We start from the raw sequence: 139,677 nt of genomic DNA, 5'->3' as shown, positions 1-139,677 counted from the left end.
CTCTAGCCTCCCCCCTAGGCCCGCGTGGCCCAGCACAGCCCTCCCAAGGCAGAGGCCGAGCAGACAGACACGGTGCACAGCCTGGCTTGGGGCAGCTTGCTGTTGGGACAGTCCCGTCACACTGGCTTGGCTCTCGGCCGGGTGCTGTGCTGAAACCTTTATGCCAGAAGAGGGGGTTCCTCTTTTATCCCCATTTGGCAGACAAGGAAACCCAGACCAGGCAGCCCAGGGACATACCTGAGGTCAGGGGGCCGGAGTTGGAACACACATCCCACCAGGCTGCAATACTCCCCCAAGACACAAAACAGACCCCACAGGCCCCCCAGGGTCCATTTAGGCCTGGGCAGAAGGCAAGCGGGGAGGCCTGGGGCCCAGCTCAACTCAGACACTGACGGAACCATCCTGCATATCAGACGCTGGGTCCCAGTGAGAAGAGCCAGGCGTGTGAGAAAATGGACCACAGGGTGGTGCCACGAGGGCCATCTTGGAGAAAGGCCACTGCTGGGACCCGGCTGAACCGAGCGGGCCACCTGAGGGCCAGGTGACCAGGAGGAGAGCGTGTGAGTGACAGTGCAGGACTTCAAGGCGGTGGCTTCCCCTGAGTCCTGACCACATGTGCTGGGAAGCCGGCCACCATGTTGGGAGGATGCTCAAGCAGCTCCCTGCCCCCACTGGGGTCCTGCAGGGGGACAAGCCAGCCCACCACGCGGTGGCAACCCCGGGAGCAGCTCCTCTGGCCCTGGTCAAGCCTGCAGAGGATGCAGCGCCAGCCAGTGTCTAGCTGCAGCCAGGACCACCCCTGAGCTGCTTCTCAGTTCCTGACCCACAGAAACGGTGAAGGAGGATCAATGGCTACTGTTGCCTTAAGCCAACGAGTTCAGGGTGGTTTGTTACACCAACCCTCCACGGCCCTCCCTGATCTCAAGAAGAAGGTGGGAGATCTCCTCCCAGGACCCAAGTCCTACGCGCGCCGCCAGGCCCCTGTCACTCGGTGTTTTCTCCCGTTTAGTCCCCGGGACACACGGCAGCGCGGGGCTCAGGGGAACCTTTGACAGGTGGCGTGAACAGACTGCCATCACCTGTCCTCGGCCTCCGAGGAGCATCGGAGCAGCCCTGTCAGGAGCTAGTTCCGGCTGAGGGAGGAGAGGAGGAGGCCCCGAGCGCTGGGCCCAGGCTTCCCCACATCCCCAGCACCGCGGAGGGTGGGCAGCTGTCACATAAAGGGCCCCTCACCGGCTGACGGCCGCCAAGCAGCAGGAGGCTCAAGGACCCTCTAACTAGCAGGGACAGGACTTCTCGGAGGGAAGGGAGCCGTTCCGTCCACCGGAGGCGTTCCCACCACGCCAGAAACCTCCCCCAGGCCATGGCTCAGCCAGGCGGTGCGCTGTCACAGCTTCTCTGGGGACAGCCTGGGTTTGGCAGCCATGACAGCCTCTTCCGCATCTTCCCCAGCACAACTCTGGACGCCTGCACTTCACCCTCAGGTGACCGAGATGCCGTCGGGGTCCTGTCGACGTGGGGATGCGAGGGACATGCTCTCGACCCGGCCACTGTGCTTCTGAAAGCCATCCAGGAGGCCTGGGGATGCTCGTGGTGTCGGCCGGCCAGGTACCCCGCCCCCCGTCCCACTGGGAACAACCCAAATCCCCACCAGGGAGGGCACGGGAGGGCCCAGAGGTGCCATCTGGAAGAAGGCAGCTCGGCACCCGATGCCCAAGAAAGGGGCCCCACGCCAGCGGTGAGAATAGCTGTGCAGGGCATATCTGCCTGTCAGGTGCCGGAAACTTCTGGAGGGTGAGCACAGGGCACGGGAACATCATCCTTCACCGAGCTCTGGAAGATTCTTTCTCCCACGCCCATGCACCTATCCGTGCACCAAACCCACCTGATTCGGCCACTGACCAGCAGATAGAACTTCAGCCGACAGCCGCCCTTCTCTGGGCCTCAGTGTCCCTTTTGTCATCCAGAAGGCCTCACAGGGACGGGCCCCCAGGAGCCAGTATCACAGATCCTGCAGCAGGAGCACCTGGTCCCGGCGCCGCAGGCCAGGACCGCAAGGGCGGGGCTTCCAGCTGTGAGGGCCCCGGGGCTCAGGAGGGAGGGGAAGGTTATAGCAGCGCCCCGGATGGATGCAGAGCAGTTCACACCAAGATGAGCAGAAATGCTCAACTGGGGAGAGCTCTGCGGAGAACCAGGGCTGGCTTCCTGGTGGAGGCCACACCCGAGCTGGTCCGAATCCCGCCTGACTCAGGAGGGGGCTTATTTCTCTAGGCCTGGGGTTCTCGACCAGGGGCATTTTTGCGCCCCCGGGGGACATTTAGCAATGGCTGGAGACACTCGTGGCCACCGGCCACCACTCCCTGGGTATCTCACGGCCCGAGCCCTGAGCAGAACATTTGCACTCAGCGGCTCATGGACTCTTACAATGACCCTACCGGCTGGGCATCAGTCCCATTGTGCAAATGGGGAAGCTGAGGCTCAGGGAGCGTTCGTCATTGCCTGAGGTCTGAGAGCTTCATTTCCAAAATGTACAAACAGCTCCTACAATTCAATAACAACAACAACAAAAACCCAATTGAAAAATGGGCAGAAGACCTAAATAGACATTTCTCCAAAGAAGATATACAGATGGCCAACAGGCACATGAAAAGTTGCTCAACATCTGATGCATGTGCATCACATGAGCTGATGAGGACGTGGCTGGGTTCCCCCCACACCGTCAAGGCCCAGGTCCCTCGTCCTCCGGTCCTGTCGCCTGGGACAAGCAAGGCCACTCGCCCTGGGAGCTGCCCAGGGCCTCTGTAAGGAGACAGACCTGGCCCCAAGCCCACAGTCGGCAACGAGTATGCAGTGGTGACTGCAGCCGGTGGGAGCCACAATGGGCAAGGGTTTAAGAAGAAATGGGATTTTTATATAGTCTCAAAGCACAGCAGCAACCCCCCACCCCCGAAAAAAGAAACCCACCAGTGTGAGCGGCCTGGAGTTCCCAGAGCACAAATGAAGAACTGGGACTGGGCAGGCACGGAGGGGGGCCTCCTGGAGGATGCTCAGGCCTGAGCGCTCGGCAGGGCCTGAAGAAGGAGGCACATGGCCTGGGCATTCTGAAGGCAGCCCCCAGCCCTGGGGGCTCCCGGCCTCTCCAGGCACCAGGTACTGGGCTGGGGGTTTGCATCCATCATCCCCCTTAAATCCTTCCAGGTCAGTGCTGCGAATATCCCATGTCACAGAAGAGGAAACTGAGGTTCAGACCCATGGGCGGCCCGTTCAAGGCCTTGAAGTCTGTGGGTGGTGTAGCCGGGAATCACAGCCAGGCCAGTCTGTCTGCAAAGCCAGGGGCCCTCTCAGGGTCCACACACCTGGCCCCGCTTTCCCATTGGTCAACACAGCCAGTGCTTATGGGGGGGCCTTCCAACCACCACGCCTTAAGCCTAGCCCTGCCCCTGGCTCTTCAGAGAGACAAGACTTCCATTCACAAAAATGTAGAAGACGTGAAGATCAGACGGTGTAGTCCATGTGCCGAATGCGGCAGAATCCAAAGAAGGAGGAAGCTCAGGTGGACAAGGGTGGTTCAGGAGGGCTTCCTGGAGGAGGGGGTAGGATTGTGGATGGTCTCAGAGTGTTCTCTGTGGAAGCCCCAGGGCCATGTTGCCAAGACCACTTGGGGATAAGCCACTTGGGGTCTTTCCTAGGCTGCATCCGCTTCCAGCCAGCAGGCCCCCCACGCAGGCTGGAGGCCTGCTGTCCAAGGTGGACCTGCCCCTCCCAGCCGAGCTACAGAGAGGAGATAGGAGCTGAGGTCCTGAGCGCAGCCGCAGACCAGGTGGCACTGAGCCTCAAACATCACTGCAGACCCATTGCCCCATGTGCAAGCCCCTCAGTCAGCAAGTGTTCTTGGGTTCCTGGGGTGCCTGCATTTCCCGTGGGGCGATGAGGCCTTCAAGGGGCTCCAAGGAGGGTTTCTGACTAACCATTCATGGCCCGGGTCCCCCAGCGGAGAACCAGCCCCGGGTAAACACACAGGCAGGGAGGTGCCCCGCCACCAGCACCCAGTGGGGAGGTTTCAGGGTAGCCGCTCCTAAAATCAGCGGCATCAGCAAACACTCAAAGCATCCGCCACTTCCGCTGCCCCCCACCAAGAGGACGATCCACCTCCTGTACCTCCCTACCCCACCCCCATCTTCCCCCAAAGAGTTAACAAAGGAATCAGGTCTGTCCACCTACAGCCAGACCTTGACATTCATTGCCTCATCCCACCCCAGGCAGACAGCAAACTGAGGTCTCAGGGGACAGTGCTTGCTGGAGGCTGACCGGCATCCAGAACCGCCTGAAGGACCCCTGCCTGGTGCTCCCGCCCCACCCCAGGCCCATGGAAAGTCCAGCAAAGAGAATCAGCCCAAGGAGAGTGCAGCCCACTGCCAAGGCCCCAGCCGGCGGTGGGAGGGAGACAGAGAGCTCCCTGCTTAGCAGAGAGCCAGCGGCTACTTTCCATGGAAAAAATGTCTTCAGACCCCCAGAGGCCGGGAGGCCCCAGCCCATGAGTCAAGGCTCTGCTGCAACCACTGCTGAATCGCTTCCCAGACAGACAGCCTCGACCCTGGCCCCCCACCCCATCCTGAGCCAGGCTCTGTCCCCCTCCCATCCATCAGGGCTGGGTCACAGCGAGGGCCCCCTCCAGGCTAAGCCCCACCGGCAGGCGCCGTTGCCCCTAGCCGGCCCCTGGCCGTCTGCCTCGCCCCAGCACGGGCCCCGATGCGAGTCCCCTGTCCTCCAGGACGTCTACCTCCCACCTGAAAAGTGGGCTTGTTTCGAGTGGGCTCCTGAGAGCCCACAGCGGCGTTGCCCGAGGGTGACCCCGGAGCCTGGCCTCAGGCCCTGGGCCCTTGCTTTCAGGCCTGGCACCAGTCAGCTGCCAGCAAACGCTGGTCGACTGGGATCTGAGTCCCTCAGGCAGAGACGCTCGCCCATCCTCCCTCTGTCACTGTGCTTCTCTGCTAGGTTTTATTTCAAGAAACATTTCTGAGACCGAACGTGGAGATGACAGCTAAGCCAGGCCACCTGTGCGGACCCCCCTGGAGTGAGTCCTCGGAGATGCCCGGGCTTGTGCCCGACAGGGCTTTATAAGTGGCAGGTGAGGCCCTTTCTGCCCGGGGGGGCCCCCTGCCGCTAGGGCTGGGAGGAGTCTGAGGCCGTGGCCCAGAGGCCTGGGCTCTGGCCAGGTGGGGAGAGTCCCCGGAGAAGGGGACTTCGTACCGCTGTGCAGTGAGGACCACATCATCTCCTGCCGTGTTCCAGGACCCCTGGCTCAGGGACCCGCCCTCTGGAGACCCCGTCCGGAGGTGCTGGGACAAGCAGGGTCCTGGGGACAGGGGTGAACAGAGGTGGGCTGCCATCCTGTCTCCCACTCCAGGGTCCATGGTAGCCAGGGGCTGGGGACACCGTGGGGGTCCCAGACCACCGGCCCCAGGCTACAGGGCCGACTTCGGACAGTGTGGGAGCCGGGGGACACTCAAAGGGGGAGCCCTGAGGGCCGAGTCACCCCCGCAGCCCCGAGGGGACCCTCCTGACGAGGAGGCTGGAGCGGAAGCAGAGCAGGCCCGGCAAGACCGTGACATTTCCGTCCGGGGCCAGCGGGCTCTTGGCAGGGTCGAGAGACACTGAACTTTCCGGGAGCAGCCCAGTGGGCGCCCCTTCTCCCTCCCAGGCCGGGGGGCGGAGACCAGACAGCCCAGGACACCCAAAGCAGGGGACCCCGTCTCCCCAACTTCTGCCTATCTCCTTGTGCAAAAGACCCCATGGGTCATCAGCTGGCCTGGCTCGAGGGCCAGGAGCCGGCCTGGGACCTATTTCATGTTGTGTGTGTCCCAGAACCAGCGGCGAGCTTCATATTTTCCCACTGACGTCACCCGGCATGGTTTGAATCTGAAGTGACTTCGAAACCCTCAGAGACATAATTGCAGTTGTCTTTGCAAAGTGAAATCAGATGGTTTTTCCAAACCTCCCCGGCCCCTGCCTCTTCCCCCACTCCCTCTCGCCCTCTCTCCTTTTTATTATGTTCCTTGGACCACGTCCAGGTGTTTCCTGCAATAGCAACCCTCCAAAAATTACAAAAAAAGAGCAAGAGCGCGGCTTCCTGCCGGCTTGGGTGGAAGTGGCGACGTGGCAGGGCGGGGGCGGCAGCCACAGCTTCAGGCCGGCAGGAGGCAACAGGCTCCAGCCAGGCCACCGGTCCGGACACCCGCAGGACATGGCCGCAGGGCCACAGGGCTCTGGGGGCAGCCCCCATCCCCAGATGCGGGGCCCTGGCCCAGCCGTGGGCCGAACGCAGGCCGTGACCTGGGAAAGAGCAGGGCAGAGCGTCAAGACGAGGCTCTGGGCTCAGGCTGACCGGGGTGTGATCCCAGCTCAGTGGCTCATACACGTGGCCGTGGGAGAGCCACGTCTTCACAGCGGCTGGGCGCCTTAATGACAAGCAGCCTCTGTCTAGGGCTGGCATCGGGGACCACCTCACCTAGACCAGCTCACCTGGAGGCTGGTCCACAGGGCCCATGGGAGGAGGGGCTTCGGAGCCTGGAAGGAGACCCAGCATCCCTCCTGGAAGGAGGCAAAGACGGGGAAGGTGTGTCAGGCGGGGATGCCCTTGGAGCAGCGGCCTGGCTAGACCCGCCGCTGGGGCCCGAGGCACCTCTGGGAGAGCTGGCCCATGAGGACCCCTGGATGCCCCCCGAGTCTTAGTGAGGGCAGCACAGAGGCAGCCCCTGAGCCGGGGGGAGAAAGAGCCAGATGCTGCCTTTGGAAGTCCCGCAGCCCCACCCAGCCCCCAGCGCTCCCCCTTCCGAGACGACTCAGAGTCTGCACACAGACGCAGAGTCCAAGGTCTTACCAGGCAGCGTCCCCTCTGACCGATGTGCCTCCAGGTTCAGAATGGGGTGGGGTGGACGGGGGGAGGCCATGCTGCCACCTCGGTCAGCAGGACCCCCCCCTCAGGGAGGGTCCCCCAGCCTGAAAGGCTTTGGCTCCCCCCAGGACTGTAGGATGCCAGGTGGATGCCTGGTGGGCAGAGCTGGGAACCTGGACAGGGGAGCCCTCAGCAAAATGTCCCAGGGTCTGAGGGTGTCCTACAGGGCCTGTTGGACACAAGCCTGCCTGCTGGGGGTCGAGACACAAATGGGATGGATGCCCCCCCACTGGCCTCAGGGCCAGTCAGCAGGGAGACTGACAGTGCTGTCCAGGGGCTCTGACCACCCTCGGCTTCCCTGATGCCCTGGAAGGACTCACCGAACCCAGCCAAGCCGCTAAGCTCCTGGCTAACGTTTATTAGAGCAAAAGGACAGATAAAGACCAGCCAAGGGAAGGTCCGCGTGCGGCAGGTCCAGGAGATACCAGGTACCAGCCCCTCCTGGTGGACGTGTGATGTCATGGGTGAGGGTTGCCAGCCAGGGAAGCCTCCCTGAGCTTTAATGCCCAGGTTCTCGTTTGGGGTGGGTCATATAGGCATGGCTGACTGCCCACGTGGGTGACCTTAGCCTCCAGCCCCTGCAGAGGTCGAGCTGATACCGTGAGCCCCTAGGCCCCCCATAAACCCTATCATTTCACAGACTCTCTGGCCTGGCCTGGGGTGCCCCAGGTAGACAGAGATGCTCTTACCAGCAGGACGTCCCAAGGGCTCAGAGGTCCCTGCCGGGAGCCGGGCCAGGGACGGAACTTTCTTGAATGTGCAGGGTGTGGGCAGCCCAGGTCTGCTGAGTTAACCTTTTACTGCACAGTGACCGTGACCCACCGTGCACCATATTGGGAGGCAGTCTGCCCAAATGAGCCCAAGCTGGGGAGGCGAGGAGGAAAAGCATCCGGCAAAATTACAGCCGCTGCCAGACACATGGCAGGTGCGGGGGCAAGGATGGCGCCGCCGTCACCTCCATCTTACAGGTGATGGAACAGAGGCTGGATGGGGGCACGGAGCCAGACTGTTCCGGAGCCCAAGTCCAAACCCAGTCTCACACGCAGCCGGCCCCTCAGCAGAGCGAGCTGGGCCCACGTCTCGGCGACCCTGCAATGGGCTGGGACTGACTGCTGGACCAGCTTCCTCTCCATCACCCAAGGGTTCTTCCCTCAGCTCCAGTGACACGAGCACCCTTCACAGCGGTCCCTGATAAACCCTCCCAGGACCCCCGAAAAGAACGACCGGGACCACTTCAGTCTCAGAATGTGCAGCAAGCGTCTGTAAGGGCAGAGGGTGATGCTTAACCTCCCAGAATGAAGCCCCGAAGCTCGGATTCCAGACAACAGAGGAGGGAGGTTTGGGGAAAGGGAGGTCTTCCTGCTGCCCACCCGCATCACCCAGAATCACAGCAGAGTGTCGATTCCAGATAAACCCCCTCTTTCTACAGAAAGGAAAGCTGACACCCCAGAAAGCAGAAGGGATGTGCCTCTGGCCACACAGAGCTGTCACAGCCCTCGGCCGCCCCACACTGGTCACCTCTCCAGAGATGTCCCTGATGCAGGTTTAATCTTTTGATTCTTTGTAGAAACATTTTGGAAGATTCACATGTAAAGGTTTTTATGAACACGGCAGCTTTCCAGGCTGGTCCCTGGGAATAGCCATGGGTACGGGCGGCGTCTGAGCAGCCCTGCAAAGCAGCCTCGCCTGGGACCCCAACAGCAGCAAGAGACATTTCCGTTAGACCTAAGGAAGACGACCCAAGCGGTAGCCAGGAGATCATACCTGGTTACATACAAGTTTGGGGAATCCCCACCTGCACCTCCTTCCTGTAACACCTAAGTGAAGGTTCTGGAAGGCACAGGCACACACAATGGCCTCATAAAACAGCAGTAGGACCAGGTAATACTGTCCAATGGCCTGTCCAATGGCCTGGCCAATACAGCTAAGGTCTATGGCCCACCTATTAGTAGCTAAACCTCTAGACCTTGGTGCTTGGAACTAAAAGATGGCAAAATATCAGCACTGGCCCAGGGGCAGAAAGAAGAGGATTTAAACCAGCGGTTCCTTTAGGAGAACCTGGTGGGAGGTCATTGAAAGTCCTTGATTTCTTCAGACCCTACCTAGGCAACAAGGAATGAAATTAGAAGATTTTCTTTTCCCTACTTTGTACCCAAAGAACTCCTATTTTCCTTTCAGTGCCCAGCTTAAACGCCACCTCCTCTGGGAAGCCTTCCAGCCCCCTCCCCCCTTGGCTGCTCCCTCCTCTGAACTCCCACAGCACCTTGGGCGTGGCTTCCTCCTGGCCCAGATCAGCCCACATTGGCTCCCCTCCCTACATGCAGCCCCGAGAGAATGCTCTAGATTTTCAATCTCCAATATGCCAGCCACTGGCCACATGTGGCTTTTGAGAGCTTGAAGTGTGGCTGGTACAAGTGGGGATGATGTGCTGTAAGTGTAAAATAGGTACCAAATCTCAGACTTGGTACCCAAAAATGAGTGTCAAATAGCTCATTAATAAGTTTTAGATTGCCCACATGTTGAAATAATAACAGGTTGACACATTGGGTTAAATTAAATATATTGTTAAAATTCATGTGGTTCTTAATGTGGCTACTAGAAAATTTTCAGCCACACACGTTACGTTCTATGGGACAGACTCTGCTCTCCCCTGAGCCAACCCAGGGATTGGCCTATGCAGGTTTCCAGGCAGTGTTTGCTGAATGAATGGACAAATGACTGGGTGCTCGGGGCCACACGCCATTGCCTTTGCCCTGGAGCCTCGGACTCACCCCAGTGAGTGACCCATGACCATCCTGTTAAAACACAGACGATGTGTGAAGTTTAAACCATAGCTCCCTCCTCTGGAGTCTACACCCAACCTGTGCCCCAGGCAGTGTGCGCCTGGCCCTGTGCTGGGGTCTCGGGGCACGCTGGGGAGAAGATGAGGGGTGCACCCCGAGGGGGAGACGGGGAGCTCCAGTGAGTGTGCGGAGGTCTGCAAGCACGCCCTTGGCTGCACCTGCAGGCTCACAGCGGGCTGTGCAAGCAGCGGGAAGGCTGGGTGCTGGCCTTCTGCTCAGGCTGAGAGTCTGCCAGGCCGAGGTGGAGAAGGAAGTGGGAGGCTGCAATGTCCTTCCCTGGGTCTCTGCAGGCTGGCTCCTCACTGAGGCCCGGCCCAACCACGCCGTCTAGGTTGTCTCCCCAGACACCTCCTGGGCTCCCCACCTGCCCCACCACTTGATTCCTCAGAGCGCTTAGCTGGGACCAACGGCCCTGGTACCCAGATGCGGGCGCTCAACTCCCTGCATGGGCTCCTGGCTCATCCCTAGCCTCCCTTCTCCTCTGTTCTCACTCTGAACTGGGAAGGTGCCCGCCTGAGGCTTTCTACAGGCTCCGGGGAAAAGCTGGGGGTGTAGCACTGGGGTCCAAGGTGGTCAAAATTCATAATCGCTTCTCACTCGACAAGGTCTGGCCACAGAGGGAGTTCCCACTGGACCTCCGCTGGGACCAGCTGGGGGCGGATGTCCCAGGCCCCTCCACTCTTGCACCGGTGATCTCCTGCATTCTGCATCCCCCTCCCCTCGGCAGGCAGCCACTGCACCCTCCCCGGCCCACTCTCCACCATGGGATGTGAGATGATCGCTGCCTTTGCACCTGGTTGTGAAAGTTCGCTCTCTTTTTTTTTTTTTTTTTTCTGCTCTGTGTTTCCAGAACAGGACGTGGGAAAGAAAAGCATTTGGGGAAAAGGAGGGCCCCTCAGCCAAGATGAAATCAGAGATGCTGGTATGGGGCCCCTGGCTACTTCCACCGTCTGGCACAGTCCATTTGGGCAGCTCCGCGGCCCCTGGCATGGGGGACAGAGTGCGGAGGGACAGCACCTGTCCATCACATAGCAGCACGGCTGCTGGATGGGCACTGAGAGAGGGAGGGCTGGAGGCGGTTGCCAGGGAGATGTCAGGGCTTAGCCAATCAGCACCGGTCACCAGGCTTTGTGGTGGGGTGCGCTCCGTGGGGCAATGCTGTCCTCTGGTGGTGGAAGGGGGAGCTGACAGGCCAGCCCCATCTCTGCCATCATGCCATGTGGAGGCACCTGGTGATGTTTTCCCCTCATTCTAGGTACATTAAAGATACCCAGGTAGGCATGGGTTTCTCGGGGGGGGGGGGGGGGGGGCGGGAGGCCGAATACCTCCCTTTGTGATGAGTTTCACAACCATCCTGTACTCCAAGGAGGTTATTTTTATTGGAGTCACCCTCACCTGCTGCCCCACAAGTCAAGGAAAGCTGTTGGCAGGTAATAGAGAGATCACGAAATGGCTCTTTCCTTGAATCTGACTTAATTCGAAGTTATAATCCACAGAGTTCTGTGCACAAAGATAGGCTTTATTGAACTTGCTCAATCAGTAAGTTATTTTGGTTTGGTAGACCCTAAAGTTGCAGAATAGAGGAACTTTCCGCTTCGAATAATTGGAGAGCGCCACCCACTGTCGACCCAGAGAATTGCAACCCAGCTTTACAAGCTGTTGTAACTCTTGGAACAGAAGGGCCACACCCTCTGTGAATGGGGTGGCTGGAGGGGTAGGAGAGGGTGTCCAGGAACTGGTGGGATTTCCAGAGCCCTAAGAGGTCCTGGCGGGACCAACAGAAAGAAACCACCAAAGTCAGAGGGATGAGTAAATGAAGTCAGCTAGCTCTGGACCTTTAAGCCAGCTGCCCTCTCACACATTCTAGCTCACCCATGGACACAGCTCCACAGAGGCAGTTTTATCAGGCTGGTAAGTGTACAGCCTCCACTCTCCTAAGGCTGTGGCAGAACCAACCCATCAGGCATCTGAATCCTTCTCAACACAGTGCCCCAGGCAGCCCCTGCTTTTGACTGGAAAGGGCAGACAGCTGTCCCTGGAGATGAACAGCTCAGAACAGCCCCTCCATCCACATTCTATTTGCTCCTAACTCATTTGTTTGCTTTGTGGGTTGGGGGGGTGGTATATTTCTTGTTTTTTTAAATTAAAATCTCACTTATCTGTTGCACCCAAAGTTCACTGGATTTGTACTCACTGGCAAATTCCTGGACCTTTTCCTTCAACTTGTCCCACCAGGGCCCTCTGAGACCTCAGGGCCCTCCAGCAGCCCCGATATCTTGGTCCTCTACACCTTGGGCAGCCTTCTGAGGCCCAGAGGAGCCCCACCTTCCACATCCACATCCTGCCCTGTGACATTCTGCTCCAGAACGGGGAAGCTGATGTGTGTGACTCCAGAACCCAGGGGCAGGGTGGCTGAGGCCCAGGAATGGGTTCTGGGGCTGCCACCACCAGCAGGGCCCTGAGACACTGTCAAGGAGGCTCTGAAGAGCCCACTTCCTGTTCCGTAAGGATGCTCTAATCTCTCCTCCCACACCTACCTCATCCAACCCCAGACAAACCAGAAAACCTTGCCTCCCTATTGGGAAAGCACTCCCACCCCCTAGACCTGGGACCTCTCCATCCCAGGTCCTGCTGACCTAGAACATGAGCGGAAGGTGATCTACCAGAGAGCTGGAGTTTGAGCCCCAAGGGGTAACATATGGTGTGGCCTGGGTGTCAAGCTGAGCCTCCTGCCCCCCTGTCATCCCTGGTGCGTTCCCTGGACCTGGAACCCAGACCATGGGCCTGCCGGGTGGGCACCGGTTGTGAGATGGGACTGGTTTCCGCCCAGCAGCCCAACCCTCCCTCACCCAGGCTCTCCCCTATCAGCTGAGTTTGGGGCCTTTCAGGTTGAAACACAAAAGCTGAGCTACTGGATGAAAACTTGTCCATGTGGTTCTGTAACTGGGGTCATGCCCATTCCCAGAGAGCTTTCATTGCTGGGGAAGGGGCTCAGGCACATACAACAGAGACCCTAGTTAGTGACCTTAGAGGGGTAGGAGGGAGTGGGGAGGGAGGGAGGTGAGGGAGAGCCAGCCAGCCTAGCAGGTCAGCTCTTCAGCCCCTCCCGTCACTAGACCCCAGCAGACCCCCATCATGTTCTCTCCCTCCATCTCTCTCTCCCCACCCCCTCCTGAATATGGGATATTACACACAGGCTGGATATGGAATCTCTCTGGAAAAGCAACGTCCTTATTCACAACAGCTGGGCTGTCTCGCAAGAGGTCTTCAGTAAACACACTGGTTTCCGTAAGTCAGTATTCAGGCCATGGATTGTGACATTTTTTATGTATATATGCTGCTTTAATCTTCTAAATAAACTTTTTCTAATTTTAGAATCGCATTAGATTTATTGGATTGTTGCAAAAATAGTACAGGGAGTTCCCATAGACCCCTCGCCCAGCTTTCCCTAATGCTGGCTAACATCTTACATTCATAGAGCACATTTGTCGTAACTAATGAACCAGTATCGATACGTTACTAAAGGCAACAGCTCAGAGATATTGCGGGTTCGGTTCCAGACCACTGCAATAAGTGAATATCGCAAGAAAGCAAGTCACAGGAATGTTTTGGTTTCCCAGGGCATATAAAAGTTATGTTTACACTGTACTGTAGTCTATTAAGTGTACAATAGCATTAGGTCTAAAAAAATAATGTACAAACCTTAATTTAAAATATTTTATTGCTAAAATATGCTAACCACCATCTGAGCCACTGGTAAGCTGTAATCTTTTTGCTGACGGAGGGTCTGGCCTGGATGCTGATGGCTGCTGACTGATCAGGGTGGTGGTAGCTGAAGGATGGGGTGACTTCGACAATGTCTTAAAATAAGACCACCATGAAGTCCGCTGCATTAATTGACTCTTCCTTTTGTTAACGATTTCTCTGTAGCGTGCGATATTGTTTGCTAGCATTTTACCCACAGTAGAACTTCTTCCAAAATTGGAGTCAATGTTTTGAAACCCTGCTGCTGCTTCATCAACTAAGTATGTAATATCCTGAATCCTTTGTTGTCATTTCCACAATTTTCACCGAATCTTCACCAGGAGTAGGTTCCATCTCAAGAAATCACTTTTGATGGCCAAAAAGCCCATGAAAAGATGCTCAACATCACTAATTATCAGAGAAATGCAAATCAAAACTACAGTGAGGTATCACCTCACACTGGTCAGAATGGCCATCATCAAAAAAATCCACAAACAGTAAATGCTGGAGAGGGTGTGGAGAGAAGGGAACCCTCTTGCACTGTTGGGGAAAGTAAATTGGTGCAGCCACTATGGAGGACAGTATGGAGGTTCCCCAAAAACCTAAAAATAGAACTACCATATGGTCCAGCAATCCCACTCCTTGGCATATATCTAGAGAAAACCATAATCCGAAAAGAAACATACACCTCAGTGTTCATTGAAGCACTATTTACAATAGCCAGGACATGAAAGCAACCTAAATGTCCATCGACAGAGGCATAGATAAAGAAGATGTGGTACATATATACAGTGAAATATTACTCAGCCATAAAAAGGAATGAGATAATGCCATTTGCAGCAACATGGACGGACATAGAGATTATCATACTAAGTGAAGTAAGTCAGACAATTATACCACTCATATATGGAACATAATTTTTTTTAAATGATAGAAATTAACTTCATTACAAAGCAGAAACAGACTTATAGATATCGAAAACAAATTTATGGTTACCAAAGGGGAAACATGGGGGTGGGGGGCGTGTATAAATCAGGAGCGTGGGATGAACATACACACACCACTATATATAAGACAGATAACCAACAAGGACCTACTGTACAGCACAGGGAATTCTACTCAATATTCTGTGATAACCTGTAAGAGAAAAGAATCTAAAAAAGAATGAATATATATGTACAACTGAATCATTTGCTGTACACCTGAAACTAACACAACATTGTAAATCAACTTTACTCAAATAAAATTAAAATTTACAAAAAGCAAAAAATATGAGATTGAAGTTGGTAGATGCTAATATGTAAAGCCTGAGTTTAGGGCAAAGGTCAGCAAACGAAAGCCCACTGTCTCCTTTTGTAAATAAAATCTTATTACAACACACACACTCACAAAAGACATCACTTCCCGTGCTCATCCGTAAGAAGCAACTCCTTGTCTGTTACAGTTTTATCACGAGGCTGCAGCAATTCAGTCCCATCTTCGGGCTCCACTTCTCGTTCTAGTTCTCCTGCTATTTCCACCACATCTGCAGTGACTTTTTCCACTAAAGTCTTGAACCCCTCAGTCATCCAGGAAGGCTGGAATCGACTTCTTCCAAACTCTTGTCAATGTTGATATTATGACCTCTCCCCATGAAACACGAATGTTCTTAACCGTATCTAGAAGGGTGAATCCTTTCCAGAAGATTTTCAGTTAACTTTGCCCAGATCCATCAGAGGAATAAGTATTTATGGCAGCTGTAGCCTTACAAAATGTATTTCTTAAATAATAAGGCTTGAGAGTTGAAATTCCTCCTTGATCCATGGGCTGCAGAATAGATGTTGTGTTAGCAGGCCTGGAAACATCATTGATCTCATTGTCCACCTCCATCAGAGCTCTTGGGTGACCAGGTGCATCGTCAATGAGCAGTACTATTTTTTTTTTTTTTTTTTGCGGTATGCGGGCCTCTCACTGTTGTGGCCTCCCCCGTTGCGGAGCACAGGCTCCGGACGCGCAGGCTCCGGACGCGCAGGCTCAGCGGCCATGGCTCACGGGCCCAGCCGCTCCGCGGCATATGGGATCCTCCCAGACCGGGGCACGAACACGTATCCCCTGCATCGGCAGGCGGACTCTCAACCACTTGCGCCACCAGGGAGGCCCTAAGCAGTACTATTTTGAAAGGAAATCTTTTGTTCTGAGCAGTAGGTCTCAACAGTGGGCTTAAGATATTCAGTAAACCATGTTGTAAACAGATGTGCTGTCATCCAGGCTTTGTTGTTCCATTTACAGAGCACAGGCAGAGTAGATATAGCGTAATTCTTATGGGCTCTTGGATTCTGGGAATGGTAAATGAGCACTGACTTCAACTTAGTCACCAGCTGCATTAGCCCCTAACAAGAGAGTCAGCCTGTCCTTTGAAGCCAGGCATTGACTTCTCCTCTCTGGCTATGAAAGTCCTGGATGGTGCCTTTTGCCTATAGAGGCTGTTTTGTCTACATTGAAAATCGGTTGCGTAGTGTAGCACCTTCATGAATGATCTCAGCTAGATCTTCTGGACAACTTGCTGCAGCTTCACCATCAGCGCTTGCTGCTTCACCTGGCACTTCGACGTTACGAGACGGCTTCTCTCCTTAAACCTCTTCAGCCAACGTCTGTCAGCTTCAGAATTTTCTTCTGCAGCTTCCTCGCCTCTCTCAACCTTCACAGAATTGAAGAGAGTTAGGACCTTGCTCTGGATGAGGCTTTGGCTTAAGGGAACGTTGGGCTGCTCTGATCTTCTATCCAGGCCACTCGAACTTCCTCCATACCAGCAATAAGGCTGTTTTGCTCTCCTATCATTCGTGTCTTCACTGGAGGAGCACTTTTAATTTCCTTCAAGGACTTTCCTTTGCCTTCACACCTTGGCAAACTGTTTGGTACAAGAGGCCCAGCTTTAGGCCTATCTCAGCTCTTGACCTGCCCTCCTCACCAAGCTTCGTCATTTCTAGCTTTTGATTTAAAGTGAGAGCCGTGCAACTCTTCCTTTCACTTGAACGCTTGGAGGTCATGGTAGGGTTATTAACTGGCCTAATTTCAATACTGTTGTGTCTCAGGGCAAAGGAAGGCCCTAGGAGGGGGAGAGATAGACGGGGAACAGCCGGTCGGTGGGCCAGCCAGAACACACACATTGATCAGTTCAGTTCACCGTCTTATATGGGTGCCGTTCACGGCTCCCCAAGCAATTACGACAGTAACCTCGAAGGTCACAGATCACCATAATGGATATAACATTCATGAAAAAGTTTGAAATATGGTGAAAATTCCCCAAATGTGACACAGAGACACAAAATGAGCAAATGTTGTTGGAAAAAAGGCACCAACAGACTTGCTTGACTCAGGGTCGCCACAGACCTTCAGTTTGTAAACAACACAATATCTGCCAAGCGCAATAAAGTGAAGCACCATAAAACGAGGTTTGCCTGTGTTTGTGTCCATAGTTTAATTTTCTTTGTTTTTTCCCCTAATGTCCTCCTCTGTCCCAGGACCCCACCCAACATTTAGTTGTCACGTCTCCTAGGGCTCCTCTGGGCTGGCATGGTTTCTCAGACTTTCCGTATTTTTGATGACCTCGACAATTTTGAGGAGATTGCTCAGGGATTTTGTAGAATGTTTTCAGCTGGGGTTTGTCTGGTGTGTTTCTTGTGGTTGGACTTGGTGGTGGGTTTGGGAGGAAGGCCCCAGAGGGGAGGTGCCCACCTCATGCCATCTTACCAGGGGTGCAGGCCATCACCAGGGCTCATCACTGCTGGTGTTGACCTTGATCACTGGCTGAGGTCGTGTTTGCCAGGTTCCGCCCCACCTCCACCTCCATGAAGTTCCTCTTTTTCTCCCTCCCTGTAGAGCCCTCTTTACAAGGAGGTCACTGGGCACAGCCCACGCTCAAGGATGGGGGGTCAGGCTCCACCCCCTAGAGGGCAAGCATCCACATAAATCCTTTGGAATTCTTCTGCAGGGAGATCTGTCTCTTGTCCACCAGTTGTCTGTTTACTCAATCATGTATTTATATGAGTACAGGCCCACAGCTATTCGGGTTATCCTTTGAGTTATCATCCAGTCCAACTTTATTTACTCTGTCCCAGCTCCGGTTGCTACAGCTTCAGCCATTGGGAACTGTGCCAGTCACATCCTGTGTCCCCTTGATGACCCCACTGTCGTGCTTCTGTGGTTCCTGTGGGGTTTTTTTTTTTTTTTTTACTTTTGCTTTCTAGCACGACAAGATGCTCCAGGCTCATCCTGGCCATTTCCTGCCCCAGCCCTAGAATCAGCCATCTCTGCAGAAGCCTTGGTCCTTGCACTGGAGCATGGTGTTAGAAACCAAGATCTGGGCACTGGGGTGCTCAGGGCTGCTGGGAGCTATTCGTCACTTCCAGCCTCTCTCAGCTGATGGAGCCAGGAAACTGTGTGTATCCTACGCTGGGCTGTGTTTACACATAATTATAGGTATGCTCCATGCAGCCGTCTGTAGGAAGCCAAACCTGAGTGAGTACTGCATCTCCAGCTCTGAGCCACTGCCACGCGGATCCTTCGAGCACCTCCCCTGCTGGTCTATCCCTCCCACTCTAGCAGCCACATGCCAGACCCCCACCCACACACACACACCCCACGGCACGGTTCAGTTCCAGTGTAGACATACAGCAGCATCAGATATCAGAGCTGTCAGCCCACAGCCCCGGAAACAGCTTTATCAACTTAAGTGCGGCCCCACACAGTGCGTTTCATCTCTAATTTTACAAACCCCACTCATCTCCAAAGCTGATAGCTCAGCGGCCGTTCCCTCCGCCCTTTCAGTGAGGTTGATTCAGGAAGGTTGTTCTGCCACAGTCTGCACGTCATCCTGGGATTCTCCCAACCTCCTAAGTAATTCTCTTTATTTGCACGCAATAAGGCTCCCTGTTTGTTCAGTAAAATCCTGTGGGTTTGGACAGGTTTGCAGTGTCATGTACCCACCAGTAGTCTCGTACAGAATGGTTTCACTGCCCTAAAAATCCTGCATCTCACCTACTAGCTCCCCCACTGGAACCCCTGGCAACCACTGATCTGTTTACCATCTCTATAGTGACGCCTTTTACAGAATGTTGCATAAATGGAATCACGTAGTATGTAGCCTTTTCTCTTTCTTAGGCTTTTTCACTTAGCAATACGGATTTATAATTCCTCCCTGTCTTTTCGTGGCTTGACAGCTCATTTCTTTTTTATTGTTAAGAGTGTTCCCTCTGTCTGGATGGACCTCAATCTGCTTGTCCATTCACCTACTGAAGGATACCTTGGTTGCTTCCAGTTTTCGGCAATTATGAATAAAGCTGCTGTAAACGTTTGTGTGCCAGTTTGGGGGTAGACATATGTTTTCAAATCAGTTGTGTAAACACAGGGCTGCAGTCACTGGATGATGTCAAGCTTTGTAAGAAACTGCCAAACTGCTTTCCAAAGCAGCCCTCCCCAAGCCCTCTGGAGAGGAGGTGAAGTGCTGGGGGGAGCCTCCCCTGACACCCCTGCGGTGGCAGCCTCTCCCCTTTCTGAGCTCAAATGGCCTTGGGCATCTAAAGAGTTTGGGCCCACCACCCAGCCCCTACCCCACCTCCCTGAGGTCTCGGCAGCAGACGGAAAGGGAGGTCCACAGGCATCTCTGCCGGGCTGCTCCACCCCAGCACCCGGGGCCCCACCTGCCCCACTGGGCAGCCTGGGCTCTGAGGAGGCGGCAGGGCGGGCTCACAATTGCTCCTCTCCTGGCAGGAGCGCCGCCTAGAAGCCGGGAGCCGGGGTTCCACTGCTCAAGCTGAACCCAGGAGGTCACCTCCTCTCCTGGCCTCAGTTTCTTACCTGAGCAATGGGGCTACTCATCTTTGGTGAGATCATTACTCTCTGCTCTGAGCCTTCACAGCACGTGCTCACTACAGTTCTCACCCAGCCACAGAAGGGAGACTGAGGCCCAGCAGGGAAATGTTTCGTCCACCAGTCTCCAGCCAGGGTTGGACTCCGGGCCTGGCCTCCTGAGTCTCATGCCTCCCCAGATGGCCCCCACTGGGCACTGTCAGCTGCTGGTGTGAGAAGGGCAGGAGGACGGAGGCCCAACTTCGGTGGCCACCCAGAGACCTGTCCCTCCCCAGCCAGAGCAGGCTTCTCAAAGCTACATCGGGACCAGACCCCGGGGGGCACGGCGGCCAGAAAAGCCTCTGTGAAGCGCGTTGATTCTGGGCCCCCAACCCATATGCCCCTCTGGGCTGCGGGCCTGGACTCACCTCTGCCTTGTGAAGACGGGAACCAACCACAGTCCCATAGGCAGAAGCAGCTTTTTCCAGCCCCGCTGGGTGCTGAGCACCGTGCTTCACAGGCTTTGGGTCATAGTGTCCGCGGCAGTCCTGCCAGGTTAGGGCCGGGCCCCAGGTGTCCAGGCAGCGAGGGCCTGGGGGTCAGGCTCGGGGACAGCTGGGCCAGGTCATCCAGCAGGGGGTGGGATAGGGATGTCCAGGCATTCCTGGATTCAGACCCAGGGGCCCTAGTGGGGTAGAAAGCCCCTCAGGGTAAGGCTTGGGCCTGTTAAGTGTCATCCATGAATGACTGCACCAAGTCCCCTCCCCGGGATCCCCAAATGCCCAGGGCTTGGCCACCCACCCGGGCAGCTCTGACCTGCCCTTGGTTCTTCACCTTCAAGGACACGATGGTGTTGACCTTCCTGGTCCCCCAGCCCGGAACTGGGCCCATAGCCCTGGCCTCCTCCAGACGTGGCCCCAAGCCAAAGCTCCGAGGGCTCCAGGCCCCGCCCCTGCCAGGTCTGCGCCTCTGTGCAACAGTCCCTTCGCACAGAAGTGAAACAGGAAGTGGCGACTTCGGAGCATTTTCTGGATGACCAAGGTCTTGTGCACCTCATCACAACGGCTCTGGGAGGTGGAGACGTCTGTCCTCGTGGTGGGGACGCGGAAACTGAGGCCCAGAGAGGGCGGGACCTCCCAGCCACCTCCTGGCCCAGGCTGAGCGCACAGTAGGCCCTGCTGCCCAGCCCACCCTGGGCATCCATACTAAGCACCCGCGCTGCCCTCCCTTCTCCCACCCCAACCTTCTGATTTAATCAGCTTGGGGGAGGTGGCCTGGGCATCAGGATTCCGTGAGGCTCCTGGTGATTCTAGTGTAGGGAATCGGGACCCACTGCAGCAAGGGCTGCAGGGATGGGAGGGACAAGGGACCAGAAGGACCAGGGTGGGCTTCGCCCCAGCACTTCCAGCAGGGGGCAGTGCCGCCTCGCACCTGGGGCAGCTTGTCCCCGAAGCTTCAGTTCTGAGGCACCCAGCGCACCCTTCTACAGGGGTAACAGGGGTGGCGGACTGGGCTGGTCCTGCCTCTGGGCCCCATCGCCCGACTCAGAACCTCTCCCAGGGGCTCTGTCTGCATCAGGGAGGCTGCCCCGGGGCTGCAGCCCCCTCCCAGCCTCCTGTGGGTGCTCCGGGCATCCACGTAGAAGGCTTCTGCGGCTGGGCGGGGTCGGGGGCGTTGAAATGGCCAGTCCACTCTGACACTGAGTCCTCGAGGTCACCGGCAGTCGGGACGCCTCCCCTAGGGACAAGACGGATGGGAAGTCCACAGGCAGCAGGCTGGCCGTTCCCCTCGTGGACCCAGCCCCACTGGCACGTACTAGGGCATCAGCCTCTCCTCGTCCTGGCTGGGGAGGACTCACCACTGCAGGGGAGCCCCCGCGTTTGGGGGCAGATGGGACTGTGTGGGTAGCAGGGGCTGAGGACTGAAATCGTGATAAGGCCCCTCTCCCTAACCCTCCACATTCCAGTCACTTCCTGCCTGAGGTCTCAACTCCCCTGACCACCGCTGCAGGGCTCTCGTCACTCTGGGTACGGCAGCCCTCGGGCCCCGTGATGACACCTACTCTTCTTCTGTCCTCTGCATCCTCTGCTGGGCATCGGGGCCTCACTGGGGGGCTCACCCCATCTTTCCAGGATGTCCCCCCCCCATTTCCCACACATGCCCTTTCTTCAATCACACTGCCTGCTTGCTGATGGCAGGGCCGGCCCTTCCCTGTCACTGGGCTCCGGCACCCAGCCCAGAACCTGTTATCCAGGGGAGCTCAGCACAGTTGCATCCCAAAACCCCCCACCCAAATCTTACCTCTCAGGTCACAACCCCCAAGCCCTGCTGACTCATCCTGTCACCACCTGATCCTGCTGGTGATAAACTCATCAAGCCCAGCATCTCTGGCCCAGGGGGACCGCCCTGGGCAGGAGTCACCATGGCAACTGGAGGCAGCAGAGAGGCCAAAAGCCAGGTTGCCAAGCAATGCCCGTAGGCAGCCTGGGTCTCCGCTTGACTGGAGGCTTGCCAGGGGCACAGCCCTCCTCAAGAAGGCGGGTGCCAGGCCCTGCCCACCCGGACCCGCCCACCGCCCGGCCTCCTCCGCCCACCGGCCCCTTTGCAGCTGCCCCTCCGGGGTGACATCCGCCCAGGTGTGCTCCCTGGAGCCTCTGCCCCGGACCACGTTTGGGGGATGCTGGGCCTGGACAGCTCATCTCGGTCACTGCCCTGCTGGCCTGGGAACCCGCGAGGAACCCTCCTCTCCGGGCTCTTCCCCCGAGACCTCGGTGGCCCCTCCTCGCCCTGCAGCCGTTGGAGCCATCCCTCCTCAGGGCCCACTTACACCTGTGCCCCCGCACCCTGCCCAAGACACCCCTGCAGGATCCATCCGTGGAGGCCGGGCCCAGAGCTGGGCCAGGGTAGCCAGTGGGCCTGGGCATGTGGAAGGCAGGGCAAGGGGCCCTCAGTGGGGGGCAACCCTCCAACTCTCCAGGCCCCCCAGGGCTGACCCACTTTTCAGACCAAGACGAGGCCCCCACGGCTGGTATTATTTGAGCTTTTATGACAGGAAACCAGAGCCGGCCGGTCCCAGCAAGGCCGGGAGGCTGTGGGAGGCTGTCTCCCTGTGCCCGCCCCTTCCAGGAGGTCCAGGCTGAGCTCTGGTGGGCAAGGCCACGCCCTCACTCTGGGGAGGCCCTCCCAAGCAGCAGCAGACCTGGCAGCGGGTCTCGGCAGCAAGGCCTCAGTACCCTGCGTTTCCAGAGTCCTGCTGGTACAGCCTGCAGCCCTGGTAGGGACAGGAGCCGCTGAGTTTCTGTGAGGTGGTGTGTGTGCACACGTGTACGAGCGTTTGTACGGGTGTGAATGCACGTGTCCTCATGTATATACTGTATGTGCACGAGCACATCTAGGGGGGTTACCAGGGGAGCCCCTGCCTCTCGGGCCACAGGCCTCGTGGTGAGATTCACGCCCTCCTGCCGGGAGCCACCTTTGCCCTCGGTACCATGTGTCGGGCGCCACCGGGCGGGCCTCCGGCCCTCAGAGTTCCCAGCTCCAGGACACCCTGGGGCTCCCTGGAGGGTGCCTGCTGGCTGGAGGTGCACGAGAGGGTTCGGGGACCATCACCAAACTGCGGCCGGGCCCAGCCCAGCCCCCAGACAGCATGGGGACGAGAGGAAGAAGGGGTGTCGTTACCTGCTCACTAATGGGACAGTTTGATGACGTCACTAATTCTGTGGCTGTGTGTGAACCTCCCGCCCGTTCAAGCCAGTGTGGACACCGGGGCTGGGCTCGGCCCACACCCAGCCCCTCGGACGCTGAGGGCAGCCCTCTCGGGAGGCCTCTGGACGGGACCCAGACCCAGAGGCAGGCTCCCGGGAGCTCTGTGATCTGAGAAGACCCAGGAGGAGAAAAGGCCCGGGTGGGGCCCAGGGCGCAGTCTCACCATCCTCGACAGGCCAACACCGCCGTCCGGGGTGCAGCTGGGGCACCTGGTGTGGACCCAGCCCAGGTCAGGGCGAGGCCGGCAGGCCCTCCCCATCCAGGGCGGCCGGAAGCCCCCGGCGTGGCTGACTTCCAGACCAACAGGAAAATCCCACCAGCACAAAGGCAAACTGAATGGGGATGTATTTTTAAACACTCATGTTTTGTTTGTTTCTCCTCTCACGTTGGCTTTGAGTTTCTCTTTTCCACAATTCTAACACCATTGTTCGTGAATCCCCGGCACCTGCGGCCGCGAAGTTTTCGAGAACAATCACGTGGGGAAGTAAATTTCACAGTCACAGAGTCTCGGGAAGGCCAGCCGGCAACAGGGACAGAACAGAGCAAGGCTTAAAAATTACTCGAAAGGGGAAGAAAACCCTTGAAAGTTTCAGGCCCACCTTCCTGCCCCAGAAAGAAAACATCTACGTGCAGCGGTTTCGTCTGAAGCCCGTGCCCCGTCCCGAGAGCTCCCTCCTCCGCTCCACCTTGCGTGCCAACGTTGACTCAGAAAGCTTTCACCTCAGTCTCTAGAAGCAGAAACAAAACAAGTCCCCCCTCCCCGCCACATCCTCCAAGTATACATGAGGGATAAAATTACATTTGTACAAAAATAGATTTTTTTTTCTACCTTTCCCGATGCTTTAAACATCTCTTTTCTCTGTATTTGTCATCCCCTCTAAGTGTGAGCTACGCATCCCGGCTAAGGCATCCTAAGGACTGGGAACAGCTAAACCTGTTTGCTCCAAAGCATCTTAAAATAGATGCATCTCCTTGCCACGAGATATTCATTCGAACCCGGATTTCACCAAAAGAGGGGTCCTTACGTACTTGCTTACATGAAGCAAATCTGTAGGAAAACGGTGGTGGTGGGGGGAAGTCTTGATTAAAAATAAACAGAAAACGCTGGTAACTGGTACGTGTGTGTGGATGGCGAGCAGGTCTGTGCACACAGGGTCTCTGTACAGCATGTACATTGTACACCACACACCTGCGTGAGTGGGCAGGGACCGAATTCCATGATGGGGACAACATCAGCTGATTACCCACTGGCTGCACGTTCCGGCCGGGCCCCCCCAGGGGCCCCCACAGAGGAGGAAGCTCGGCACGGTCTCCAGCACTGGCCACCGGCCTGCCAGCCCGAATCCTTCCGGAACACCGAGAGTGTGGCGCCGTTTTCCCCCCCAGGGGACGAGAGGGCCAGGGGCTGACCCAGGAGCCATCTGGGCAGACGTCCCCGGGCAGGCCAGCTTCCAAGGAGACGCCTGACGGGGGACGAGCGGAGTCTGGTTTTGCCAACACCTTCCAAACCCGGGGCGTGGTCGTCTTCACTCCTCGGCCTAGGGAGGCCCATCTGATGTCCAAGCAGGGAGGGGACATGCCGGAAGCGTCCAGCAGGCGGGGACGGGCACAGGATGGCTAATGAGCTGATGTTAGTGCTATCTTTAGAAAATTAAAGATTGTCCCACCAAAATAATAATAATAATAATAATAATAATTACAAAAAATCACCTTAGTTGAACCAGATTGGTAATACTACTGAAGGTCTGGTTAAATAAAAATCCTACCTCTCTACTGAGTAATGTGCCGTTTCCCCACCATCATCTTTCAGACAAACAGCACTGCATGAAAACATCGATGACAGCGGACCGAGGAGAGGACGAAAGGGCAGCCCCAAGAGCCCAAGATGCTGCCGTGCCGGCGGGGCCACGGAAGGCTGAGCGGCGAGGGGCCAGGGAGTTTCTGGCTTTGGGAGGGGGTGGCCTGGGGACCTCAGTGCTTTACGGGCAGCCAGCCCACGAGGCCGACCCCCCAGCAAAGCGCCCCATCCTGGGTTTTCCCCACTGGAGCCACCACGTTCCCGAGGGGTCCAGGGGAGCGGGAGGGGGCTGGGCGTGGACAGGGTGCATCTGGCTGCAGAAGGCACCAGGGTGGTGGGCCGGGGGGTGGTCTACGTTCCCAGGGGGAGGGGGTCCCAGAGGGAGGCCCCTGAGGGTGCCGGCGTCCTCCTGCCGGACACAGGCATGCCCCCAAAGGCTGCCAAGACTTGCAGGGAGAGTCTGGGAAGAGGGACAACTGGGCAGGCGTGGGCTCGCCCCGTCTCTGCCTCAGACGGTGGACGGGGCTGGGGGTGTCTGTGTGGCGGGGGATGCCTCGCCTGGGCCACCACATTAAGGGTGGGGTGGGGTGCCCAAGAAAGGACGTGTTTGTGGAAGCTTCCACACCCTCTGCCCAGGTGCCTCACGCTTAGCTCGGGCCAGACTCTGGAGGGCCAAGAATGGACCCCCTCCTCCCTAGAGGCCTGGAGGCCGGCACCTCCCCTTCCAGCCCCAGGGGCACCCTTGCAGCACCCGGGGGAACAGACTTGGGGGGAGGGCATCCACAGCCCCCATGCCCACCCCCGCTCTGGGGCCTCTCTGGTGGGGAGCGGCGGGAAGAAGACAGGCATCACAGAGCGCCCCCCTCGTGGGCTGAGAAGACAGGACTCTCCTCCCCAACCCCTACCCCCGGCCCCCCAGCCCCCCAGCCCCCCAGCCCGGCTCAGGCCCCTGCTGACTGACAAATGCTGGGTTTGTGGAGTACGAGGCATGAAAATGGAAAGTCCTCAGATCAAAGGGAGGGCATTACAGTGCAAAAGAGGCCAGTTCAACCTGAGAGACCCCGCCCCCCGCCCCTGCCCCAGGGGCAGAGGGCCTGCCTGCCTGGGTTGGGTGAAAGGTTCAGGGGTGGGTGCAGGGCTGGGTGGGGTGCCCTCCACCAGAGCAGGTGTTGATGGAGCTCCCACAAAGGGCTCCATCAGCCGGCCAAGACGACAGCCGGGCTGGCTGCCCCCGAGGGGCATCCAGCCCCGGCCCCAAGGGTGCTGGCACTCAACGGTTCCTGACCCCAAGAGTCCTCTGGACAAAACAGCCAGCGAAGGGGCCTCTCTACCCAGAGCGCTCCAGAATGGCCCCCTCCCCCGAGCCATGTGCCCTCAAGTCCCTCCTTCAACGTGCACAGCTGCCCGAGGACCCTCTGGGGAAAGTGACCCTCCTCTCCTCCCGTCCCTGTGGGCCTCCTTGGTGGTGACCTCTGCCCTTGAGAGGTCAGCAGAGTCCAGGTCGGCATGGCCCCCCCAGTGCTTCCAGGAGGGAGAGACCAGGCTAGCCCTCCAGGACTGGGGACTGGGGTCAGCCTTGGCCCTGGGCACAGACTGGAAGATTTGGGGGGGGGGGTGTTGGTTACCCAGGGCTGGACAAGACCACGTGGGACAAGAAGCTGAAACCAGGACGATGCCAAGAGAGAAATGAGGTGGGGTGGGGTGGGCAGGTGACTCCAGTCCCTGCAGCCTTGAGGTGGCCCCCAAACCCTGCACAGAGGTCAGCTTCTGTTCTGACTGGCTCGGGGACGAAGTTGAAAGTCATCTTTGGAAACAGGGGTTGCTCACCCTTCATTCTGAGGGGAGACAAAGGCTGCTTGCCCCAGAGCCCCTCCCGTCCTCCCAGGGGGCAGGTGGGGTCTTTTGCAATGAAATGCCAAACCCCCCGTCCCCTCCTCCCGACTGTGGGTGAGGCCGGGCTGGCAGGCTGCCAGCACACACAGGAGGCAGAGGGATCCCTGCAAACAGAGGACCTCGCGACAACAAAACAGTGACGGAACAAAGCCACCCTCTGACCGCTGTAGCTCCGGGGGCGGGGGCCTGAGACCCCGTGAGCCGCCCGGGCTCCCCCGGGGCTCACACCAGTTCCTGCCACTCCGGCTGCCGCCCCAGCATGGCCACTTCCCGGTCCAGTCGAGTAGTACTGAAAATAACGAGGGTGGCAGCACATCTCAGGCTTAGCAGTGACAGGCCACGCCCCCAAGTCCAAACAGCCAGGCAGAGGAGGGGCGGGACGGGCTCGGCTGAGAAGAGCAGCTGGCAGCCGGGCGGGGCGGCCGGACCAGCGGGTGTGAAGGACGGGCTGCGGGCCTACGTCATTTGGTGCGGGGCTTCCAGCATCTCCATGAGGAAGGTATCGATGGGCGTGTCCCCGATGAGTTTGAAGAAGAAGAGGTGTTCCAGGCACTTGAGGCCGATGGAGCGCAGGGCCGGCAGGCGAAGCAGCAGCTTGGCAAACCTGCGGGACAGGAGCCGCGTGAGGGGCGGGCGGGCCCTCCCACCCTGCGTCCTGGAGCCCGGCGGCCCCCTGGGGAAGGGACCAGGCTCACAGCCCCATCCCCCTGAGGCTGCCACGGCAGGAGACCCCCAGGATGGAGATCCAGGATGAAGGTCCAGTGGCGAGACAGTGGCCGGGCTGGGGCAGGCTGAACAGGGCTTCGTGGGGAAGCTACAACACGTGAGCGTTCTCCAGTGCAAGAGGGAGCCACAGTAGGATTTTAAGCAGAAAGAAGGGCTGGGAGAAGAGACCTGAGTACCAGCAATGCCTCTGGCTGCAGAGGCGCCAAAGGTGAAGCTGCTCCTGAGCTGGGAGCAGGGCTGAGCGCCAACAAGCCCTTCTCAGCAAGGACCACCCTCCAGGGGGCCCCACGCCAGCGCCCACCTTCCCCAGAAAGAGCTCGGCCAGAGGCACCTGATGCCCAGACAGGGCGGGTGGGAGGGAAGGAGGCTCCTCAGGCCGTGCCCACCCCCTGGAGAGTTTCTGGGGAGGACGCTGGGTGGAGGAGGAACAGGGGAAGACTTTGGGAGCCTCTTGGAAAAGGGACGCCAGGCTTCGTGGCCCCGCTGCCAAGGACAGTTGCCGTGGAGGGGGGGGACGGGGCCACATGCCCCTCCAGGGACATCCACATCTGCCCCCCATGCCGTCCCCATCCCACGTGCTGCCTGGTCTCTCCACATGCCCCTCCAGGGGGCCCAGGGCCTCATTAATTATTAACAGTGTCCGTATTTCAGGGGGAAAAGCCCCGTGCTTGGCTGCAACACTACCCGTGTTTTAAAGGCAGAAATGCAGCTTAGAGGCTGGAACAGGGCCAGAGAACGAGCTGTTTTCTGCTGAGCTGGCGAGATGGGCTAGAGCGGGAAGCCAGGAAAAACAGGCGGGGCTGCCACCCCTCCTCTCCTCCTCCTCCTCCTCCGGGAAGTTTCACTCTAAACCAAACCAGATGAGGCTGAGCAAGACAGTTAACCCTGTGTGGCCCGTGTGTGCCAGTCGGCGGGGTGGCCAGCGGGAGAGAGAGGGGGTGGAATCAGGACAACGGATCTGGAATGCCGTGAAGCCACTGACGCTTCCCCTTCTCCTAGACACCCACGGCGTGCCCGGCACTGTGGACCCAGAAAGGAGACAATTCCAGCCCTTCCGGGGCCCACAGTCGGCCAGGAGAGACGGGCAGGTCTGCAGACCATGGCCGTCTACTCTGCATATGCTTATAAACCACCTACTATGTGCCGGCGTCCTTCCCTGCTAGGGGTGAGCACGCCAGGCCCCTGCCTCTAGTGGTTCCCTTTGGCAGGCGGAGGAAAGCACTGACTTTGTTTATGTGCTTTACAGCGACAAGCACCTACTGTGTGCCCGCACTGGGCCCATCTTTTTGGTGGGGCTACAAGAAAGCGTGAGAGCGTGCCCGCTGAGGCCGGGAGAGCACCTCAATCCCCCGCTGCCCTGGATGAAGGCAGGGTGTCGCCTTCTAATTCACAAGAGTGTCTGGAGGGGTGGTGGCGGGGTCCTGCCCCGGTCAGGGCATCTGCAAAGAGACCCCGAGGTCCGTCCAGGCAGAGGCTGGGTCGAGGCTCACCTTCCTGGCTGCTCGGGGTACTTGTGTTTGCAGTATGCCTCCAGGGATGCGTAGACCTTCTCGCGAAGCGCCTCCACCTCGGCTGGGTTTGAGAGCCCCTTGGAGTCTGTGAGGGAGCAGGGGCCGCAGGTAAGAGCCCTGCCCAGGGAACCTGCCCCAGGGACTCAGAGCCCCCACTCAGACGAGGCTGCCCTGCGCTCGAGCCCTGGCCCTGCTGCTTGCTTGCTGGCCACTTGACCTTGGGCCAGTCCCCTGACCTCCTGCCATTCAGCTGCCCCATCTGTAAAGTGGGATGGGCCTGCCCCCGGGCGGCTCCTGGTTACCATGGCAACCGGGTTGACTCCAGAGGCGTCTGCTGCATTGGGTCTCAGCCCCTTCGAGCCAGATGAAGGCTCCAAACCCTCTTCTACCTGAAACAGCCAGACCCATGCTATGGGGGGCCCTGAAGCCATCCTGAGCCCTGGGACCCTGGCGGCAGGAGACCAGTCTGGAAGGCTCTGCCTGTGGACGGAGATACCCGGGACCAGGGTCGCCAAAACCCCCAGGGCCCAGGGGTGAGGCTGAGAAGCACGGGCCGCCCTGGCTCATCTTGGTGAGCTGTCACAGGCCTCTCTGAGGCACCAAGAGCTCCCCGGCCGGGCAAAGCTTTGCTAAGAACCCCCATGTGCTTCTTCATCTGCTGAGGTTACCCAGCAAGCTGACACTGGACGAGCCTCTCTCTCTGTCTCCCCACTGCCCCCGAACAGCAGCCACCACTGGGCATCTGGATTTGGGCTCACACAGCCCTGAGTCTGGCCCCAGCCAGGCATGGTCCGTCCTAGTGGCTCAGAGGGCAGAGGCTAGAGCCTCCCTGCTGCTGGCCTGAAGCTGACGCAGCCTCTGGGGGCTCAGCCATGGAACAGGACTGCTGTCGGTTGGCCTGTGAGTCCCAGACCAGGGGGTCCCACACTGGCCCTGTCCTGGCTGTCTGATGTCCTAGTAGGAGCACTGTGGCCCAGTGTGAATGCCATGGTGGCCTGGGGTCCTGGGCACCTTGGGAACATGCCGGGCTCCTCTGCAACTGGGCTCCCCCAGGCCCTGGGGCTCTGCCAGCTCTGGACATCTCCCTTCTGTCCCCAGCAACCCCACACTTGGGCCCCAACAGGTGAACAAACGCCAGGAGCCACAAGCCATGCACGACTTCAACGGGGATCCCGCCAGGCAGGGCCGAGACACGTGCTCAGCCTCCCATGCTGGCAGGGTCACGGGCTCCAGCACAGAGCTGGGGAACACACGTCCCTGGCAACGGGCTGTCCCCCATGAGCAGACTCCATCTCCACCCCACCCCGGCCCTCAGCACTGGAGCTGATGGAGGGCAAGGAGTCAGGGCCCGTGACCCCCAGGGCCGTCCCATCCTCCCGCCGCCCAGTCAGCTCCCTGCACCTCCCCCTAGAAGCCCTCAGCAGCCCCAAACCTGCCCCCGGTGTCCCCGTCCACCCCCAGAACATCCGGGCTCCAGAACTTCGGCAGCAGAAGCGTGCAAAGAGGCCGTCTCCTCTGGAGCCCGGGATGCTGGTGCGGGTGGGGCCTCGCTTTGGACACAGTGCCCAAAGGCCCGGCCGGAGCCCTCACCAAACCACAGAGGATGAGCTCGGCTGCGCAAGCCTCGTCCGACCTTCACAAGGGCCTCGGGAAGAAGGTGGCATGGCTGTGCCCTCATCGTAAGAGAGACACCGAGGCTCGGAGAAGGGTCAGGTCGCCGACGCTGCAGCGCCAGTGAGCAGCGGGGCTGGGATGAGAGCCCGGGGACTCTAGTCCCCCTGGGGGGCTGATACCCGGGCCTGGACAGCAGGTAAAGCGGCGGGAAGGCAGTACCGGGGTTGAAGAGGACGATGGCGCGCAGGCAGCCCAGCTCCGTCTTGTCCATCTGCATGTCCCGCATCTTGGACACCAGCTCCGTCAGCACCCTGCGGGGGAAACCGGCACATGCCGACGTCCAAGTCAGACCGGGCCTCTCACAGGGCCCGCCAGAAAAACCCAAAGGGCTCGGGAAGCCCGGTGTGGGCCTGGAGGGCAGCTGAGAAGAGCCAGGAGACTGGGGGAGCCGCCCAGACAGGGCGGGACAATCCCCACACCCAGCCTGTCCCATCCCGCCCCGGGGGCTCCACGCCTCTTCCTCAAGAAGGTCTGCGAATGGGATTTTATCCTGGGGGGCCAGAGACGAAAGAGGAACCCCGTGACAGCCGGGGCAAAGCCCACTGCCACACGCCCCCACGGGGCTGCAGACCAGACACGGCGGCCTGAGGCCGAGGCCTGAGCGCCGCATTCCTGCCGCTCCCTGGAGTCTGCCCGCGGGAAGGCATTTCCCCAGCTCCTGGCTTCCTGGCTCCTTCCTTGCAGCCGGAGCAGGCTCCGTTCCACTTCCTGTCACCGGCCACTTATTACATTCCCATCACCGTCACCTCTAGCAGCTGGAACCACAGAACTGTCAGCTGGGTGCGTGACTGGGGCTGCACTTCTAAACATCCCCCCAGAGGGACGTGCTCTCCAAAGAAGCCGCCTGCGGGCAATAAATCTGCACTCCACAGCCCCTTTTGGTGGCACTTCTGTACACGAGCTTGTTAAAGGTCCTGAAACATCCTGTGGCAAAGACACATCCCTGCACTGTCTAAACCAGTGCTTGCCCACAGCACGTGGTGCCCCTCTGTTCTACCTGAGCTGTCCCACGGGGCAGCACGGCTCCCACATTTATCCCCGGGGGGCTACAGTAGGGGCTTCTGCTGCTCCCCTCTGACTTCAAGGCTCCTGTACTCGGGGGCTCGCCTGGGACCCCTCCCACCACCATCCCCACCCCCCCAACCCCTGCCATCCGCCCCTTCCCACTCGCCACTCCTGTGCCTCGTCCCCCACCCGAGGGACCCCGGGACGCCCCTCCCCAGCCCTTCCCACTCCGGCTGGCTGAGCTGACACCCAGGTCCCCAGGTCCTCCGGGCTCTTAGGCAAGGCCCAGAGACAGGAATGAGCAGCTCCTGTCAGCCCCGCCTGATGCAGCACAGGTGGGCCATGATTCTGGAGGCACTTGAATGGAGCCCCCTGCCCACCGCCCAGCACTGGCCCCTGGCTGCGTGCCGAGAAGGGGCCGAGGGGCAGAGAGCGGTGTCTCCACCGGGGACACGCCAGAAGCGGCGCTGAGATGCAGCTGGGCACCCAGGGACAGGGTGCGCGCGGGCTCACAGGCGCTGCGATGCTTTAGTCTCGGCTCGGAAGAGTCTCCGCCGCATCCGACATAACCGTGGAAGAGTATCTACGGCACAATCTACCTTTTGCATTAAACATAGGGCAGCTTCTCTTCCCATGGGCAGGACCTTAAAACGTATTTGGAGAAAAGTAAACCAAAAACGTCGGCTGCGGCTGTCGGGTACGCCCGGAGGGATTTTAATCTTAGTCCTTGCCCTTCTCTGTATCCCCGCAAGTGTAACCTTCGTGAACAGGACAAAGGCCAAGCGGGTCACGGCCGTGGGCTGGGCCCCCACCTGTCAAAGATGGCGCCCACCCCCGCGCTGTGGGCGCTGTTGCGATGGACGTGCAGCCCGGTGGCCAGGAGGATGCCGTCCTTCACGGCTATGGAGCGGTGGGAGAAGGAAGCGATGAGCAGCTCGTTCCAGCCTGCGGCGGGGAGAGCACACGGTCACTGTCGGCCCCAGACCCCGGCCGCCCTGCCCCCGGCCCGCCGGGCTCCCCAGAGGCGGCGCTCAGCCTCCCAAGCCACAGTTCCCCAAGTGGGCTCCAGGAAACCCCGAGCCCATGACCGTGCCACAGAAAGCAAGTTCCCAAGCACGGACGTTTGGGAAATGCCTCCAGAGTGCGTGCCGTAAAGGCCCTGAGAAGTCCTGCACAGAGCATGTCCTGTAGCGTAGTTTAACCCAGGCTCCCAAACGAGGGTGCCAGGGGAGTCTCTCTCTGCAAGTGCCAGACACATGTGCCACGGAGCACAAGGGAGCTCCCAGGACCCTCTCCAGGCGGCCCCGGAGCAGCTGCCGCCAGTCTGGCCCCCACGGCAAGCTCCCAGAGACTGACATTTTGTGGATGGCACAGAACAGTGAATTACTGAGCTGAAACAAGGTGTGTTTAGAGCCAAAGGCCAGCTCGCCGCTCTCTCTACACGAGGCCCTGGCGCACACAGAGCAGGTGCAAGGGCTACAAAGAGGGATGGACACGATGCTGTGAGCAAGTGTTTCGATGACCCTATAAACTGAACAGCATGAATCATCCCACAAGACTGTCACTAGTGACCGTCACGGCCACCACTCCCGAGTGCCCTGAAGGTTCTAGGCTGGTGGCTGCCAGTATCACAAGGCTCATCCCATCTAATCCTGATTCAACCCTACAAAGCAAGTATTGGCCCCATTTTATACAGAGGAAAAACTGAGGCCCAGGGAGAGGAAGGGGCTGCCTGGTCAGTGTGAATCAGAATCCTCTCCAACCCCTGGTCCCAGATTTTCCCAACCCTGCAGGTCTGACGGCTCTGGGTGTTGGGTTTTGTGTCCCAGAGTGAAAACTCTTCTAGGCACGGGCTCTCCCCGCCCCCAGGTTCAGTGCGGAGGGACACCCCCCTGGCCAAACACCAGGGCCAAGGACCAGAGCTCTGCGAGGGGCAGGACCAGGCCCCCAGCGCCTGCCCTACCCTGCCACTCTGCGAACACTCTGCGTCTCTCCCTCTCATCCACCCCCCACCCGCCCCCCCGGGTCCCAGGATCTCCCTCACAACCCGTTCGGCCGTGGGGTGTGTGCTGAGCACGGAGCGAGCTGTTTTTGCACCAGCTTCGTGCATCGCAAGCCCAGCCTGGGAAAGGGGCTGCGGCCTCAGTGGAGGAAGAAGGCAGAACACACAGACCCCCAAGGGCAGCCCCTGCGAGACCTGCTCGCCCCTCCCTCTCCCAGGGGTCCCCCAGACGGCCCTGCACCCCTCTGAAGGCCACTAGGAGAGACCCCAGACTGAAGCCCTCCTCATGAGGGAGGGGAGGAAAACCCAGGCTGGGGTGGGCAGTGCTGGAGCAGAAGCCCCGGCCCGTGCCCCTTCCCCCGCGGCCTCGCACAGCAGGAGGAAGGCCGCGTCCCCCCCGCGGGGCTCCAAAGCCCCCGCCCCTCTCCTGTCCATGCCTGCCCAGCCCCCGCCAGGCCCGGCCACTCACCTGCCCGCAGCAGGATGACCTGGTCGTCCAGGGGCAGCTCGGAGAAGTGCGGGATCCGCTTGGCCCACTCCACCAGGGTGAAGAGCTGCTTGTCGGCTGCTTGGCAGATGTTGGTGACAGGGTCATTGGGCTGGGGGAAGGGACACCGCGGTGAGCACCGAGCAGGGAACGCGGCCCCAGACCGGGCCCCGCCACACGCCTTACCCGCCGGTGGCGGCTGTATAACGCCCCCAGTGACACCCGCGTCCTATACCCCAGAACCTGCTAATGTGCCACCTTACCCGACAAAGGGAATTCTGCAGACGCGGCCAAGTTAAGGGTTTTGAGATGGGAGGTTACCCTGGAAGAAGTGGGTGGGCCCAGTGCCATCACGAGGGTCCCTACTGGAGGGGGGAGGAGGTCAGAGCGGAGAGAAGGCGTGAGGACGGAGGCCGAGGTCGAGGAGGGAAGATGCTGCCGGCCCCGAAGCCGGAGGAAGGGCCGGGAGCTGAGGAACGCGGGCAACTCCAGAGCAGGGACAGGCCGGGCAGCAGCTTCTCCCCGAGAAGGGCCAGCCCTGCCGATGCCCTGACTTGGCCCAGGGACACTGAGCTCAGACTTCTGACCTCAAGATGCGTAAGATACTAAAATCTGTGCTGTCTTAGGCACTTGGTTTGTGGTCACTTGTCCCAGCAGCCACAGGAAGGTCACCGTGCTACAGCCCACTCAGTCCCCACCGCAGCCCCGGGGGTTGGGGCCAGGTGACCGCGTGTCACAGACCAGACTCGGGGGTGGGTGCCAGCCCCTCCGGTGTTGCTCCTTCCTACCAGACTTGGAGGTGGCACACAGAGAGGGTGCATCAGAGGCCCCTCCAGAAAGTTCTAGCCAGAAGGGGAAGCCCCAGTCATTCTCAGAGATGAGGAAACCTGGGCGGCCTCAGTGGCACCCTGCTGCTTCCGGCTCCAGCCTGTGGGGCTCGGGTAGAGAACCTTCTGGGCCCGGGGAGGGGGGGACCGAGGCCCGTGCACGGGATGTGGAAACCCCTCATTGCAGAAACCATGACGGCCAGGCAGCCACATCGGGGAGGCCCCCACGGAAGAGCTTCCCCTGACAGAAACCATCCGCCCTCCAGTGACGCAGCCTAAACAACCCGGCCCCGTGAAGGGCCTGCTGAGGGCTCTCGTGGGAGGCCTGGTGACAAACTGGCACCCAGGCCACCAGGGTGGACAGAGCCAGGCGTGCAGAAAGGGGACCTGGGACCCCGGGAGAGGCGGCAGCCGGGGAGCGTGGCCAGTTGGTCTGCGGACCTCAAGGGGAAGGGGCAGGCAGGCACCAGCTGCTGGACGCCCCCGTTGTCACCCGTGGGGGCCAGCCCCCCGCCTCCACCCGCTCTGCAACAAACCTCCCAGGAGCGTCAACCAGGAGTCCACACACTCGCTGGGCCCCGGACAACTCGCTGGGCCCCGGACACCACGTGCCCAAGACACCCTGCAGGCATCGCCCACCCCATCCTGTCTGATGGACAGCGGCAGCCACGGGCATTGCCTGGCCCGCACGGGGTCCCGGCTCACACGAGCAAAACACCCTGCAGCTAGCGTGCCAGAGGCCAGGGCCAGGTTCTCGCCGGAGCCACTGCGGCCAGGCTCCACTCCCCGGGGACCATGCTCCTTGCCCTTCCATGCCACAGGGCAGCCCCTTGAGGTGAGAGCACAAGCCTGATGGTGGGGGGCATGGGGGAGCCATGCAGGGGGAAGCGGGGGGCATGGGGAAGACCCGAGGAGAGCCCCAGGGGTCGGGCCTTCTCCCTGGCCACTGGCCAACGGCCCCCTCCGAGCCCTCAAGGGGCCCAAAGCAGGCCCGGGGCACAGGCTGTCACCCTGAGCCACTCCCGGGCAGGCCGGGGTCTTGTAGGTGAGCACAAAGTCACGCCTAGAGCTGGGGGCGAAGTCTGCCTGCACAGTAGGTGCAGGACTAGGCCTGGGGGGCTCCCCTGGGGGAGGGGGCTCCAGCTCTGCCCTGCTCCGTCCCGCAGGGTGGTCTCTAGCAAGTACCTAACTTCTCCGAGCCTGGATTCCCACTCAGAGACAAAACAGGCCTCATTCAACAGCAGTTTCTGGAGTTCCAGCCCATGCCTGAGAGGGCGGGACCTTCCCTGTCCTAGGAGGTGACAGCGGGATCCCCAGGCAGAGGTCCGAGGCGCCCCAGGGCAGAGAGGTGCCGCTGGTGTCGAGAGAAGGGGCCTAATGAGCCGTCCCCAGAAGGGGACCCGGGCCAGCCCAGCGCAAGCTGTAGCACGAGGGCAGACCCTCTGCCCCGCCGGCCCGCCTGCCTGTCCCCTAGACCCCCCTCCGCCTGCTCTGAATTCGTGGAGAGAGAAAATGGCAGATTTGTTTTCTTCCCAATAACGTCCTTACTTGACAAAATTAAAAGCTGGCAGGCCTGGGTTGATCCCCTGACTTCTCTTTCGGAGGGTTCCGACTCAGTCGTGAAGCCCTCGCAGCCGCCCCACCCTGCACTGGGACCGGAGAGGGGGTGTAGGGTCGGGCCGGACCACAGACCAGACGGACTGCTGAGCATCACAGCCGAGGGGAGTCCCTCTACGAGAGGCGGCACGCCCAGGAGAGGGCCCGCCTTCCCTGGCACACAGCCGAAGCGGGCGTCTCAGAGGGGCCATGGTCCTGGGGCACCACAGAGTGCGGGACGGCAGCAGGGCGGCCTGCGGCCCCCCACAGGTGAGACGGGACCCTCACACTCGGAGATGGGGGTGGGGGCCACGTGAGAGCACCTACGGGCAGGGCAGGGTCCTGGGGAACAGCCTGACGGCAGGGATGGAGAATTAACCCACCGCACACGCTGCGGCGTGGCCCCCACGTACTAGGGGCCGTGAAGAGGCACGTCAGGAGCCCTGAACCCACAGAACAGGGGCACCGGGGGGGTCAAGAAGGAAAGGGGCTCTGCGAGGAAGTGACACCTCTCTGAGACTGAAGCCTGAGGAGGAGCAGAGGGAGCGGTACATGCAAAGGCCCTGGGGTTGGGGTAGGGAGCTGGGCAGGTGTGTCTGGTGCCGTCTGGGCCACTGTGAGCCAGGGACAGAACGGAGGGAGCCAGGCCCGGGTGACCTCAGGGCCTGCCTGGATGACCTCAGGGCAGGCCACAGGGCTGCGGTCCCACCCTGACCGCACACGGGAGACACAGATGAAGTCTGGACCTCACGCTGCCCGCAAACCTGGGGCAGACACAGAACCCCTGAAACCCGGCTGGACGATGGGCCAGAGACAACACGAAGCTTGAAGGTGACCATAAAGTCCTGGGCTTTGAGCCAAACAACCAAAACCTCACCCACCCGACTGGGGACATTACAGAGGGGGTCTCCCTCCCAGGAGCGCGCCCGGGGCCACGGTCCCCAGAGCAGGGCGGGTGTGCACTCACCGAGCTGGGGTTCAGCCCCACATTTGCCTCCACGTACGTCTCGGTCTTGGGTTCGACGGCCAGCTCGGCCTCCAGGATCTTCTCCACCGGCATGTCCTCGTTGGCGCTGCTCGTGGACTCCACCTCGTTCTCAGCCCGGTCCTTGCCGCGCTGCCGTTCCTCCTGCACAGCTGAGGCACGGGGAGGCTGCCAGTCAGCCCGCAGCTCCCGCGGCAGCCCCTCCGCCGCCAGGGCCCGAGCGGCGCGCCCACAAGCTGGCCGGGGCCGGGGAGAAGGATGCTGCTCAGAGCCGGCCAGACTACGGCCCCCTTCTCTGCCCCAAGCCTGGCCTCCTGGAGGCTGTGTGCTCTGAGGATAGAACACGCTGCCTCTCGTTAATTCATCCACCTACTGGTCACACCAGGACCCGCCCAGGGCCAGGGCAGATGGGACCCAGCTCTCAGGAAACTGACAGTTCAACAGGGATCCCAACGTGCAGTGAGAAGGGCTTTGATGGGCTATGGACTGAGGCAAAGCCAGGAAGGCTTCCCGGAAAAAGTGACAATGAAATTGAAGGAACAGGAAAAATAGGGAGAGCACTTCAGGCAGGAGAGGTAGCGTGTGTCAAGGCCTAGAACCAGAGCAGAAATGCTGCTGATGAAAGGGCCTCTCACGTCAGCTAGAGAGCAGGACAAGGAGTGCAACGGTGGGGGGCGTGGCCGAGAACAGGGTCCAATGTGCCCCAGGAAAAGGATGGGGTGAGATGCAGATCTCTGATGGTCCCTTTCTGCTGCGGGGAGGAGAGGGGCTGGGGGAGAGCGCAAGCTGGGTCAAACCCAGGCTTGAGACGGGACAGCCTGGGCCGGCCGGGTGGGTGCGGGGCTCCAGCACGAGGGTAGAGACTGAGCAGATGCTGCAGTCGGGGCAGCCTAGTTTCTGGGAACCCAGGGAGAGAAGCTGATGGGAGGAGGCGGAGACGGAACGGTTCATTCCAACACGTCCCCGCAGAGACCCACGTGGGAGGAAGGCCGAAGGGACCAGGCACCCCACGGCTGGGCATTCACAGACCCTCGACTTCGCAGCCCATGCAGCTCAAGCGGCCCTTTCCCAAGAGGGGCCGAGACCTCCCTGAGGTCACCCAGCAGGCCCAAGGCGACGCTGAACCAGAGCCAGGCTGTGGACCCCACCCAGAGCCCCGCAAAGACCCAAGAAGGCTCCCGGGGGCTTCTGCAGCGCCCTCTGCTGACCCTCACAGCCCCCCTTCCTCTGCTGGGGACACCAGGGGCCCTGGACCCGGGGAAAGGAGGCCTGGGTGGGGTGGGAGAGGCTGCCCACACAGCACCAGCACGGGGGAGTCCCTGGGCGTACTGGGCCTGTGCCTCCCCAGGGACACGCCAGATGCCACTAAGCGAGGGCCACAGCACCGGGACGGGGCCCACCACCGCTGCCGGCCGCCCTCCCTTGGTCCTGCTCTGCTGAGCCAGAGCAGATGTCCAGACGTCCCCCGACACTCCCAGGGCACCCACGGCCTCCTCAGGACCAGCTCCGCAGCCCCCACCCCACACAAGGCTTCCTGGGGTCCCTGAAGACCCCAAGGCAGAGCAGGAGCTTGTGCGAGGCGACTTCCCGAGGGCAGCAGTGAAACCTCTGTCACACACTCCCAGCCCCACAGAGGAGAAGGCCCTGCACGCAGCCCCCAGCATGGAGCCTTCCGGAAGCCGGGAGGGTGCGGCCCCCTCGGGGGACTTCCCACGTGCCATCACCCCTCTGGGCCTCAGTCGAGGCTTACCTTCCCCTGCAGGAAGTCTGGACCGGGCAAAACACAGTGCCCTGTTACCGCAGACGCCGCTGTCAGGGGACTGCCCCCCGCGTACCCCCAGACCCACCTGCCCTGCCCAGCTCCGGGGCCCGAGCTCGGGGCTGCCTCACCCCGGGCCCTCTCACCCTTGGCCTCAGGTGGGTCTTGCAAACGCAGGGGACCAGCAGGAGTGAGGAGGGGGTCCGTGGCTCTGGTGCCCGCCCTGCCCGGCCACGGTTCTCAGCGGCCACTTCCTCCTCAGGGCACAGCTCTAGGGGCTCTGCCGGCCCACCCCCACTCTGTCCTCCAAGACTGGGGGTGTGAGGGCTCCCCTCTCCTGCTCCCTGGGGGTCCCCTGGGCCCGTGCGATTCTTGGAACATCACCCACAGCTCTGCAACAGTCCGCATAGACCCCTCTCCAACACGCCGGCCCCGCCAACGATCGTTCAGACCCTCTCCGGGCCGCAGGGCTCCCTGAGGGCCGGCCCTGCATCCTTCCCGCATCCACAAATGGCTATTTGCGGATGGCCCCTGCCAGGGGCTGCGCTCTCCAAGACGCAAACGCTGACTCGAGTGAGAGATTTTCCATCCGTGTGGCGAGACTCGGGACCGGGGGCCGACCCACGCTTCAGATCCGCCAGCTGGGCCCCAGAGCCAGGCGGGAGGCCTCGCGTCAGAGTTTTTGCAAGCCTGGTGCTTCTGGAAAGTCTGACAGCTGGTGGGGCTGGGTGGGGAGCTCAAGCTGGCTGGCCTGGCTCTGGCCTCTTCCGACACAGCGGATGCTGGGCTGGAGCAGGGCACCACCTCGTGTCACCGTCTGCTACGGGGGACAGGGTCACAGACCAGAAGAGTGGACCCGGTGGGCGGCAGCCACACAGGCTGATCTGGACCAGCATCCGGAGTGATGGGGACCCAGAACCCTGGCAGGCCAGTGTCCCTGAGACCTTGAGGGTGGGGGTCCCCAGGGTCTGTCCTCTGAACGGAATCCTAAATCCTCAGAGCTGGGACACAGCTGAGAGGCACGTTTTAGCAGGTGGGGAAACAGGCCCAGAGCACCAAAGGGGTGCGGCTGAGCTCTCAGGAGACCAGGCGGCTTCAAGCTACAGGCTCTGGGATCAGAGCCTGCCCCAGCTGCTGTGTGGTCCCGGGTGAGTCCCTAGCCTCTCTGTGCCCCAGCTTCCCCAGCCACAGGGTGACAAGGACAGCACCGGCCTCCAGGCTGGATCCGCAGGAGGCACCCTCAGGACGCTCGCGGCTTCGTCCCCGCACACGGCCCCCGGGATGCAGCCCAGTTAAGGGGCTCTCCTCCCCTTCCAGACGGGGCAGGGTGGCAGGTGGGGGTCCCTCAGCACTTGCCTCCTGCGTGGGGGCATCCGGAATTAATTAGCGAGCGCTCTGTGAAGCACTCTGAAGCCATGAAGGGCCGGGCCGCTCTGAGCAGCGTCGTTACAAATATTATTGTTTTATTTAAACGGGGGGGGGGCGCGGGGGGGAGGGGCTGGGGATTCATGCTCTGCCAGCTCGACCACCTCTCAGACGTAGCTGTGTTTGACTTAAGTCCACGGGCGCCGGGAAGCCTCGGGTGGGAGGCGTCGGCCAAGACAGGGCCTCGTTATCCTCCCAGCCCTGAGCCACGGGCAGAGGGGCCGGCACGGGGAGGGGACGCTGCCGGGAGGGCAGAGGAGGCCGGGCCCCCACGTCAAGGATCCCCAGGAAAGCCCGTAGGGCCGACCCTCCCCCAGCAGCCAAGCACGCGCCTGGGAGGGGCACTGAACGCGCAACATAAGCGGAGTCCCCGGCGTCAGGAGACAGCTGGTGCCGGACGGCCAGGGGAGCAGCAGCCCACAGCCAGGGCGGGACCCCCTCCCCCGACCTGCACAGCGCCCACGGCCGCCCTCCGGCTCCTGGAAGCCGGGAGGTGGGAGGGGTGCCTGGGCGGGGTGGGGGTGGGGGTGGGGGTGGGGGTGGGGGGACCACAGGACTGCCGCTTCCTTTGCTTTGGCACCGCCAGCGGCTGGGCCCTTCCTCCATCCCCTGTGTGGTCCCCGGGGCAGGCAGGGCTGGACGTCTCCAAGGGCTCTGGCCCGGCTGCCTCTTCTCAAGGCCGGAGGGGCATGTCCCTGCCAGAGGTCACAGGGCGAGTTATGTCCCTCGAGCTCGGAGGACACATCCCTCCTTCCCTCAGGGGGCTCAACCCAGGACAAGAGGCCTGCACACAGAATGATCACGTGCAACATACACGGGCACGCACACGGGTTCACACACTTGCACACACGCTGCGGCCCCCACTCTCTGACCGCGCCACCTGCCAGGCGCGGGGCTGGCACCCGCCACGTTCCCCCCAACAGGCCCTTCGGGGAGCCTGCCAACACCCCCACGCACCACGAGGAAACTGAGGCTCGGAGAGGCAAGGCCACGCGCCCCACAGGGACAGGGAGGCGCGGGAACCAGCGGGGGCCTCTCCGCAGCCGCTGCGGGGCCGTGCCTGCCTGTGCACACACATCAGGCGCTGCCGTTTCCACACCCCAGTCCCTCGGGGGCAGGGGATGGGGCGCAGGAAGGAAACGGGGAGAGGCCTTCCTCAGAGAGGAAGAAGGAAGCAGAGGCGGGGCAGCGGGGTGACCCTCCAGGCTGCTGCTGTCAGGTCTCCCCCCTCAGACGGGAGCACCGGCAGGCCCCCGAGTCCTGCAGCTGCACGCTCAGCAGACAGGCCCGGGCTCAGCCTGGGGAGGGCTGGCCCGCGGGGCACCTCGCACTTGGGCCCCACCAACCCCGGAATGCTGCGGAATGAGCCCCCGGGGGCTGCGTGTGTGCGCACGCCCCTGCCGTTGCCCGACACGAGACGCCGTGGGCCTGCCGCGTCCCTCGTTACCAGCACGGGGGGCAGGGTGCCCGTCGGCCCTCCCTGCGGTCGGCCAGTCCAGGGGCCAGCCCAAGCCTGTGCCCCACCTGCCCCAGGGGTGTAATCACAAGCCTCTCCCAGGGGTCGTGCGGCACCGAGGCCCGTCGGCATGGCCGCCCGTGTGGGGCTGGCACCTAGGAGGGCTCAGGCCAGCCCTGGGGGCGGACAAGCCACATCCTGCGTGCTCCCGGCCAAGGCTGGGGTGGCACTCCGGGCCCCCGTCCCGCTGGGCCCCACTATGCCCCAATTCATGCTGCCACCAGCCCTGCCACAGCCAGGGAGCCCTCCTGGCGGGGGTCGCCCCAGGACAGCAGAGAGAAAGGAGGCTGTCTCAGAACTGAGCCCCCTGCAGGGCCGGGGCCACCGGTCACTCCTCCCGAGAGCGAGAGGCAGTGGGCCAGGCCCCGCAGGTGACAGGAAGCACGACGGGCGCTGCCACCCACGCCAGGACAGAGCCTCCTCCCGGGGCCCCAGGGCTTGCGGGCCGCACGGCGGCGGTGATTTTACGTTGTGCTGGGAGCACCAGAGGGCGGTGTAGCAGGGTCTTGACCGCCTGCTTGTGACTTATAAATCCAGCAGGATGCAAGGGGGTGGGGGTGGGGGTCCTGATGGGATCAGGTATTTATCTAATGGCCCATAAATCAGGTCTCGAGGGCCGCACTGCCTCGGGATCGTGCCCAGCGCTCCAGATTTATGCACCACATGGAGAGACGGGCAGCGCGGCTCCGGCCCAGGCAGTCGGGAGCAGCCCAGCCCCGCCAGTGTGGCCCTGAGACCTCCGCGAGCGCCCCTCCCCACTGCACCCCGTCTCTCTACCCGGGAGGTATGGGAACAGTGTCACAGCACCACGGCTGAGAGTGTGTGTGACAAGGACAGGGTCCCCAAAGAGGCTCCGCACACAGCAGGCGCTCCTAACAGCCCCCGATGAGCACAGGGCAGGGGTCAGACCCGGTGCCTCCCCAGCCCCGAGCCTGCAGCTCCACTGGGACAGGAGAGGGGTGTCATCCACTCTCCCCCAGGTCTTGGGGGAACAGGCAGCTGGGGTCTGCCCAAGGCTCATAGGTGGACAGGTTGAGGGGGCCTTAGGAGGGGGTCAGCGCTTACGGGAAAGCCCTGGGGACCCGTGGACGGTCACTCTCTGGGGCCCCACAGCGCGCCACATCCACGGAGTTTCTCGGCCTCGGCATGCGCTGCCCCCACCAGCTGGGCACGGGTCTGCCAAACACCCTTCCACTCTTCTGGTGTCAGCTGGACATCTGCCCACCCAAGCCTTGCCTGATGCCCACGGCTGGGCCAGGGGCCTACTCTGGGCTCCCACAGTCCCCTGGGCTTCCCCCAAGGCAGCACTGATCACACCTGGGGGGGCCCTGCCTGGCTGTCTGACGGTCACTTTGAATGGATGGATGCCCATGGCTCGCTGCTGTGTGCCCAGCGCCCGACGTGGTACCAGGCACCAGGGGTGGCAAGCTCAGAAAGCAAGTGATCTCACTCTATGTTGTGGTGCCCACAAGGGAGCCCTGAGCCGCACGCTGCATGTCAGGGCCCCACCTCCCCTCAGCACACTGGCACCTGGCCCTCTGGCCAGGCTCCGCATCTGGATGCAGACGGATCTGCTGCCCAGCACACCCTTGCCGCCTGCCCGAGTTTCCATCCTTCAGGAACCACGCTGCACTCACCACCTCCAGGAAGTCCACCCTGACTACAAAGGGTAGCCAGAGGAACCGGGGCTGGGCACAGGCCTCCCCCAGCCAGGCACGTGCTTCCTCTGCCCTCTTGCTGGTCTAAAGGAATAAGATCTGCACTGGAAGCCAGAGGCCCAGGCTCCAGCCCGACATGTGATCTTGGACAAGCCCTGGACCCTCTGGGCCTCAGCTTCTCCACCCACACAAAGAAGGGTGGGCCAAGGTCTCTATGGAACACGTATCCTGCTCAGGAAGGCCTGGAGCCCAGGCCGGCCCCTCGCTCACACTGAAGCCCGGGAGGTACCCCGTCCCTCACCAGCGGCTACCACCGAGCCCCCATCACATCCCTGCACTGCACAGGCAGCCTCGCGGCCTCAAGGAGCAAATCCTGCAGGACCACACGGCCCGGCTGAGGTTTTGGTTTCTCAGCAAGAACAAGTGGGGCTGAAGAGATAAACAAATCAAAGGAGATGAAAACTGCAGTCCCCACGAGAGGACAGTCCTCGGTGGTGAGACGCCAGCCCGAGACCCCCGACAGGAGCCGGTGGGAAGGAGGTGGAAAAACACAAGCCACGCGTGGACCACGGGGACAGCCGCAGCGGAGAAGGGACCCCGGACAGCACTTCCTAAACCCAAGAGGCCTCAGGCACGAGACACTCAAGCAGGGACGCAGACCAAAACTGAGAGAAGTCACCCAGAATACAAGAGCCACCAAACCTGCGCTGGGGAAACCGAGGCCCACGGACGGCAAGGGGCTACGAGGAGCCACCCTGGGCTCAGGCCCAGGTCTGGCTGGACAGGTTGACCATTTCAGCGACCTCAGGGGAGCGGCCTTTCGTGCTACACGCCCCCACCTGCCCCTAATAAATGTCACAACCCAAGGCTGAGAGACCCGCAGCCCGAGTCCCTCTACTGGGAGGACCTGGGGTCGCAAGGCACCCCGGCCAGGTCCGTAGGAGGAAGCACAGCCCAGGACAAGCTGGTGTCCAGCAGGCTGGGGACCGTCCCCTACTGAGCAGCGGGACCAAGGCTCCCGGACCCGCATGCACGCTTTCCCGGGCTCGTTCATGCAGCGCCCGCATCCCCCACCCGCAGCCTGGCTCTCGCTGAGCTTCTGCCTCTGCCTCTCCCAGAGCCCAGGCGCTCGGCCGGGCCCACTAGGACCTTGAAGAGGCTCTGATCCATGTCTGTCCCCAGCGGGGCTGGGAGCCGCCAGCAGGCAGGACCGAGAGCGTGTCCTCCGTCATCCCAGAGCCTAGCACACCGCAGGTACTCAGGAAAGCGCCGCTAAGTGAGCTCACAGCCCCTGGAGATGAGCAGCCGCCGCCTCTGGAGGGAGTGAGCACCCCGTCATCAGAGGTATGCAAGGAGCTCCGCGAGACGGCCAAGTCCAGAGCCACACCCTGTGCCCCGAGAAGGGAGAGGGCCGGCCCCGCCTACCTTCGCGCTTCATGCCCATGGCCAGGCACTTCTGGTAGCGGCAGTACTGGCACCGGTTCCGCTGCCGCTTGTCAATCAGGCAGTCCTTGTTGTCCCGGCAGGTGTAGGTCAGGTCCTTGCGCACCGTCCGCTTGAAGAAGCCCTTGCAGCCCTCGCAGCTGTACACCCCATAGTGCTTGCCTGCAGGTGGGGCGGCCGTGAGCACCCTGCGGCCAACCGCCGAAGGGGCTCGTCCCACTGGGGTAAGGGAGCCCCGAAGACCTGGACCCCGGGGGTCCTCGCCGTCTCCGCGTCGGAGCTGGCGGCCCGAGGAGGTCGGCCATCCTGCCCCCGGGGCTGGCGGGCTCGGGAGTGGGACGTGAAGGGCCCTTCACCCGGGCACAGCCCTGCTGCCCTCAGCATCACCACCACACAGCTGCCTCGCCTCTGGAAGCCTCAAGGCCACCCTGCCGCTCACCATCGGTCCCAGGTGAGCAGCTCGGAGCTCCGAGCAGCCCCTTGTTGGCCGGGGGCCCTGCCGTCCCACCGTGCCCTCGGCGGCTTACCTGAGGAGCGGTCCCCGCAGATAGCACAGATGTGCTTGGTGAAGGACGCCATGTTCCCTGAGGGGTGGGCCGGGACTTTGAGGACACCGTTGAGGCCCAGCGGGGGCTTGATGTCCTCGCTGCTGCTGACGGGGTTCATGGGCGAGTTGAGCTGCGGGAGGGGAAGCCGGGGTCAGCCCTAGCAGGCTGCTGCTGGGCACCTGCTGCTGGGCCAGGACCGTGCTGCCGCACACCCCCTTTACTGAGAGAGAAGCTGAGGCTCCGAGAGGGGCCTTGCCCACCCCAAGCCACGTGGAGCGGCAGGGCCCAGCCCCGCTGAGCACCGGCGGATGCCTGGCACCACTTACTCAGCCAGGCCGGAGGGGGCCGTCCTGCCCTCAGGGCCCGACCCTCCGGCAGGACCCCAGGCTCGAGGGAGGACCCGCAAGGCCCCTGCTCACACCCTCTGCCCCTCGCCCACCTAAATAAGAACTGCCTGCCATTCCTGGGCGCTCCCCCGACAGGACAGCGAGAGTGCTGGGACCCTCTGGTGAGGCAGGCGCTTTGGGGACTCCCAACCCATAGATGGGCACTGAAGCCTGGTCCCAGCAAGGAGGGAGGAGAGCCAGGGTCCACGAGCAGGCCACGCTGCCCCGGCCTCGGCGGGCAGGGTAGGGGTCTTGGATCCTGTGACCCAAGGAGAGAGGGAGGAGACGGCATCCCTTACACACACACACGCCCCCCCTCCATCCCTCCCGCCATCCTGACACTGCTCCAGGAAGAAGCGTGGGAAACTCACCAGTCACCCTGGCAACAGCGGCCGCAGCTGCAGTGACACAGCAGTTTTGGTTCCGCTGCGCCCACCCCGGCTCTCCCATCAGCACCAAGGGCCCCGAGGTGCTTCCCACCGCATCCTGCGCGCCAGCCGGTCCCCACAGGCGCCAGGACGCCAGATGGGCGGCCCCCCAGCACCCCGACTTCTGCAAACCCCTGACAAAGGCGGAAGTCGGGTCCTACGATGTCTCTGGATGGACAGCAGCTGCCACACTGCCCCCTGGTAGCCCCAGGCTGGGCCCCTCCTGCACAAGGGAACCTCACCCTCTTCCTTCCCCGTGGCCCCCAACCCCCTAATCCCATCCCCCTTTCTCATGGGACGGGAAGAGCCGGGTGCTCAAAGCACAAACCATCCCAAAGGCTGTTTCACACCGGCCCCAGCGCCTGCAGGGATTCTTCCAGCCCTGGACAGGTCTGGATTCTTCTGCTCAGGTGGGCTGTGGCTCTGTCAGGTCACTTAACCCCACGGGACTCAGGGGGGCTGCAAGGAGGCCGGGAGGCCAGCCCCGGCCACCTGGGGCTGTCAAGATGCAGGAGGTGGGGCTAGAGGGCGTCCAGAGGACCCCACTGCACCCAAGAACGCGCAGCCCACACCTCCGGCCGCCCCCGCAGGACCTGCAGGCTTCAGGAGCATCTCCCAGATGAGCCTCAACTAAGCAGGGGCGCCGACTGTTTGCTAAGGGCCACTGTGCATGGGATTTGTCACGTGGAAAGCCCCTAGTGAGCAGGGAGAGCTGCCCGCCCCTTTCCAGAGTGGACACAGAGGCTCAGGGAGGTCAGGGGACCAGCAGAGAGCCCATGGGTGCTAAGTGGCCGAGCAGGTGTGAGCTCAGGACCCTGGGAGCCACAAGCGCTGAGGGACTCATTCCCTGCACACTGCAGAAGGGACAACCGGGGCCCCAGGGGACGGGCCAGCCCAGAGTCGCTCGGTGATCCCATCCACCAGACCATCCACCGAGCATCCAGCCAGGCGCCTGAGGCCCCGAGGAACACGCCCTGCCCAGCCTGCAGAGCTCGCCCACGGTGGTAGGGGGAACGGCCACAGCTTATCGCGGGATTCTGCCTCCTCTATTCCCTGTGTGACTGTAGGGAAATTATCTAATCGCCCAGGGCCTGACGCTCCTCGCGTAAAAACGGGAGAAAACCTGAGTGCCTCCATCCCAGGGCTGCCATTGGGATAACGGAGGGATTCACGGGCAGCGCCGACAGCAGAGCTCATGAAGCCAGCCTGGGGCGCAGCAGCCTCTGCGTTAGTACTCGGGCTTCCGGGGGCCGCCGCTAGGCCAGCTGGGCCGCGGACAATGGAAGGCGGCGTCCCAGGCAGAGGGGCCCCCCCCACCCCCGGAGCAGACGTCTGGAGGTGGGGAAACCAAAGGACTGTTGGGAAAAGGGCAGGAAATCTGTGCGGCCGGGAGTGGAGCGTCAGCAGCGGGGGCCAGGGGCAGGTCTTGAGGGGCCACTGAGCGTGGGGGAGCAGCGGGCGCGGGCTGGAGGCTGGCACAAGGCCTCTCTCGGGCTGCGGGAGCCCGGCCATGACTCCACACGGCTCTGGATCCGCTAGGCAGTACCGAGGAGAGGGCGTTTCTTCTTTCTGTGGTTGCCCAAAGCATGCCGGGTGGGTAGGGGCCACCTGTCCTCTGTCCCAGGCCCCCACGTGCAGGCCCTCGGGACTGGCGCCTGTCCTAAGGAAACAGGCAGGCCCCGCAGCACCAGGGAAGCGGCTGCAGGCAGGATAAGTGTCATGGCCAAGCTGGCTCCCAGGCCACACGCTGAGGGCATCCCTGGCCCTCCCGGGCTCAGGCTTCCTTCCCGTGGGCACAGCAGTCAGCCCAGAGGCTCTGGAGAGCCCTAGGAGACCCTGCACGTGTGTGAAGATGTAGGCTGGTTGTAGCCCCATCCTCACCCCAGGCCTGGGGCCTCCACTTCCCTTCTCTGCCTCAACTGGTGGGTCCTGGCACGGCCGCCATGGCAAGGCTGAGGGGGACCGGGGTCGCTTTTCTCCCTCCCTAGCCCCAAGCTGGTGGGCCTTGGACTGGTTCACAGCCCCGAGGACAGAGCGCGGGGTGTCTTGTTCTGCCAGGCACGCACACCCACCCACCGTGGGCTCAAAGCCCCCCACTTATGGGGGATGGCTCCCCTCCTGCACTCCGTCCCGTGTCCTAGGAGACCCGGGGCACCCACAGCCCCTTCTGGAGGCCAAAGACTCCCTGGCGTGCCCAGGATGGGGGTCCCATCCCATTTCCCCTTTCATATCCTTGGAACGTATTTCAGTTCCCGCGGAGCCTACAGGACTTACTGAAATAACCGCCCGGCTCCATCAGGGCCCCCCAGGTCTCCTCGCCGCCCCTCTCTTCCACGCCCACCGTGCCCCTCCTTCCCGGCCCATGCTGGTAAGGCCCATCACCCACGGTCAGGACGGGGTGGCAGGCCCTTGGCCCCGCCGGCCTCCGTCTGCCTATCGAGGCAGGTGGCAAACCCTATGAAGCACACGTGGCCTGCTGGACGCCCCATCCCAGAGGCCTCCCAGCCGTGGTGCCCACAGCGAGGACAGGCAGGGACCATGCAGGTCCTGCTCCAGGGAGGCTCGCCAGGCTGGTGAGGCCAGGAGACTGAGGTGCCCGCACGTGCCAGGCCCTGCGGGCAGGCTCCGGGATATGGTGGGGAATGCCCCCTGGGCCCTGGGCTGATGGAGCCCCCGAACCAGGGGAGAAAGGCGGGGCAACTTGGCAACAGTACCTGAGGTCCGGCCCGGCCCTGCCCAGACCCACCCCCCGCACCGTTTCCATTTCCCTGCAGGGCGGGGTCGAGGAGGAGGCCCTCCCTGACAACAGCAGAAGTCAGAAAGCCTCACTGGTTCCGGCCCTATGACTTTGCGGTTGTGGTTTTGAGGCAGGGGGTGGGGGCATGTCCCCCTCGAGCTCCACTCACACTTCCATGAATCTGGGGAACGCCAAGTTTCCAAGACAAACTGCTGAAGCCTAGAAGCTGAACTCAGAGCCCAGGGAAGGAGTTATGGGGGCAGAGGTGGAGGCAGGGGTCGGGGGGACTGAGGCGTCCGCAGGAACGGTGGCCAGAGGCCGAGCACGGGGCTCAGACCACGGCGCTCAGACCACGGCTAAGCAAACTGCGGCCTGATCGACCTACGGAGGAACAGGAGGACGGCTGACCAGAAGGGCAGCCGTGAACGTCTGGGACACACGGGGTTTGCTCCCCACCCTCACCCCCTCCTAAGCCCCACTCCTGCCCTCATCCCCTCATCAGCCTCAAGGGACCTGCAGCCCCTAGCTCACAAGCAACCTGCGTTCAACAAGCACCCACCGCGTGCCAGGAACCTGGCTGTGTGCAGAGAACAACAGAGAACAGGACGGACGTGGCCCCAAACCGCCACTTGCCAGCACCGCCCACCCTTGCCCCCAGACAGACTACCGGTGCCAGGGGGCACCAGGCTCCCCCAAGGTTTGGGGGGCATCACTGCCACCCTCAGGCCCTGCCCCTGCACAGCCCTTGCTCCAGACTCCACACCCAGGCTCCTGCCGTACGCATGCCCGCAGGGGCGTGCAGGGCAGGCACAGGGCCTGGGAGCCAGCAGGTGCCGCCTCTGTCCTGGTTCCCAGGGGACAGGGTGCAGGCCCAGCCCTCGTGTGCCCTCCTGCTGAGAAACATTGTCAGGGTGTGGCGGCCATATGCTCACAAGAGCACGGCCAGGCCCAGGAAGACAGCCACGACCCCCGTGCCAACACCTCCGGCCTTCTGCCTGCTTCTGGAAGGCCAGGTGACATGAGGGGCCACCCGAGGTCCAAGTTCCTCTGCACCTGTCCTCCAGGCACAAAGGGGCTGAGGAGGTGGCCCTGGAAGAGCCAGCAAGATGCTCCACTAAGACCAGCTCTGGACAGGCCCAGCTGATGGAGGGGAGAGGGCTGTCCTGCAGGTGGCGTGGCTCCATGGGCAGCAGGGAGCCCACGGGACACGCTGACACAACTAGCTGTGCAGCTCTGGGCCGTGGAGCCTGCGCCTGAGTCCCTCTCTGGCCGCTGTCCTGCAACCCCGAGGAAACAGCTCCCAGAGCTTCCCCCACAGGGCCCTCCTCTAAGGGGGCCTCCCTCTACGGGGATGACAGCTGGACCCAGACTTGAACGACGCTCAGAGCAAAGGGGGCCCCACCAATGTCCAAAAGGACAGTTTGAGCCCCAGAAAGAGGGAAGACCCCTGGGATTCAGCAGATCTCCCAGGCATCCAGTGAGAAATCCACCAGGAAACCCCCAGAGCCACGAGAGGAGATGCCCAGCAGGGGTCCTGGGCGCTCAGGACAGATCTGCAGGGGTTCAGACGAGAAGCGCCCAGGGGAGGGTGGACCAGGCCTCGGGGGTCCCCACCCCAAGAACTGGCTGAGTCAGGCCCGCCAGGTGCCCGCAGCTTCCTGATCTGGACCCAATCCCGAAAGCCAGGCTGTTCAGAGGAGCATCCGGGCAAACATGACGACAGAGACCACCAAGCCCGGCAGATGAGCTGAAGCCACGGTGGGACTCAGGCCTGGCACCCCTGAGGAGGCAGCGTCTGCCCGAGCCTGGGGGTCGGGGCAGGGAGCACCGAGACACCCCATGTGAGGAAGGGTCCGGGCCTGGGCACAAGAAGGGCAGGCCAGGGGACAAAGGGGCTCCAAGGAGGCGGCTTCAGCCTGAGGACCCAGGAGTCCCCACCCTACAGAGCTCCGAGTCCTAGGGGCAGGTTCCCCCCCGCACTGGAGGGGGCCTCGCCGGGACAGAGGGCCGGCGAGGAAGCGTGGTTGCTGACCCCCGAGGGCCACGGGCGCAGGAGTCGGCCAGACCTGAGCTCAAGCCCAGGCAAAGGCTGCCTCTCGGACACGGTTTCCAGAGATGAAAGGTAGAAGTGACAGCACCTGCCTCCCAGGGTCCACAGGACTGTGCAGGTAGAGCCAGGCCCCGCCCCTCTGGTCCAGGCCCCGCCCCTCTGGTCCAGGCCCCGCCCCTGCACTTACCTGGGGGCTGCCGGTGCCGAAGCCCAGGGTGGGTGTGGTGGGCACGGACATGGAGTGGGGGCCCATGGGGGAGCTGATGACCGAGAAGGGTGGGCCCATGCCGTTGATGGGGGAGCTCAGGGTGCTGATGGGCGAGTGCAGCTGTCCCGGGGAGCCGAGCGAAGAGCCGATGCCGGGCCCCAGGGAGGGGTGCAGCGAGGGGGCAGCCATGGAGCCGCGCCCCGTGGGGGAGTTGAGGGAAGAGGAGTTCACCTGGGTGGAGAAGTCTGCAAGACAAGAAGACACAGGAGGCTAGTCAGGAATCCACACCGCCTGGCCCGCCACCCCTGCGGCCACAGCGACCACACCAGGCCGTGGAAGGGCAAGGGACCCCCACTGCAACCCTACGGCTCCCCAGAAACACGAGGCCAGGCCAGGCATGCCCAGAGCTCCCCTCCAAGGCACCAGCCCCACCTGGCCCAACTTTAAGGTTCAGGCTGGGCCCCAGGCAGATGCAGGAAAAGCAGGCTGACAGCTGCTCTCAGATGCCTATCTGGGCAGGGAGGCCAGATGGCTGCCCCTGGAACCTTCAGCACCCCAGGCCTGTCCACCTGGAATGCCTGGTGGCCAGGAGTTGCCAGCCCCTCTGCCCATCTACTCAGGGGGTCAAGGTGAAAGTCTGGGGATAATAAAAATAATGAAGGCTGACATTTTCGGAACACCCACTATGTAGCAGAAACAGTGCATGTCCTCAGCGGAGATGAACACACGGAGTTAGGAGGTACACGGCGGTCCTATTATCCCATTTTACAGATGGGGAATTGAGGCCCTGTGTTCTTACAGCTGCCCATGGCAGGGCGGGTCCAGCACACAGCCTGGGCCTGCTCAGGTACCCCAGCAGCGGTGGCCAAGACAACAGGCCCTCCGGCCCCTCTACCTCATGGGACCCCAAAGAATACAGCTTCCTGTGTGCCCAGGCCTGGTGGCATGTAGCCTGGGGCAGGGGAGCTTCTAGGCAGGCCTGGTGGAGGGGGCCCAGGTGTGCACCAAGCCTGCAGACGGGCAACCCACAGAGGCTGCAGCAGTGAGGGGCCGGGACCCCCCACACACCAACCTTTCAGGCCAGGGATTTCAAAGCCCCACCAGGCACTAATTGGGCCTCCCCTCCCTACCCTGAGGGCTCAACAAGAAGCTTCCCCAGGAAGGAGGCTCTCAGGGGGTGAATCCACTGTCCTGGGGCCTGAGCAGACCGTGGGGAACTCAGAGAGGCCCAAACAAGGGAGCATGAGTCAGAGCTGCAGGCCACAGCTAGTCCAGTCCGGCCTCTGGCAGGGTGTCCTGAGCAAGCCACGCCCCCTCGGTGGGCCTCAGCCTTCCCATCTGCAAAATGGTCTCTTGGGCCCTTCCCTCCAGGTCTGCAGTGATCACACATGCTTCTGAGAAGTCGAGCGGGCCACAGGTGTGATCGGGTGGCCCCCGTCCACGTATCCCCAGGTCGGGGGACATGCCCTGCTTGCACCACCCAATAGCCGCAGGAGGACTTCGCTTGCCTGAACCTTGGAGCGGCCGTGCCCTGAGCGTTCCCTGAGCACCAGGCTTGGAGCAGGAAGAAGCCTTATTTGTTTGTGCATCGCTCCGGAGTCCTCTCACCCACTTTGGTCACCGGTGCAAACTGAGTCTCAGGGACAGGCTGCAGGACACCACTACCAACAGTCAGGGCCGGATAGACCCGACTCCGGCCAGAGCCGAGCTTCCTCCAGGGCCTTGTCAACTTGTCCATGGAGGTGCTGGGCGGTGGCCAGCCCGTGGGGTGGGGTGGTCACCGCAGGAACATGGGAGGCTCTGCCAACCCTGGGGACCCCCTTCTCTGGGAGCACTTACCCATTTCCACCCTGTAGCCCCCAGCCTGCTGGGCACCTCCTCCCTTGCTTGGCCCCTGAGGGAGGAGGGGCACGGGAAGGGGGCCTGGAATTCCCAGCCAGGGAGTGGGGGCCTGCCTGCCACTGCACCAGCAAAAGAGCCTCATCTGATCCGTCTGAAACTGTCGCCATTCACAGAACTGGGAATAAACCATTTCACTGAACTTTAAAAGAGCTAAAAATTCCAGAACCAAATGGCGGCACCTATTGGCAGAGATGGGTACTGCAAGCCAGCCCTATTAGTCATTAAGCTCCCTGCACCCACAAGGTCTGGCTGCACATCCTTGACCTCACTGAATGCTTGCGACCCTGTCCACCCACCTGTGGCAGACAAGGAAACGGGCACAGGGAAGGTGCAAAAGTTAACCCAGGCACACGCCCCAAAACCTGCAGCTGCCCCTAGGCCGAGCAGGCACTGTTCTTTCTTCCAGGCCCCTGGGACAACTGGAATGCCCATTTCACCTGGCCCTTGACCACCATGAGGAACCCTGAGCCAGCTGGCCCCGTCCAAGCCCACTCTGCAGGATGCAGGCTAGCGCTGGCCCCTCCCCTTCACTCAGTCCCGAGAAGCACGCCTCCGACTTCAGGCGGGGAGGGCAAGGAAAGCAAGACGGACATTACAACGTCCGTGTTGCAGACACCTCCACCAGAGAGCACAGGGGGCAACTGCTGGGGCTCTCGATCGGACAGGGGTCCCAACCCCAGCAGTGCGTCCAGAAGCCTGAGGGCCTGGCCACCCTAGGGGAGCAGCCCACTTTTCTCCCCAGCCTCAAGGAACGAGATGGGGGTCTGGGGCCAAGAGGGAGATAGCTTCCTCACCTCCACCCGCTGCCCGGAAGTCTTGGGGGGACTGGGGGTCTCTGAATTGGAGGAGAGGACGGGGTGGGGGCCTTCTCGGGGGCTGCTCTCCTTAAGGGGCAGAGTGCAGCCGGGAGCGCCAGGGGGCCCAGCGCCTGTCAGGGCCTCTGCTGCGGGCTGGCCACACCTGCGGGGTGGGGGCAGCCGGGCTTCCCGTTCACACAGCTGCAGAAGAGGCTCCCCAGGTCCACGCTGGGCCTATGGGGCCTGAGCTGCTTGCTTATTTGTTTGTTTGCTGCTCCCTGGCAGGAAGGGGTGGGAGAGGCAAGAGAAAGCTTTGGCCGGAAGGAAGGAGGGAGGGAAGTGGCTCCTTAGACTGATAGCTACCAGGCTGCACCCCAAAGCTTCTGCAGCCCCTCAAGTCTGGGAACCGTGAGGAGGGCAACAATGAGATGGAGGGAAACTGGGCAAGACAGGAGGAGCCGGGTACAAGGGCGTGGGGGGCCTCCAGTAAAAAGGGGGAGGCCAGGGGAAGGGGCACCAGCCTCCAGCCTCTGCGTGTGGCCCGTCTCCCAAATGCAAAGGTCGGGGCCTGGTTCCTGAGCCCAGCCCCCATCCTCTGCACCCCAGGGTCACGTGTGCAGCAACTGCTCCAAACCAGGGACTATGAGCCCCTGGGAGGGGCCACCCCTGCCAAGACCCACCTCAGTGACCCCCGCTGCCCCCAGGCCCCCACTCTGGGCCCTTCCTGTTGACACAGAACATCCACAGCAGACACTTTCCCGGAGCCTGGGTGACAATGGGCAGGGGGTATTTTCTGGAGTCTTCTGGAGTCTGGCCAGGAAGGGAACGTTAGGAGGAAAAGGGAAAAATGCCTCAACAGCCCCTGCTCGCAGAGAGGCCCCGCCCTGCCCTCCACGTGCACGCAGGCTCTGCCTTTTCCGGGCCACTATCTGTCCCCACCCACTGATAAACAGTAGATGTGATAAGGCGCCATTCTTGAAGTCATACTTTGGACTCGCAGGGGACTTGTCACCAGCGGTCACCACTGGCTTATCTGATCCTGGGCTGCAGGACACCAGGCTCAGGCCCAGACCCCACCCTGGGAGCTGCTGACACCCAGCTCTCCCCACCCAAGGGGGCGCACGGGGCCTCGGAGGGAGGGGCAAAACCCAACTGCCAACTCTCTCCACCCCCCCAAGAACCCGGGCCTCGCCAGACCTGAACCCAGCACGTCACACTGCTTTACACCCTCCGTGCCCGTGGGGACCAGCAGCAGATCCGTGAGACTCAGGACTCCAGGGAAGGAGGCCACGGCCCGGGAGCTCCCAGGGACCTCCAAAAAGAGACAGGCCCCCGTCCAGGCCGGGGGACATCCCGGCAGCCCCAACACAGGCAAAGGGACTTCAAAGAGCTGCCAGATGCAGTTCAGGAAGCCTGCGTGGAGGAGGTGATGGACGATCTCTGCCTTGGCACAAAAAGCGTTTCAGGCCATAAAACTGACTCTAAAATACAAATACCTGGAGGCCAGATAGGGAAGCCACGGAGCAGAGGTGGAATGCCCTGGAATGCTCAGCGCCCAGAGCAGGAGAACAGTAACCCCCTGGGCCCCCAGAGTATATAGGCGTGAAAAGTTACATTTAGTAAAGTTAAAATAAAGAATGTTCTTGGGCTTCCCTGGTGGCGCAGTGGTTGGGAGTCCACCTGCCGATGCAGGGGACGTGGGTTCGTGCCCCGGTCCGGGAAGATCCCACATGCCCCGGAGCAGCTGGGCCCGTGAGCCATGGCCGCTGAGCCTGAGCGTCTGGAGCCTGTGCTCCGCAACGGGAGAGGCCACAACAGTGAGAGGCCCGCGTACCGCAAAAAAATAAATAAATAAAAATAAAAATAAAAAAATAATGTTCTCATGGTAACTGACAAGGGCACAGGCTGCTCCTCGAGGTAGTGAGTTCCCCGTCGCAGCTGTATGCAAGCAGAAACTACAGCCACTCCTCAGGAGTGGCCAACCAGGTGGGCCCTGAGGTCCCTCTGAGAGAGGGAAGAGACATTCCCCACTCCCCCACCCCGCGCCAACAGTCCTGAACTGCACGGGCTCCCTCCAGAATGCCCACCAGGACCCTCCTGCCCCCCCCGCCCCGGAACCCCCAGCAGGAAGCCGGGGAACCCCCACCAACTCTCTTCTGGTCTCTGCCAGGCGGTCTGCGAAGGCGGGGGAGGTGGCAGGAAGTACCAACCCCACTGAGGCGGCCCGGCTGGTGCGGGGGGAGCCCCTGGACCTCCAGCCCCTCTTCGGGAGCCAGGGAACCCTCGACTCTCGGAAAGGGGAGCTCAGGGCTCCTCTGCGGCCCTTCTGAACCTACGGGGCCGATCAGGGCAGGGTCCGGGCGGGCCGCCGACTGGGGTCGAGGGCCCAGCCAAGCAGGAAGCCCAGCGGAGGGAGGGGAGGGACAGGCAGTCCAACCGAAGGAGCACGGGAAGGAGTCCTGTGGGGCTGGAGCGAGCGGGGACTTCAGAGGGGGCCGTGCAGCACAGCATGGAGCGGGGAGAGGGGCACAAAGGGGTGAGGGGAGCCCGGAGGGCGCCAGCACCCGACCCTGACGAGAAGGAGCACAAGCATCCGCTCCCCCCGCCCCGAACCAAAACCCCACCACAGGGGGCTGGCGGGCCCTCAGGAGCTTCCTGGGACGCCCGCCTCCAGACCCCACCTTCCGGAAGGACTGCTTCCCCTGCCGCCCAGGGGAGGGAGAAGTGGCAGCCCGGTGGGGACTGTGGTGGGACCGTGGCGCGTCGGGGTTTGGGGGAAGCTCAGGGTGGTTGGTGCAGGGGAGGGGTGGGGCAGGAGGCGTCCACAGGCTCCACGGGGTGAGGGGCCTTCAGGAACTGGGGCGGCAGGGGGTGGGGGACAGACGTGCCCCCGACATGGGTGTGCCGGCCCTGGTGGGGAAAGGCCCGCCACTGAGGTTCCCCTTCTGTAAAATGGGTACGCCGACAGCAGAGACCGCTGTGACAACCCACAGGAGTGGGCCCCACGAGCCCCGCAGGGTAGGGTTCCAGCGCAGGCCATGTGCCTGCGGAGGGTGGACCTACCACCTCCAACCCCAGGGGGCGTGGCCAGCTCACTGCCTCGGGCCCAGTGTCGGTTTACAGCTCAGGTGGCCTGGCCTGAAATTTCAGCTCCTCTGGGGTCACCCTGCCCTTTCCCCAACGAATGCCCCCAGCCCGGACAGAGGTCAGCTCAGCCCTTACACGTGATCAGGAGAAACTCCCGCCTGCCTCCGGCGCTCCCCCAAGAGCCCAGGACCTCAGAACAGGGTCGGATAGGGAGCCCACCAGGCAGGTAGCCTCAGGGGCCCCTACGGAGAGGCCCCCAACTGGCCAGAAGGGACCCAGGCCCAGCAATCCGTCGGCCTGCAGGGACCGGAACTCAGGTCCCAGCTCTACAGCAGAGCCCAGGGTGGCCCAGACCTCCCCAGACCCCAGAGGAGAGAGGAGGAAGGCGGCAGAGTGAACCAAGACATGCATCTCCTTCACCCCGCCCCCCACTGCTCACAGACGCCCACGGGTCACCCGACAGGGGCTCCACCACCATCGTCACCATCACCATCATCATCACCATCACCACCTGAGGGACCCCCTTGCACAGACAAAAGGCTGAAGCCCTAAGAGGCGGATGGTGACACTGAGTGGCTTTTGCCACAAGTGACAAAGGGACGATGTTTCGGGTTCTGATGGCTGTCCTCAGCCATCCAGGGCTGGTGAGGGGCGGGAGGAGGGACGGGCAGTGGTAGCAGCCGCCTTCACCCAGCACACCCGTACAGCCTGGGGGCACCGTGACTAGGCAGTGGGGAGCACAGCCGGGAAGAAGGGGGGGCCAGGAGGGGCTCCATGTGACCGGCCAGCCAGTGCCTGGGCCTGAAAGGTCCGGGAGAGAGCTGAGGGGTAATGGTGCCAACGCACTGGGGCGCTAGGGCCAGGGTCTTGGCAGGAGGCTGCCCCCCATGCCCACCCTCCAGAAGCTCACGGTCCAAGAGGGCTTATGGCCACAGCCCTCACACCAGGCCCAGCTCGACAGTCAACCAACGTGTTTCCACCACTTTCCCCCGGTTCCTGCGGTGGGCGCTACCACCACCCACCGGGCCAGTGGCACTTGGACAGATGTCCGAGGGGGGCGCTACCTGGTGGTACCCTAGGCGCTGAGCTGCACCTGGGGGAAGCACTGCTCCAACCACCACGGTACAGAGGACGGATGCGAGTCCCAGAGCCGCATCCACTACCTAACTCTCCGCAGCTTACGGAAACACACTTGGGGAGAGGGGCTTGGGGGGTGCAGGGAACACCCTGGCCGGACTCCCAGGAGGTTGGGGCCGGACTCCTCAGGCCCAGCTCCCTGGCTGCGTCACGCCCCTCTTCGCCAGGCCACGCCACGTGCACCCGGTGCTACAGAAGAAGCCGCTCACAGCTTCAGGGTAACGGGGACCAGGGCCTGCTGCTGGGACACCTCCCTCCTGGCTCCATCCTGCACCCTACACAAACGCCCTGAAGGCTGGCTCAGGAAATGTCAACTCCCCACCTTCCCCGCCCTCTTCCCCGTGACTGTAGGGCCTCCTGGACCTTGGGGCACGGCCGGTTTTTCAGGAGAAGCCAGGTGGCCACAGGCAGAGCCAGTCCCTGGCAGTCCTGTCCCCAGAGGCCTTGGGAAGGTCGGGGGTTGGGGGGTGTTCACGGTCAGGACTGGCAATGACTGAGCTGTGCCAACGTGACTCGGAGACCCAACCCAGCGCCGGGCTCCCACTCGGGTGCTGTTTCTCCATCCATCCAGCAGGGTGACCACCCCAGGGTGCAGGCCACAGAGCCACCACCTGGGACCCCGAAACATGAGGCCGGTCCTTTTAGGAGAACTCCAAGGCATCTGACTTTACGGAGAGGTTCCCCCACTCTCCCCGCCCCAGAGACGGCTGGGGGACAACAAGGATTCACTAGCCTCACTGACTGGACCACCCACCCATCCCAGGGTCCCAGACGTGAGAAAGGCCGGCCCAGCCGGCACCAAGGAAGGAGTCAGGAGAACACGGCTGGAAGGCAGTGCCCGGCTCAGCCCCATCCAGCAACACTCCCTCCAGCTGGTTCCAGAAAGGAGCCCCCACCATAGGAGGGCTGCCGGGTGGAGGCAGCACAGGGCCACCCGCCCAGAAAGATGCCAACGGACAGAGAGAGAGTCCCCAGAGCTGGTTTCCAGCCGCGTGGCCGGAGGCCCTCGGCAGGCCAGCCTGCACCCCTGCGGGGCCGTCCCCTCCCCCAGGCATGGCAGGCAGACGACCCCGATCTACTGCCGGGCCACTGGGCCATGCCTCCTGCTCAGTGGCCTAACGCGGGCTATCCGGGGGGAGAGGCTGGGGAGGGCCGGCGGCCGAACCCCCAGGCCTGCTGGAATCCCCAGGGGGGAGGCACAGGCACAGAAAAGGGGGAGGGACAAGAGGGACGGGGCCACAGAGCAGCCGGGGAGCCAGCTGCAAGTGAACCTGCGCGTGATATCGCTAGCACCGTGGTCTCTGCAAAATGGGGATCCCCCAAGGCACGGCCTGCTGGTGGCCCCATGGCTTGGGAAGACCCCCCAACCCACCCCCCCGCCCTGACCCCGCAATGAGATCAGAGCCTCCAGAACACAGAGCTCCTGTGTGGCTGCCCCGAGCCAGCGTTGATCACAGGGGCTCCGAAAAGCCTGGGGACGTGGGCATGGCTCCGTCCCACCTGCAGAGGAGGAAGGGGCTCAGGCAGGGAGGGGCACTCCCCAAGCCAGAGCCGGAGTCAGCGGCCGGGGACCAGGACACAGCTCTCCACCCTGATGCACCCAACCCACTTCACTCTCACACAGAGCCCCCGCAGCCAGCCAGGGTGGCCGGCAGAGCTCCAGGCCGGACCCGGGGCCAGCAGGCACGCCCACCGTGGGGTCGATGGGCACGGGGAGCTGGGAGCACGCTCACCTCTCCGGGGCCGGGCAGGGGCTCCCGGCTGCCACAGCCTCCTGTCCAGGCAGCACCCCTGAACCGTCCCCAATACCTCCAGGGCGCCGGTCCAGACGGCGGGGGAGAGAGGGCAGAGAGGGGGGGAATTCCTGATGAAACCCCGCCTGCTCCACGGCAGCCTGGGTGGTGGGGGGCCCCCGAGCCCGTGGGCTGGCTGAGGCAGTTTCTCTTCAACAGGAAAAGAATGACGCTTGTTTCATTTTGAGCCATGTCGCTCGGGCTGGCTCAGGGGCCCGCGGCCCGGCTCTGTCGTGGAACGCCTGGGCTTTCCAGCCCTGCTACAGCTGTTTTTCTCTCTAACCTTCTCGCAGCCCCTGCCGGCGTCGGGAACATGTTTGCAGACACTCAGGCCCAAGCTCCCCGGCACCCCAGCCACCTGTGCGGAGTCGGGGGGGCCCCGTGCCAGGTGGCCCACCTGTCCCAATATTGTGGAGCGGTCAGGGAGAGATCAGGGCCCGCCTCCTCTAGGCCCGGCGTGGGCTGGCCTCTCCCAGGGCGTCCCCAATCCTCCCACTGCCCTCCAAGCATCGCCACTTCTCGGATGTGGGCACGGATGCTTGGCACCTCCAGCGTGTGGTTGCCCAGGGCCGCGCAACGGGCGGGGCCGGGCCAAGCCGGAGACCCTGGAGGGCAGAGCGCCAGCCCAGCTCCCGAGCGGCTCACGCACGGCAGGCTCCCGGAGACCCCCGCTGCCGCGTGCCGAGAGCCCGGCCCCTCGGCGTCCGGCCCTGAGCAGAGGCTGACCCCCACGGCGCTGACTCCGCCAGGTCGCCAGGCTGGGGCCGTCGTGGGCGGAGGTACAGATGGCAGGGGCTCTGCAGACAGCAGACAGGACCTCACCCGTGAGACAGACCGAGAACGGGACGTCCGCCTGCTGGAGCGGGGCTTCCCCATCTCGGCCGCAGCAGGGGCACCTCCCACTCGGACCAGCACAGCAGCCCCAATCCCACTGCTCCTGCAGCCCCGCCGGCTCTCCCCTGCTCTGGAGAGGCCTCCTCCCTCAAAGGGCAGCCTCCGGGGGCGGGGCGGGGCGGGGGGGACCAGCCTCTGAACCCCCTCGGGCCGTGTCCCCACTGTGCGGGTTCAGCTGGGGGCCCACGGGGCTGGCAGGATTGGTTCCCAAGCTGAGATGTGACTCTGCCACGCCTTGGGGACCTGCTGTGTGACAGGGTCTACCCTTCACGCCCCCCCAGGTGCCCAGCAAGTGCAGGGACAGGAGAGTGGGTTCCACTCTGCACCAGGAAACAGAGGCCCAGGAGGCCCTAGAACCTCCACCCCCGTCCTCACAAAGCACTGAACCGCGTCCCCAGATCTCCGACCTAAGGCCTCATTCCTGACACACCTTGCTGGGGGGAGCGGCCAGGAGGCTGAGAACCTCCTCATCCCACAACAGGCACTTTTCAGGGGCTGCTGCGGCAGCAGAGGGGACAAGCCAGCTGACCCCGCAGACGCGAGGGTGGACGTGTAACAGGCAGCATCCATGCCCCATGACCCACCCCTGCCCTGAGAACCCAGATGGGGCCTCAGCAAGCACCCACAGCAGCACCCAGCCTGGCCACCCAGCCCACAGGGCCTCCAGGCAGGACGGGGATGGACAGACTGACAGTTGGAAAGTCTCTCCCTGGGCCCGGATGACCATGGCCTCCGTCCGCACAGCACCGCCCCCCCGGGAGTGACCCACCAGCCACTTCGTACAGACGAGAGCCTCAAGTGGCCAAGCTCAGACCTGGCTGTGGCCAGGACACAGCCACTGGCTCAGCATGCCCTTCCCGTCGCCGCCCCCTGCACTGGTCACTTGGCAGTATGGCCACTGTCCACTCAGTCACCACCAGAACCTTCCATGGCTCCCCATCACAGCCCCCAAACTCCAAAGCCCACCCCCCACCTTGTTCCGGCCACCTGGGGCCGGGGCCTCTGCCCTTGCACCGCCGCCTCAGTGCCCCTTCCGGGCCCTCTCGGCTTCACCAACAACCACAAGCAACCCCCGGGGGTGGCCAAGGTCAGGGTCAACGCGGGGAGGGAATCTGGGGAAAGTATGTTTCCGCTGCCGGCTCCTGCCCTTGGGAATATATCTGCCGACAGCTTCCAGCAACTATGAACCACGTGCGGTTTTGAACGCAGGATGGGGGCTGGGGGCCGCCCACCGCGCGACCAGCCAGGTGACCGACACGCGCTCCCGGCGGCAGGGCCACGTTGAGGGGCCCCAGTGACCAGACCCGTGCCCAGGGGTGCTGGAGCTCGGGGAGGCCCAGCTTGGAGGGATGGGGCAACACCAAGGCCTAGGGGGACACACCAGGCAGGCAGCAGCCTCCAGCTCTCATGGCTGCCGGAGGGAGGGGGTGCCCTTCAGCACCTGACAAGGAGAAGCGGGGACCCAGAACCGTGCCTTCCAAAGCTCCAAACCCACCCCGATCCCCCAAACCCGCACGCAGTCCACAGAGCTGCCTGGGAAGCAGGGCTTAGTCCCTCCTGGGAACATACAGCCCGCTGGACATCTGGGGAGCCCTTAGCACCTGGCCCCGCGAGTGATCAGCTGTCACCTGCATCGTCAGAGAGAGGACAGTAAAGTACCACCTCACTCTGTCAGAGGCCTTGAGTGCAACACCCACGCCTACCCAGACCCAGGAGGGCTGCAGATCCAGGCACAGGAAGACCCCAGATACTAAGAAAGCCAAATGCACTCGAAACAGCAACTCCAGAAACTAAAACACTTCATGCGTTTGGCTTTGCTCAGAGCCTATTGACTCAATGTTACCCACTATGCTAACATGCCTCTTTGGATGATTTCCCAGAGAAGGAACAATTGGAAAAAGCGAAAAGTGGTAGCAAGAGACGCTATGTGGGAGACAATGGAGAAAAAAAAAAAATCAACCAACTATCCAGCAGCCAGGTAGGTGCATGTTCCACGCAGAGAAACCCAAAAATACCCTGCTCTCATCTCCTGTGTGTGGCCAGAATAATGGTCCCAATCCCCTGCAGGGAGACGGGCAGCATGCCCGACAGGACACTTAGAACGCCCAGCCCAGCCCCCAAATGCCCACGATGTCCCCTCGTCATATTCCCATGGGTTGCAACAACCAAAATGCGCCCCTCGTACACATACGCAGCTTCCAGCTCAGAACTCTGGAAAAAAGTCAACACGTTCCCCACTCTCTCTAAGAGCACAGAGCCTGGCCTAACAGCCCAGGATGTTTTCTGTATGAATGTAATTTTAGATGATTTTAAATGTTCTGTCACGTCAAGAGATGAACTGACCTGGAAAATTCTCTTTCCTGCACTCAGTTTACAGACAAGGAAACCAAAACCAAGAGCTGAAGAGGCCTGTCCAGGGACCCGTGTGGGGGGGTGCCCAGTCCTTGCCCTCAAGGAAGAGCTGCCGGAGGGGTGTGAATGCAGACCCCCACTGACGCCTCCAGAACAGGAAGGCACAGCCCTCGGTCCAGAACACGTGCCACAGAGCTCTTTGCTGCAGGAGGACGAGGCCTGTGAGGAACCTGGGGCTCAGAGACTCAGACCTGGAGCGAGCCTTCGTGGTCACTCGGGGAGGAGGGGGGACACCGAGCCCAGAGACGCGCAGGGCGGCCCCAGGACACAGGCACACCCTGAGTGCCCGTCCCTGAAATCCTGACCAAGCAGAACGTGGGCAAGGCTCGTAAAGGGCAGGGTAGGGCAGGCAGCCCCCCAGTCAAGACAGCCCAGCACCCCCGGCTGCAGTGTTCTCTCCTTTTGGGTCCCAAGTCCAACACCAAGTGGCTCCCGGAGACGGCCCAGTGCAGTCTTGCCGGGCGTCCACACCTTCCACACGGCGTGAGGGAGGCCAGGTCGTGGCCCCTCCAGGGAGATGCAGGCGAGGCACCCGAGACGTGGGGGGGGGGGGTGCTGAACATTCACAAATCACAAAAGGCCTTTAAAACGCCTGGAAGAGCGAGGTGGTCCCGGCTCCCACCTCGGCTGCCACGTCTTGTTGGAGGTCCTCCCCTGAACCTCCGTGTGGCCCTGGGAAAGTAACTTCACGTCTCTGGGCCTCAGCTTCCCCCAGAACCTGGGCACAGAGGAGCACGTCCTCCTAGGGACGTCAGTGAGTGACCCACACGAGCCCCGGCACAGGGTGAGCATGAAGAAATGGAGCTCCTTGTAACCAAACGAAGGGAAGTGGCCCGTGAGCCGGGCCAGGAGGGGAATCCGGTGTCGGCCCCCCCATCAGCACGATGGGGGAGACTGGGACCCACCGGGATTCCAGCCTCTGGCCTCCCTGCAGGCCTCCTCCCTGACAAACCCCTCGCCACAGGAGCCGGAGCCAAGACCCAGGGGCGAGCCAGGTCCAGGGCCATCTGTCCATCCCGGGCCGGCTCCAAGCAGCCCAAGCCCCGTGCGGCCTCATCGCAGGGTGCCTGTGGCTCCCAGAGCGGACGTTTCCCACACCAGACCCAGAAGCATGGGCCAGGTCCACCGCATCCTCCAATCAGACAAGTCCCCGCCATCCCCAGCCTCAGTTTCCTCATCTGAAAAGCCAGACCCCAAGGGGCCCTCCAGGGAGCCTCAAGGCAAGGAGAGGAAAAGAGCCAGCCTCTTTCCCTTCCCCACCCAAAAACCTGTTGGCCCAGACACCCAGGGCAGGCCAGAGCCCAGCAGCCCTGGCCTCAGGCCGGGGGCAAGAATCGGGACACCAACCAGATGCGCCGAGCACAGCCGGGCACCTCACGTGCGCTGGGCAGCCGTGACTGGCCCTAGACAGGCACCCTCTGTGGAGACACCCAGCACCAGCCCGGCTCTCCCCACCTGTCCCCCGCACCACCACCACCCCCGCCCTGGCACGGTCACCACGAGCATCACACCCTACAGGCGAGAGACACTGGCACCTCCCAGGCCATACCGCCCCCAGCACCCCCCGAGCCCAACTCTCACCTGCCAGCCACCTGAGGTTGCCCGTCTGCCAGGCCAGGCCACCTCCCGAAAGAGAGGCCAGAAGGTGCAGCCTCATGGCCAGGGAGGGCGAGAGGTCCCACCACGGGGGCGGCCCCATCAGCCCCTGGCCCGCCGGCTCAGGGTCCCACGGCCTCTGGCGATGCCACACAGTGGACGACAAAAGCAGCAGAAGCCGGCGAGGAAGGAGGCCCCCGAGGGCCAGCGTCTCCGCCAGGCAGCTGGGAATCCGCCGGAACAGCTGAGTTCCCCTTTCCCAGGGCCGCCCGGCCCACCACCCTCACCCAGACACCTGTGACCACAGGCGGCTCCCGCTGGCCGAAGCCAAGTGCTTCTTAGAGGAGAAGAGGCACCCCAGCCTCGTCTCCTCCACCTGAGAGCAGTCTCGGCCTTCAGACGATGCGGCGCACGGGACCCTCGCCCAGCCAGGGGCCCAGAAGAGGGGGAGGGCAAGGCCCAGCCCGGAGTTCAAATCCACTCCTCCGCTGCCAGCCGCCTGGCTGTGGGCAAGTCAGGAGACCTGGCCGAGCCCACTTCCCCAGCTGCAGGCGGGCGTGAGGGTGGGGGGATGGGGCACGACGGCTCCCCGATGCGCTGCCAGCGGCACACCCAGGCACGCTCATTCGCCCAGATGTGCAGGCCTGGCAGGGGTAGGGGGGTGGGCTGGAAGAAGCCCAAGCAGCACTCGTGGGGGCCACAGACCCCCGCCCATCAGGTCCCCACCACGCCCTCCCCCCACTCCCCGACAGGAGCATCCTGTGCCCTGACGCGCCAGCAGCGAGGGTCCTGCAGGAGGGACGACAGCGCAGGCGCAGGCCAAGCAGGGGAGAGGGGGCGGTGCAGCAGGGCCTTGACAGCCGCTGGAAGCCCCCCAGCCTGGGAAGCAGGGCCTGGGCAGGACTAGACGAGCCCCGGGCGGGGGCTCGGCCTCAGAGCGGGTGTGCAGGAAGTACGGAAGGAAGGAAGCCTTCGTGGCCCCCGGCCACCCTCCAGCCACACAACGGGGTCATTCTCCCAGGGCACAGAATGCCTTTTGTAGCCCATCAGCCAGCAGCCCAGCCCAGGGCCGGCAGTGGAAGTGAGGGTGCGGGCGGCTATATCACACGGCCTTCAGCCCTGCTGCTCTCTGGCAGGCAAGTGGGGGGTCCTCAGTCCCTGCCCCCCTGGAGGCCTAAGGTCCAACCAACACTGTCCACATCAGGCTGCGGGGGCCAAGGCTGCCCAGGCAGCTCTGAGCCGCACATGCTGCCCGCACGCTGCCTGCTCTGTGGCAGCTGGCGGCCAGGCCGGCCCTGGAGAGAAGGCAGGTGGTGCCCTCACTTGAGCACATGGAAACCCTGCTGCCCACTCCAGGCCTGGCACTGGCCGTGGGACAGGGTTGGGGCCCAGGCGGCCTTGCTCGTCCAGCAGGACTCCTACAGAAGGGCCAGGGACTCCCACCCATGCTGACCAGGCTGCCGGCCCAGCAGCAGCCCCCCTCCCCTGCCCCCCAGGCGTCTCCAGCGCACCCCACCATCATGCACCCAACCTCTCGCACTGCACTCTCCACCTGAGACCCAACTTGCTGTGGGACCCGGGCAGGTCCCTTCCCTCCAGGGGGCCCACCACCCACCCCGCCCTGACCATAAAGGTCCACACTCGCTGGAACCCACTAAAGTTCGGGCTTCAAGGATGAAGAGGGAAACCCCCAGGGGTCACACTGCAGAGTGGCGGGTCCAGGACTCCCAGCTCCAGGGAAGGAGATGGGACACCCTTTCCCACGTTGTTTGGCTCAGGTTTCTGCCGTGTGCACGTGTGGTTTTCACGGTAACGACACAAACAGCCTCTGCGGAGGCCTGATTTTAGCAAGACCCTGGCCAGACAGTCCCGAGGCTGCTGCCGCCCGCCTCCGCACTGGCCGGGATTCCTCATTCACTCCTCTCCACAGCTCCGGGCTCCCTGCTTGCCTGGTTCAGGGCTCAGGACTACACCTGGCTAAGCTCACCCAATGGACGGGGGCGTGGCAAGGGCCGGCCTGCAGCAAGCATCACAGCCCAGCCCCAGTCACAGAGGCAAGCCACGCCCACTCAGCTGTGACTGGTGGTCTACTGTGACCCCCAGCTCCTCCTCGGCTGCCTGAGGGCCTGGCCAGGCAGCCAAGGGCCTGTGCTCCCAGATCAGGGTGGGGGGGTGCCTGTGAGGTCCTCTGGACCCTAGCCCCACTGACTCAGTTCACTTGTGCCCAACAAGCCTTATCGTTTGAGCACTATGGCACCAGGGCAGGAAAGGTGCTCAGCCGCACAAGTGACAGGCGGGGCCACCTCTCGAGTCAACAGAGACTTAATCCTGCCTCAGCAGCGCCAGTGCTGGGCCCAGGGCACATCCTGGCCAGCAGCTGGCTCCCAGCCCACCACGCCCCCTCAGCCTCAGGCCCCCCCAACACCACCCCATGCCCGGACGGTGCCACCTCCTGTGCCGCCACAACGTGGCGCACCGCTGGCAGGAAGACCCAACCTCGGCGCCCTCAGAGAGAGTCCAGCTGACCAGGCACTGGGCCTGTCCCACCAGCTGGGTGGCCTCAGGGGTGATGACACAACCTGGGCACATGACCCACCTGTGTGGTGACAACTGGGGGTCCCCTCGTGGGACCGGGTGTTCAGATGCCCCAAGCCCTGCCACCCCGGCCTCCGTGTGCGTACACGAGCCACATCCACGTGGGCCCCGAGGCCTGCAAGTCTGTGCTGGGCACTGCCAGGTGCCTCCTGCCCCCGGGGGTCTCACCAGCCAGGCCCTGCCCTGGGCAGGTCCAGCCAAAAGCGCTCAGACATTTAGCGAGCACCCAGAACGTGCTAGGTGCTGAGCAGCATCCCAAGCAGCAGGACGTGCTGCCTCCGTGTGGGCAGAAAAGCGGGGGGGCCGGGGGGCTGACCCACGGGGGCTGAAGCAGCTCACGCGCACATCTCTTCCCAACCAGCGTCCAGCGACATCACGTCAGTGGCTTCAAGCTGGCCACGGCGGGAGTGTCTACCTCACAGAAAGTAGAAAAAAACCACAGATCACACCCCCCGCCCCCGAGCCACAGGGCTGCCCCTCTCCCAGCCCCAGCTTCCCCCCAAGATGTAACAAGGGGGTCGGCATGCGGCCTGAAAGGTCCCTCCCCTCGCCCCCAGCACCTCTCCATCCCAGAGACCTACTGTTCCTTCCAAGCACAGGGGTCCTGGTCCAGACCCCGCTTCTGGGCCTCCTGACCAGTCCGGCAACACCCAAGATGTTGGCCCAGGGGTCGCCCCCGGCAGACGGGCTCTGGGACAGCCTCTCTCTCCCTCCAGCTGTCCTAGACCTGCCTCAGTGACTACCTCCTGGCCCGCAGGAGCACGCCCCCCGCCCTGCTGCGGACCCCCTGCCTTCCCCAGGCCTCACCCTCGCAGTCAAGGCACTGGAGGCCGGAGCCCAGGCCCTAGCCAGCAGCCCCGGAGCCCAGGCGAAAACAAACACACACACACACACACACCACCCAACCCTCAGCTTCCTTCCTCTCCAAGGCTGGCACGAGAGAACAGCAAGCAGGGGCCGGGGGTAGGCGGAGGCACCAGCCCACACGGCTACGTTGAGCCCCCCGGCGCTGCCCACTGGCTCAGCCAGCGGCCCCTTCCCTCTCGCTCACATCCTGGTGGGGTGGGGGGCGGGGGGGTGCTGGAGGGGCAGCACAGAGACCAAGGGCCACCGCTGAGGCCAGCAGGCCTGGGGGCGGGGGCGACGAGGGCCCTCTCGCGGGCGCACCAGGACTGCTTTTGGATCCACCTGCAGCCCCCTGCCCCCCACCAGGAGCACTGATTCTTCCTGTTTTCCTACACCCGGGAGGCACCCGCAGGGACACCCAGGAAGTCAGGGGCTAGTCCGCTGTGAAGCCAGCCCCTCAATGCCCTGAGCAGGGCCCCCACCCCTGCTGCTGACCGTTACCTTGGAAAAACCCTGAATTCACCCAGGGGTCTCTATCGATCACTCCCACCAAGGCCAGCCCCACCTCCCTCTCTCAGAGGGGCCCTGGGGCCACCACGGCCAATCTGCCCCACAAGGGTCTTGGTGCCCAGCCCAGCGTCCCCGGGAGCCTCCAGCCGGTGTGGCCATCAGCCCCTCTCAGCCCCTGCCCTGGCCCTCAGAGCAGCACGGTCATCCCCTCTGGGTCTCCCTGTCAGGGACACCTCCTCTAGGTGTCCCTGGGCTCCAGGGCTCCAGGGCTCCAGGGAGCCCTCCTCACACCTGCTAGACAGAGAAGGAAGGTCTGGACAGAGCCCCAGCCCTGTAGATGTTAGCTCAGGTCCGAGCCCAGCGCCCCAGACGGCAGGTCTGCAGACAGGCCGGGTCATCCTGGACACCAGCCCCCAGCCCGGGCTGCTCACCCCACCCCCGCCCCCAGGCATGCTGCCTCTTCAAAGCCTCTGCAACCTCTGCCCTGCTCCAGCCGCCCCACCTGCCCCAGGACCTCAGTGCCCCAGCCCAGCCTGCAGGCCACTCCTTCCCTGCAGCGGTGCCCACACCGGCCCTCAAGGGCAGGAGTCCTCCCGCTTTGCAGAAGCAGCAACGGAGGCTCAGAAGGCACACAGTGCCTGGGTCACAGATCCGACAAGAGGCTCCGCCGGACTCAGGCCCGGCTCTGTCTGAATGCCCTGCGTGATGGGCACCACGCCCCACAGCAGGGCCTCCACACTCCCACTGCCCCTGGGGCTCTGCTGTCTCTGCCACGAGCAGGAGAGCGGGGTGCTGACCCTCAGGAGGAGGTGGGGCTGCTGGCGACCCTGGAACCCCTGCAGCTCTAAGCCCCCCGAACCGCAGGACTGGCGGCCCGGAAGCACCACAGAGGCCTGTACTCTGGCCTCTAACCCCCGAGACCCGGGGGGAGGGGTCTGCAGGTGTTCAGCAGGCCTCGGTGGCCAGCGTTATCCCCAGCCGGACAGGAGCGGGACGGCCCGGGCACAGGAGGGCTGGGGTCTGGCCTGGAGGTGCCCTGGGACAGCGGCGTCTGCCCCTTCAAACCGAGCCCACTGCCATGCTTGCCCCCTGGACATCTAGGGACGTTGACCCACCCGACCCAGGGGCCTGGACTCCGTGCCCATCTGCCTCCCCACCTCCCCGTCCTCCTCCCCCCCCAGCAGGTTCTCTGCCCACCTGGAAGGCAGGCACCTGGGCAGCGTCTGCTCCGTGTGAGGCTCTGACCCGGGCTGCAGGCAGGAGCCCTGCCCCCCGCTGCACAGCCCGGGGAGGGGAGGCTGGGTCTCAGAGTCCCCAACCCCAGATCTGGGCCTTGTCCCAGCTCCTCCAGGAGGCGCAGGCAGCCCCCGGGCCCCAGTCCCCCGGGCCAGGCCGGCAGCGTGCCCTGTCACGCCTGCCCACGGCCTGGCCCCCGCCGCCCCGGCTCCCAGGCTCCGTGTGACTCACAGGGCCGGCACGCCACCTCCGGCCCCTCCACAGGCGGCCGCCCTGAACACACACGCCACACTTGTCCAGACTTGATGCCGGCGGCCGGCAGGATGGGCCTGGGAACCGGGGAGGGGGCCAGCCAGGCACTGGGCCACAAAGGGGCCCCCAAGAGGGGCCCGGGTAGGTCACACTCAGGCGGGTGACCCAGGAACTGTAGCCCCTGCAGGGCTGGAGCCCGATCCCAAACACCCCACAGGCCCCGGGGAACGGTGCAGGGAAGGGCCTGGGAGCTGGGGCCCACACCCTCCTCGAGTCACCAGCCCAGAGGCCAGTGTGCCCACCGACCAAGGAGGGCGCTGGGCACCCCCCAAACCCAGGCCCGGACCTCTGCCCTCCCCCTGTGAGGCTGAGCTTCACCCTAGGGGCCAGGTAGGCCAATGGGCCCTGGCACCCTACAGGCCACAGGCCTCTGGGCCTCGGGCTCTGGCCGGGGCCACACAGGGAAGCCCATCCCAAGGAGGGTCTCGGCCAGAGCTCTGCTGCTGTTCAGGCCGGGCCCGAGGTCTCAGTCGTCCATCAGGAGTGTCGTGTCTCCTCCCGGGAACCAGGGGGGCCGAGAAGGGGTGACGGCCAGGAGGCTGAGGCCCTGCCAGCCGTCAGGGGAGCGTGGCAAACGCCTCTCTAAGAGGGCGGCCACACCGCAGCTACAAGGGCTGCAGTGGGCCTCTGACACAGAAGGGCCACCTCCCACCCACCATCCGGGGCGGGGCCCTCCTCAGGCTCCCCCGTTGTGCCGCCGCGGCCAGAGAGCAAGGGCGGCCCTGGCCCAGGAGCCCGCGGTGCCGGGCACCCACCTTGAGGCAGTCTGTGCCCGCTTCGGTCCCCAGGCATGGACATCGCTCCCTCAGCAGTAGGAAGCGGGAAGCCCACAGGAAGTGGGGACAGACCCCCGGGGGCAGGGTGAACGGTGGCGGGGTCCGAAGGGGAAATAAAGGCAAAGCGCCCAGGAAGAGCACAGCAGGGACAAGCAGATAGGACAGGGAACAGCAAACAGGTCCGCTCCTGCTGCGCAAGGGGGTGGGCAGGAGGGCCAGCGAGGCGGGAGAGGGCCGGAATCCGGCCCTGGAGCTGTGTCAGCGGGCCAGGGACCGTCAGCGGCGGCGGCTGCTGACTGAGTGCTGCACGGACGTCATCAGGGCCCACCCCCACCGGAGGGAAGGCGAGGGGCGAGGGGCCCCACCGAGGCAGGAGCAGGCCTCTCTTCCGGGCACAGGATGGAGCCGGACAATCCGACTCGAGGAAACAAAACAAAGTCACAGCCAAGGATGGCCTGGCTCTCCCCCTGCACTCGGTTCAAGGGGATCCACAAGGCAGCCGGGCGGGGCCAGGAGGGCCACCTGTGGGCAGGACGTCCGCGGGATCCTGGAGGCAGATGGACACACGGTCAGGCTGCGGCACCTCTGGGATCCAGAGCCCTGCGGGGAACCAGCCTCCCTCCACAAGCCCAGCTCCAGGCTGCCCTGCGGAGCGGAGCAGGGCAAGCACGCGGGGGTCAGAGCTCCCCACCTCTGGCTGCAACCGAGCTCTCGACCGACGCTGGTGAGCCACGTCTCAGCCAGCCGGGGAGAAAGGGAGAGCTACACCTCACACCTGCCCCCGGGCACTGCCACGGTCTGGACGGGCATCAACTGCCCCCCCCACCGGGGACAGCTCCACGGGGATGGGGACCAGGGAAGCATCCTCGTTTCCCTGCAGGCCACCAGGAACGGGCCACCTCTTCTCCCTGCTCCACCCTCCAGAGACAGGAGTGTGTGGCCCCTCGGGGGGCAAGAGTGAAACTGCTCGGGGGCTAGGAACCCCCCCCCAGGGACCTGCACACAACCATCACAAGGCTACGCCCGGGGCGGCCTGGCTCCCCTGCGTGGCCCCAGCTGATGGAGAGCACGCCTCTCTCCCCATGACGACAGCACCCGTCCCAGAATGCGCCCCTGAAGCAGGCCGGGGTGGCCTGGCACCCACGGTCCCCCTCTCCCCGCCTCTTCCCGGAGCCCGCGCCCTCGGCCCCTCCCTGCCTTGCCCAGAAGGCGTGGCAGCTGCCAGTTTCCTGCTGAGCTACTCCTAATCCCCAAACTCAGTCAGTGTAAAACCTGCTCAGCACCCATGGCACCACCGTCCACCGTGCAGCCCCCATCTGGGAGGGCAGGGTGTGGGGAGGACCGTGGGCTTCGACCCCCAGGGTGGCCGGGCGCCCACAGCCCCGCCCAGCCCCCAGCCAGCCCTGCCACACAGGCACCTTCTCAGCACCTGCCACCTCCCGAACACCCCTCCCCCACCCGAGGGGATGGGACGGGTTCCCGGGACACAGGTCGGTCTGGGCAGCAGGGGTCCATGACCCACGAAAACACACACACACACAGCGGACTAGAAAAAGGGAGAACTCAGACTCGCGGGTGAACATGATAAATCTCTGGAGGACGGGGGGCTCCCCACTCCCCCAAATCCTGCACAGGTTGGCGATGGGGCATGGGGACAGGGGCCGACACCCCACATCCCCCCAAGGCACATAACCCCAGGGGCTTCATCTGCCTTCGGGCTCTGCGCGGTTAACAATAGGATGTGAAGCGCCCATCCTGTGTGGAGGGTATAACTCAGACACCCCTGGGCACACCGCTGCCCCTGAACATATGCTCCCCGGCCATGGCAGCCCCGGGCAGGGGCTACAGAGGCCAGCGACAATTGTGGACGAGTTAACCGGCCACACACACGGTGAACTTGACGGTGAACTTGACAAAGGCAGAGTCCTGCCTCCTGGGATGAAACAAAGAAACGGACGCACCCCCGGGCCAGGGCTGCATGAAGAGCAGGTCCTGACAGCCCGTCCCCGTGAAGTCTGAGGGGAGCAAAGTGACAGAGGTGAGCCAGGGCTGACGGGGGCCAGCTCGCTCTGGGTGCCCCAGACCGTGGGCGACGTGTGCGCTTCACTGCGAGCGCACTGCGCGCCAGAGCTCAGGGCGAGCTCCAAGCGGGGCCTGCCCCACGGGGGAGCTCGACGTGGGGACCCTGCACCGCTCTGGGCCTCAACCCGATGGCCCTGGAGGGAGGGGACCCGGGCTACCCCCATTCTCACCTGCTCATTGGTCAGGGGGTCACCAGGACAGGTCGTGACCCCTGCACTGGGGAACGGCCCACAGTGACACCGGAAGAGTAGCCAGCTAGCCTATCAACAAACAACCCAACAGATGACCACCAGTGCCAGCGGAGAGCTGTGAGTGCCCACACTGCCTGGGGGCCCAAGGGAACAGGGGCGGGGCTCCCTGGTCCCACAGCTAGGAAGCAGCAAGCCTGGGGTTCTGTCCCCAGCCAGGTCCCGGAGGCTACTCAAAACTGGCCAGGTCCCTCCCCCAAGCGGTCTGGTGCCCCAAGGTCCACTGCTAAATGCCAGCCAGGCAGGGGCACTGCCAGCATTTCCTGAATGCCCAGTGCCCGGGAGCCCACACTGAGCACTTCAGAACGTGTATGTAGCTCGTCCAGCTATTTCAGAAATTCTACAAGCATCACTGTCTTTTTACAGAAGCAAAAGTGAAGCTCGGAGACACAAAGTCCAACCTGCCCAAGGCCACCCAGCTGGGTCAGTACAGGGGAGACAGGGGTCCAAGGCTGCCTGGGCACAAGGTGCGGGTCTGAGGGAGGTGAGCAGAGCGGGCCAGCAGGGGGACAGACAGCGGGCGACGGCGGAATCCTCCACCCCACAGGGGATGGAGACACCGAGACGGGTAGCGCAGACAGGCATGAGCACACATGCGGGTCAAGGCGTGTGCACACACACATGTCCTGCTGGGGGCCCAGAAGCCCCCGAATCCCCCACCTGGCAATGCCCTCAGGGGAGTCGGCAGTGCTCGAGGGTTGGGGGGCTGTGGCTGGCACAGGATCCTGGGTGCTGGGTCCAGAGTCTCCAAGAAGCGGTTCCCTCCTCCACCGGCCATGGGAGGGCCTAACCCCCCACACCAAAGGCCTCCTTTTCCTCCACCAAAAGAAAGGGGGAGTCTCACCTTGCCACCGGAGACCTCAGCTTTATAGACACTGAAAATCCGTATTCCATTTTTATTTAAAGCATAATAAACACCAAGATGGGCCGTTATCTGTCTACACGCGGAGGGAAAAGGCAGCCAGCAAGCTAACCTTGGGTGGGTGGGACTCAATGGCTGGTTTTGACTTTCTTTGTTTGGTTTTGGTAACGGCGTTGCAGGGTGCTTGAGTTTTGTTTTCTCTTTTGGTGGGGGGGGGGCGGGGGGAGGTAAAGGTTACTTTACAGAATCTCAGCATTTCCCCCATCAGCCACGTGCACAAACTCTCCCACCAAAAGTGCTCTCCAGGCCAAACGCGGATTTGATTTCCTCCAGAACCCCACCCGCCCCAGAGCCCTTCAAAGGTTCCCCCAACGTGGGCTGGAAGGCGCCCCAGGAGGGCTGGGGGTCCCCTGCCCAGCCCCACGCCTGCTCGTCGTCCCACCTGTGTTCTCGGCTATAAGATGAGACGGCTGACCAGCATCACTCGGGCCCGAGCTCTAATGACAACCCATCCGAGTGGTCCCTGGGCTAACCCTGAGATGAACTGGGGTTGACTCTGGGCCAGGGCCTGCCTGAAGCCTCTGCCAGCTACCTAGGACCAACCTGCCTCAGCATCCCAACCCCAGAGCTCCAGAACGGGCCGAGGCCCACCAGGAGACCCCTCAGCCTCCCCCCAAGAAGCTCACCCATCTCCCAGACCAGGACTGGGCCAGCTGAGTGCCCAGATGCCACTGTCATTCTGGAAGCAGGAGGGTCTCCTGGGCGCCCAGGCCAACGAAGGCCATGAGAGCCACCTCTTGCCCTCCTGCTCGCCAGACCTTGGCGCCCCTGGCCCTCCCCAATCTGAGCCTGCCCACTCTCCACCCACAGGCTTGGGAACCGAGTCATTTCCAGGAACACACAAGCTCCCTCACCTCTAGGCTTGGCCATGCTGTTCCCTGGGTCTGAAACTCCCCCTACACCTCTCTTGGCTCACTCCAACCCCGTTTAAAGAACACCTCCTCCAGGAAGCCCTCCTGATTCTCCCAGCCAGGGTAGGGATGTCTTCTACTACATACCCTCAACAGGGCACTCACCACACCACAGGGTGTCCCCAGCCCACTAGTCTGAGACTGGGGGCTCCGAGGGTGGGAGCCACAACTGGTTCACCAGGCATCCCTGGGGCCTGGCCTGGGGCCTGGCACACAGCAGGCACTGACTAAAGACCAAATGGACGAATGGACTGGGGAGGAGCGGTGGGAAGGAGCCAATACAGGCTGCAGGATTCAGCACAGTCCTTAAGAACCAGCTGAGCAAGCACCAAGTTCCAAAGAGGCCCTAAGGTGCTGACAAGCTGTGCAACCCCAAGCAGGCTGAACAACCCCTCTGAGCCCTTATTTCCTCTTCTACAAAGAGATGTCGCCTAAGAAGAAAGTGGCCAGGAGGCAGTGGACGTGAACGAGTGACCACGAGGCTGGCCTGTCCTCGTCCATCCCCACAGGTGGTGAACACAGGTGTCCCACAGCCCACAGATCTGGGTTCGAGTCCTGGCTGCTCAACTCACAGCTGGGGGGTGGGGTGGGGCCCACGGGCATCTGACCCAACCCCACTGGGTCTAAGTGTCCTCGTCCTCCGAAAGGGGACAGTGCCCTCGGCTTCGGTTCCTTCACGTATCACGGAGCACTCCCTAGTGGGACGCCTACTCCCCCCCACTGCCCCCCACTGTGCTGGGGACAGGCAGATAGTCAAGGCCAGGCCTTGCCAGGGACAACCAGTCCAGAGCCAGAGGCCTTTTCCAAGAACCCAGAGGGCCCAGTCAGTCAGTGATGCAGCAGAAGGAAGGGCACTCTACCTTCCTGTCAGAGACTCCACTTGCCTCCCTCCAGCTATAACCTACACTAGGCTCCTACATCCCTGCAAACCAAGCCCTGGGCTCTCTGTGCACAGCTGGGGGATGGGACAAACCTGCATGCAGGCCCACCACGAGGACAGTCACCCCAGCCAGAGGCCCAGGGAGGGCACCAGACTCACGCAGGGAACCCCTAGCACCGGAGGCACTGAGACCAGGGGCCAAGTCCAGCCCCACCTCCTCCTGACCAAGGACCACAGTCAGCAACGTCACCTCTCTGGGCGCCAACGTTCTCATCTGGAAAATGGGCGAATAAAGCCTCCAGACAGGGTTGTTTAGGGACATAAATGGTGTTAAGTTGAGCACAGCGCCTGGTGCACAGCAGGCAGGCATCAACCACAGTTCCTGGGACACAGTAGGCACTCAGGAACCGAGAGCCACCTCGGGGGTCACCGCTCTCCCCGTCACTGTCACTCCCGGCCCCAGTGAAGGCACTAAGTGTCACTGGCTGCAACCTGCGTGGTCCTCCCCACCAGACCACTGAAGCTTCCACCTTACCAGCGCATGGGTCTCCCGACGCACCCTCTGTCCACAGGCCCCGGGCTCAGCGGCTGCCTCGCTGTGTGGCCCAAGCCCAGCCCCTCACCCTCTCTGAGTGTCCACTTCCTCATCCATAGGAGGCTAGTCTCCAGGGCCCCTCCCCTGCCGACGGGCGCCGGGCAGACGCCACAGTCAGGGTGAGGCCTGCCACAGGCTCCTAGAACCCCAGGCCCCACCCCGCAGGGGACCTGGCTGGGGTCTGCAGGAGCGCCGCGCTGGGAAGACGGTCCTGAGCCCCTGTCCTCCTCCTCTTAATCCAGAGAGCCAGATTCCAACCCTCAACCCGCTCCACACCCAAGCTGGCAGAGGTCCCTCAGGGATCAGAGAGGTTGCACAGCTCAGAATGGCAGGGCCAGGACCTGCCACCGGGGGTGGACTTTTCCGTTACACCACCTCCTCCCAACCTGACCCAGCAGAATCCTAGAGAGCGTGGCCTTCACTGGCCGGCAGCCTAGACACCGGTTCCCTGCCCCCTGCTGTGTGCCCCCAGCCGGTCACTTGGCCTCTCTGAGCCCTGGTTTCCTCTCTAAACACTGAGCATAAGAGCACCCACCCCAGGAGGTTACAGGCCGGGCTCCACGAGCCCCAGAAGTCGAGGGCCTGGAGCACAGTGGATGATCCATGAATCTGCAGTCACCATGGTCACTGGCTGCCCACGCACAGGGCAGCCCCAGGCCCACTTCCCACCATCTCCCCAAGGTGGGCCGTTCAGTAAAGGGCCCACACCGCCAGTCCAGGGCTGTCTATCGGAGGGCATGGGAGCCAGGACCCTCGGCCACCGCCCTCTGCCACCAGGCTGGTGTGTGTTCCCCCCGGGCCAGCGGGACATCCTGGCCCGCCTCCTCCTCTCTCCACCCCTCCCCTCCCAGACTCCAAAGCCTGGGCTCAAATCCCGCCCTCCACGCCAAAGCCACCCGACTTCTGTAAAATGGGCAGGTCACAAGGATTACGTGGGCCCAGGGTAATGCCACCCTGCCCTGATGTCACGACCTCTGCCCCGCCCATGTGGTGGTAGGGGAGGGGCGGTCTCTCCTCGTTTCCCCGGGGAGAAAACGGGGAACTGGGCACCCCAAGAGGGAGGCCCCGGCCAGGCCTGGCACCCAGGCTCCTGACACGCGGTCCTGTGACAGCTGGCAGGATGTTGGGAAACCCACAGGCACTTATTTCAACACGGCGGCCACGTCAGCGACCAGTTTCGACACACAGCGGCGCCCAGGAAGGGCCGCGGCCCTCTCGTCCGCCTGCCTGGCCCGACCCAGATGGGGCCCTAGTCCTCGGGGGTGCACCGACAGGCTGGCTCGTTTCGAAGGTACACAGGCCGGCCCCGCGGCCCCGGGCCACTGCAGGTCTGCTCTGCCCCAAGCCTCCCGTGGCCCTGAGCTGGCCCAGCGCTCAGCGGACCCCCCAGGGGCCAAGCTCGGGGAGATCGCGTTCTAGAAAGAGAGCGCACCCCGGGGCCGCTCCTCACCAGCCCGGGAGGCACAGCCGAGTCAGGGGAGGTTCAGCCCGGCCCGCCCGGGCCTCACGGTCAGCACGCGGGTCCAGCCGAGCCCAGGGCCTGCACGCGGCCTGCATCCCTTGGCTGAATTTTAAGCAAACACAAGAGGGGCCTGGGATGGCAGCTCCCACTCAAGGGCACCCCTGCTTCCCAAAAAATGGTCCCGCTGAGCCCCACCCACAGAAAGAAACTGAGGCCCAGTCAGGGCGAGGGACTTGCCCAAGGCCACACCTAGAGGAGCGGGGGCAGCGGGGACCCCACTCTGGCACCACACCTGGCTGCCCGCACTGGGCCAGGAGGAGGGGAGGGTTTTAGTTGGGGTGGGGGTCTGAGTTTGAGTTGGGACGGGGTCAACCGTGGAGGTAAATCCCTCTCCACGTGCCCTCTGCCGTGCGTCCCTGGGAGGGAGGGGGTGTGCCCAGGTTCCCTCCAGCTGCTGACCCCCGGAGCCAGCCCAGGGCCCCCAGTGCCAGCCACCCTCCCCCACCCCATCTTCAGCCCAGGGGGCTGAGGTTCCCGGCACAGCCGCCTGCCGTTCAGGCCTGACACAGCCTGGCCCCCGGCCCCCAGGAGACATCCAGGACCAGTCAGTGGAGGGGACGCTGCAGTGACTGCCAACTCCCACAGTGACTGTACCCCTCACCCAGCCACCCAGCCTGGCAGCACCGCCCCCCCCCCCTCGGCAGCATCCTCTCTTAGGACGAGGGGCCCTGCCATGGTCAGAGCTCCACTGGGTACACCGCCCACCAGGTCCTGCCGGGACCAGCCCTTCCCAACCTGCAGACTTGCCACACCTGGGCCTCCACGCGCCCAGCGCTCCTACCCGGGTGCCCCCTGCCAGTGGCCAGCACAATGCCCAGCTGGCTCTCAGACAGCTCAGCGGTTACCAGGAAGGATGACGGGCCACCACACCACAGTCTCTCTGAAATCCCGACAGGCTTGACACAGCCGGTGGCACCCAGAGAGACACAGAATTCCAAATGACTGTACCCCCTTCATCAGGTGGGGACCAGGTGTCTTCTCCACACCAGGTGCTGTTCTAGACCTGGGCACGCAGCAGAGAACCCACAGGGGGATGGAGTGTGAACCGGCACAGAAATAAGGAAGGTAATTAGGAGGCACCAGGTGGGGTCGCCCGGTCTGGACACAGTGGCGGGGCAAGGCCGGCAGGAGCAGGCCACGAGGGAGGGGGGGCCCGGTGCTCCCAGTAGCGGGAACCGCCAGCCAGAGGGGTCTCCTGCCGGGGAGAGGGCGGTCTGCCAGGGTTCAAACTCAGGCCCGAGGTCATCAAAACTCAGGCTCCCCCAGGGCCCACCGTGGATAGACGTCACCCCACATGCCCTCTGAAGCCTCCAGAGATGCCCCCGATGGGGACAGACAGGTGGTTGTCCTCCCTGTCCCCACATCAGGAGACCAGGGGCCACACCTGGCTGCATCCCAGCATGTCAGGCAACAGGATCCCCTCCCCAGGTGCCCGGGAGCCCCAGCCCAGCACCCCGCTAGGTCTTCAGACCCAGCAGAGTCTGGAAGCCGGAGAGGGAAGAGGAGGGTGTTATCCACGGTGGGACACAGAGCCTTGAACACCGTGCTCGCCGCACACGGAGACACGTGTCTATGCACATACATGTGTACGTGCGTGACTGTGCTGGGAGGAGGGGGCCTCGCCCCCGGCCCGTACCTCCTGTTCCACCTCTGAACCTCAAGGCTGCAGGGGACGGCAGGGCAGCTGTGCGATGGTGCCCACCTGGCCGGAGAGGGAAAAGGACTTCCCGAGGTCACTTGGCCGAGAGGGACCCAGCCGCCCCAGGCTGGACCTGAGAGCCAGGCTCATAACTCCCAAACCCGGTCAGCACCCGACGGGCGAGGAGACCCTGGGCTGGGCGGGGGGGCATGGGGACCTCACAGGGACAGGGTGACAGGACCCCAGAGGTCCTCGTCCCTCACACCCACACACGCATGTGCACCGCCCACGGAACGGCGCCCGATTTCACTCAAAGAGACAGCCTGCGCTCCGAACTTTCTGCTGCCTGGCCCCTCACCCTGCAGGGTGCACGTCTACCCTATCCAAGTACCGGGAGGTCCCCGAGGAAGGGGCCGTCCAGCCCCGGGAGGGAAGCCCCAGGCCCTCAGGGCCGAACTCACCAGAGTCCTGGGATGGCCGGAGTGAGAGCTGCTCCCACCTTCCTGGAAGGGGCCTCGCCTCCTCCTGGGAGCCTGGTCACGCCTCTGTCCAGCCCCCGACCGACCGTCTGCTGAGCCGGTGGGGGCACCGGCCACTGGGAGCCCAGACAGGACAGGGCCACATACCGGCGTGTCCTCCTTCACCGGGAGGAGGCCTCTGCAGGGACAGGGGCGCCTGGGGACAGGGCCCAGCGAGAGGACTCAACTCAGGGCCTCTCCTCCACCTCCACCCCCCACCCCCGTATCTTATGCAAGTGACAAGCGGGGAAAGGAGCCTCCGTAACTGAAGGAGTGAGAACCAGGTGAGAAACGGGCTGGTGCTCCCCAGACTGAGGGCCTGGGCCTCCTCCAACCCCGGACCCCGGGACTCAAAGCGAGGAAACTCCTGCCGCTGCCCCTCCGACGGTGGAAAGAGACCCCGGAGACGGAGAAGACCCAGGCCTACACCCGCTGCAGCTGAGCTCGGGCAGCCCGGGCCTGAGCCCAGCGCTCACGCTGGCACCTCCACAGGGTGAACGAGCAGGGCTGTTTAATGACAAACTACAACGAGCCGGCAGGGAGTGTCTGAGCGAGGCTCTCCGGCAGGGCCGATCCCGGGGACTGATGTCAGGGAGCTCTGGGAACGATTTAGCTTAATTAGCAGTTCCTGCACGATCAGCAAAAAGCGCTGGCCGAGCCGGGGCCCGGGAACCAGCGTGGTTGCCAGAGCCGGGGCCCTGGGTGACGCCAGAACCAGAGGTGCAAACAGGTGGCCGCAAGGCAGCACGGGCGCTGCGGGCGCTAAGGCCGTCTCTGCCCTTCAGTGGGCGCGTGGGCTCCCACGGACCCACTGCACAGCTGGGCAAGTCGAGGCCCGGGAGACTGCACTCCAGGCAAACTCAAAGTCCAGGGCACACCTCGAAGGCCGGCCGAGAGAAGCCCACCACGCCCTCCCTGGCAGCCCGACAGCTTGGCAAAGGTTCACGCCCCGTCTATGAGCAGCTGGCTCCTTTACTGCTCTGTGCCACCTGCCACAGAGGCCCGAGACCACCACCCGGCCGCCCCCTCCAAGGGCATGGAGGCAGGGGGCAGGCCTTGGTCCCAGGGTGCTGCGTGGCCTCAGGCAAGGGATCCTCCGCTCCGGGCCTCAGTTCCCCATGTGTCCACGGACGGCGCCTCCCGGCCCTTCAGACCCCAACACTGTTATCTCCAGGTGCAGCTTCTAGAAGCAAGAAGACCAGGCCAGGCTGGCCCGGCTCGGGACAAGGCCCAAGCCTCCTGGTGGGGGACGCTTGATCCCCACCCTTCCACGCCAAGCCCTGCCGCGCTGGCCCCAGGCCGGCCTCACGCTGCCTGAGGGTGCTCAGGGCCGGGGCAGCTGCGGCTGGTGCCAGGGAGGGGGCCGCTCCGTCGGCCCTAGGAGCCCGCCGCAGCCGGGCGCTCTGTCACTGACACCAGAGGTAGCAAGTTCCAGAGGGGCCAGGGGAGCACAGGAGCAGCCCTGCCCTGCGCTCTGCTGAGGAAGCTGGAGCTGGCTGGAGATCATGTGGATTCCTGAGCCCGTGCCAAGGCCCTGGGACCCGGAGGGGCGGCCAGCCATGCAGAGGAGAGGAAGGCCCTCGCCCCTTCCCCATGCGTGCGGGGCATGCGCAGGGGACCACCCAGGCAGCGCCAACCCGGAGAAGCGCCTCCAGGACCGCAGTCCCTCCCTGGCCGCCTCCCCGCCGGGGCCTGGCGTCTCCCAGCCTCAGTCTTCCTGTGCGACCGGGCGCAGCACGGCCCCCAAGGCCTGGCCTAGAAGATGCTGACCGAGTGTCAACCCCACCCCCCAGAAAGGAAGGGGTGCAAGAAGCTGGAGCCAGACAAAATCCTACAGTCTTAAGGCTCAGGCCAAGAGAGAGCCATGCTCCCAGAGGTAACTCGCCTGACCCCTGACCCCGACCCATCACCTCTGGGCTACTCACGGGCTCACACGGAGGGCCCAGCTTCATCAATGCTGAGCGTCTGTGTGTGCCTTCCCCCACCAGCCAAGCTCCCCAGCATGGGACCCGTGCCCCGAGTCGGGCCTGACCCAGGCAAGATGAATGAACGGCAGGGTGGGGGGACTTGTGAACGGAGGGGTGAGTTCTGCCCAAAGCATCTTCCCTTCCGTCCATGGAGCATGCCAACTGCCCCTCCCCAAGTCCGCCCAGCTCCTCGGAGCCAGCCCCCCAAGGCAGCCACCAAGGTCAGATGTAAAACCGGTCCATCCCAGGCCCACCGAGGGACAGCAGGGCCCCAGTCCCCGCACACAGCACAAGCCCCTGGGCCCCCAGCGCCCCCGGCAAGGAAGAGCAGGGTGCCTGGCCACACACAGCAACAGGGCCTGCCATCCACACCAAGGCTGGCGTGAGACCCAGAGAGAGGCCAAAAACGCCCAGTCTCACACCACAACTGGGTGCAGCTGCATTTCTCAGGGGTGGACACACCTGCCAAACCCCATTCGCAGGGGCAGGGTCGGCCCACACTCCAAGCGCACCCAGGCAGGACCCAGATGCTTCCTCGGTCACCCGCCCAGGCACCGCTGCCTCCCAGGGAAATAGCTGGTGGGGCAGAGGGGTTTCGGCCGGGCACCAGCAGGCCAGCGGCCGTGACCCTGAGTCTCCATCTCTTTGTCTTTAAAGCAGGGGTCCCCGAGAGGACCCTGAGAGATGGCACACGGGGTGGGGGGCTTTCCCGAGGCCCATGTGCAGCCAGCCACAATCATCAGCAGCCCCTGGCTACGCACCCGCCCCACCCCCACCAGGAGGTGTCAGCTCCCCACCTCCTCCCTTCCAGCACCCAGACCCTGGCTACGCTGCCCACCCAAAACCTCACAGCCTTTTACCACGAGACACGCCCCCCCCAGATGCTGCGGGACTGCCCGCCCCCCACGGGGTGACCTCGGACGGGCACAACCCTCTCCAGCCTCAGTTTCCTCATCTGAGAGGGGAGGGAGCGGAGAGGAGAAAGGACCTGGAGATCCTCATGCAATGTTCAAAAGCCAGGGCCGCAAGCTAGGGCCCAGAGCCCACATCCCAGCTCATGGACCTCCTGCCCTGCTGGGACAAACGGGTTCCCACCTCACGGCTTCTGCACCCTGGTCTGGAAGTTCTGGGCAAGACGCCATGGACCTCGGAAACTCAGCTCAGCTCAAGATTTAGGGAGAAAGATCCATGACATCCCGCCGGTGGAAGAACCTAGAAAAGCAGGCTGGAGGAGGAGGGGGGCGGGGGAGAAGACCCGTCCGGGAGGGGGGTGCCCTAGCAACCACGCCCACAGCACAGCCTGCCGTCTTTCGAGGGGTTTGCCGTTCTTTTCTCTGGCTGTGAAGTTCTTAGGAAAGGCTCTTCCCCGCCCAAACTGCTAAAGCAAGCGGAGGTGACAGAACGTTACCGCCCGAGGTTTCCGCAAAGGGCGCGACTGTGTTTACCCAAAACTCACGCCACCTGCGTCTGCCCGAAAGCCGGCACCCTGCCCCTCCCACGCACCTGCTGGAAGGTGGGCGCTTCCCCCGGTGCGAGGAGGCCCAGCGGCCCCCCACAACCCGGTGCTTTCACCGCAGGAAGGGGCAGCAAGGGGCCGTCCCCCGAGGGCTGTGCTCAGGCGGACGGCGGCTGCTGCCGTGCCAGCCGAGCGTGACCGTGCACTTAGTACCTGGCACGGCCCAGGATGCGGGCCCCTGGCGGTGTGCTCGCCGGGTCCCCTCTACACGACCCTCTCTGCCCACGTGCGCCGTCGGCGCCTGCCTAGAAACGCTGCCAGCAAGTCACAGAAAGGGCGGAGACAGGCACCCCTGCAGGGAGAGGGCCGAGGAGCACGCCAACAGGCCCCCAGCAGAGCTTTCTCCTTTCTCCTTTCCTCCCCCTCCCCTCTCAGATGAGGAAACTGAGGCTGGAGAGGGTTGTGCCCGCAGCATCTCGGGGCACACCCCTGGCCCACTGGGGCTGGGCGCTTAGATGGGAAACCAGCGAGCCGGGAAACTAGCTGATCCTCTACATGGACCCCTTCCACCTCTCCCCTCCGGCACGGAACGGGGTGGGCAGACAAGGCCGGTGCCTCCTGGGCCCAAGGCTTGTCTCCCCAGGGGAGGGGACGCCGCCTCTGAGGCCGGCCTTGCTGCCCACTCACCCGCAGCATCACTCACGGTACCCCCATCACAAGACACGAAGACCCCCAGGAGGCTCCCCACCACAGACAGAGCCCTGCAGGAAACGGGCGCCCAGCAGCCCCGGGAGGGTGACCATACCGTCCCGGACCTGTCAAAGGGAAGGGGGTGGGAGGAGGGACGCCAGCTCTGCGGTCATCCCCGTCCTTCTCTGACTAAGGACAGCAAGCGTTCGCCCAGACCGGGGCTGGGAGCTGGGGAGGGATGGGATGGCTGGGACGGAGGGCGCCTCGGGCCGGAGAACCATGGTGTGGGAGCCAGGCTCGGGCGGGGCGGGGGGGCGGGGAGGCAGGGCTTCTGGCGGAGGAGGAGACCCTTCCGCAACTCCCACTTGGAGCCCTGACAGCCAGGCTTGGCCACCATCAAGGGCGTCCACCCCGGCCAGGAGCTGGCCACGAGAGACGAGTGGCTCAACACAGACTCTGAGGCTCACCCCTGGGGACCTCGGGTCTCTCCTGCTCGGGTAAATGACTCACGTGGCCCCAGGGCCCCCCGCCCCAGGGAGAGAAGGCGGCCCATCAACCTCGAATACCACCGTTTGTTTGCGCAGTGCACCCGCAGCCGCAAGCGCTGTGCTGGGTGCACAGTGGGGACACGGCCAGCTCCACTCCCACCCTCTGGAAGCTCAGCCGGGCAAGGCTGGGGGAGACCCTGGACCAGCCACCAAAACACGCTGCCTGTGGCAGGAGGGAGAGACGTGGGGCTGCGGGAGCGTCCACGGGGACCACAGCGGGCGCGCGAGGGGTCCGGGAGATGCCCCGGCCCCGCACAGACCTCTGGCCCCCATACACAAGACGACCAGGAGCCACGGGGGGCAGGTCAGGCAAGGAACACGCGAGGCCGGGGTGGGCGATAGCCCAGTGGCGATGGGGACGCTGAGGCGCGAGCGGGGACTGCCACGAGCAGCAGGGACAAGCACAGCCCACCTTCCAGAGCCACGTCCCTCCTGACCCCCTCAGGCAGTGGGACAGCGTCCAGGAGAGGCGGTGCTGGCCAGGGGCGAGCTCAGGGCTGGGAGGGGGCCAGAGCTGGGGCACCTCGCCTGCACCTCTGTCACCTGCGCCTTCTGGCTACAGCTGTCCCAGCCCCGCCTGGATGGCCTCGGGCTGGAAAGGGGGCAGCAGGGGGTGATGCAAGCAGGGACTACAGGGCCCGACGCGCCGGGACAGCTGGGCAGGTCCTGAAATGGGCCGCTGCACACGGTGGGTCACAGGCCCAGACGGCGTCAGGGCCAGCATGGGGACAGACGCCCTGCCGCGAGGGAGGCCTCGGTTTCCCCACCTGTGACATGAGCTCTCCAAGTTTCCTTCTGGCTCTGAGGCCAGGTGCCGGGCCCAGAGAAAGCTCCAGAGTTAATTAGTTCATGAACAAATTAGCAAAATGGTCACCGCATTACTCTGATGAGTCAGATGCCAGGACGTACGGCAAAGTCAAGTCTGACACCGAAAGGCTGCTCGCTCCCATCAGATAAAATCCGAGCGGAGCCCGGAGAGGAGGCGCTGGCCGCGCCGGGCTGAAAGGGAGCAGGGGGCCGAGCCAGGCACCGCGGGGGCTGCCCTGGCGGAAGGCACCTCACAAACCCTGCCAGGCCTCCCGGGCTCCCAGACCCCAGACCAGAGCAAGGATGGGGCTCAGCTGGGGCTCTCACAGCCCCGGGGATGGACCCCAGTCCCAGCCCAGGACCCCTTCGCCCAGCCTGCCCGACAGCCCCGTTCGGCGCCTGCCCGGCCTGCCCCTGCCTCGGCCCCCCGCGTCCACCATCCCCCAGGCGAAGTCCCAGGTCTCGGCCCGGCCCGGGGGCAGCCCCTTGAATGGGGCTACTCCCTCCAGGAGGTCCTGGCCAGAAGACCTTCCTGGGTGGTCCCAGATCCCGGGTTGCCCCCGGACAAGTCAGGCCCTGGGACCGAAGCGGGGGCCCCTCTGCTGCTAAAGACCTTTCAACAGGCTTGAAAGCGGCGTCTGGACGAGGGGTGCTGGGCAGGACGCGGCACGCACGTCGTCCCCACCGCCTGTCCTCCAGACGAGGAAGAGGGCTCAGGGATGCGACCCGGCACTTCTGCAAGGCCACAGGGCACACCCGGCCTCACTGTCACAGCGCGATCCCGTGACCAGCACGGGTGGGAGCGGGGAAGGAACAACTGCTTCCTGCCAGCTCGGCCCTATCCCCGACCACACGGGAATCTGCAGCCTGTCACCGGCTCAGGCAGCGGCCGGACGCCGACCCTTCACCCCGCAGCCTGGGCAAGGCCACCGAGAGCAGCGCGTGGCTCCCAGCCCGGGACCGGGGACCCTGGGACCACCCCACACACATGCCCCCACCCCCCGGCCAGACAGTGAGAGCAGGGGCTTTAGGTAAGAGCCTGGGGGCTCCTGCCACCTCTGCCTCCTGGGGGTTAAGTGGCCGTGACAAAACCAGCCCGGATCACGGCTGAAGGACCGGACGCGGCACTCAGCACCGCCAGTCCCACCCCGGCTCAACCGCCTTGCCTGTTCCTTGCCCCCTCTCCAGCCCGGGACCCCGGCAGGCCCCAGAACCTTCTGCCTGCCCTTGGTGGGGCGATAAGGAGCCTCAGTGCGTGAGCCCCTTCCCTTCACAGGTCAGGCCCACCAGAGCCCCTCGGGCTGCCCTGCCCAGCTAGACAGATGGCCTGAAGCAGCCCACGAGGGAAGTGGCCAGGAGGTGGGCCGGGGCACCAAGGGCTGTCACAGGACCTCCCAAACCATGGCTGCGTGTTTGGGGAGGGCAGGGGGTGGACACAGGAGGGGCTGCCTGCCACCTGCCCCCGCCAGGGCTCCACCGCGGCTGGTTCTGACTCCAGAGCCACAGGTACCTGCCCTCTCCTGGGATTCAGGCCACAGACGATTACCGGGTTTTTTATTACTTATTCAGCAGAGTGAGTGACGGGCCCTTCTTAACCAACCTTCGGGAAACATCAAGCCCAGGCCCACGGAGAGAGGGTGGGGGGCCAGCCTCCTCCCCTGGGGTCCCACCCTCCCCAGCCCAGCACCCTCCAGACAAAGGCCCACACAGTGTCCCCTGAGAGGGCCCAGAGCCCAGAGGAGAATGAGGACGACGATTTATGGAATTCATTTTCCACGGAGCTGGGGGCTGGGGGCTGGGAGCTGGGCGGATGGGGGGCTGGGAGCTGGCGAGGCGCCGCGGGGCAGGAGCGCCAGAGAGCCAAGAGGGATGGGGAGGAAAGGGAGGGAAGCCAGAAGAAAAAAGTGCCCGGGGAGCGGCAGCCTGGGGCGGCAGGCACCCCCCGCATGACTAATTAGCTGGTTACTGGCGAATAACGAGCAGAGGTGCCCTCCAAAGCACGAGAGGCCCCAGGGCAGCCCCGACAAGGGAGCCCCATCAAAGCCGCCTGGGCCCTGCAGCCCTCCCAGGCTCTGCGTGGCCTCGGGCATCCACTGCTGGGCCTCAGTTTCCCCGGATGCTCACTGAGACTGGTGGCTTTCAAATCCAGCTCTTAGGCACCTTCATTCAGGTGGGGCGGGGGACCCCCAGCCCTGGCCCAAAGGGAACACCTCACCCTCCTCGCCTGTCCCTACGGATGGCCTGGGAGACCTGCCCCCCAAGGGCCCCCACTCTCTGCTGCAGACCCTGTTTCCTCCTGGGCCTCACCCCAAACTTCTCCTGCACCAGAAGGTGCTCAAACGCTCCCTGAACTGAACTGGCCCCTCTGCCTTGGAAAGGGGGTGGTGACACAAGGCTTCATGAGAATCCCCCCCAACGTGGGGTGTGAGCCTCTTGGCGAGTCCAGCTTGGCCCACGAGGCTCCCCCGCACCCCTTCTTTCCTTACGCTTTTCTAAGCTCTAGGGGATGCTGGGACACCCCCCGCCCCTTCCCTCCCTGAGCCCGCAGCAGTGAATTGTGAACTGCGGGGCTCCTGGCCCTCTGCCCTCATGCACAGCACGCTTTCACACACAGGCCAGGCTCAGACCTGCCGGCATTCCCAAGGCTGCCACCACTGCTTCGCGGAGACCCCAGCCCTGGCCCAGGCCTGCCCCAGAGCAGCTTGTGTGGGTCCTGCCCCGTCCTGCTGACAACGAGGGCAGGGACAGGCAGGGGAGGGAGAGCCTGGGAGCAGCACTGCTCTACTGAAACAGCACCAAACAGGAGCCTGGACACCCAGATTGCTGGAGAATTCTCTGGAACTGGACCTTGTTAGCTCCCGCGTACAACACGTCCAGGGCTCCCACGGGCTCAAGTCCAGACCCGACACAGGCCCTCTGGGACCAGCCCAGGCTCAGGCCTTGACCTCCCCGCAAGAACCCAGAAGTCCCCTTTCACCTCTGGGCCGTTGCAAATGCTGTTCCCCCATCCGTTCCCTTATCTAGATCTAGACCTGCAGGTTGTTGCCTCTTCCAAGAAGCCTTCCCCCAAGCTCCACCCCAGCCCAGGTTGACGGAGGCCCTTTCACCCTGGACTGCAGCTGCCCACGTCCTGCCCGTCGCCCCCACTAGACCCTGAAGCCCTCGCCTACCTCCTGCCTGGAAGTGGCCTCCTGCCCAGCTCATGGCTCATCAGGCCAGGACACTCGCCAGGTGAGGACACCCAGCCTGGGCTGGGCGGGACGTGGCGGTCTGGGCTCTGACCTGGGACAGCAATTACTGTTGGCTCCTTCCTTGGCCGGGGGCAGGGTGGCCAGCGGCAGCCCTCTTAGAAGTGACACACGGCCTCCCACGGGGACCCCTCTGAAGGACACAACCCGCAGGCGGGCAGGTGACCAGGGTCTGCCCACGAAAACACACGCGGGGGTCGCACCTCACTCCCGCCATGCCTCCCGAAGGATCCCCAGGCCACCCACGGCCCGTCCTCCCGCCCGCCTTCCCGTGTTCCCGGAGCACCGTGGGTAACTGCGGCCGCCCCCCGCCTCCTCCTCGGCCATCACTTTCTCCCCGCTGCCCTCGGGCCTGCCACAAGCTGCCGCCACAGTCTCATCCCCTGGTAAGACAGGTCACAGGCTGCCAGGGCCAAACTGGTCAACTTACGGAGAAACCATGCATTTACACCCCCTTTTCTAGGAACGTGGGCTCCGCCCTGAGGGTGGCCCTGCTTATTTCTGAAACAGGTCTGTGTCCTGGGAGGTTCTGGCTAACAGAAACCCGACTTCTGCTGGGGTAGAGCATTCCCTCCCTAAACGCCGCTCAGAACCGCGTCCACCACGGCATCCCCGGGCCTCAGGGGGCCTGGCGGGCGTGGGGTCACCAGGGCCTCAGCAGCTCCCGCCCTCCCCTTGACCCAGCCGTCCCGAGCCTGGCACAACTCCTGTGGACAGACCCGCTCCTCCAACCCCACCCCCGGGCCCAGGAGGAAACCGAGGCGGGAAGGGCCTGACGTCACACAGCTGCAGGACAGGGGCTGAGGCGAGCCCCAGCTCCGTGCAGGCCTCTCCCCAGCCCCACAGAGCCCGCTTTTCCCCAGGACGGGGCCAGGGGAGCGGGGAGGAGGGTGCAGGCGTGTCCCGCAGCAGCCGACTCTGGCTGGTTTCTCCTCCCGGGGAGCAGGCCCTCCACCGGGCGCCAGATCCAAACCCGTCCAACTGCCCCGGACGACCCAGCACCGGGCGACTATCTGCTCCAACGCGTTACGCAACCCGGCCCCCAGCGAGCGATTGCAACAGGCCGCGGGGCCGCAGATAAGCAGGCGGAGGTGCGGGATGGGGGGACTGGGGGCGGATTTTTGCTTTGCTTTGTGTCTCGTTTCTGCTCCCCAGCCCGGCTCGGGCCCTGAGGCTGCTGGGTGGGGACGGAGGCAGGTGAGGGGGCCCCGGGAGACACCCTCTATCAGGGTCGGGGCTGAGCAGGCCCCGGGCTAGGGGAGGCCTTTCCCGGCCGTGTGGGCACACGTGCCGCCAGCCGAGCTGTGACCCTCGCCTCAGCAGGACCCTGATGAGAAAGTCCAGCATCCCCGACTGAAGCCCAGCGGTGTCTCGTCCGAGAGCCACGAACAGGATCATCCCCGTGCACCCCCGGCACCCCCATGCGCCCCTGGCACGCAGGGCTGTCACTTGGGGGCGGGGAGGGCCCCACTCCCCGCCAGCCTCCTCTGTGCACAGGGTCCCCTCCCTCATCAGCAGGGCTGGGGGGCGGGCTTGAAGAGGTGCCCGCCGTGGGGACCCTCGCGCCCCGTGGCCCGCCCACCCGCCAGGGATCTTTTCTCACACCCAGATGGCAAGCCCGGCCCGAGGCCAGGCCCGGGGACCCCAGACCGCACCGCCACGTGCACCACCTTCCCAGCGAGAGCCAGACCGTTCCCACCCACCCTACAGAGACCCATTGAGGCAGCGCTTTATTCTCTCCATTTCAGTGATGAAGAAACCAAGGCTCGGAGTGCTTGAGTAACTTGCCCACGGGCCCCCTGCTCCCCAGTTGGGGCACCCCCAAAAGCCTGACGCTGTGCCGCCCACCCGGGACCAGCCTACCCAGCCCCACAGGGTTGGGGCAGGGAAGCTGGGCGAAGGTGGGTCGGCCTCCCGAGAAGGCCCCCAGCCCGTCCCAGCCCGCCTGGGGTGGCAGGGAAGGAGCAAAGGCCAGCAGGGCTCATGCTTCCCCGGTCACCAGGAAAATGAGGCCTGGCCTGGGACAGCCTGAGCCCAGCTCCCACAGCGAGAGCTCTGATGGGCCCCGCTCTGGCTCCCCGTGGGGACACAACCCTGCCTCTCTTCGGAGGCATCCAGGTCCCCCAAACCCGGCTGTGGTCAAACCACCCCCCCAAGGGCTTATCCGACACCCTCAGGCTGACACCCTTATCTGACACCCTCAGGCTGACACCCTCACAGCCTCAGCTCCCCTGAGACCAGGGAGCCACAAAGCTTTCCAAAAAATGCAGACTCCAGGGCAGGGCAGAGCCAGGGCCCTGGGAGGAATTCCCCGCACGGCTGCAGGTTGCACAACGGGCCAGGTCTCTACCTGCCTCTGCAGTGTTGCAAGGACCCACCGCCCTTCAGGCTGGAGAACAGAGCGAGGGCAGAGGCCGGTACTTCCCCCACCCTCAGGGGGGCAGGGTCCGGGCCTCCCAGACCTCGCAGCACTCAGCCCTGGCCACAGAGGACGCTTTGCAAACCTCTCTGCAGGTAGCTGCCACCCCATCCCTCCTCTCGGGCTCTGCTGGCCCCCGAACTCTGGGCCTGTGCCTCTCCCTTCCCACCCCACCCGAGAGGTGAAGCCCAAACAAGGGAAGATTAACCAAAACTGACAAGCAGTGATTCCCAAGGCTGGCTGTGCCATGAGCACCGTTCACCTTCCCAGCCTCCCGAGGGCAGATCAGGAAACTGAGACTGGGGCGGGGTGGGGGGAGGTGCCCGACATCTTCCTGACCCCGGACGAGGGTCCAGCTGGTCTTCACCATCTGCCTTTCAGTTGCTAGGGCTCCCTGCCCCCTACAAGTCAGACCGGCCGCCTGGCCCAGCCGGGGGGCTCAGATGCCCAGCCCGCCTGGCACTGCTCGCACTGACCCGGGGGACCCACCCACAGAGCCTGGGACCTGGGCCTGCACTTCCCCAGGTGAGGGCGGACGCCGGGGCAGAAAGAGGCAGAGGGGAGCCAGGCACAGGGGAGGGCTCCTGCCTACAGGGAGGGGGTGGCCGGCCCCAGCCCCACCCTGAACCCCGAAGGCCAACCCGGGCAGGAGAAAGGACGCACGGCCCTCCTGCCATCACGGGTCCCGGGCACTCCTGGAACAGACACCCTGCTCACGCAGCTTCCTGAGAGCAGGGGAGCCAGTCTCTGGGGGGTCCCTCTGGCCCGAACACCCCACAACACTGAGGCAGGCTCCCCACCTACCAGTGGAGACTTCCTAGTGGCCTCAGTCCCTACATGCCCACGCCCATCACCGGCCCTGGAAGGCCCACGGGCACTGTCAGGGAGGTCAGCGTGCAAAGGTCTGCGGGACGGGAGCCACAGATCAGGGACTCAGAGAAGCATCACCTGCGGAGCGTGGAGGGCCCGGGACATGGGACCACGTCTGACCCAGACCAACAACAGAGCTCCTGAAGATTTAAATCTCCTGGGAAGGGCTTCCCTGGTGGCGCCGTGGTTGAGAGTCCACCTGCCGATGCCGGGGACGCGGGTTCGTGCCCCGGTCCAGGAAGATCCCACATGCCGTGGAGCGGCTGGGCCCGTGAGCCATGACCGCTGAGCCTGTGCGTCTGGAGCCTGTGCTCTGCAACAGGAGAGGCCATGACAGTGAGAGGCCCGCGTACCGCAAAAAAATAAATAAATAAAATAAATAAATCTCCTGGGAACACACACACACACACACACACACACACACACACACACACACACACACACACACACACACACACACACACACGGAGTTACAGGAAGGACACTGGGGAGCACCTGGCCCGGATGACGCCTGCATGTCAGCGTCACCCAGGGGCTGCTGAAAAGCCCCAGTGCCCAGGCCCGGCCCCCAAGGCTGCTGATCTAATTGGTCCAGGGCGTGGCCTGGACAGCGGCAGTTCTGAAGGCTCCCCTGCTTTCAAAGGAGGGCAAGGCAGGGAGGGTTAGGGTTAGGGTTAGGGTTAGGGTTGGGGTTAGGGCAGCCAGCGTGAGCAGCTCCGCCCGGGTCAATTTCACAAATCCCTCAGGCCCTCTCCCGCCAGCTGTTCAAGGAGGGAGGATGCAGGGTAACATGCGGCGGCATCAGCGAAAAATCCTGGAGGCGTGATGACCACGGACACGGCCTCGTCATTCGGCTCCTGGTGACCGAGCTCAATCCCATTAGCTGCGGACGCCGGCAGACCCAGGATGGCAACGGCGCGGCACGCGCCCCTCCTACCCCTGGTCTCCCTGCTCACATCACTGCACCTCTCCGAAGCCCCAGAACTTCTCCCGCTGAGCCCCTGGCGGCCACAATCAGTCAGCCAGGGAGGCCTGCAGGCTGGGGCCTGGGGGCTGGGGCAGACCTGAGTCCCTGCTCCAGGGGCCTGGTGACCTCTGCTCCCCGAGACAGCCCCTCTTGCTCACCCAACCCCATTCCCTGCAGCACCTGTGGAACACTGCCCCGAACTGCAGACACAGCTTCCTAACAGCACCCTCAGCGTGGCTTGGAGATGTGTTTGGAGCTGTCCGTGAGTCTTTCCCACATCATCAGGGAGACGTCAGGCATGCCAGGTCACAGATGGCTCGGCTCGCCAAACAGGTACACCCAGCCCTGGAAACAAACCACCTTCTAAAGGGACCGGAAGGCTTCAGGGAGAAATGGCCCCTTCCCTTCCCGAGGCCTGGCATCACTGCCCAGAGGGCGCCTCAGCCCTCCTGCCCTGGGAAGGGGTTGGCGGGAGGGCAGACGACCCGCTGGTCTGGAGTAGGAGGGCTGTATCCAGGCCACCACCTTCAGGAGCACCGGAAGGCCCAGCTGGACACACTGGGGACACACAGGTTCTAAGAAGCTGACAGGGCATCACTTAGTAGAGTCTGAATTCTTCTGAACACAAGGGAAGGTTTGCTGAAAGGGGGGCATGTCCAGGGTGGCCACGTGAAGGGAGACCAGCCTAACGCTCCTGCGTGTACACACAGGCAGCACGAACACATGCACACACACGTGCCCACTTGCACACATGCACACACATGCAGCCCAGGCCGCCAGATCCTCCTCCACTTCTGTCCACCAGGCCCAGGCCTCCCACACCCAGGGCTGCCAGAAATTCCACCTTCTGGGGACCTTCGTGAGCACAATTCCAGCAGCCTTTAAATCCGTCTAAGAAAATAAACACGCCCTCTCCCCAGCAGAGCCGGCTCAGGCCAGTGTCTGCCCTCGTCTCCTCGGGCCCCAGAATGCTGGCTGTGGGCCCACCCCTCCCCGCCACCCCGGCAGCCCCAGCCCCTCCTGCCAGTGCCAAAGGGGGGATCCAACTCGGCAGACACTGGAGGGCCCCGGCCAGTCCACTCACCCTCCCAGCCCACGCGCCCGGGTCCCAGCCCGACAGCATGGGGAGAACCCAGGGCGCGAACTGCCCTCTGCCTCCCCGGGTGCAACACAGTGCCCACGCTAGGAAGTGGGGGCCCCGTCCCCCAGGAGACAAGGAAGACGGGGGAGACCGTCCTGAGACCCGTTGCCCTGGGCCGGGGAAGATGAGCAGATGGGGCAGACGTGCCCAAGGTGCTCCAGCCCACGCAGCTGCCTCTGACCCCTGGGACGCGCAAACGGAGCGGGCACCTCGTTCTCCCAGAGGACTGCGCCCCTCTCTACGCCCCATACGACGTGCAGGGGATGCTAAGGACCGACATGGAGCCACTCCCCGTGCTGGCCCCGCACTCGGCCCCTCGGTCAACCCCATGACACCCGCACCCTGACTCTGTTTCTCAGGGGAAACCGCCGCCAAGTCAGGAGGTAGCTGCAGGATGTGGCTGGGGCACGGGGCCCCCAGCGCCCGCCGGCAGCCGGGGATCAGCGCCGGCCCCGCCAAAGGAAAACAAGGGAGGCCCAGCAGAGGGTGGCTGGAGGCTGGGTGGTCTAGACACTTAGCCTCGCACGGTCTGCTCTGGGCGCACGGCCACCTCTGCCTGCTGCTGGGCAGAGGTGAGGTGGGGAGGGGCAGGGCGGTGCTGCCTAGCCCTGGGCCACCCGTCTGTGGACCCAGAGTAGGACCCCTGCGCCCTCCCTGGTGCCCGAGATGCACCCGCGGGCCCTGATGCACCCGAGGGCCCTGGCGAGCAGCCACCAGGCCTGGCGGGATCCCCCAGCCCAGCCCCGCCGGGTGTTCCCGTCAGCAGTGGCAGGGTCCATCCACGTCCAGGCTGCCCCACGGCCCGGGAGGCCTGGGGGCGGCTCACCTGCCCCCTGTCTCGCCACGTACCCATCACACACCTGGGCAGGCCCAAAGCCCACTGCAGCCCTGGGACCAGGCCCTCGGTCCCTCGGCCCTCAAGCCCAGAACACTGTCCCCTGGCTGCACCCAAGCCCCTCACACATCACTCCTGGGACCCTCCTGAGGGGCCATCAGGGCTCCAACTCCCCACAAATCAGGCCTCCTGACCAACAGGGAGCCAGACCTCAGCCTCCCAGGCTCCCCCCGTCCTGACACAAGTGCACACTCAAACATGGGCACACAGAGACCAGAGTCTACCACCCCCCACCCCGCCACATACAGACCAGACGACCCCACCCACACACGCCAGCCACACACACCCCGCCCCCAAGAGGCCAGGGCCACAGCCTCTGCGTGGCCTCCACAGACCTCCCCAAGGCCCCCGCGCACCCACTCTCACAAACCCCGCTGGGCGCTGTTCACCTCTCATTTTGATGCTTAAAAATTCATTCACGGCTCCACATTGGCTGTTACACCTCGGCTTTAATTAAAGAGGGCCGCAGAACGGCATTTTAAACAGCAGTGTCATTTTCTAATTGACGAGGCTCCGTCATCCAAAAAAAAAATACTCAGACGGGCCTAAAACAGAGCCAGCGCCCCTCCTCCACCCTCTCGGAGCAGGGGACGAAGGTTCAGCTTCAATTTTTAATCCGCTGATGAAATATTCACAGGCCAGGGAGGGGATCACGTTTCCCAAGGTGTAGGATCCCTGGCCTCTCCAGGGGCTCCCCGAGCTGGGAGGACACCGAGTTTGAGGTGATGAGGTCAAGGCGGGGGCTGGACACCTGCCCGCCCCGCAGCCAGCACCCTGTCACCGCCTGGGCCACAGGCTCTTGCGTCCCCTGCGCCCTGCCCTGGGTACACCACAAACTCCACTGCTGGGGGGGGGGGCCTCCGGGGGGTGACTCCTTGGAGGGGGACACGGGGGCCCAAGGTCACCAGCAATGTCCCCCCAGGCCTCCTGGTCCCAGCCCTGCCATGTCTGGACCTCCAGGGCCAGTCCAACCTGCTCCAGGAGAACCAGCTCTGTCCCCAGCACTGTCGTTGCCTAAGCGCAACATCAGAGGCCCAGCCCCTAACGCCAGCATTTCCTCACGATCAGGCATTGATACCTCAAGGCTGCAAACGCTTCTTACGATGGTTAAGTCGGCTGCCCCCCGTTTTACAGGCGGGGACACTAAAGCGGAGCGGAGAGGCCCTGGCCGCCCTCCCAGGGCGTCTGCCCACCCTCACCGAGGAACACGGGGACAGCCAGGTGAGAAAGGCATGTGACACTCAGCCTCTGGCGGTGGCAGCACAGCCCCTGCCCCCTCACAGAGCCACCGCGCACAGTGCAGATGAGGACGCGGAGCCGGTGAGGGGGGTCCCGGGACTCGCAGCTCCCCGGAATGCGTCCCCAAGTGCAGCGGGCAGGGCGAGGAGCCCGGCCCACCTCCTTCCCGCCTGCCTCCGAACAGAGGATGAAAACGTTCCAGCTGAGCAGCCCCTGGGCGGGAGGCGGGGTGAATGAGGCCGCCAGGCCAGGCCGGGCCCCGCGACAAGGTCCTTCAGTTTCCTGCGCAGGCCACACGGTGAGCACGGCCAGAGGACACATCCGTGGGCCTGGCATCATCCATCCTGGGCAGTTGGCCGGCTGCCCGCTGTGCCCTCCACAGGGGAAGACCCTGGACGGAAACCACGGGCCTCTGAGGAGCATGACCCCGCCACAGGCAGCCCCGGAGAACCCCCAGCCGCTGACCCGCCACCCGTGGGCCTCCGCACCACCAGCTGCGAGACCAGGATGGGCAGCCTCCTCGACAGATGCGGGAACTGAGGCTCAGAGGGGCCGGGGGTCTCGAACGCCAGTGGTGTGTTTGGCCCTCCACCCTGCAGTGCCAGCCCCCCGACCGGGCTCTAGAAGGCCCATCCCCTCCCACCTCCCCCTCCCTCCCCCACCCCTGCAGCACTGGGCAGCTTCCACGCATCCTGCCGTGCGAGCCTGACACTGACCAGCTGCCCAGCCGGCCTGGACAGGTCGTTTAATCAAAGCCTGCGATCAGCACAGCCTCTCCTGAGATCACTGGGCAGATGCGCCCGCCCAGCCATCTGGTGCAGCCACTCTTCCTGACCCTGGACCCGCGCGTACCCTGGACAGAGGCGTGAGTCCAGGGCCCGGGGAAGGGGGCCCAGCAGTGCAGGAGGGGGACCGTGTTACGGGCAGAACGCTGGTGTGTGCTGTCAGCCGGCCACCAGCTGTGTCCCTGCCCGACCCCCTGAGCCAGATGCACTGCCCGCCTCTGAGCAGCCGTCCTGGGTGGGCACGGCCCAGGAGCTCGGCCCTGGGGGACCACGTGCAGATCACGTGTGCATCTACACCCTAGATACACACTCAAAGTGAATATAGCCAAATTCTCAGACACGGAGATACAGACAGCCTCAGAGGGGACCGAAGATCCCAAACAGCCCAGCATGGGGCCTCCGATGTCGCCAGCCCAGCCCGCCCGCACTCACCTAGACTCTGGTCCCCGTCCCCTAACGCTCCCTGCACATAATGAGCCCCAGGGACCGAGAGGCCGCGGGCTCCGGCCCACTCCCTGTGGCCACCACCCCCAGCTGCAGCAGCCCGACACCAAGAGACACGGCCCGCTCGGTCCCACAGACCCTGAGACATCAAACCTCATGTGGGCATCGGTGTCACCCGCGGCCCCCAGGTCAGGTCTCAGCCCACCAGCACACAGCCCACCAGAGGGGGCTGCTTCTCCCTCACCCCCTCCCTGGCCAGGCTCCTCAACCCCAAGACACCAGCCCCCAACCTCAGAGCCCCCCCGGGCAGACAGGCCAGTCCCTGTCTGCTCTCTCCTGCCCCATCAGGGATGCCCCCCACTCCCCACTCCCCAAGCCCACCAAGCCCTCCACCTAGGCCGGGTCACTCCGTGCCCAGAGCTGCCCAAGCAGGCGTCTGGGCATGGCATCACGGGTGGGGGCAGGCGGCAGCTCCAGGCCCAGCCAGCCCCCTCTCCCAGGAGAGCCTCCATGCGGGCCCCTCCTGGGCCGGGGCAGCGCTCAGGGGACCCCCATCCCCACCACGAGTCCAGGGGCAGTGCAGGTCCCTGCCTGGCGGCGGCGCGACCCCAAACACCACCCACCGCCTCAGCACAGGCACTCCCTTCACTGCCTGCGACAGAACTGGGTCTCCGACACGCCTGCCCCCTCCCCGGAGCCTCTCTGCCCGCTGGCGCTACACCACAGCCCCCACTGATGCTGGGCGGAGCTGGCGTCCGGGGCGCAGCCCTACTGCAGTCCAGGAGCAGGTGCTCCTGGAGGCCGGGGGGCCGGCGTTTGGGCACCACGCTCAGAATTCTACTCTCACTCAGGGGCTGTGAGCCCCCCACCCAGGTCCCAGCTGCCCCCTGCCCCAGCATCCAGCATCCCTGGGAGGCGTCCTGGTGGCAATGGACACCTGACAGCAGATGGACCCCAGGACAGGGAGAGGGTCTGGATGTGCAGGAGTGGCCCATCTCAGGAAGACAGGTGAGCACCGGGGTCAGGGAGAGTCCCACAGACAAGAAGGGATCAACAGTCCTCGACATCAGCACGTGGCTCCCCAGCCATGACCAACCCTGACCTGCAGCAGGGCCCTCCCACAGCCGCCCTGAGCTCAGAGAGCACCCTCACTCCCATGGGGAGCTCACTGCCGAGCACCCACCCCGCCACGAATGCTGTGCTCCCCACACCAGCAAAGGCCACTCTGACTGCCCTACCGCCTGTTCCCACCCTTGAGCCCCCGCTCATGCTGACCAAACATTCCACGTTCTGACCACAGGCCCCAGATTCCCGAGTCTCTCTCCCAAGACCGGGCGTCAGCGTCCCCGGCTCTTCCAATCTCCACGCGGCCCTGTGTGGCCTCACTGGCCACCCGGGACTCCGGCCTCCTCCCCCGCCAAGCCCCCACAAACAGCACCACCTCTCACCAAACCTCGCGGGCACCCCAATTCCCAGAGCCCCCAGCCCTGGCCTGTTGGGTGTGGCTTTAACTGCAGCCCAGACCCACCCACTCCCCCATCCCCACAGCCGCCACCTCCTCAGGGACTCAGGACCCCACACCTGCCCCTGGGCCCGGTCTCACCAGCGGCCAGGGCTTCCCTCTGCTGTGGGACAGGCCCAGAGCCCCACTGGAGCCCACGTGGCCGAGCCTCTCCCGGCACTACCCCTGTCCCACCTCACCGCCATCCAACACCAGCCTCTGCGCTGACCTGCCCAGGCCAGGCTCACTCCCACCTCAGGGCCTTTGCACGTGCTGCCCCCGCGGCTGGGAAAGCTCTTCCTTCCCGTCTCTGCCTGGCTGCCCCTTCTCGTCCTACAGACTCACCTCAAGCGTCATCCCACGTACCCAGGACTCGGCCATCATCACCGTAGGCCCCGTGCTCCTCTGGACGTGGGGGTGTGGAGGTCAGAGGGGAGCCCGGCTCTGAGCAACTCGGCCACGGAAGGCTCCTCCAGGGCCCTCCTGCTCAGCGGACGGCCCAACACTGCGACGGCCACCCCCCGCCCCCCAGCTCCCCTCCATCCGGGTGGAGGGCGCGCTGTCTGCCCCTGGGACGATGGAGGCACCAGGCTCTGCTTGGGGGCGCAGACAAATGCAGGCTGACCACCCCCAGCCCACAGTTAATCTCGGCCAACACCATGGCAGGGGGCGGGGCGTCCTCCACCCAGTAATTTACGTTTTTATTAAATCACACAGAAAAATTAGACACATTATTACTTCTCTCAGCCTTTAACTCTTTCTCTGCCCTGCACTGCATGCAGCCACTCCACGCAGTCTGTCCCAGGGTGAAACCCAGGCTCCCACCCCACCTCCACCTGCCTGTCGCCTCCCCAGTGCCGGCCCCTGACCCTCCCCACAGCCAGCCAGGGCTCCTCTTCACAGCACAGGACCCTCCCCCCAGCACAGGACCCTCCCCACTCAGCACAGGGCCCTCCCCCCAGTACAGGGCCCTCTCCTCCAGCACAGGACCCTACCCCCCCCACCACAGGACCCTACCCCCCGACCACAGGGCCCTCCCCCCAGCAAGGCCCCTCCCCCCTCAGCACAGGCCCCTCTGCCCCCAGCACAGGGCCCTCCCCCCCAACACAGGGCCCTACCCCCACAGCACAAGGCCTTCCCCCCCACCATAGGACCCTACGCCCCCAGCATAGGACCCTACCCCCCCACCACAGGGCCCTCCCCCATAGCCAAGGTCCTCTCCCAGGGCCCAGCTCTGGCCAGAGCAGCCAAGGGGCAGCACCTCCCCCACCTCCCCCAGTGGCCTTGAGTCAGGCAAAGCACCTCCCCTCGGACCTGTTTTCCCCGCTATGACATGGGGTCTCGCAGGCCCAGCTATCACCCCACCCTGACACCATCCCAATGGGGAGGCCCCGAGACCTCCCACCACCCCAGGTTCCACAAGCCTGCGGGGAGGCGGCAGGGGGCAGGGCAGCAGCAGTCGGGGCTCAGCCCCCGTCCACGTTCTTCCTTCACCCACTGTGCTGAAGACCTGGGGAGGGGGCGCCAGGAGTTGGGCAGGTCCCACAGCCCCTGGGAACCCCGAAGCCCCAGCGCACGTGCCCCCCCTCAGGGGACAGACAGGAGCCCTGCCAGCTAATCACTCGCAGGATGCACAGGGCCTCAGGAGGAAAGAACAGGCTCGGGTGGCCAAGGGTGACAGTGGGGGGAGCCAAGGCCACGGCAGCCCGGGGGTCCGTGGGGGTGACACCCACGCGAGACCGGAAGGAGCAACAGTGGCCGCAGTGTGGCCCGGGGAAGGGCATTCCAAGGCAGGAACAGCATGTGCAAAGCCTGTGAGCAGGGGAAGCGCTGGGAACATTCTAGCAACAGGAAGCAGATCGGTACAGCTGGTTCCCCGGGAGCAGGGCTGAGAGCCAGGCCCGGGGCTGGGACTTCACCCCGAGGACCACGGCAGCGTGGGAGGGGCTTAAAGACCACAGTGTGATCAGGGTCAAGTGCTTCAGAACGAGCGAGCAAGCACCTCAAGGAGACGCTGTGTGGCCCGACGCCATCACATCACTCTGGGTGTCACCCCCACGTGCCCCACCCCAACAAGCCGCCGCCCCCTACTGGCAACACGGTCCTTACAGGGCAGATGGGGAAAAGACACCATCAGACGCACAAGGCATGGGGCCGTGGGTGTGGGGGAGGCCCTCCTAAGGGGGGCATCAAGGAGGGCTTCCCATAGGAAGGGGCGTCTGAGCACAGCCCGCCGAGCAGGTGCAGCAGCACTGCCCCCATCCCACCACGCAGCGCGCTCATCTGTGCCAGGAGTTGACCCAGATTTAGTCATGAATGAACCTGGCCGAGAGTCGAGTCTCTAATTACTTTTCACTTCCCCTCGTCATGCATTATGCATTGACAGCAAGCGAGCAGACGGAGGGGACGGGAGGAAAAGCACACGGCACAGTTAATTTCAGCTTCAGTTGTTCTCTCCCGCCTCGCCCTCCCCGCTGCGGGGGAGAGCCTTTCCTGGCCGATGTTTCACAAATACCTTAAGGGGTCAAGCAGGCGACTGCCGGTGGTGACAGATGCTGGGGGCACCGTAGGGTGGGGGGACACCAGAGCTGTTATCAGACGCTGAATGAAGACCCTGCAGGAAGGGCCGGGCGAGGAACACAACATCAGAGCAACAGAGATGCATCCCCACCAGACCCAAGCCCGTGGCCCTGGCCCCTGCTTGCGGGAGGCCACTGAGGCAGGGACAATGGCTTCTCAACCCCAGGAGCCGAACCCCCCGGCTGGCCATCTCCATGCTGGCCCCGGGGCATGGCTGGAAGGGCCCTGAACCTACCAGGTGCCCCCACCGCCGACGGCCCAGGGGACACGAAAATCCCATCTCCAGATTTGGCCCCAACTTTCAGCATCCTTCCCAGCAGCCCCATTCCTTGGGCAGAACCTCAGGTTGTGCAAACAGCAGCTCTGGGACCCCAGTGGGAGGGGTTATCCCCACCTGACAGGTAAGGAGAACGAGGCCTCTGCCCAAGGCCCTGCCAAGACTGGGCGCTCACCCCCTGGGGCACATCCACTTCCATTTTCCAGGCAAAGAGGAGCCACCAAATGCTCTCCCGGGGCGGAGAGCCCTCCTGCTCAAGCAGCCTAAGCAACAGGCCCCGGGAATGCTAGACCCCAACTCTCCGCACGGCCCAGAGCCCCAGGAGGCAGGCCCACCCTCCATGGCTGTCACCGCTCCCCCGCTCGCCCCAACGCCACATCCCCTGTCTGACTACGGGGCCAGCGCTGACGCTGATGAGGGCTCTAAGCCCACATCCACCACTCCCTCCAGGGCGACGGGACAGCGGGCACTGTGGCTGTGGGGTGGAGAGGACCTAACCCCAGGGGAGCGTCCAGGAGGCCTAATATATGCAGACACCTGGCAGAGCAGGAAGCTGGAGGATGAAGGGGCCGCACGGGCAGGACCCAGAGGAGGGAGCAAGCGTGGCTCCTGAGGACAAAGGGGCGCAGGGAGGGCAGAGGAGAGCAGGGCTAGGCGGCAGTGGGAACTTCATCCCGCGGGCACAGCGGAGCCACAGAGCGTGGTGCCCAGGGGAAAGGGCGGTCCTGCAGGGCAGGGAGGCAGGCCAGGAGCCACGGGAGCAGTGGGCCCCGGAGCCCAGAGCTGGCTCCAGCCCCAACCCGATCTCCTGCCGGGAAGCCAGGCAGGAACCTAGGGCTCGACTTCCCACCTTCACAAAAGAAATCTGGGCCATGGGTGCCCCGGGTCGGGGTTTCTGTCGAGAAATCCGGTCTCCCCCACCCTGCAGCTGCTGAGTCAGGAGCCCGGGGCGGGGGCGGGGGAGACCCAAATCACAACCCCTTCCAGCAGCGCAGGCAGGCAGCTGAGCATGCTGGCGCCCAGCTCCCCCTACCCCCGGGCCAGACCGGAGCTGAGACAGCCAGTGCCCTCCCGGACCCAGCACCCCCCCCCCGGGACGTAAGCCACAACATCCTCACTCGTCAGCACTGGAAGGGACCCACTTGGGGCCGGGGACACAGAGGCCTGGGGCAGGACAGGGTGGACTAGTCCACGCTTGGCCAGATCCCCTCCTGGGGCACAGAGCAGGGACGCTCAGAAGGCGGGGACGTCGGGCGCAGGCCTGGGGACTGTTTCAAGGTGGGGTGGCACTGGAAGCAGGCTGCAGGGACAAAGAATCGGAGCAGGGGCAGGGCGGGCCCGCGGGGCAGAGGGAACAGCACGCACGAAGGCTCAGAGGTGGGAACACAGACGGCGCGGCCCAGCAGGGACCTCTCGGGGCTCTGCTCTGCCAGTGGGGCCCCAGAGGGAGACTGCCAGGTCTGGGGGGAGAGCTGACAGGCCTGAGCACCCCACTCTGGTGGGGCCACGAGGGCCGGCAATGGGCCCGTGAGTGTCGCAGGCAGGAGGGCAGAAGGGCAAGAGGGCGCCGGGGACGTCACATCTGCTGACCGAGCCCCCGCCCGCACCCGGCTTTGGGGAGGAAACGCTCTTTCCCACAGTTTCGAAAGATCCTCTTTGCTTGAAGGAAGAAGCAAACCCGGAATCACGCCATTCCACGGCTTGGGGCCGTGCTCGCTGGGGCTGGGGGGCTGGTCCCCCGAGCCCGCCCACCAGAGAGCCACCCACCTGAACATACTTCCCTGCCCAGGACACTAAGCAAGGAAAGGCCAGTGATGACTGGACAAGGGACTTAACCCCCCAAGTCCGCGTCAAGGCTGCACCTGGCAACGGCTCTCGCTTCCTGGCCCTGGGAGATTCCTGGGCCCCAGAAGGTTCTGGAACCAGCGGTCCCTGAAACCGTCCCTCCCAGGGAAACACTTCCTCCCAGGGGAGAACTCCCGCATCTCCCCCCATGGCCCAGCCCATCACTGGGTGCCGCAGAGCACCGCGGGGCGGGCCTTCACAGGCCCCCCCAGCACCAGAGCCAGAAACTCCTCTCCCCAGCCTGCAGATGAGGACACTGAGGGTCGGGGGGGCCCCCAGCCACTGCTCTTCCCTGCTCCCTGGCGAGAACTAAAGTTCCGGCCCTCCTTAAGTTCACCCTCACGACCACCCTAGAAGTGAGTGTCATCACCCCACTCCACAGATGACAAAGTCCAGAGAATGAGATGCTGCCCCAGGTCACACAGCTGCGAAGGGCTGAGTGGGGACCCGAACCAGGCACATGCGTCCTCCCCCCGCAGCACGCCAGGGCCACCCAGCCCACACGTGGCTTCCCAAGCTCATAGAAGGAACCCCTCACCAGAGCAGTGACAAGGCAGCCCCACCAGCCAGATGGCCCTCTGCTCGTGCCACCTCCCCAGGGCGGGGCGGGTAGAAATCCCATAATCTCTAGGGTCTCTCCAGGGAGGAAGTGCCCCCCACCCCCCGCCTGGGCCACGGGATTCGGTTTTTTGTCCTCTAATCAAGAGATTCCCCACAATCCTGGCAGCCACACGTGCACGCACCGCCAGACACCTCCAGGATCACCCCAGCCACAGCACTCACGCCAGGAGGAGAGGCCACCTCGGCACAGGGCAACAGCCACGGCCGAGTCCGGCTGGGCCAGCCAGGGCGGGAAGGGCCAGAAGAGAGGCCAGGCTGGTTCCTCCCTCAGCGCCCTGCACCGGCCCCTCAAGTCAGAATCCCAGACCTACCAGGTACGTCTGGGCACTGCTGGGGCTGCCCATGCCAGCCTGGGAAGCCCACCCAGCACCGACGGGGTGGCAGAGGGTCCCAGGTACCAGTGAGGCTCAGCAGGACAGAGTCCGGGATCAACCAGCTGCTTGGCACCTGCCTTACTGCCAACAGGTGGAGTGACGGGCACAGAGCGGGCACCTCTGGGTGCAGAGGAGGATGGCACCGGGCCCTGGCCTTCCCACCGAGCTTGTTTCCTTTGTCCATCCCCACTCATCTTGGCAGCCCTTCCTGACCCGCAGAGCCCTGTGTCCTCAGGTGCCAGCGGCACGCTGGGGTCTCACCCAGACTCACCGGTCCATGCTCTGACATGGACACTATGAGTGCTGGTGAGATGGACCCGTCTGCATGGCAAACATCTGTGTCCCACGTCCCCATCCCGGCAAGCAGCCCCCCAGTGTCAGGACCACATGGGCCTTCTATTCTGACCTCACAGCCCCTCGCCAAGTGCTCGGGCCCGCAGCAGGTCCGGGATAAACCCTGCCCCTTGGCCATAATGGCTGGGCCAGTCCTGCCCAGCGCCTCCCCACTGAGGGCCTGGGGCAGACAGCAAGATGCAGTGTTCCCAGCTCGGGCTCTGGGGCCCCGGCACCCGCGGGGCCTCGGCAGTGGCACCCTGGTTCTCTGCACCTCAAACTACATGGGGCTGGCGGCCCCACGCCCACAATCTGTGTGGCCTCGAGGATCTGCTGGGCCTCTGAACACGGGCCTCACCTGCAAAGGGAGAGTGCAGTGGGCTGGGCACAGGCTGGCACCAGGCCACTTGGTGGACCGCAGCCCACCGGCCCTCCACCTGAACCCCAGCCCCACCCAGGCCTGGAGCCACGGCGGGTCTGACCCCCAAGGTCAGGACCCCCAACCGCCAAATGCCAGCACAGGGCCCAGCCGTGCCCACGCAGGCAGGCGAGGGCCCCTTCGCCCCAGGCCGGGTCGTAAGCCCTTGGGGAGACGCCCCCAACCTGGGGTTTCCATGTCCCGCGCAGCCAGCAGCACCCATCACAGGAAGACCTTGCGGGCCAGACCCTCCCCGTCCCGGAGGCGGGCTTGGCCGACCCCTTGGCAGAGCTGGTCCCTCAGAGGGTCAGGCCTGGGCCCATACAGTCTGAATGAGGCCAAGCCCAGCCCTCCCCTCGGGGCACCCTGCCCGGCCAGTCAGAGGCAGAAACACTGGGTATTTATTTACCCTCATGTCCCTGGCCCACCCCACCCAGCAGATACACCACACCGGTCACCCTTTCTCCTCTGTCATGAGGTTTCACCCCCAACCTCAACTTCCAGCGGAGAACCAGGCAAGAATGGGAGGAAACTGAGTCATGAGCTGGGGCACAGCCACTGCCACCACACACGCCCCACGGCTGGTCCCAGGGGATGGAAAGGGGGCACCCTGCAGAACTCTGTACCTGGGGAGAGAGTGAGCTCCCCGCCACCGAGGGTGTGCAAGCCATGCTGCTGAACCGGGGTCTTGCACACACGCTTGGCTTCCCCAAGGCCCCAGGCCCGAGCCAGGAAGCCGGGTGTAGACTGGAGGGCGTGGGCCTATCTAACCCAGAGTTGCTAAAAAGAGCCAACAGGGAAGTAAAAATAGGAAATAAAAATAAAATTGCTCCAGCCAGCCCTGGTTGTTTGTGTAGGAAACACGGCATCTCCCGGCCCAGCAGGGCGGGCTCAGCTCTGGGCCCCTCCCGGACGAGGAATGTCTCTCCCCACATCCCCCCTCCTCCCAGGACTTAAGCTGTGCACCCTGGGCAGGAAGTGCCTCAGAGAGGGATCCCGAGAGCCGGGTTCAAATCTCAGCTCTGACACTCATCAAATGTGGGACCCTGGGCAGGGAGCTGGGCCCCCTCCCAGGGCTGCAGACGCCCACCCTGCCCCGCCCGAGGCTCTGGAAACGCCGGCCCACCACCTCCTCTGCCAGGTTCCCCTCCGGGACCCTCCCCATCTGCACGCCGCTCTGCCCCGAGGTGGGCAGTCAGGAGATAAGAGCACCGGACTGCAGTGAGGACCAGGCCTGGCCCTCTGGCGCTGCTCAGAGCTCAATTTCCTTATCCACGCAATCAGAGGAAGTCTTCCTTCTCATCCTTTCCTGCTGGTCCTTTCCAGGGTTGGCATTAGACTCATTCTCACTAAAGTGTGCATGACTGACCCCGGCTTCAAGACCGGCTCGTTCTCCCAGGGTGCAGAACCCCACAGAAGAGAAGGTACCCCAGCCAGGGGGCCAGGCTGCGGCTCACACATCCCACCACCCACCCCGCCCCACCCCGCCCTTGGCAGGCAAGGACCTTCCACCACCCACTCATTCAGGGAGGCACTTGCTGGATCAACGCTCATCGATTGGCCAAGTCTGCCGAGGGCGCCCCCTGAAAGGGCTCGGGAGAGCCGCAGACCATCAGTGATGCTGCGCGGCCCGGGCCCGGGGCAGTGGGACACAAGCCGCGGACGAGCGCCTCCACCCGCTGTGCACTCCTTCAGAGTACCCTTGTCACTCCCGTGGCCCCTTCGGCCCCCACCACTGGGTCTGACGTTCGTCTAACCCCTCGCCCAGGCCTGGGAACTGGGGGGAGCCCTGGGGGACTGGCTGGGGAGGTGTGGAGGTGACATGGCTGGTCTGATCCAGCACCCGTCGGCCCCAAACCACCCTCCCACGACAGCCCGAGGTCTTTCTGGAACATACATCTGCTCTCGGCCCTCCCCATCCTCTGGCCCTCAGGAAAAAAACCCCAATTCCCGAGGGGCTCACTCGCCCCTCGGCCCTGCTGTTTCTCTGAGCATCGCCTGCCTTGGACTCGCCCACGTCTCCCTGCACACACCCGGGGCGCTGCCCATGCCGGCCGTGCAGCGGGGCTCCCAGCCCTCGGGGCCCAAACTAACCGCAAGCCGGCCCGAGAGGACCGTGGGCCCATCCCCGGCCTGGACTTGCCTGTGTGGACACACGGAACACACACACTCACACACCCTCCCTCACACACAGAGGCTTGCACACGTGCACCCTGGCTCCACTCCCGGCCACAGGAGTGACCCTGCCCGACCTCTGCGCCCCACTTGGTTCTGGTTCCAAGTTCCCAAGGAGGGTCTGGGGAGGATGGGGTCCCTGAGGGCAGGGGTGGGGGGCAGTACACGCCACTCCCAGTCCTGGCCTTGCTGCCCAGCCCCCTCCGGCCCACAGACCCTCTGAGCTGGCCGGAGAGCCCGAGCTGGGGGTCCCACGGGTGAGAGCAGAGGACAAGAGAGCAGACCCTGGGCCCTCTGGCCTCCAGGTCAGGGATGCCAGCAGCCCACCCAATACAGGTGCGTGGGCCAGTGGCCACCAAGCACCGAGCGAGGAGTCCAGACAGCCAGGGGGACGACAGCAGTGATGACAGTCATTTCAGACTGTGTGCATGTGCGTGTGCATGCAGGGCCAGCCACCAAGAGGGGCTGAGGGTCAGCAGGGGAGGGAGGTCCGGGGCAGGCCATCTCCAGAGCCCTGGAGGGATTCCCTGAGACCCCCAGGTCCCTACGAGGCCCGTTCACTCCCCCAAGGCCATGATCTGCCTGCCCCCTCCCCTCGCCCAGGGGCCTGGGCAGAGCACAAGGCCTGGCCTCGATGCAGGACGGACGTGACAGCCGAGGGGGTGGGGGGCCCTGGCTGCCCCTCCAGTAACGAGCTCCATAGCTTATCAGCCACGTGCAGGACCAGCGCGGGCTTGGGAGCCATCCCCTCCCCACTCCGGTAGCCAGCCGCCAGCCGTGAGAGCATCCCCGCTGCCCAACGAGGAGACACAATAACTGTCCACAAGCAGATAAGTCTCAGCAAAGAGGTGCGGGCAGGGCGGCTGCTGCAGCTGGGAGACACACGCAGGGAGCACCCCTCTCCCGAGACCTGCAGCCAGCGAGGGCACCGGGAGATGCGACCTTGCCCCGTGGCCCTGGGACTTGGGGTGGGGAGGGCGCCAGCCGGGGTCGGAGGGGCAGCACCTGAATTGGGGGGTGGTCAACCTAGAACCAGAGCTGCCCGCGGTCCTGCAGCCAGATCGCACCCCGGCAGAGGAGGCTCTCTGAGCACCACGGCATTTCCTTTTTATAAATCCCATCCCACGCCAGCCACGGGAGCCAGGAATAAGTCGGCAGGGATCCAACGCCCAGTGGCAGCCTGTCCCAGGCCGGCGGCCGTGCCCGCACGCCTGCCCGTCCTTCCAGCCTGGGAGGGAAGCCCAGAGAGGCCTCGGACATCTCGGGCTGTGCTGTGCACTCAGCCTGCAGCATCTCCCGTACTTGCAGGCACCCAGGCTACCATAAGCCCCATCTACACCTGCGAACTGAGCTGGGACCGCCAGCCAGGCCGTGGGAACCTAAGGCGCGTGCTCCAGACGGCCCAGCTGCCTGGGCCCAGGTGTCAGGCTGCATGCTACACCAAAGCCCTGATTGCCCCCCCAGACCTTCCTCTAGAGTTTTCCTCATTTGGTAAAAGGCACATCACCCTTCCTGTGCTCAGGCCGAAAGCCCCAGACCACTTCTGCCTCATCACCACGCCCCTGCCCTGCCCTCTGCCCCCCGCTTCTCACACAGCCGCAGAGCCTCCTACCAAGCACAGGCCAGACGCCACCCTCCCTGGCCCGGGACCCTCCAGTGGCTCTACCTCCCGGGGGCAGAGGTTCCATAGGCTTCTCCGCGCTCTCTGATTCCGTCTCTACCCTCTCCCCTCGCCGGCTCGGCTCCAGCCACACAGGCAGATTCAAGGAACTCTGAGCGGGAGGCCTCAGACGAACAACAGTAACATGCGGATCTGAGGACGCAGAAACTGACTTCTCCCAGGCAAACTCCTATGCATCCCTCACAACCCAATTCAGACAGCCCAGCCCACTGAACACCGGGGCAAGCTGACAACCCTTCTCCTGTGCCTGCTCTGCTCCCAGGAGTCCTCCCACCGCCACACTCACACTGTCCCCTCCCCCACAGTGAAAGCAGGCATGACCACACTTGTCAGCCACGAGTGATCTACCCTGACACACACTATCAGCCCCACTTGACAGATAAGAAAACTGAGGCCCAGAGAGGTTTTAAAACTCTGGCCCAAGGTGACACAAGGGGTAGTGTGGCGGCGGTCCATCCGAGTCCCCATGATCCCAGGCGCCACTCACCATCTTGGGGGCTGAGCCTCACTCAACGCTGCCTCCTCAGGGACCAGGAGGTCCAGGCATCTGCAGACAGACAGCCAGTCAGACGGACAGAGGGATGAACAGACGGCTGGCAGGAGGGAGCTTTGCTCTGAACCTCTAGGCCAGGCTTTGATTTCTACCCTCTCGCCCCACCGGCCAAGTTTCAACAAGACGTACTGAGCAGCAGAGGAAGGAACCACATCTCGACCCAGGCAGTCATCTGGGGCTGAGGAGCCCCCATGCTGCATCCGGGCGCTGAGCCCAAGGGACACCCAGGTCCCATCCAGCAGCAGGTGGCAGCTGCATCTAAAGCATGCAGAGCAGAGAGGGTGGGAGGCTCAGTCCTGGACAGGGACACCCACGGTTGCAACCCTGGCCTCAGGCCCCCCGAGGGCTTCCAGCTGCCAGCTGGGCCCAGGGATCCCTACCCCAGGGCAGGGTCTCCGTCGATGGCGCCAGGCTCTCCCTGCTCCACGCCCAGGAATCAGCACCAGGGTAGACACACAGCAGGACTTCCCTCCCTTGAAAGTTGGGACGGACCCCCCAGAAGAAGGGTGATTCAGACAATGATGCCTTTCAAAGTCACTCTGCAAGGGGTGGGCTCCCCCCGCGACGTTTCTGAAGTGGAGGGGGTGGGGGAGACATTTGCAGAAAGCACTAATTCAGTCAACAAACGCTTTCTGAGGCTGGTGCAGCACCTGGTGCTGTGTGCGCAGCAGCCAACTACACCTGTGAGCCAAGCCCACTGATGGGCAGGGGTGCTGCGCGGTCTCAGGCCCCGCGGGGAGAGAGCCGCGCCCGCCTGCGGTGTCTGCCAAGGGTCCCGGCCGGGGAGCAGCGGCATGCCAGCACTTCCCACCTCCGACTCGGCCCAACATGCTTCCTTCCATTTCACAAATGAGGAAACCGAGATAAACAGGGAGGAAGTAACGTGCTCCAAGTCACAAAGTTCACATGGCAGAGCCGGAAGGTTCAGGCCAGGGGCTCTGAGCGGGCCACCCATCCCCCGTCAGCAGTCTGCAGGGATCAGCCTCTTGGGGGCAGAAGCTGGCGCCCCGACCTTTGCCCAGGGAAGCAGAACAGGGAAGGGGGAAGGCCCTGGCTCTCCTCCCTGCTGTCCGCACCCCTCCAGCTGGACCCAGGAAGGTGGCCACCAGCGCTGCCCCGCCCCGCCCCAGGCTGTGGCCCACCTCGCCACTGTCTGAGCTCAGAGTGGCCTGGCACTCACTGCCCAAGGCCCCCACCTCCTAGCCCTCCTCCTGACCTTGATCCTGGGCAGAAAGTCCAGGAGCAGGGGCGGGGCGGGGGCCGCTCCGCCACCTCCTGTGGACTCTGGCCCCAGCAAGAGCCATTTTTCTCAATCCAGGCAAGGAGGGGGTGAATTGAGGAACCATCAGACGGCCCAGCACTCCTGCAGGAGGCTCCACGAGATGGGGGCAGGGGCACTTCGGGGATGCACCAAGGGATGTGGGGATAGACAGGCGGGTGGGGAAAGGACCCCCAGCTGCTCCACCCAGAGAGGGCCCCAACTCTGGCCACTCCCCCCAGGAGCCAGAGCTCCGAGCTGGGGTAAGAACACAAGGTGGGCCAGCATGGGCCAGGCTCCAGACCAGGACATCCCAGGGCCCGGGAAGCAGAGGGGACATCGGGCCCGCAGAAAACGGCTCAGAGGGGCTGCCTGCCATCAGGCTGGGGGTGGCCAGGTCGTGGCCAGGCCCACTCCCAGCCTTACCTCCTCCCAAGGTTAATCACTCCCAGAGCAGCTGACCACACCCCTCACGCTCACGTGGGTCCTCACCAGCACAGACCGGTAACCAGCCATCAAGGGGCCAGGCAGAGGAGCCTGGCCGTGCAGTCGGATCCTTCTGAAATCCTCCAGGGAGGGCCCACCCATCAAACTCCTATTTATCCCGTAAAACCTAACTACAACATCACCTGCTCTTTGAAGCCTCCCTGACTTTCCCAGGCAGTTTACAGGTGGAGCAACTGAGACCCAGAAAAGTAAACTTGCCAGCCCAGGGCCACACGGCCCCCAGCTCAGAGCTGGCACTCATTCATCACACCAGCATGCTTCGAACACGAGAAAGCCAGAGAGCAGAGTGAGCGGTGCTTGATGCGGAGGGAGAGGCTTGAGGGTCACGTGACACTGAGCAGAGGCCCAAGCTCCACACCGGGGCAATGGGGGCCCGCGGAGAATTCCAGGTTGGGGATGTCAGGGCCCCAAGAGAGAAGGGCCCGGCCCGGCCTCGGGTGGTGGCTGGCATTGACAGCACCTGCAGGTCCCCTGCCCCTGCTCCGCCCAGCCCCCAACAGTAAGATTATCCCCCTGACAGGCTGCTACCCCCACACCGTCTCACTGTAACACTCCCAGGTGAAAGCCAGAGCTGGACCCGGCGGGCCTGACCATACTCCCCACCGCAGCCGACTTCCTACCTCCCACAGCTCAGATCCTGTCCCCTCAACAGGGGGAGGGCACAGAGCCACTTTCTGAGGAGGGGGTCCCCAGCTCTGCCACCCCAACTGCAAGGCCACCAGCTCAGGGGAACAGGGCCAAGGGAGGGAGGAGCTGAGGCCTCTGGCAGCCAGAGGGCCCCAGGGAAACCGAGGCCCGCGGGGAGAAGGGACCTGCCCGGGCATGCAGCGAGCTGCCCAGAGAGCCAACTGGACCATCCACCCAGCCCCGGGCTGCAGCCCTGCAGGGGAGGGGCCCTCCTGCCCCCCAGAGGCGGGGGAGGGGTGACCACCAGCCTGCCCAGGTGGGGCAAGACAAGGGGGTTCAGGGGGACACCCCAAGAGCTCAACCACACAGGTCTCTCCTGGGAGCAGCAGTGACAGCCTCTGCTGAGGGCACCCCAAAGCTGCTCCAGATGAAACCGGGTCACGGGGGTACACAGCCAGGGCACCTTGGGCACATCCTTCAAGCTCCCCAAGACTGAAGCCCTCATCCCCAAAATGTGGACGCAACAGCCCCACCCCAGGGCCTGTCCACGTGGAGGGCACTCAGCCCAGGCCACCACCCTGCCACCGCGGCCCAATGCCGCCCCACGCCTGGCCCGGCCTCTGAGGGCCAAACAGCCAGCGAAGTGGGTTCTCTGGACAGGAGGCCTGCATCTCCTGGAGAGCGGGGGCCGGGCTGGCCCACCAGCCCCTCGCCAGGGCCCCAGGCGCATCCTCCGTGGCGTGGGGTGAGCTGCCACTGACAGCAGTCGTGGGTCCCCTCCACCCCACTCCTCAATCGTGGGCGCTTTCCTGGACGGCTCGGAGCCCACCGTGAGCACTCCCTTCGCTGACCCTCCCGTGTCCCTACAAGGCTGCGTCGTCACCCCGCGTCCGAATGAGAAGCAGCGGAGCTGAACCCAGGTAGCCCGGCACCCAGTCCAGAACTGAGCCCACCGCCCCGCACTCTACTCGGCCGGCTCACAAGCCAAAGACCGCGCACAGCCTGGCTGGCTCTAGCCGGGAAAAGCACTCAGGTTTCCGGACGACACGGCCCCGCAGACCGGAGGGAGGGGACAGGGACAGGGACCTCCAGATAGGGTCTCGGGGCCAGCCGCCCGACGGCGCCTTCTCCAGAGGGCCGGGCAGAGAGCCTGTGAGCGCAGCGACTCCGGCCACCTGGGCTGTCACCACCTGACCTCTGCCCGGGGCCAGTGCGGACACTTAAGCTAAATTGGTCAATTACGGGATACTTAGATCCCTCCCCGGGGCTCCCCAGCCTCCCTCGGTTCTGGGCGGCAGCACCAGGAAGCCAGTTGAATCAGTAACCTCATTACAGCCCAGCGGCCGCACCCGGGGCCGGCTTTGAACTCCGCGGGGTTTATCCATGACCACTGCAGGATTTACACGCGGCTGGCCCGGGCCCAACTTGCTCTCCCCTCCCTCTCCTCCCCTCTGCACAGGAGGCTCCAGACTCAGGACGGCCGCGGCCTCTGCTGAGACCCATCACCACCAGCCCCGAACCCTGGGCACAGCCAGGGAAACCGAGGCACGGCGAGACACCACCGTTGCTCAGATGAGCCCACGGAGGCGCAGGGCTGCCGGGGCCAGGCTCTGGGTCACTGGGAAGCAGACCAAGGGCTCCTCTTTGTGTCCCCAGCCCCAACTGACGGCGCTCCCCACACCCGTCTCAGAAACTTGGAGCCCAAGGCCAGCCGTGAACATCTCACGGAGAGGGACCCCAGGGCAACAACTCACACCGAGGCCCTCAGTGGCTCCAGCCCCACACGGCCCCCCAACATCCCATTTCCCAGCCCCAAGGTCAGTCCCCACCTCAGTCCTCGAGTCCTTGCTCTGACCCCAGGAGGCCCGGTCGCCCTGCCCCGGCACAGACAGCCCGTCCCCCAACTTTGGTGCTCCGGGCCCGACACAGCCTTCCAGGACTGGGCTCAGCCCTCTTGACTTCCAGACTCTTCCATCACCTTTCCCAGAGACACCAGGCCCCCTCGCTGAAGCCACTAGCGCCCCAGGCCCTGGAACGTCTCGGTTGATGTGATGGGGGGCCCGTGGGGTGGAGAGCACGTCCCCAAGGACAGGCCAAGGGCCCACAGGCCAGGAAGGGAGAAGGGGACAGGAGAAGAGCCAGGGCCGGGCAGGAGTTGGGGGGTGGGGGGTCCTCTCCCAGCCCCGTGCTCAGGGAGGTGAAGACCTCCAACCCAGTGGCCCAGCCTGACCCCCCCGCAGGAAGCCACTTGGGGTCCCCACCCCCAGTGCAGGCCGCTGTGCTGAGAGACCCAGCCAGAGCCCACTCACAGGGGCACCTACCCTGTCGGGCTCCAAGCCCACCCAGGACCCTTCTCCTCCAGCCCAGCCTCTGCACACAGCTGGAGGCCTAATTTGGACCCCAGGGCCCCGGGGCCCCTCCTGGTGACCGTGTTAACCAGCCAGCTCTCACACAGCACCGCCTCTCCTAGCTCCGCCACACGGGCCGCTGGGCCCCGTCTCAGCTGACCCTGCCACCCGGAGCGCCCCTCCTCCCAACCTGCCGCAACCCTGCCTCTGCTTCAGAGTCCACGCCAGACCTGGCTCCGACAGGAAGCCCGGCCGCCCTCCTGCTCACAGCCAGCTCCGACCCGGCCGGCGCTCGGCAGGTGCTCCCCGGGCGCCGCGGGGACTGAAGCCAGCCAGCAGGCCCGAGTCCTTCTAAGGAAAAGCTCACTGAGACTTTATTAGAATCAGCTGGGAAGGCCAGGCCCGTGCACGTGTCGTGTCCGTGCAAGCATGTTTGTGTGCACATGTGCTCGTGGGAGCGGGTGCGTGTGCGCACGTGTGCACGTGTGTTCGTACGTGTGCATGTGTTCACAGCTGTGCACGTGTGCACGTTGTGTGTGTACGCGTGGAGGCGTGCGGTCACGTGCACGTACGTGCGTGTGCACTGCCCGCGCAGAGATAAGCGAGGCCCTGCCCTGCCCTGGGGACCAGGTGTGGCTGTCCTCGCCCAGTACCCCCACCAGGTCCCTCAGGAATTTCCTGCCAGACAACTCTGCCCTGGCGGGGTGAGGACGGGGACCCCAGGCCACGGGGGTCTTGAGGCTGCGCCTCTAGCTGTCACCCAGCCGTGGTTTTCCAGTCTATCAATAATACCCTCGACCCTGCCCCACCCCCAGCCGGAGACAACCCCGGAGGAGGTTCGGGGTCTCTACTCCCCAGAGGGCCTTCGAGGGGTGAACGGGGACAGAACGGGGACAGACGGGGACAGTGAAGCTTCAACCTCCACCAAGTCTCCCAGGACAAAATGTTCACTCACCTGAGGGCCCAACATGCACAACAGGGCTCCCGGGGAGCCAGGACAGGGCACAGACCCAGGCCCCGCCAGGAGAGGGGCTTCTGAAGATGCCACCTGAGGATCAGGAGGTCGGGGGACAGCAGCGCCCCACCCCAGGGACTGGTCCTGGCCCAGCTGGTGCTCAGGCCCCGCGACTGGGAAACCAAGGTGCTGAGAAAAAGCAGGCAGGACCGTAAAGAGGCGCAGCACGGCACAAAGACTGCAACGGATCTCACATTTCCGAGGGCCCCGCGAGGTTGTCACGAGGTCCTAGAAACCAAGGCCCAGGGACACAGCAGGCACCCAGCAAATGGAGCCATCATGTCCTCGGGTGGACGGCACAGTGCCCCGGACACGTCAAAAGAGATTTAGAGACATGGGACAGACGCGGGCCAAGGAGGCCCATCTGGCTTCTGGAAACCAAGGAAATGGGTTCCTGAGCGGCCGCCTCGTTCACTTGCTTCACTCACGCAGGGACGCGGGTCCCAGGGGCGAGAGGACACAGGACAGACAGCGCCAGGCACAGCGCAGGCAGGGCCCAGCTGCAGGGCCGAGAACGAGCGCGCGGCTCCAGCCGCCTGAGTGTGCGCACACCGGGCCGCCATGTGCGTGTGTGTCCCCACTCTCCTCTGCGTCGGCCCGGGCCAATTTTATTTAGCTGCTTTCTGCTCCATCACGCTCATTCGGCTGCTGAGCTAGACGATTGCTTTGTAACTCTAGGGTGCAATTTCTCCGTCTGTGAAGCACTGGGGCACGACTGCTCGGAACATCCCGCACCAGGCTCAGGGGGCTGCAAGCGAGGCCCTTGCCCCACCACCTCCTGAGGGCCTCGGGGAGGGTGCACAGAGCAGGGGCCATGTCGGTGCTCACTCAGCATGGGAGACGAGGCCGGGGGCAGCCCTCCTCTCCAGCGTGGGTCCCGCAGCCTTGACAGCAGCAGCCATGCCTCTGCTTTGTGGTCCTGTTTCAGCCTAACACTCAAGAACTGGGCCCCACGCTGATCCAGGCAGGGGACAAGGGGAGGCTCTGGCCACAGGCCTTGCCTTTGAAGAAGAGCCGTCAGGTAGACACGCCCCTGAAATAAGATGGGCTGCCTTTCTGCCAGTGCCGTAGAAGGGCCAACACACGTGTCCATTTTACAGATGGACAGTTAAGGCTCCGAGAGGTCGGCAGGCAGGCCACACACACAGGCAGCAGGGACATAGGACCCGATCCCCAGGGGCCTGACCACCAGCCCACAAGAGGACACAGTCCCCCAGGAAGGCGCAGCTCCCAGGGTCTGCTCCCCCTCTCCCCGGGAATGGCCCGGGTCATTCGAGAGAGCAGGTAGGGGGAGCAAATGACAAAGGGGCCTGCGGAGGAGAAGGGAGAGTGAAGACGGAACTGCCCCTTGGAAAACGTAAGCAGTGCAGGCAGGGGAGGGGAGGGGACCGGCCCTCTCCCCACACCTTCCATAGCATCCAGGAAACAGACCTGCACAGTGTACATCAGGGCAAAGGTATTGAAGGTGATCCCCAGGTGGACACCAACCTCACCAGCCACCCAGGTTCTCAAGGGCCCGCACCCCCGCCCATCCCTCACCCTGCCTGTAGTCAGTTCCCATAGGAACAGACCAGTCGATGGGACACCTCAAGGCCCTGGCCACCAGAGCCAGCTAGACAAATTCTGACAAACTAGGAGAGGGTGAAAAGGGAAGGAGGATCAGGTCTTGTCCTGAGCCAGTTCAGTGGCCTCTGCTCTGTCCTACGGACAGCAGCTGAGTCGGGCCCAGGAGCCCTATTCTCCTAGAGGATGGGCCTTACTCGAGACCACCGCCTACCGTGGAAATACACCAACTGTGGAGAGAGCCCGGGCAAGCCAAGAAAATGAAAGTCCGGAGGCAGCTTCCACTGGCTCTGGGCAGGCATTTGGGGCCTCCCCCCCGACCCCACACCACCTCCCGTGCAGCCAAAGTCTGTCCCCCCTTGACTCTCCAAGGGGCCCCTCTCCTGATGCCAGAGCCCGTGGTACCCACACCCAGCCCCATTCTGTACCACACAGTAATCCCACCACCAGCCCCCAGAACGGGAGACAAGGACCACCAACCGAAACCCGCCCACAGCGGCACAGAGAGGGTGGGGCAGGGGCCGGGGAAAGGCGGGCAGAGGGCCTCCTGGAGGAGGCCCAGCTCCCCGCAGGCCCGGAAGGACAGGCACAGCTGGAAGAGCTGGTGGAGCTGGGATCAGGCCCCCAGCAGCTGCCCCGGGGCGAGCAGGGCTGCCCGCTCAACGCTGCCAAACCCCAGCTCAGTGGCGCCCGCCCGCCCTCCATGGCTCCTCCTGGGGGTCCCCAGCTCGCCCCACCCATGTTCGGGCAGAGTGGGTCCGGGCTACACTCCGGGCCCAGGCACAGCAGACAGGCGACCGACCCCAGGCAAGGATGCAGGCCAGCAAGGCCACGGCCACGGCCACACCCATCTGAGGGCTGTTTTTCTCACCCTGACACTTCCCCCGTCAACAAACAGAGCCCCCTCCAGAGTTTACCAAAACAAACGCCCCAACAGTCAGCAGTGCCCAGGCCAAGACAGGACTGCCTCGCAGGCCGGACTCCAAGCCCAGCCTCCAAGCCCAGCCTCCAGAGAGACACATGACCCTGTTATTTCGGGAGGCCCCGGAATGTGCTCTATTTTGGGTCCCGAGGGCTCTGATGTTACCAGATGCCCCTTTCCAGGGCTCCAAGCTCTCCCAGGTCCCCAAGAGCTGCCCAGAGGGTGACCAGTGGACCTCCTGCTCTGCTACTGCCCCCCACCCTTCCCCGGGCAAATGGGCTACGAGCAGCCAGGGGTGTGGGGTCTGAGACCTTGGGACACTGCGGACTCAGCCTTCCAGTCCCATTGTCCAGCCTGATGCCAGTGCAGGTCTCCCCCCGATGGGCACAGGCACTGGTCCGCCCTGGGCAGTAGCAGCAGGGGCAGGAAGCAGGGGCAGGAAGCAGGGGCTGCCTTGGGCAAGTTTCTTGGCTTCCAGATCTGTACCTTGGGCTCATCCCCGCCCCGCCCCCACTGGGAGGCTCAGCAGCCGGGAGACTCCCGGGCGGGTGAGAGCAAGTACCCAAGCCCACCGAGCCCCAGGCGATGGTGCTGGAAGGAGCAGGCCCTCCGCCCGAGGCCCTGAAAGTGGCCGGACAGCTGTAAGGGGCAACGCCACCTGCCCAGCAGCACCAGGTCTGCCCTGGGTCGCCAGCCACGCCTGGACAAGCTGGGCCTCCTGATACTGACCCCCAACGAGGGATTAGGCCGTGTTGACAAAAGGGCTTAGGCAAGTAGCCGCTTAAATGGACCTTCAACTCCACTGGACTTCAGAGCTGCTCACTAGCTTAGAAAAAAATAAAGTGTAATCAGAGCCCAGGGCTCTCCACTCAGGCCTGGGGCATGGGCTGCCTGGGAGGCCACAGGCTGAGTCAAGGAGAGAAGCTCCCCCAGCCAGCCTACTTGCAGTAGGGGGGGGCGGCGGGGCACGGGGGACGGGGTCGGGGGGGAAGGGGGAAAGGTGGGGGGAGGAACACGACACCTACCCAGGTTCCTGGGGCACGACCTTTCCTCTTCACGGGAACTCCAGCACAGTGACCCTACAGCCTGGGCCCTATGTGTGCTGACCCCCAGGACCCTCCCAGGATGTCAGGGACCGGGACCTGTCCCGCTCCAAGTACCCAGCCGTGGCCCTGGCTCATCGCGGGGGCCAGGAGGGGAGCAAAGGCAGAGCTGAGCATTCTTGTTCCAGAGAGATGCTCTGTGTGTGTGTATGTGCACACACGTGTGCAAAGCTTTAACGGGGGACAGGAGAGGCTGTCGGCCTACACGGGGCCCCGCCAGGCCCACGCCAGGCCCGGGAGTGACAAGTCAAACAACTCAGCTTTCAATCCTGCTACACACACACGGTCACCACGGGCTGGGGGCTCAAATCCAAAATCCATCACTTTGTAGCCTGTGGCTTCAGTCGCTCTCAACCAGGTTTCTCATCTGCAAAATGGGCATGAGCGCCCACCCTGGGGGCTCTGGGGAGGAACGAGGGTGCTCAGCCTGGTGCCTGCAGAGGTCTTCGCTGTACAGTCAGGGAAGGAGTCTTCTTAGATTTGACAAACTCGGAACCCTGCCCCAGTCACCCTGCCATATGCCCCTCTGTGAGCCGGCGCCGAGTGCTCAGACCCTCGCCCAGACATCCCAGGGAGGGGGGCCAGCTCCACGCGGCTCCCCTCCACCTCCCCATCTCACCAAACGTCCCTGCAGCTGTGCTGAGTTCTGGCCGCCAACCCCGTGGCCAAACTGCACCCCGGGCTGCAGGAGGGTGGGCAGGCAGGAGGGGCAATAGACCGCGGGTTTCATTCATAATCAGCTGCTTTAATTTCCATTCAGCACAAATCCTTCACCCAGCCTGACAGCCTAGCTGCCGGCCCCACCACCAAATTAATATCCTTCCCGGGCTCATTTATAAAGTCTCCCCACCCACTCCCCCCTTCCCAGCCTCTCACTGGCTCCCAAACCCTAGGGAGGACGATGGCTCGGGGCACCTGGCCATGCCCCCTCCTCCTCTTCCTCCGTGGATCCAGGCCTTGAACTGGAGAGCAGTCCCGGGCAGGGAAGCCACAGGGTGGGATGGCAGTGGGAGGACAGGAAAACCGGCCCTCCGTGCCTCTAGGGTGTCCACCCCAAGTGCAGGGCCAGCTCCAGAGAACGCCCGGAGAACACTCTGGTGCGCCAGATTGAGGGGCCCCATTTCTGGAATGGGGCCTCCCCAGGTTTGATGTTCCTGATCTTACGGCCCCTTGGCGACCCTGCCCACCCGCGCCCGGGCTGCTCTGGGGGAGGAGGAGTCCGGAGTGTTCCAGGGCCGGCGGCCTGCTGGACTCGGCAGCCCAGGCGGCGGCACAGAGGCCGTCCCGATGCCAGGGCGGCCGAAGGCTAGAAGCGCACAAGTTGCGCCGCCCCGCTGGAGACGGGCGCCCGGGCGGGGGTCGCGGGCCGCTGCCAGGATGGGCCAGGAGCCCCCCCCCTTCCAGCCGACCGGCCGCCCCTCCGGCCCCGCCGCCCGCCCGCTGCCCACTCCCGCTCCGCCACCAAGTCGGCGGCCCGGCGCGGGCCGGGAGCCGCCAGCCGCCCTCGCCCCCTCCCAGCCCGGCCGGCCTGGGTAAAAGTTGCCCGGCCCACCCGCTCCCGCCCGGCGCCCCAACTCCGCGCGGGCCGGCGGGGGGCGCGGGGCTGGCCGGGGCCCCCGCGCGCGCCGGGAACGCGCCCCGTCGCCGCCGCCCCCGCCGCCGCCCGCGATCACTCACCAAGCGGCAGGAAATGTTTGGTGTCCATGTCTGCGGCGACCTCGCAGCGGGAGGCGGGCGAGCGCGGCGGCCCCCGGCGCGGCCGGCCGGGCCCGGGCGGCGGGAGCCGGCGGCGGCGGCGGCGGCGGCGGCGCGCGGAGGCCGCAGCGCGGCGAGTTGTTGCAAAAGTCGCCCAACAATGTAAACTACTTGTGCTGCGCGCCGCCGCCGCGCGCCCGCGCCCGCGCCCCCGCCGCGCGCGCCCGCGCCCCTCTCCGACCGCTGCGGCGCCGGCGGGGGGGCGGCGGGGGGCCCGCGACGGGCGCGGACTCGGCGCAGCGCCGCCGCCCGCCCGCCCGGAGCGCCCGCCCAGCCCCGCCCGCCCGGAGCGCACCCCCCGCCGGTCCCCCCGCCCGGCCGGAGCGCACCGCCCCCTCCGCGCCCCCACCTCGGCAGCCCGGAGCGCGCCCCCCGCCCCCCGCGCGCCGCCCGCCCAGCCGCCGAGTTGCGAGCGAGCAAGCGAGCGGTGCAAACTTGCAAGTTTCCCTCCACCAGGGGTTCCCCGGAGCCGCGCGGGGGTGGCGGGGGCGCAGGGGCGGGGCGGGAGCAGTATTCCCTCCCCGGCCTGCCCCAAAAAAAACCACCCGGCGGAGCAGGCGGAGAGCCTGGCTGGAGCGACCGGCACGGCCGGGCCATTGTCTGGGCGGCCACACAAAGCGGCCGGCCGCGCTGCGCGCCGACCCTGGCCGGCACGTGGGGAAACTGAGGCCCTGAGTGGCCGTGAGCCCCGACGCGGGAGCACAGGCTCGGCTCCGTCATCTGGGGAGTGTTTTATTTTCTGGAGCCCCCAGTCCGCCCCCGACTTTCACACTCAGGGCAAGCAGAGATCTAAGGGCACCCCGGCCCCGCCCCCACGGACCCTCTGCTGGCACCCCGGGAAGGAGGGGCTCCCGCTTCTGCTGCACTGTGGCCCTGGCTTCTGGGTGTCCTCTTTAAAGGCACCAGGCTGGGGACCAGCTGCCGTGAGTTGGGTGCTGACTTAGTGGCCGGTGGCTATTTTTACGCCTTGGACAGTTCTCTGCCCTGGCTTTTAAATTCATGACTTGTTTGTTTAAAAGCGAAAGGAAGGACGCCTGTCCCCAACCGCTCGGGCTGCTGGAGTTGGGGCTTCGGTATGAGTTACCTGCGCAGAGCCGAGCCTCCTGAGCAGGCGCAGGCCAGGCGCTGTCGTGCCGTCCCTGTGTCCCGCTGCCCAGCGCTGCGCCGCCCTCCTCACAGACCCCTGCTAGACCCATATTCCCAGTGGTGACCCAGGCTCGTTGGGGTGGGGGTGGGGGCAGAGGGTCTTACCAAGGTCACACAGGCTGTATGTGGTGGCCCCCGGGCAAGGGGGCACTGATAGGTGATGACTGTGGATGGCCGTCACCGCTGCCCAGGGACAACCACAGCCCTTCACAAGAGAGGGGTCCTACTGCCTGGTGCACCACTGTCACCTGTGTGACCTCAAGCCAGGCTCACCACCCTTCTGGGCTTTAGTTTCCCCTCTGTGGAATGGGGGAGCAACGGGACCACCTCCTACTGGACAGCCAGGAGCTGGATCCCACCAAGGCCACTGAGACCCTTCCAGGAGGGAGGCCCTCGGGTCACTTGGAGCATCCTGAGGCGGGGCGCTGTGGGACAAGTGCTGGTTGGGGAGCCCTCCCTCCCCAGCACAGGCCACGGCCCAGGCTTGTCCTGTCCCCTGGCTTCTGCTTGATCCATGCCCCATCCCCTCACGGAGAAAGCCCTGTCTTTGCTGGCTCCTGGGCCGCCACCCATCTGCCCTCCCTCCAGCATCAGCCTGTGTGAGTGTGGTCCTCATCTACTGTCATCACAACAAACGCACTCCCCCGTTCCCCCCAGCACATCCACCCGCTTCTACAACCGATTTCCTCCTGCCAGGGCTGGGGGTGGGCCAGCACCCAGGGAAAGGATGAGAAGGAGCAAACACAGGTGCTGACACGTCTGGGGTGAGTGCCGTGTGCCAGCCCCAGTTCTCAGGCCTGTCTCCGTAACTTCTGGAGTGGCCCTAGCCATGTACAGCATCAGTGGCCCATCTGAACCCCATTCTCCCAGCCTGTCCTCCTGGCCCTCATCAGACCTCGCCACTCCTGCCGGAGAAGAAGAGGCCAGATGCCTTCACCACTCGGGGGCCCCACTGGGCAGGAGGAGGAGAGCTCCAACAACCCGTGGGCAGTGGGCACTGCTAGCCCACCCGACCGATGAGGACAGCAAGGCTGGGAGAGATGACACGACGGAACAGGTCACACCGCAGTGAGGACGAAGCCAGCGTTTGAACCCAAGTCCTGTCCTTGGAAGCTCCGGGCCACTGAGGGTGTGAGCCTGCACGGGCCCCCCGGGCCCCCCAGTGACCTGCGGTGCAGCACTGCCTTCCTGTCACATCCTGTGTGGACAGCCCATCCGTGCTCTGCTGGATGAGGACGGGTGCAGGGGTGCTTCCATTGCTGTGGATCAGTCATTCATTCAACAAACATCTCTTGAGCCTTTACCAAGGGGCCAGACCCTGTGCTCAGGGTACTCCTGTGGAGGTGTGGTCCCAGATGAACAGGCAAGGGCCAATCCCAGCTCTGCCTCTTACCATCCGTGTGGCCTGGCCAGGTCACTCCCTTCCCTGGGCCTCAGTCTCCTTATCTGTAAAGTGGGCATGGCCACCCCCTCCCGCTGAGTCATGCAGATGACTAAACAAGGTAATGCAGGGAGAGTCTGGGCCCGAGGAGGTTCGTGATAGTTGCTGCCACCACTATTACCACTATTATTATAAGACGATGAATTAGGCCCTTTGGCAGCCCCGGCCCAGGGGGGAAATAAGACACACCCACCCTCCCCCAGCCCCTTCCCCCTTGCCCTGGAAAACCTTTGGAACTGTTGGCACTTGGATCCAGGGAGACACACACAAATTTCCACATGGGTTCCTCACACCGGGCAAGGCACAAGCACCCAGTTTGCCGAGGATGCAAGAGGGGCCTCTGTTCCTAAGAGAGACCTACGAAGATGTCACCCAGCCCCAGCCTCGCCCAGGGCCCCAGGAGACCGCATGGACAGTGAAGGGAGCATGGGGTCCAGAGCCACACAGACCTGGCTCCAATCCATCCTCAGCGTCTACAGATGCCGAGCTGCTCTCAGCCTCCCCTTCCCATCTGCAGGGGTTCGGGAGTGGCAGGGGGCAGGGGTGCTCCAGGAGTCGGCTGGCTCGGAATGGGGAGGGGAGCCGGCTGTGGAGGGGGGCAAACACCCAGGCTCCTTGACGGAAAATGTGTATTCTGCTTGTTATTTCTATTTCCCACTCCCCCCTCGAGCTGGGGCGCCTTGGTGCAAATGATCCCACAGGACACCGCCCGGGACGGTGGCTGCCCCATTTGGAGTCGCCAGGTCCGAGCTAACCATGGAAAAAACCACCCCCAGCCTTCCTGCCATGTGCTCCTGCAGCCAAAAATATTTTTATAGTAATATCCATCTATTTACAACCTGGGATCTGAGAGGGTTTTGTTTTTTGTTTGGGGCTTTTTATCCCCTCCCGAAGGATGCTTTTTAAGGTACTTTGGTTTAGTCCATGCGCCAGTCTCAGTTCAGTCTTGTAAACGGTCTCTGGAATCACTTGGTGAATAATATTTGTAAAGGCTGGTGTCTGCAAGGCTGGAGCCCCCAAGGCTGGCGTCTGGGTGGACGGCTCCCAGCAGTTCCTGGGGCACCAAGGGGCACCTCGGCTGCTTCCGGTTCCTTCACCCAAGGGAGGGTCCGTGTGATCCTGGCAACCGGCAGGATCCTGCAGGGGGTTGGGGCCTTTGGCCCCCATCAGGCAGGGCAGGGGCCTAGGCACTCCAGCCTGTCCCAAAGTCCCCCAGCCCGGAGGGCACTTTCTCACCGTCTCTGTGGCTCCTTTGGGGGCAGCAGTCTCTGTCCCTGGTGACAGATGACTCAAGCTAGGAGGTGGGGATGAAGCCCAGAGAGGCAAGGGCTCACCTGAGCTCACATGGCGAGACAGATGGAGCTGCCCTGAGTCCTGCCCTGTCTCTCCATCGTGTGGGGGAGTGCGGGAAAGCTACGTGTCCATCCTCAGCCTCTAGTCTGTCCTGCTTAGTAGGGAGAAGAGAAGGGATGGGGGCGGCGGAAACGCAGTGGAGGAGAGGACGCCTTCTGTGAAATGTCTGCTCCCATCAACAGGCAGCTGCCAGCCCTGAAGGACAGCGGCCCCATACACCCAGACCAGAGCAGGCCAGAGAAAGGCTAGGCTCTGTTTCCATGAGATGCACTGAAGGCAGGCGGCGTACCTCCATCGTGTGCGAGCCTCTTTCCAAATCTCTGGGAGCTGAAAGGCAGTTTGGGCAAACCAGTTCGTGTGAGACAGGCCTAAGGGGATAGGGGCTGCTGTGTGGACAAAGACCGGGCTTTCGGGGCAGCTCCAGGCAAGAGCTGGTGGGATCCTTCCAGAAGCCTCCAACAAGATGCTGCGTCCACACCCCAAGGCCACTTGGAAGGAGTCACAGGTGACGGGGGAGGGGGGAAAGGAGGAGTGGGAGGCAGCTCGGGGGGTTAGAGTGTGCCAGGTGGTCCAGAGGGTTCCGAGCCAGCAGAGGAAGACCCGGGGGCTTCCTGGGACCTCTTGCTGCCAGGTCTGCCACACACTGCCAGACACCCTCTCCGCCAACTCCACCCCAGCCCTGCAGACAGATTCCTGCTTCCCCATTTCACAGATGGTGATACTGAGCCAGAGGGGAGAGTGACGGGCTCCAGGTCATGCAGTGGCTCCAGCACCAAAGTCAACAGATTCGCAATAGAGGTTGATGGTCAGACCCCCTCAGGACAACCACCCGCCTCAGCCTCTTGCCTTCGCAGTGAACTGCCCCGCCTCCCTGCTTCTCACTGGTGTGTGGATGGTAAGACCAGAGTCCAGAGAGAAGGGCCAGGCAGCCGACTGGGAAAACTGGGTGCTAGGGTGTGTACCAGGAGGAGGAAGCCTCACCTGGCTCAGCCACCAGTTCTCACGTGGCCCTCTCTGAACTTCAGTCTCTTCTTCTATAAAATGGAAGAAAATAGCCAGCTAATCATGGAGCCTTTTTTACATGAAATGAGAACATATCAACAGGGACATCAATGTTGACATATCCCAGGAGCTCAGGAGAAGGGCTCAGGCCAAGAGTCCTAGCCTGGGCCTGGGGTGCCGATCCCATCCTGGGCCTGGCTCTGAAGATGGCACGCCCCTCCCTGGCTCCTCTCCATCATGCCCCTCTCCAGACACCGCAAGAAGATAATGTGTTTTACCAGGAGCATTTATTATCGACAATTGCTACATAAATCTCTCTCTGTACACACACATGTACATAAGAGGTGGGTAAATATGCAGAGCAGAGCCTCTGTGTGCAATCTCACCGATGTAGTCAACTTGCCCCCCAAAAGATAACGGGAAATGATTCATAATATTTATTTGGCAGACATGATATGAACCGTAATAGCCTGTTGGGATTAAAAATATCCGTACGTCTCTGTCATCCACCAATGTGGTTTAAATATTATATATGCGGCCACTGCGGCAATAGGGAGATGGGAGCGGATATTGGTAGCAGCCGTAAAGAGGAGGTAAAGAGGTGTCGCTGTGCGTTGAGGAATGGGAAAGTAGCAGAGGAGTTTGCCCCGCGCTCCTTGTGCTCGCATCGAGAGAAACCTTCCCTGAAAACACGGGTCCGCCACCCCCAGACCGCCAGCCACTGGGGTAAAGACTGCCCAGCACACGCTGTTCTGCAGCCCGTGGCCAGCAGCGTCCCAGGAGGGCCTGGCCTGACTCCAGGCTGCAGCTCGGGGTCCGATGAAGCTGCCACTCCTGCAGAGGAGGCCCCAGAAGGCCCAGGCCCCACCCTCGCTGGCCGGAGACCCCTGCCTGATGGGCCTGTCCTCAGCCTCCGTCCACCCAGCGTAGAATCAGGTCACTCCCAGCTTAGAAACCCTTTCCTGCTCCCCATCCCCCTCGGGATAAAGTCCAAGCTCCTAAGAAAACCAGCCAGGCCCGCCCTCCCTCCCTCCACACACACCCCCACCCCGCCCCGAGTCATCTCCCTCTTGCCAGCGCCCAGCCTGCCCACAGGCCGCCCCCATCCGGGGCAGACTGCTGCTCTGTCCACAACGGCCACTCTGCATTCCAATGGAAGGTGCGGCGCCCCCGACACATGCCCCCGAGCCTGGCTGGGCCTTCTCTGTGCCCCACGACAGCCCACACCCTCTCTGACCCTCCGTGAGGTCCGTTTCCTTGACATTCCCACCGGCCTGCAAGCTTGCCGAGGCTGGGGACCTGGGGATGGGACCACCGGCTCTCCGTTTCCCGACCCGGGACATCATGGGAGCTCAAACTCTCCACGGAGGGAGGGAGGGAGGGGAGGAAGGAGTCTCTGCTGTTTTCAGGGGCCAGGCTCCTACCATCGCGGCAGTGGCTCCTCTGCAAGCCTGGGGGTGGGCCCGCAGGATCCCTGTTTACATCTCAGTCCTTCTGCACTTAGAAAAACCACCTTTCCCTCCCAGGGCCTCGGTTTACCCATCAGTACAATGAGTCTCCAGCCCCTGGGTCGGGCATGTACCCTGAGCAAGGCTTTGAGGGTTTGCTTTGGGAAGAACCCAAAGACTTAGCTCTGAGAAAATCTCCAGGGGGGTGTTGAACCCCCTCCACCATTACCCACACCACGCCCCACCCCACCTGGTCCCACCCGCCCGCCCCCAGGCCCCAGAGCTCCCTTTGGAGGAGCCGCATCTCCAGGCCGATGATGACTATTGGCCTTTGTTTCTCCCGCTAACCGGGGTCCCTGCTCCCCAGAGGAGCCGCTTCTGAGCTGTCCTGGAAAAGAGGGGCTGTTCTGGAAATGAGGTTGCCCAGGGCGAGAGCCCAGACCCACCTGCCTGCAGCTGGCCCAGGAAGGGAGACGTCACCCTCACGGGCAGGATGGACGGACAGGAAAGGTGAGCCCCGGGCCGGAGCGTCGCTGATGAGCACGTTTCCCCGGCCACAGGCGCGGCCCTTCATCACCCCCTCGGGGAAGCCCGCTCCTCCTGGGCCCCTGCCGTCCACGTTCCCCGCCTCCTGCCTCCAGGCCGTCCTGGCCACGTGTGGGCACCCACCAGGCGCCTCCACCAAAACGTTCCCAGGACAGGGGTTTCTGCTTCTTCATGGCAACCCGGGGGGCCTCCCGGCCCCACCCTAGAGCCCCGGCCCCTGTGTGCAGTGGGCTGCCCTCCCCTTGCCCCCTCTCTGGTCACTGTGTCCTCACCTCTTCCCGGGGTGTGAGCATCAGGGCTCCCACCTTCCCCGGGGTGACGGCGACACAGGATGGGGGATGAAAACCAGGCTGTCAGGAGTCCCATGCATGGCCTGGACAGCTGCCTGGATCCAGTGGCTTCAAGTGGGCATAGCAGCAAGGCCCTTTCCTCCCAGGCCCCAGGGAGGGAGGCAGGGGTGAGACAGGGTGGGGCCACGCCCTGGTCGAGGCCAACTGGGGCTCCGGAGCCTGCCCACTCCGGAGCCTGGCCCCTGAGGGGCCAGCCCACCCCCCGAATCAGGAGGGAAGCCCCACTAAGTGGGGATGACAGGGCTGATCCTGTGGCGCCCAGGGTGGACCGAATGAGATCAAGTCACAAGCCCCTCCTGGGCCTGGCCTGCACAAGCAGGGAGCAAACCGCTTGGGTGACTGGGTCATCAAGCCCGGCTGAGCCCAGCTTCCGTGGTCACTGTCAGGGTGCATCTCACACCCATCACCCCCCAAGGCACTCCACCTAGAGTCCAGTCGAGCTCACCCAGGCCAGGTCCCAGCATCACCCGGTTTAAGCCTCGTGGCCAGAAATTTCCAGATCGTCCTAGCATTTAGATGCGGGTCCCTGATATTGCAGGGCACCGTGCCTCTCGGTGGGGACGGGCCCACTTCAGCTGAGTCTGCCCACACCACGCCCACGGCTGGGGAGACGGCCGTGGTTCGGGCCCTTGGAGCTGAGCTGGTTAAGGGCTCCTCCCTCCAGCAGCGCTCTGCTGCTTTGGCCCCTGGGTCTCAGGTCTTAAGAAGCATATGCTTGGGAAGGCCCAAGGGAACTCCCAGCAGGCCCTTGGGGCTGCTCAGGGCTGGCTGGGAGGACACAGGGACACCAGCAGAGGTGAGCTCTCGCCTTGCCAGCTGCACGCCCATCACCCCTGGGCAGGGAGGGTGAGGCAGGGTGCCTGGGGAAGCTGCTGTCCCCACACGGCACCACCCTCGCCTGTGTCAGGCTGTTCTGAGGAGCTGGCCGGCCAGGCTGGCCCCGTGAACTCCTGGCACACGGCAGTCCAGCCGCTGGCCCTCTCGGCTCACCAGGTTCAGAGAAACATTAGCTGACCGGGACACTGTCACGCTGATAGCCTGACCGGTGTCACTTCCTAGGGTTCAGACCCAGGGAGGTGCCTTGGTCGGCTCAACCTGTCTGCCGGCCGTCCTCTCCCCAACCTCAGTTTCATCCTCTGCAACATAAGCCTGCTACCCCTCACCCCACTGCGGTGTGATGCCAGAGCTCTGTCCTGGGGATGACCCGGCCGCAGCCTCACCGGCAGCAGAGCAAGAACCACGCCCGAATCTAAGCCGGCTGCTCCCCATCCTAAGGAAACAGACACTCAGTGGGAGATTCAGTGAGGAAGATGAGGCCCGGCGGCAGCTGGGAAGGTGGGAAACGGCCTCAACGGCCACCGACGATCGTCTGTCTGTTCAGTAATAAGGGATTAGGGACTCCCCTGGCGGTCCAGTGGTTACGACTCCACGCTTCCAATGCAGGGGGTGCAGGTTCAATCGGGGAGCTAAGATCCCACATGCCGCGCAGCTCAGCCAAAAAACAAAAACAACAGTAATAAAGGATCAGCTCCAATAGAACACATGCGTGTGCTAAAAACAATATACTGCCAAGTGGGAAAAATAATTCCAATTAAAAACGCATCCACAAAACTCAGGAAAGAAGCCCCTCCTCCCATTTGTTACTGGTGGGGCGTTCTAGCAATGGAGCCAGGAGCTTTGCACATCCTCCTTTATAATTTTCTTCGTTTCTCTGTAATGAGCCTTTATCACATTTAGAATCGGGGGGAAAAAAATAGGGTTAACAAAAGCCTGTCTGAATGCATCTGAAATTTGATTCTTGGTGCTGTAGCCAACCCCGGCTCCGCTCAAAGACCCAGCCCACTCCCACCTCCCTGTGGACCCCTGTGACAGCCTCATGGGCCCTGGAAGCCAGTCGTCTTGTCTCCTCTCCATGCGCGACTGCCCCCCACCCAGCCTCCTCGTTGTGGGGGACTCCCAGCCCCCACCATCCTGCCACCCCCATCTCCGGGCAGCCTCTCCTCCATCGACGTGGAGCCGGAAACGCCCGCGTCTACTTTGTATCGATAAGGATACGCTCTCACTCACTCGATCAGCTACGGGGCTATTTATCTGATCTGCCCACCTTGTCACCGGGCCAGGTGAGACTAATAATACACTTAATTTCACAAGCACAGAAGGTTTCGTCTAAGTGGGCAAAATATTTGGACCACAGCATGACAAGTGAGATCATTTCAGTGGTTTTAAAGGCTGACGCAGAAGCCACTTGGCTTTGGTTCCTGGCTGTCTGTTGCCAATACAGCTGAATGGCTGGCTTCATCCAAGACGTTCTGAGCTGCAGGACGGTGCCCTGGACCCCGGCACCCCGCAAATGCCACCGTCCCTCTGTGGTGCCTCCCGGGAGTCAGCGGTCGAGGGTCAAAGGGGAGGGGGCGATGAGGAAGGGAACACCATATGGTCCAGGCCCCCCTCCCTCCATCTCCAGGTGACACTGTGGTGCGACACACACCGAGGTGGACCAGACACTCACAGACCAGGGAGGGGACAGGACATAAGGCCAAGGAGAAAAAGGAGATGAAGGATCAGAGACAGCCAGAAGGGGCTCTGGGGCCCTCTGACCAGGTGTCAGGGCACGGCACTCTGAGGCGCCTGGACATGGGGCCGGGGTCTGGCCAGGGGACATGAGAAGGCAAAGCCTCCTGCTGGGGAGGTCAGCCGGGTGGGTGGGGTGAGGGCAACTACAGGGGGGCAGGGGTGGGGGTCAGGATGCTCAGAGGGGAGCAGTGGCTCTGCCCCTGCAGGTCGGAGTGGCCCAGGTTTGGAAGGGCTTCCATCACCCAGCTAAAGTGCTAGGGAAAGGGGGTGGTGGGACCCCAGGGAGGGTCCGAGCCCAGGGGACCCACCCTCAGGTGACAGTTAGCTAGGAGCTGCGTGCATTGAGGGCTTGCCCTGATGCTTTCATTCGTACGCAGAGACAAACGCCATGATGGGTTCCATTTTGCAGAGGGAACCAGCTCGAGATGCTGTGACTTGCTTTATATCGTGGCTGGCCTGGGGCACCACCCAGAACGCGGTCCAGGATGGTCTGCAGCTGGAGCCTGGTTCCGAGAGGGCAAAGCCGGTCAGACCTGGCCGGAGGAGGAGGTTGGGGGCACTACTGCACGAACCCACCCCCAGCTCAGCCCAGGTCAGCTCAGCTGCGGGGCCCCCGCTGCCCTGGGCCCCAAGAAGAGCCTGCGGCCCCGCCCTGCCCTGATCACCTTCCAGAGGACTAGAGAGAGAGAAGCTGTGCCAGGCAGGACTCGGGAAAAGCCCCCAGACCACTCTGATCCCCGGGAGGCCTTCTTTTCCTCCTCCCAATTTTACACATGGCACTCTGGGGCCCAGAAGAAGGGAGGGGCTCGCCCAAGGCTGGCTCCCAGGCCTTCCAACCCTCAGGCGCTTCCAGCAAGCTCTGGAGCTGAGTGGGGCTTGGCCCTCCCTCTGGCTCCCCACTCCAGCGAGCAGCAGGGATTAGCGCCTCTCCGAGGTCCCTGCCGCCTGCCCTGAGCTCCTCATCAAGCCCGCTGCCCCCGGGAGCGGCTTTGTCTGGACGCCACGTGACAGATGGAGCTGAGCAAAGGACTAACAGGATTTCTCAGCCCTGTCACTCCTGCCTTTGCCCCCTTCAGCCACCTGAAGACGAATTAGTTAGTGTTGCCTCCCCTCCCTCCGTCAGACCCCACCAGCCCTGAGCTACTCCCCACGCGGCTGCGGCTACAGTCAGGCTCAGAGCTAAGCCGGATTTCAGGCCTCTCTGAGCAGGATCCGCGGGCCAAGGAGCCTGGACAGACAGACAGCTCTCTTGTGGGCTAGGCAGCCCTCTGCCCCATTACGGGGGGCCCAGGGGGTGGAGGTGCAGAGAGAGCTGGGCCTTCTAAGAGGCCTGCGTTTGGATCCCTGCTCTGCCAGCTCATGAGTCCGTGGAGCCCAAGTGAGCACCTTGGCTGCCCTGCCGCTGTTTCCCCCCGACTAAAGCAAGGACTCCAGGACCTTCCAGGAAGGCCTTTGTAAGTGTCAGAGATGCAGCTTGCAGAGGGTCAGGCCCATAGTAGGTACACGATACGTACTAAGTATCACTGCTGTGACTGGACCAATGACGCCTACAAAGAGTGCTAGTTAACGGAGCCTCGCGTCTCATTCTAGAGGACCCTCTAACAGACAATGGGTTTGCTGGGTCCCATGAGGAAAGGTGCCCACAGCATCATAACTGCCCCCAGGGGCGTCCAGGGTCTCTGTCTGGAGCTGCCAAGGAGTTCTGGGCAGGTGTCTGTGTCGGTATCTCCGACAAGGCTGCACAGGCCTCGACTGGCCCAGGGTGACACCCTGCAGGGCCCTGATGGCTTCACCCCTCCCACATGGAACCCACAAGGAGAGACCTCTGGGTCTCAGTCACCCGAATTCTCCGGGGCACTCCAGGGCAGGATGGGAGGACTTGTGGCATGTCCTGTGGGGTCTGGCAGACCTGGGGTCTGGCTGTGTGTCTTGGGCAAGTCACTTCTCTGAGCCTCAGTTTCCTCACCTGTAAAATGGGAACCAGCACCAACCCCACCCCCTTACGGCGGTGGCAGGGCCAAAGAGTGTGGCCCGCTGCATGTACAGAGCAAACATTCAGTGCATTTGCTTTAAGAAAATAAACTCAAACTTGACTGTGGGAAGAAGAAAAGGAGACTCCAAGGGACTCCCCAAATTATCCTCATGGCTGAGGGAGGAAGCCGGTTCTTTTCCCGTAAGCAGTGCACCCACACTTCCGAGCAACCCCCCCACCCTGCAACTGGCTGGCCTGCCGTCTTTACTAGGGTCTCTTCAGGAAGAGGTGGCCCCGCTGAAGCAGAGGGTCCAGCCCCACCCCTGGCCAGCACTTCCAGCCGGAACAAGAGGACACGGCACCACTTCCGCGCTGAGAGCACACCCAGCCCATCAGGGAAGGTCGCAGCTCTGGGCAGCAGAGACACCTGTGTTGGATTTCCTGCTCCTTCAGAGATTAGCCCTGTGACTGGGAGCCTGGACAAGACCCCAGCATGTCTGAGCCTCCTTTCCATCTGTAAATGGGGCACCGTCTCTGCCGGGGTGGCAGTGAGGAGATGGAAGCATGGTCAGCTGTGCTGTTGTCACAAGTATCAGGCTTCAGGCAATGACCCGCAGCCTAGACGAGGAGGCAAGACAGATTTCTAAGTTCATAGAAAGGCGGGTAATGGCAATCGTGAGGACCAGGACATTGCCTTTATGCGTGAAGAAACCGAGGCCCAGAGAGATGAACAGACGCTGGCACAAGTCAGTTTGACCTCGGCATGGAGCAATGACACAAGAGGAGTGCAAGATGGACAGATGGCCGCAGGCAGAAGCCTGGCAGCATGGCTTTGGGGAGGAGACGGGTGATGAGATCTGAGCTGGGTGAGGTGAATAGAGCCCCCGTGAGAATCCAGGTGATCCCACGCCCTTTCCACAGCAGGCCAAGGAATTCACTGCTTCATAGGCCAGTTTCTGTCCTCATGCCCAGAAATGGAATCATAGGTGTGACTCCTGGATCCAGCCTGTTCTCTCCAAATATTGGGAATAAAATTGCAATCTAAAAATGACCCCACGTATCAAAATTTATGGGATGCAGCTAAAGCGGTTCTTAGAGGGAAACTTATAGCTTTAAATAATTATATCAGAAAAGAAGAAAGATCTAAGACCAATGACCTAAGTTTTCACCTTAGGATAATTTAAAAAAAAAAAAAGAAGAGCAAACTAAATCCAAAGTAAGTAGAAGGAAGGATATAATAAAGGTAATAACAGAAATTCACGAAATAGAAACAAACCACAGAGAAAACTGACAAAGCCAAAACTGGGTCTTTGAAAATATCAACAGAATTGACAAACCTCTACTTAGAATGATCAAGAAAAAAGAGAGAGCACAAAAATCACCAGTATCAGAATGGAAAGGGAGTTATCACTACAGATCCTATAAATATTAATAAGATAATAAGAGAATTCTATATACAATTTTTTACCAAAAAATGTGACCACGTAGATGAAATGGAGATATTTCTTGGAAAAGACAACTTACCAAAATTGACAGAAGGAATAGAAAATCTAATCAACCCTATAGCTATTAAAGAAATTTAATTTATCAGAAATAATCTCAAAACTCTAGGCCCAGATGGTTTCACTGATGAATTCTAGCAATCATTCAAATCTTATATCAAATATTTAATAAAAATATTTTTCAAAGATTTAATAAAATACCAAAATATTAACAAATTAAATCCAATCCAAAGTATTAAAAAAGGGATAATACCTTGTAAGATAATATCTCATTGAAATAATATTTCAATCCCCAAGACTTATCTCAGAAATGCAATGTTGGTTTAACATTTGAAAAACAATAGGGTTCACCATATTAACAGGCTAAAGGAGAAAAATCATATTTTTTCAAAAGGAAATATGATTCTCTCAAAAGATTCAGAAAAAGCGTTTGACAAAATTCACTACCCATTCATTACAAAAACTCTCAGTAAACTAGGTATAGTAGGAAACTTCCTCAAACTGATCCAGGGAATCTACAAAAGACCAGCTTATAGTCAACATCATTCTTTTTTTTTTTTTTTTTTTTTTTGCGGTACGCGGGCCTCTCACTGTTGTGGCCTCTCCCGTTGCGGAGCACAGGCTCCAGACGCGCAGGCTCAGCGGCCATGGTTCACGGGCCCAGCCGCTCCGTGGCATGTGGGATCCTCCCGGACCAGGGCACGAACCCGTGTCCCCTGCATCGGCAGGTGGACTCCCAACCACTGCGCCACCAGGGAAGCCCCCAACTTCATTCTTAACAGTGAAACACTGATGTGTTTCCCTGACACTGGGAACAAAGATGTTCTCTTGCTACTCCTGTTCAACATTGTACTGGCCATCCTAGACATTGCTATAAGCCAAGATAAAAGAAATAAAAGACACAAACATCAGAAAAGAAGTAAAACTGTCCCTATTTGTGGATGATATGATTATTTATGTAGAAAATTCCAAGGAATGTACAAAACAACCATAAGAACCAATAAAGGAATTTATCAAAGTCATAGGATACAAAGTTAATATAAAAAATCTATTGTACTCTTACACCATCATCATCTTTTTTACCATCATCACCACCACCACCATCATCACCACCATCACCACCCTCACCATCACCATCACCATCATCACCACCATCATCACCACCATCACCACCCTCACCATCACCATCACCATCACCACCCTCTCCATCATCATCACCACCGCCACCATCATCGCCATCACCACCATCATCTTCCTCTTTACCATCATCACCATCAACCTGTACTTGCCCTCTCTGAGGCTAAGGCTGTTAGAATCCCTATGGAACAGATGAAGAAGCCCAGGCACAGAGCACCTTGCCCATGCTGACCCTGATAGACAGAAGTTCCCATGAAGTGTACACTTTTCAAGCACCTAAAGTCATGGAAGAAAAAAAACAGCAGGTCACCAAGATGCAAGTTGGTCTGCACCACACCCTCTCACATGAGCTCCCTTTAAGCACTGGTTCCCCTAGTCTTCCCAGAGCTCTTACTGAGGTTAGCGCACACGTCCTCACCACAGCCTTGCGGGGGAGGCTTTATCATCCCCAAACTAGAGTCAAGGAGATCAGGGCGCAGAGAGGCCCAGTCTCTTGTTTCCAACATTCTCTCTCTTCTTCTGCAGCTGCCTAAGCTCAGGAATAGGGCGGAAGTGGGTATGCTGGGCAGACATTGGCAGTTCTGTCTACACTAATCAAGTTAATTGGATAATTGCCACTTCATGGTGTTTGGTGTTGACACAACCTTGAACTTGGCTTTTTTGCCGAAGGTTTCCTCTGAACCTCTCTAGGAGGCTCCTCTGGCTGTTGAATAGAGCCACTTACTCTCCAGGCCAGGGACGCTGGGGGTCTCCTTTTCTAGCCGGTGGGGGCGGGGGAGGGACTGGCGGACAAGAAAGGCTAAATGACTGTCCAGGGTCACGAAGTGACCTGTGGATGAGGTGACAAGAGAAGCCCATGCCTGCCCACTGCCTCCGGCTCTGACAACTAAATCACCCCAAAGAGACGTGTATGATTTCATTTCTATTCCATCTGCAGGAGGGGGAAAAATCAATGTTTGCTAAATGAAAAGGAAGAAGATCGGCAGGAGGAAAATGTATTTTCAACTTTTAATAGTGTGTTACCGGCAATGGCCAGTCCATGGAATACAGCAGGCCCACCTGCCGTGGGGCTTGGCTGTGATGCGGGGACATGACCTCAGTGGCCAGGTGTTGGGGCTGGTGGAGGACTGTGGGAAGGGGCACAGACACCCCCGTCTGCCAAGCCTCTGAGTGAGCCCTAGGTGGACACCCCTCAATGGGCAGAGAGGGGGGTCAGCTGGGCTAGTAGGACAAGGACCCCTCTGTAACAGGGGGTGGCAATCTGAGAAAGATGTGGTCCTTCTGCAGAGCCCAAGCCCTGCTCGGGCCACGAGACTCGACAAAGAAGGGCCAGGAGGGCCAGGATGAGGATTCCTCCAACAGGAAGGACGCTGCCCACTCAGGTCCCCCACGGGCTCTGGAGACCTACACCAGGCACCTATCAGGGCAACATGGGCTGGCGAAGGTCTGGTTTCATTCATTCCTTGATTCTGGTGTCTGTTTAGAAAGAAGTTGTTGAGTATCTCCTGAGTGGTGGGCACACTGCCCAGTGCTGGGGACACAACAGTGACCAGAGCAGAGACTGGCCCTGTCAACGGGGTTTCTGGTTTGGTAATTACAGTGATAGAGGATGGGCATTAGGCAAGGGCGGGGGAATGATGGCCAGGGGTGGGGGGCACCAGGGCTGGGGGCGTAATCCAGCCAGGGGCCTCTGCGGAGGCTCCCAAGGAAGGGATGCAGCATGTCTCAGAGGAAGCGTGTTTCCAGCTGAAGGAGAGGGGCCAGTGAGGCCACAGAATGCACCAGGCTCCCCGGGTCCCGCTACAGGGAGAGGGGGTGGGGGAGAGAGGTGAGTCATGGGCTGGAGAGGTGGTGCCCGGGGTCCGCCTCTGCCCTCTCTAAGCCAGGAATCCTCCGCAGGGGCTCAAACAGACACCCGTGTCAAGGTGGATCCAGACTCTGCAGGGGAGGAAGCATGCCCAGCTTTCAGGCCTCTTGAAAAAAACAAATACAAAATTGCAAGTACAAAATTAGGTCCAGGGCCTCAGAAGCAGGCCCTGCAGGTGAGGGATGTAACGGTCAAGCTTCATCAGCCTCCTGGGAACTCCCCTATCCATCTATAGATCTTCATCTCCTCCACGATTTCTCTTAAAAACCTGTTTCCTTTACGTTCCATTTTGTAACCCTCGCGGCCATAATCACAGGGCTTTATCTGACCCCAACTAGCCTCAGGATGCTCCATCCATCCCTTGCTGCCTGTCCATCTCTTGGTTCCTTCATTTTGATTCGGCTCTTGGTGACCTGCGTTTTGTTGTTGTTGTTGTTGTGCATGTGTGTGTGTGTGTGTGTGTGTGTGTGTGTGTGTGTGAGTTTTGGCCACACTGTGCAGCTTGCGGGATCCTAGTTCTCTGACCAGGGATTGAACCTGCGCCCTCAGCAGTGAAAGCGCGGTCCTAACCACTGAACTGCCAGGGAATTCCCTCTTCCGTGGCTTTAGGTGTGCAGTGAGTGTGCATTTCCCGGGAACTGGCAGGTCTGCTAGTGTTCCCACCGGCTCCCCAGCCAGATGCCAGCTCAGCTCAGGAAGACTCAGGACCCTGTGATGTGACTTCCTTGCCTTGACCAGATCTTGGTGTCACCTTGCAGAGCGACAGCGTTTACAGGAAAAGCATCTGGAAGGAGTCAGGCCTGGGGAAGGCATTCCGACCCAGTCTGAGGGGACAGATAACCGGCAGTGAGACAGGCCAGAGCCAGCCGGGACCACAGCCCCTGGAGCCTTTGCTGGGGTCTTTCCCCACCCATGATGCAGAGCAAAGACATCTGGAAACTGTAGAGTGCAGCGCACATGTGCATATGTGTGAGATGTTGTCACATAATGCAGTCTGCCCCAGATGTGACTTCTGTCTGTACTGGTCCTTTGTGGTGTGAATTTTTAAGTGGTTTCCTTTTTAAACAAACAACAAAAAAGTAATTCATTTGAGAAAGTCTGGAGAATGTAGAAAACGAAAGGATAACAGACAAAATAAAAATACCAATAATCCCAGCATGAAGAAGTAATCATTATTAATACTTTGTTTTTTCCCATCAGTCTTGTTTTCTGTGAATATGCACGTATACACATTTTTTTAACCTAGAGAACATACTATATTTACCATTTTGTGCCCTCTTTTTTCCATTAAAATTATATAATGCACATTTTCCTGTCTCATTAGATACTCAAATTATCATTTATAATGGTTACACTGGGGTCCAGCAGACAGATTTAGATTAATTTACTCAACTCTTCCTAG

General features: G+C 62.8%; 1 protein-coding gene across 3 annotated transcripts; it reads right to left on the bottom strand.

Moving 5' to 3' along the window:
- Positions 1 to 23,461: 23,461 nt before the first annotated feature.
- On the bottom strand, positions 23,462 to 121,968 carry RXRA (retinoid X receptor alpha). 3 transcript variants are annotated; one of them, XM_060100896.1, is made up of 11 exons: positions 121,860 to 121,900; positions 102,498 to 102,596; positions 51,775 to 52,040; positions 45,966 to 46,116; positions 45,421 to 45,600; positions 37,620 to 37,789; positions 34,212 to 34,341; positions 32,553 to 32,685; positions 30,895 to 30,986; positions 29,041 to 29,146; positions 23,462 to 27,428 (listed from the first exon to the last, which is right to left on the bottom strand). In XM_060100896.1, exons 3-11 carry the CDS (start codon positions 51,982 to 51,984, stop codon positions 27,281 to 27,283), a joined length of 1,320 nt encoding a protein of 439 aa, XP_059956879.1. In that variant the 5' UTR covers positions 51,985 to 52,040; positions 102,498 to 102,596; positions 121,860 to 121,900; the 3' UTR covers positions 23,462 to 27,280. The 3 variants fall into 3 exon arrangements, with proteins under 3 accessions (XP_059956879.1, XP_059956880.1, XP_059956878.1); XM_060100897.1 differs by lacking the exon at positions 102,498 to 102,596 and having other exon boundaries at positions 121,860 to 121,968; XM_060100895.1 differs by lacking the exon at positions 102,498 to 102,596 and having other exon boundaries at positions 37,620 to 37,873; positions 121,860 to 121,947.
- Between the last annotated feature and the right edge of the window lie 17,709 nt (positions 121,969 to 139,677).

The sequence above is a fragment of the Mesoplodon densirostris genome, chromosome 6, assembly GCF_025265405.1.
Source record: "Mesoplodon densirostris isolate mMesDen1 chromosome 6, mMesDen1 primary haplotype, whole genome shotgun sequence".
Taxonomy (NCBI): Eukaryota; Metazoa; Chordata; class Mammalia; order Artiodactyla; family Ziphiidae; genus Mesoplodon; species Mesoplodon densirostris.
This window is presented reverse-complemented; position numbering and strand designations above follow the sequence as displayed.

What these genes read in the sequence shown, in the direction of transcription:
- RXRA (XM_060100895.1), bottom strand. Translation starts at nt 121,887, where the DNA reads ATGGACACCAAACATTTCCTGCCGCTTG. An exon ending in CATGGGCATGAAGCGCGAAG is followed by an intron (nt 37,874 to 45,420) that starts GTAGGCGGGGCC and finishes GGCCCCGGCCAG; the next exon opens with CTTGTGGGCGCGCCGCTCGG. An exon ending in CATCGTCCTCTTCAACCCCG is followed by an intron (nt 29,147 to 30,894) that starts GTACTGCCTTCC and finishes GCTCCCTCACAG; the next exon opens with ACTCCAAGGGGCTCTCAAAC.